At 33.1% G+C, this 144179-nt stretch overlaps 1 protein-coding gene across 2 annotated transcripts; it reads right to left on the bottom strand.

Annotated features, from left to right (window-relative positions):
* Positions 1-45118: 45118 nt before the first annotated feature.
* DICER1 (dicer 1, ribonuclease III) lies at positions 45119-140465 on the bottom strand. 2 transcript variants are annotated; one of them, XM_023504598.2, is made up of 29 exons: positions 140361-140439; positions 117676-117742; positions 116931-117032; positions 108573-108760; positions 107701-107863; positions 106171-106301; positions 104493-104627; positions 103547-103707; positions 96487-96655; positions 92951-93423; positions 90740-90872; positions 88847-89089; positions 87556-87710; positions 86765-86897; positions 85297-85372; positions 84304-84443; positions 77754-77933; positions 77286-77499; positions 76659-76812; positions 74796-74978; positions 74399-74504; positions 74108-74283; positions 72439-73228; positions 67097-67252; positions 60670-61552; positions 54521-54789; positions 50836-50998; positions 50665-50740; positions 48980-49619 (listed from the first exon to the last, which is right to left on the bottom strand). In XM_023504598.2, exons 4-29 carry the CDS (start codon positions 108714-108716, stop codon positions 49454-49456), a joined length of 5772 nt encoding a protein of 1923 aa, XP_023360366.1. In that variant the 5' UTR covers positions 108717-108760; positions 116931-117032; positions 117676-117742; positions 140361-140439; the 3' UTR covers positions 48980-49453. The 2 variants fall into 2 exon arrangements, with proteins under 2 accessions (XP_003756622.2, XP_023360366.1); XM_003756574.4 differs by lacking the exons at positions 116931-117032; positions 117676-117742 and having other exon boundaries at positions 45119-49619; positions 140361-140465.
* Positions 140466-144179: the final 3714 nt, after the last annotated feature.

Raw genomic sequence — 144179 nt, 5'->3', positions numbered from 1 at the left:
ATAAAATGAACTGAAGAAGGAAATGGCACACTACTCCAGTATCTTTGCAAAGAAAACCCCAAATGGAATCATGAAGAGTCAGATGCAACTGAAAAGCAACAGAACAACAATTAAGATGTCTGATAATTTTCTGCAGGAGCAGGAGCAGGAGGGATTGAATTTAATTTTAAAAGGAATTTGAGTTCCTGAATAGTGTTTCCTTAAACTCCTGGATTTGGCCTCCCTTCAGACAAAGATTTTGAGTGGCCTGATCCAGAAGCAGTCTGAAGTATCCAGGCAGGTGTGAAATCAGAGGACTTGGGTTTTGCATCTGACACTCACCACCTGGTAATTCACTTGATCTCCATGGGCCATAGGTTCCTCATTAGTAAAATAAAAGGTTCAACTATATGATCTTTGAGGTCCCATACAGCTTCAAATCTATTAGCCAATGGGTTCTTAATGCATTTTCTTTTTTTCTTTTTTTCCTATTGTTGTGATTAAAGAACTATACACATAGATCATATTCTTCTGAGTAAAATTCATTGAATACTATAAGGCTGGGAAGAAAGACAGAGTTCTTTTGGAATGGAAGAATCATTGAGGAAAGAATATAATGGATAAGTCCTGACATATTTAGCCATTATAATAATGAGAAGAACTTTCCTACAGCTCTGAGAATAAAAGAAACCTTGGGATATTAATCCCAGAGCATTTGATAGTGTTGGGTGGAATGCATAAATGCTAAGTATGAGCCTTTGTCTAATTACAGAATTGAATAAAAATACATTATCAATGGAATCTCCTGATTAAAATAGGTTAAAATAGAAATTTAAGAGTTAATATCAGGTATAAGAGACAAATCTGGAAGGATGGCTGCGCTGGGAGGTTGTAGACAATTGTTTATCATCTGGAAAAGGGAACCAGAATACCAGGAATGGGAGAGCAGTTCAAATGGAGGAAAATAACAATAATAATGATAATAATTCAATTTTATGGCTTAGAATTGTTGATAGATAAGGAGAAAGCCTGAGAAAAATCTGACTTGCACCATAGATTTTGGATGAAAATGTCGGAGTTGGGAGAGAATGGATCCTAAAATTCTATAAGAGAAGTCAATCAAAGAAAAAAAGGAGTCTTTTAGGCATGGGTCTGAAGATGAATATCAAAAATTCTATCAAGAAAAGCAGTAACTAATGTGGATGCAAAAAGATTCATTTAAGTGTGTGTGTGTGTGTAAGTACAGAAAATGAGAATAAGGTAAGGTGACAGAGAACAAATACAAAAAAAGAACTGTTTCTGTAGGAATACTATCCTGAGTGTGATTGGTAATATACAGTAAGAACAAGAAAAAGAAGTTTGTTTTTTTTTACAATTGTATTAGGTACCAAGTGAAGATCAAAGAATAGAGAGAAATAATTCTCATGCCAGATCTCAGGATAATTGTGAAAAGTGAGATAGTGTGCCATGCATAGCACATTAGGATGGAGATTAAAATTATAGGGAGACAACTGTATGCAGTTGAAAATAAGGAAAGTTTTTTTAACCAGCAGTGGTAGAGGTAATAACATTGGTGGAGGTAATAGCTATTGAGACACAGAAAACCTTTTGTAAATGAGGGAATAAGTACAAGAATGGGACCCCCAGAGAATTGTTAGACTAGAACTAGAGGGTGTCCTATCCCTTGGTGGCACTTCTGGCAGAGCCTCTCACACAAATGCCTTTTATGGGTCTGGTTCTAAAGCCTTTTTTTTTATTTTACTTTTTGTTATGGACTTAATCATTCATAAACACAAATATTTCAATATATCAAGAACAAAGAAGGATTGTAGAAGACATTGTGAACTTTTGTTGTGTACAGTTTGTTTTTAAAGGGTTAATTTAACAAGGCATTAAAGTGGCCCTTTATATTTGTGTTCCCTTCTTACCTTTTTTTGTTTTGTTTTGAGTGTGTTTAATGTTTCCTTGGTCCTTTCTCTCTCTATCTGACTCTCTCTATCTCTGCCTCTCTTTGTCTCTCTGTCTCTCTCTCTGTTTCTGTCTGTCTGTCTGTCTCTCTCTTGCTCTCTCTCTCTCTGTCTTTCTCTCTCTCCCACTTTTCCCCTCTTTCTCTCTCTCAATTTTTCTCTCTCTCTCCCTTTGTTTCTCTCTCTCTGTCTCTCTCTATGCATATCTTTTATTATCCACTAATTCATTCCCCTCCCCACTCCAACAAAAAGACTATTCGGAACAAATAGTCAAGCAAACATATCAACACATTAGTCATGTCAGGAAATGAATGTCTTATTCTGTACTTCCAGTTCATTACCATGGAAGGCATACTTTGTCATCAGTCTATTGAAGTCTTTCAAAATTGTTTTCCTGTACAATATTTTGGTCAGTGAGTATATTGTTCTCCTGGTTCTGCTCATCTCACTCTACATTAGTTTATACAAGTCCTTCCAAATTTCTCTGAATCCTTCTATATTATTTCTTGGAGGAATGAGGAAAAGATATGAGAAGGGGAAGGGAATAAGCTTTTTTATAGTGCATTCTATGTGCCAGACACTGCATTAAGTGCTTTTCAAAAACTGTCTCAATTGATCCTGGCAATAACGCTGTAAGATAGGTGCTTTATTATTTCCATTTTAAAGTTAAGAAAAATGAGGTAAATATAGGTTAAATGATTTGCTTAAGGTTATACAGCTAGTTAGTATCTGATGCTAGATTTGAATTCAAGTCTCTTTGACTCCAGTACCTGTCTTTTGTCAACTGTGCCTTCTGAGTCCCTCTATTATAGCACAATAATATTCCATTACATTCACATAATATATTGTCTTTAGTTAACCCCATTCATGAAGTTCTTTCCTTCTTTTCCAAGCAACATAAAAATGAGTAATGGTTACTTCATTTTTCATGGTCTTAACTTAATTAAATGATTCAAGTGATTTTAGCAAAGATAGTACTTTCTGGTATCCTTTCCAAACAATAAGAAGCTTTATAGGATTTCTAGATCTCCTCTTGCTGAAGTGATTGAAAATTTCAAACACATATACTCTATTCTTTTAATTCAGACTTCATTAGTTATAAAAAATTTGCAAAAGTTGTAAAATTTAGGGTGGTTGTGATTATACACTTGCTCAGAACCATCAGCAGTTCCCTCCACTCCACAATCTAATATAACTACACCTGATGGCAAATGCAGTATATGGAACCTGCAATCAAAACAACAGGCACCAGCAAACAAAAAAAGCACCAACCAGACATATAAAAGAGTAGGGAAAGGGGATGAGGAAAGGAGGGATTCTTAACCTTTTAGTGTATTTTTAGTTCTTTTAGTTCTTTGACAGGCTCATGAGGCCTGTGGAGCCCTTTTTAGGATAACTTTTTAGTATATTAAACAAAATATATGGATCACAATGGAAACCGATTACATTGAAAAACAACTATCAAATTCTATATTTTTAAAAACTCATAGACTCCAGGGTAAAAAATCCTGGTGTAAAGAAAGGGGAAAGAGAATAGAGAGAAAAAAATGAGTGGATAAGGGATAAAAAGAGGGAGAGAGAATGGGAGAAAAGGGAAAGGAAAGACAGACTGGGAAAAGAGAAAGAAAAAGAGTAAAGGAGAGAAAGGGAGGAAGAAGGAGGTAAGGAGGAGTGGATAGGGAGCTCTAGAGAGAAAAAGAGAAAGGAAGATACAGTGCAATGTGAAATCTGGTACTCAAAGACACAAAATCTATTTTCTAAACCTGGTTCTGCTAACTGTTTGCTGTGTAACTTTAGGAAAGTCACATTTCCACAGGCCTCAACTTTGTCTTCTGTAAAATGAGAATGTTTGGCAAGATGATCTTCAAGGTTTCTTCTGGATTAGATATCCAAGCAAAAAAATTCAGAAAAAATACAAAGGTTTAAAAACATTATCTTTCCTTGAGGAATAGAAGCCAAAACAATCACTAGAAGGAAAGAAAGAATAAATGAGTGAAGGAAGAATGAATGAAAAAGGATTTATTGAGCCTTTACTAGGTGTAAAGCACTTTGCTAAGTGCAAGGAATACAAATAGAAAAGCAGAAATAGTCCCTGCAGTTCAATAGTTCAGATCCTAATGGGCAAGACAACATATCTAAAAAAAAAAAAAAAAAAAAAAAAAAAAAAAAAAAAAAATACCAGAAACATTTTCTATAAATAAGGAAAGAACCTCGACTGCAACCTCCTGTGCTTGTGGTAAGAGAACAGAATCACATGCAAATGGGTAAGCTTTTAAATAGTAAAAAATAATCCAGGAAAAACATTGTAGGTGTCAGTGTTGAAGTGAGTTACAGTTATGGACCATGTTCTGTGTTGACAACACCTTATTTCCCAACTCAGTGAATCCTCACCTGCTAATGATATCAACAAGGTCCTGACCCAGCAACCTCCAGGCCTTCCCTGGAAAATATCTGGAGCAAATCATTAAGAGATCAGGTTCCCAGTCTCTGGAGGATAAGTAGGTGCTAAGTATCAGCCAAACTGGATTTGTCAAAAACAAATCAGACCAGGTTGCTGCACAGTCAGCTTTGTCTAATATTCTTAACTACAAAACCTGGGGAACATGCCCAATGCATTTAGAGCTAAAAGGGAATGTAAAGAGCATTTAGTCCAATCTCCTCGTTGTACAGAAGAAGCAATGTGAAACTATTGATCAAGGTTACATCCTGGATCAGGTCCATAATCTTTGGAGTTAGTGACCCTAGTATTATCTGTCAAGTTGAGAGGGAACATCAGTTTTCAGTTCTGGATAGAGGATATTTTTTATAAACACCTTGGACATAAGGAGGGACATAATTGTTGGCTTCATGAATCTGTGAGATTATCATACAGCACAACGATTAGATTTATTCTGTTTAGTTCTAAATTGTAATCTGTATTAGTAGAGAGAATTTCCTCATCTTGTTATTACCTATAAACAAATTTCTATCCAATGGCTCATTTTGAGAACTGTGCTCATTTCTGGTCGACCTAGTTTAAGAAGAACATTGATAAACTGGAGTATCTCCAGAGTCGCAAAATGTCAGAGTTGAAAGAAAACTCAAAGACCTATACCATACCATAAGAGAAATGCCAGTATGCAATATTCTAGATGAGTGGCACTCCAGTTTTTTCCAAAAGGCTTCCAGTGAAGGGAAATTTGATCATTCTAAGGAAGCCCATTTCATTTTTGTGCAGCTGTAATTGCCATACCTAAATCTGCAAATAGATGCAAAGGCTTCTTAACAATGAGAGCTGTCCAACTATGGAATTTGTCATCTTGAGAGGGAAGGAGTTCCTTGCCAAAGGCATTGCTTCAGATATACTTTCTGTTAGAGACACCACATAAGGGGTTAACTCATCATATAGTAGGTTGGATTTTTGATATCTCTCAATTCTATGGAAAAATCTTTAACATGCTTTCAGAAACTATCTGATGGCTCAAATACAATTTGATGTGTTAGCTGGAGATTGGTGTTGATCCTACCCATAGGCCTATTCAGGCCACCAGATTCAGGTTCCCCATTCTCATTCACACTCTATTTTCACCTCTTACTCCTACCTCTCTCAATATAATGTATTTATGTTGTACTATGATAGTGCTCTGAGATGCCAAGAAAAAAAAGTAAAAGAAAAAAAATGAATTCAACAGCTATTTATTAGTGCTTACTACTCATTGTATTAAGTGTTAGATATATAATGACAAAAAATAAAACAAGGATCTTGTAGAGAGCTATAATATATACCCAGAAAAGTAAATACAAAGTAATTTAAAGTAGATGAGAGAAATGACAGCTATGTAAATCAGATAAAGAGATACTCCCTAATCTGACCCTTGAGGGAATCTAGGCATTCTTAAAAGTGAATGTGAAAAAAAAAAGTACATTTCAGGCTCAGGAAATAACATCTCAAAGAGATGGGATATGGCTTGTGAAGTTCAGGAAAAAACTGGTAGGCCAGTTTGTCTGGGTGTAGAATGTGGGATGGAAAGTAATGTGAAATATCTAGAAAGATAAGAGGGGACCAGATTACAGAGGGCTTTACATTTCAGTCTGAGTTGGTATTTTATTCTATGGCTATAGGTAGCCATTGAATACTATTGGTCAGGGGTAATGTTAGATTCATTTATTTTTGCTATTTGTATTCTAATCCTCCTGATTAGGGAGGGATGAGGGATGAGGGAACTGCTGATGTAAAATCCAAGGATTTTACAATCCTTGGATTATTTATCCATCCATTTCATTCTCCCTGTCTTCCTACCTTAGCTTCTCATTCTCACTGATCCTTTACATGTACATTTTTTTCCCCAAAAAAGAATACTCATTCAACTTCTTCCTTTTCCTCTTAGATCTATAGAACTGGGAATGGGAAAAATAACATAATGCTTCAGAGAAGGTAGCAAGCAAAAGAAAGAACAGAAAGAGAAGAATAAGAAAACCAAGAAGGAAATGAGAGTCTGATCACAAGAATGAAGAAAAAACGTAATGAGGAAATAATATGAATGAGAAGAGAGAAGTCTTCAGGAAGAAGAAGAGGAAGAATAAGAATAACAGAGGAATAAGAGCAAGTAGGAAGAAGGCCTTTTGAAGGGCAGGAGCCATGTGAACTTTTTTTTATTTTTATCACAGAGCCTAACAGATGGAAGGAAATAAGCATTTATTAAGAACATATTATGTGGGGGGAAAAAAGAACATATTATGTGCTAATCTAATCACATAATAGCAAATAAGAACTTATCATGGGTTAGTTACATAATAGCAAATAAGCATTTATTAAGCACCTATTCGGTGCCAGGCACTATACTAAGCATTTTATAACTATTATCTCATTTGATCCTCATAACAACCCTAAGAAGTACCATGCTCCTGATTTTGCAGTTGAGAAAACTGAGGCAGACAGAGATTGTGACTAATTTAAAGTTACACAGCCAGTTAAGTGAAGGTGGCCAGATTTGAACCAGGATATTCAGACCCAGTGCTCTATTTCCTAGCCTCATAGCTGCCTCTAAGAAGTTCCTTTAAAGCAGTGCTTTATATAAAGCATTAATATATATTTGTTCAGTTCACTCAACAAACATTAAACACTATCAGCAATGGAGCATTGTGCTGGGGACTGAACATGCAAAGATTATTAAACAGTTCCTGTTCTCACAGAATTCAAAGAACAAGAAGTAAAGGTGAAAAGGATGAAAAATGAGAAGAAAGGGGGAGGAAGAGAAGGACAGAAAATAAGTATAGGAAGACAAGAATGGGGGGCAGTAGATGGCAGAGTAGATAGAGAACAGGGTGCAAAGTCAAGAGTATTTGAGTTCAAATATGACTTCAAACACTTAACACTTGCTGGCTGTGTGACCCTGGGCAAGTCACTTAAGCCCAATTGCCTGGAGTGGGGAGAAGAGGGGAGAGAAAGAGATGAATGAAAAGAGCAAGAAGAAAGAGGAGAATAGAATGAGAAGCTGGGGACTAGGAAGTCAGAGAGGAGGATAAGAACAATTAATTCATGAGAATCTGCCAGTCTATTTAGCATGAGCTCTGCTCATTCCTAAAAGAATAGGGAAAAGAAACACTCATCCAAGAAGGATCTCACGGCTGAATGAAACCCAGGTTACTTCTCCAAACTCAAGCACAGAATTAGAACTTCACACCCTGTCAGGTGTCTGGACAAGTTATTCCTTTTTCTTGGATGCCTTTTTCATTTGAGCCTCATTAGAGCAGAGCCCAGACTTGCTCACACATGGCAGGTGCCAGCTTTCTTAATGTGTGCCGTGACAGATACACGAACTGCAACATTTTAAAACCATGAAGTCTACTAGGAAAGTCCCCAAACACACTGGGCTTTGCTCAGCCTATAAATCCCTTTGGTTCCTCCTTTTTCCACCTCCCCTTCACTACCATTTTCTTTCACAGTCTAATATTCTGAAGTCCAAGTTTAATCAGAAAGCATCCATCCTTCAACACTTTTCTCTAAGGAGTTCTTGGATTATTATTTTTTAAAAAAGAACTCCAAAAACCATTTACAGGAGAGAAATGTCCTCCCAAGACTGGATGGGAAAAAAGACATTAATTCAAACTTCTCCAAAAGAACCCTGTGGTGCCGATGGCAAGTTGAAGAAACTAGCTTTGCCAAAGTTCCTTAAACTTCTTTCTCCAGCAGCCTCATTCTATTCCTGCAGCTCATATTCCTTAATGAATCTCTTCCCAGAGAAAGGCTCTGGGCAGAGACTGCTCTAGAAATAATGACATACTGGAAGGCTTAGTCCATGCAATAATGTAATTTAAAAAAATACACGTGTCTTGATTAAGCAACCCAGTTTTGGCAAGATTATGTTGACCCAGCATCCCAGGCCAGGAGAGGTGCAATGTTTAAAAAGAAAAAACCTGGAGATGATCTCCTTGAAGACAGACTGCTGCATCATGAACAATTGTCTTTTACTGACTTTCAGAGCTTATGGCTAAGGGTTACGTACCCAAGTCACTTGAACTATATTTTCTATATTACTTTGACCCCAGAACATTGTGGATCTAAAAAAAGACTGAGCATTTCATCAATGCTAATTTACATATTAGCTGAATGCTTACTTGTCAGGTACATTAGAATAGGATTCTTTTTTTCACAAATAGGTTGAACTAGATGGTGGCTAAACTTCCTTCCAGCTTGGAAATTTTGTGAGGATTCAATGATTCAGTGATTGCTTGCCCCAAAGATTGCAGAACACCCATGATACAAAAAGAAGAAAGGAAAATATTGAAGAAAAATGGAAAAATTAATCATACTTTCATACTTAAATAGAATACCAAAATATGTATGTACAGTGAATATTTAATATTGTCACTTCTATCAACTTTCATTAAAGGCAGGAAAACAGGAGTAACCTCATTTTTGTAACTCTCCATCTTCCACTGTTGTATATATGGATTTTTTTCCTCCACTATGCCTCTAGCATGTAATAACTGTGTGACCTTGGACAAATCACTTAACTTTATCCTTTAGTTTCCTCATTTGTAAAAAATGGGAATAAAATAACACCTACCTCAAAGAATTGTTGTGGGAAGCCAATGTGTTAACACATGCCAAATGTTACCCATACCTCAAAGCACTTTATAAATTTAGCTATGATAATTGATGGTAATAAATCCTAGAATATCCCTCTAGATAACCTCTTCTTCTGAATGCTTGGTTTTTCTAAAAACCTTAATTTCAAAGAAGTATCCTGGCCATTGCACTCTAGCCTCCGCTCCAGACTAATGGCCTTTTTTTTCTCTTCATTGTACGTGGCACTTTCTCCTTCCACCTTTCAAATCATGCTTGATTCCTCATTTTCAGTTTTCTTTTCCATGTTGGCTTCCTCTTTAGACTATAAGGGACTTATAGGCAGGGACTGTCTCTTCTTGCTTGTATATGGATTCTTAGCATTTAGTACAGTGCCTTATATGTAATGAACATTTAATGATTGTTGACTTGACCTATTCAGCTACATTGGGCTGGATCTAACCAAAATTTTTATCATCAATCATTGAAACACTTCTGTTAAGCCCATGTCCTGAGAGGAAAAAAATGGAGCCAGTGGGAGCACATGATAGACCAAAAGATTAGCACTTTGGACTCCTAAAGCATATTTGCAAACACAATAAAAAAGACTAGAGCTTTGTGGAGAGAGATTGAGCAAATTCCCTCACTGGCACTCTCCATATTTTGTTTCTTGACCTAGCACTACACTCCAGTCCTGAATCTCTCTCTCTTCCCTATCCTCTTATCCTATTCAAAATTTTGCTCTGTCAAGACTTAGCCTTGGATTACTCCTTTTCTATTTTGCCTTAGCTCCCATTCATGTACTACTGAACAAAACTGGAAAAAAATCATGAAATCACAGTGACCAGGTCCATTACACATTGAGATTACATAATCCCAAGTGGGCACTCTCTATGGAAAGGCAATTCTTTTATATCTCCCTAATTGATTCACAATCCCATTCACCACAGCATCTTTCCTAAAATCCCATTTCCCCTTTCCTTTTCCACCCTCTCATTTGAGAACCTTAATTCATATTTCACTGAAAAAAAAAATGAAGCCATTTGCCAAAAGTTCCCTTTTCTCCCCTCCCCCATATTATTATTATTATATATCCCCTCATATTATTCAGATTAGCCTTCACTGCTATCTCATTCTTTACCCCTATCTCACATGAAGATGTGACTCTTTTCCTTGCCAAGATAAATCCCTCTACATGCATGTGATCCCATTTTGGTTTCTTTTTCCGGCAGATTGTGCTTTCTATCAACCTTACTTTCTTACTTATCTTCAATCTTTCCCTGTCTACTGATTGCTCCACTAAAACCTTCAAACTACCCCTGTCTTTTCTAACCTTAAAATACCTCATTTGATCTATTGTGATTATTATCTTCTATCTGTCCTCCCTTTTGTTCCCAACCTCCTTGAGAAGGCATTTCACAATGGAAGCCTCTGCTTCTTTTCTTCTCACCCTCTTCTTACATGCTTGAGTCTGGCTTTTGACCTCATTATTCAACAAAAACTCTCCTTTCTAAAGTTACCCATGATACCGTAATTACCAAATTCAATGTCCCTTTCTCAGTCTTCATTTTCCTTAGCCTCTCTGCAACCCCTGACACTGTTGATCTTCTTCTCCATGATTTTCTTCTCATATTTTCAAGGCATTATTCTCTCCCAGTTCTCTTTCTATCAGTCTGACTGATCTTTCTCTCTTTCCTTTGCTGGACCTTCATTCATCTGTTCACTGTGGGTATCCCCCAAGGCTATGTTTTGGGCCCCGTTCTCTTCCTCCTGTATCTTATTTTGTGATTTTATCAGCACTCATGGATTCAATTATCATCTCCATGCTAATGATTCCCAGATCTACTTATTCATCCCCAAACTCTCTCCTAATCACCAGACTTGCATCTTCAACTACCTACTGGACATTTTGACTGGATGTGCCATAGGCAGCTCAAATTCAACAGGCCCCAAATGGAATTCATTATGTATCCACCAAAATGTTCTCTTCTACCTAACTTTTCTATTACTATAAAGGGTATCACCATTCTTCCAGTCACCCAGTCTTATAATCTAGATTTCATCCTTGATCTATAATTCTCTTATCCTTCCCCACATCCAATTTATTGCTAAATCTTGTCAAATCTTGTCTTTGTCACTTCTTTAGTATATGTCCGCTTCTATCCTCTGGTACTGCAGGCCAACCTCACCTTATACTTGAACTATTAAAATAGCTTGCTTGTTGATCCCCTGCCGCAAGTCTCTTCCTACTCCAGTCCATAATTGACTTCTAAGCACAAATCTAACCATATCACCCACCTATTCAGTAAATGCTAGTGTTTATCAAGTTCAGGTTTAAATATGAAATTCTCTGTTTTGTGTTCAAAGATCGTCACAGCCCTTCCTTCTTTTCCAGTTTTCTCATACCTTACTCAAATTCAAGTCCCAACTCCTTCATTTCCAGATAGAGCTTGTCTTTCTCCTACCCAAACATCTGCCTAATTCTGGGCACATATCAGTCCTATTTTGAAGAAAATACCAGAGTGCCCATCTGCATAAGCAAAACAGTGAAAGAGAAAGCCCAGTTTGCATCTATGGTTCTCACATCAAGCCTTCAGCCTTATCCATCCTTTCCCTCATATACACTTCTACTCATTCTCATAATATGCTCTTGTTATCACTACATTTTCCCATACAAGTTGAGTCTATTGTCAATAGAGATAGAACATCAAACTGATGCACACCAGCCCTATGAAAACATACTGGCTTTCCCAATAAAAGAGCAGAAACACTGCATCCACTGCCCTTTACTTTATTCTCCTCAATGACAAGACTGTCCCTATAAAATCTTTCCCATGCTGTGCAGCATTTAAACCCTCAGCATCCCAACATCCCCTGCCAAACAGAAGAGTGACAGAATTTTGCCATATGAATAATTTCACGTGTATAAAATTTCATCTTGAAGGGAAAAAAATATCACTAAGGTTGACATTTCTTACTAAGCAATGTGTTTAATATCAAGGTTTCACAGAGCACAGTGTAGAAAATGTTAATTTTGTCAATTGCTTTGAGCACTGACCCAGGGAACTAAGCATTTACCAGCGTTTTACTATCCTTATCTTACTTATCAATCCCTTGGAGGACTAAAACCATATTCTCCCTCCCAGCCACCCCCTCACCTCTTGCTTCCAGGAATATGAAGTACTCAAATGTAAGAATTACTAATTCCAAGACATGATCTGGTAAAGCAGAAAGAAAACTGACCAAGTCCAAAGATCTGGATTTGAGTTCTTGCTCCATTCATGATTAGCTGTTAGATTTGGTGCAAGATATCTTGCTTCTCAAGACCTTAGGCTCCTTGCAACTAAAATGGTGCCTCAGAAATAATTCTGATAAATCCTTACCTAACCCTGGCTCCTTGCCTAGGATAGCTCAGTGACCAAAGTATTATCGTCCAATATATCAAAGGCAGTATGGTGTTGCAGAAAAAGTAATGAATTTGGACACCTAAATTTAAATTGATACTTAAATTTAAATTTTGGCCAGACACTAAAGTAGGTAAATGACCTTAGTGAACCACTTAATCTTACTAAGCCTCAGTATTCTCATAGGTAAAATGGGAGAAATAATACTAGGACTACTTAATCTCATAGGCCACAGCATTCCATGTTAATGCCCTTTTAAAAGTGTGATCCTGGCTGTCTGATGGGAAAGAAGGATGTCTGAATGAGAATGGTAAGGGAATGAGAAGCTTCTCCAGAGAGGAAAGAGTGTCAAAAAAAAACCCAAAATAAACAACAAAAAACAGTGGAAGGATAACATCAAAGTTTTCATAAAGGTCAGTATAAACCATACATAGTATAGTTCTCAGTGGCAACTGTATTTATGTTCTCCAATAAAACTGTATATATCCCACTTTTTATGCTGGTTGTTAAAAGGGAAAGTGCAATTGGTAGAAGGGAAGAAGTGGAGTCATTTTGCCAGGTAGGGGTCTCCTCTAACTTCTCTGCCTATATTTAATCTCTTTTCAATCCAAATCTTTAGGAAAGAGATAACTATATGAGTATTTCTAATGATATTTTAAACTATTTCCTTCTTATTATGCCTACAAAGTAATCAATTACATAGTTAAATAATAAAAAAAATCAATTAGTAATCTCTTTGAAATGAGGAAGCTTCCTTCTCAACAATGCGATGATTCAAGGTAATTCCAATAAACTTGGGATGGAAAATGCCAATCACATCCAGAAAGAGAATTATGGAGACTGAATGTGGATCAAAGCATAGTATTTTCACCTCTTTGTTTCTTTGTTTTTTTTCTCATGAGTTTTTTCCTTTGAGTCTGATTTTTTTTCTTTTTTCTTTTTTCTTTTTTTTTTTATTTAATAGCCTTTTATTTACAGGCTATATGCATGGGTAACTACAGCATTAACAATTGCCAAACCTCTTGTTCCAATTTTCCACCTCTTACCCCCCATCCCCTCCCCCAGATGGCAGGATGACCAGTAGATGTTAAATATATTAAAATATAAATTAGATACACAATAAGTATACATGACCAAACCGTTATTTTGCTGTACAAAAATAATCAGGAGTCTGATTTTTCTTGCACAACATGACAAATATGGAAACATTAAAAAGATAAAACATAAAAGAATATATATATAATATAAAAGGAAATATAAAATATAAATATAAATATAAAATATAAAAGAATAGTACATATTTAACCTATATCAGATTGCTTGCTATTTTGGGAAGGGTGGAAAAGGAGAGAGGAAAATTTGGAACACAAAGTTTTACAAAGATGAATAATGAAAACTATTTTTACATGTATTTGGAAAAATTAAATACTATTGGGGGGGGGAAACAGAAAAGAAATGAGAAAGCTTAGCCACAATGATTTAATTTCTTCCTTGGTCTTTCTGTGTGTATCGGTGAGTTTTGTTGACATGTCTACCTCAAGAGAAATGCATCCAAAAAGAGCACATGAAGTCTCTGCTTCTACCCAAGGTGTCTATCCAGAGTTGAGATACACTGCCCCAGGGTCAGAGTGCAAGGACCACCATCTGGTAAGAGACTGTGTCCCTGAACTTTTGGACTCAGCAGACACTAAATACCTGTTAAGCCCCATGTGAGAAAATTCTCCTTGTTTAAATGGTGTCAAATTGCTTTCAGGTGCCATGTGCTATTGATTAGGGCAATGATCACAATATCACCCACAAACAAAAGAGCATCAGCAGGACTTTACCATTAATAGTACCACAATAGAACCACAGAGCTCTCTCCCTGTGTAACTTGTAATGACAGGGACATATGCAGCATAGAGAAGAAACGTGTTACAGTTGGATAGATGCTGACTTCGGAAGCCAAAAGAACTGGGTTCAAGGCCTACTTCTAACATGGTTAGATGACCCTGGTCAATATCTTGGTCACTTAATTTCTTAATACCTTCAAAAAAGGTGCCAATTTGCATTGTAGAGGAAATTCTTCCCTAAGAGCTTTCTATACCAAAATTGATTGTTCAATTTCTGAGGGTTTTGGAGTATATGTGTGTATAGAAATAATACTGAGCACTTGGAGTAACTTGTGTAACTGGGCTCCATCTATAAATGCCCACACATGTAAAAAAAAGTGCTTATGTATAGTAGCAACTAATGGTTACAGGATTTAAGAGTGTATATAGCAGTCATTTTTGTCTCTTTTACTTTGGGAGTTTCCCTAATTTTTTAAAAATATTATTACCATAACTAGCATTTCTTTTTAAAATTTATTTTTATTTTCAGTTCTTAATTCTTGCTTTACCTTTAGCCTCTCCCTCATTGAGAAGACAAAAACTATAATATCCCTTACACATATGAAGTCATGCAAAACATATTTTACATTATCCACCTTCTGAAAAATAAAAGCAAAAAAAAAAGAATGAAAATATGCTTCAGTCTAAGTTTCAAGTATATCACTTCTTTATCTGAAGGAGGCCAACATTTTATACTTAAGTCCTTTGGACTCATGGTGAGTCATTGTACTGATCACATTGTATTTTCCACAGTTGATTATCTTTACAATATTGTTCTTATTATGTGGATTTTTCTCCTGGTTTTGCCCCCCTTTACTTATATAGCTATCTAGATATTAAATAATAGCAACAACAATAGATATTTGTGTCTTACCCATAACTGCAATGGAAAGGCCTGTAAATTTTGCTTCTCCATTGTACCTAGAGCTAATTTTTTATTTTAAATAGATAATATTTTATCATATTAAAGAAAGATCCTATATAATTCTGTTTAGCATAAATAACCATTGTATTTCTATACCATTTATAATAATGTAATTTTTATTGTTCTTATAATAGCTCCTACTATAGTTATATATTTTCTAATATTATCTAAATCTAACCAATCCTAAATTTCTGCTATAAATCCAAACTAATCATAAAGTATAATTTTTTCAATATAGTGTTGTAGTCTCTGTTGATACTTTTTTATGACTTGTTCTCTTTAAAATTTTTTATTTAATTAAATATTTTCCAATTACATATAAAATTTTAATAATTAAATTTTTTTTAACCTTAAAAATATCCTTTTCTCTCCTGTGTATCCCATACCAATTGGGAAGCCAAGCAATATATCAATTACACATGTGAAGTCTTGCAAAACATATTTCTATATTACCCATATTGGGGGAAAAACAGTAAGAAAAAATAAAGTGAAAAAAACTTTCACTCTGTATTCAGAGTTCTTCAGTTCTCTTTGGAGGTGGAGCATCTTTTATCATAGGTCGTTTAGAATTGTCTTAGATCATTGTCTTATTAAGAGTAAGCATTTCACAGTAGATCATTGTATAATATTGCTATTACTGTGCAGAATGTTCTCCTGGCTCTGTTTACTTCATTATGTATCAGCTCATGTAAGTCTTTCCAGGTTTTTCTAAAGCCATCCTGTTTGTCAGTTTTTATACTTCAATAGCATTCCATCAAATCACATATCACAGTTATTCCCGATTGAGGGGCATCTCCTCACAATTACACAAATTATACTCTTCTTAGTTATGTCATTCAGCTTCAAATTCCTTCCTTATTTGTGAAATGGGATTAATAAATGCACCTATTTCACAAAGTTGTTATGAGAACCAAATGAGATATTAGTAAAGTGCTTTGCAACCCTAAAAGCTATGAAAAGCAAAATACAGTACTCATTCCTATTAAAAACATAGGAATCAATGGACCTTTGCTTAACATGATAGCAAATATCTATCTAAAACCAAAAGCAAGCCTTATCTGTATGGAGAATAAGTTTGAAGCCTTTCCAATAAGTAGGGATGCCCATTACCATCCTTATTATGCAATTTTATATTAGACAGTAAGTAATATAGCAGTAAGACAAAAAAGTTGGAGCAACAAACTAGGTGATAAAGAAATAAAACTATCATTTTTTTCTTAATGATATGATAGTAGATTTATAGGACCCTAGAGAATCAATTTAAAATGGTGTAAATAATTAACAATGTAAAAAAAATAAGATATAAAGTAAACCCACATAAATGATCATCATTTCCATATATTATCAATAAAAACCCACAGGAAAAGAGAAATTCTGTTTAAAATACTCACTGATTATATGAACACAATTATAAAAGTACTCTTCCCACAAATAAAGATATCTAAATCATTGAAGAAATATTAATTGCTCATAGGTAGATTGGGGCAACATAATAACAATTACACTTCTTCCAACAAAAAAAAATTCAAAACAATTTTGATTAAAACAAGATATGCCAATCATAACCCAAATAATCCATGAGCTATTTGCTTATAAATCTTTTGAATTTACTACCAATAATAATACTGATTCAAAATGTTTATCAAGATATTTTAAATGATCATTAAGAGTTAATAGACAATTGGGCAAATTCTAAGTTTAAACAAGATGAAATTTTTTATGTAAACAGTTTTTTCAGAAGGTAGCATGACTAAAATGTTAACTTTTTTGCTTTCTTGGACTATAATATTTCTCACTGCCTTTAAAAACTACTGAAAGTTTGGAAAATGTAACTAAAATTCTATTAATAATGTATATTCAAAGTTAGGAACCTGATAGACAATTTTTTATTGTAGATTTTTATTTACAAGATATATGCATGGGTAATTTTTCAGCATTGACAATTGCAAAACCTTTTGTTCCAATTTTTCCCCTCCTTCCCTCCACCTCCTCCCCCAGATGGCAGGTTGACCAATACATGTTAAATATGTTAAAGTATAAGTTAAATACAATATATGTATACACGTCCAAACAATTATTTTGCTGTACAAGAAAAGAATTGAAACAATGTACAATTAACCTGTGAAGGAAATCAAAAATGTAGGTGGACAAAAATAAAGGGATTGGGAATTCTATGTAGTGGTTCATAGTCATCTCCCAGAGTTCTTCCACTGGGTGTAGCTGGTTCAATTCATTACTGCTCTATTGGAACTGATTTGGTTCATCTCATTGTTGAAAAAGACGAGGTCCATCATAATGGACCATCATATAGTCTTGTTGTTGAAGTATATAATGATCTCCTGGTCCTGCTCATTTCACTCAGCATCAGTTCATGTAAGTCTCTCCAGGCCTTTCTGAAATCATCCTGTTGGTCATTTCTTACAGAACAATAATATTCCATAATATTCATATACCACAATTTATTCAGCCATTCTCCAATTGATGGGCATCCACTCATTTTTCAGTTTCTCGTCAATACAAAGAGGGCTGCCACAAATATTCTTGCATATACAGGTCCCTTTCCCTTCTAAGCCCAGTAAAAACACTGCTGGATCAAAGGGTATGCACAGTTTGATAGCTTTTTGAGCATAGTTCCAAATTGCTCTCCAGAATGGCTGGATGTATTCACAATTCCACCAACAATGTATCAGTGTCCTAGTTTTCCCACACCTGATAGACAATTTTAAAGAATACTTATAACAGATATAAAATGTTGCAAAACAACATCAATTTTTTTTCTTTTCTTACCAAAAATGTCTGAAGAGCATGAAATGACAGCCATTTGATAATAATAAAGGCAAATGCTACAAGGGATGAGTACATCAAATTATAAACAAGTAAAATATGCCAAATCTCTAATATATTTCTCTATTTTGGGAATTATTTTTCAAATTGTGATATATAAAGGATATTAAAAATGAATACATTTTCTTCTTGTAAAGAAATTGTTATTCCCATGTTTTAATGCTAATGTCTAGTTTAGAAAACATGCAGATATAGCTTAAAAACACACTATTTTTTTAAATGTTGCATACATAGACGTATGAAAACACACGTTTATATGTATATATGATATGTAAATATATACATATATACATACTGCTTTGTATTACCATTCAGTGATCACCAGAGATTTATCATATTTAATTTTTCTAAAGGTCTATTTATGTTCTTAACTTCTATGGAAATTTACTTCCACTACTACTAAAGATGCAAACTCATCCAAATTGTATCATATACAATTATTAACCATGTTTCCATATATCCAATCAAGGAAAATATATGATTGCGGATAAATAGAAATTAAGCTTCTATTGAAGATCTCCAATACTTGCCTCATCATATAGTTCAAATTATTTCTAGACAGTTTCAATTGTTAGGGTATTCAAGACATTATAGTAAAACACTACAAAGTAATTATATCTACTTTATGTCTTTTCATGGCCTCTTTAGTCAGGTGTAAATTTGTAATTCTTTTAAGATTGTGATGTTCCATTACTTTGAGCCAAAGTGCATCACCAAAAGAACAATTTAAATAATATTTAAATGGTGATCTCTTTAAAGGAGTGAATTGTTTGGACTCATTAAAAGTGCTATTCAATTTCTCAAAAGAAATCCTACTGAAAACTCTTCATATATAGTCCTCATTCCAAGTCACTGTACATCTTTAATACTATTCCTAAATATATATTATATATATATGCATATATACACATATGTATATTTATATATACAATATATACACATACATTCACACACAAACATATATTTGTGGGATAAGAACACTGAATATGGTGTCAGAGTATATGAAGTAAAATTCTGGTTCTTCCTAGTTGAATGATTTAGTAATAAGTAATTGGTCTATTCAAGCCTCAGTTTCTTCTTCTGCTCCCCCCCCCAAAAAAAAAAAGATTAAAAAAAGGAGGAGAATTGACTAAACAATTTCTGAAGTCTTTCTAGATCAAATCTTGAAATTATGTCATAATCTGGACAATATGTATTTTTCATCCACTTTATTTTTTCAGTATAGATTTGCATCCCAATTCCTTTTTAGTAATAATAAATCTTAGGGATTACAGAATTGTCAGGGATCACAAAATGTCAGAGTTTGGTGGTACCTTAGAATATATCTAGATCAATATCCTCATTTTATACATGAGGAAAATTGTAAAGGACACACACTTCAGGTGAGTGGTTGTATAAAATTACTCTTCTAACTTTGAGCTACTTTGATTCTATTTCTAAGACCCCCAAATTCAAGGAAAACTTCCATGAATTTCAACCTGAATACAGTGTAAAAATTGACTAGCTCTAAAAGAAAACACAAATAAAATCTATATCAAAAGTACATTCAAATTCATATAGCAATTCTCTTAATATATTTGTCAAGAAGAACAAAAGAAACTTTCATGAAACAAATGTATGTGGGTTTGTATATACATATGTATGTGTTGTGTTGTTCAGTTCAGTTGTTTCAGTCATATCTCATCCTTCATAACCACATTTGGGGAATTCTTAGCAAAAAATAATAGAGAGACTTGCTGAAATGGCAGTCTCTTCTTCATATCATTTAACAAATAGGAAAACTGAGGCAAATATGGTTAAATAACTTGCCTAGGATCACATAGCTAGTAAGTTTCAGAGGCTGGATTTGAACTCTGATCTCCTTGATTCTAGGTTCAATACTTTATGTACTGCACCACCTAGCTGTTCTGTATATGTATGTGTCCCTATAAATATATAGGGACAGACAGACAGACATGCACAGTTAAATATGTGCATACATATGTGTTTATATATATATATATGTATATATACATGCAAGGGAAAAGACATGTCTGCAGAGATAGGTACAATTTATGTCTACATATTATACCAATTACATATACAAATATGTATTCTAAAAATAGTAACTAAAATTTATGTAGTGTCTACTATGTATCAGACACTGTGAGGTATCAAATATTATCTCAATGATTCTCACCATTACCATGGAAAATAGGTGCTATTATTATCCCCATTTCGCACACATATGCACACATATGTGTTTATGTAGATATACATGGATGCATATCCAAATCTTATAAAAATTATATAAAACCACCATGGTGTAATAGATAGAAAACTGTCTTTGATGTCAGAAGGAATGGTTTCAAGTTCTTCCTCTAGCATATGTTGATTATATGACTCTGGGCAAGTCATTTAATCTTTCAGTATTCTAAGCCATTTGTTCCACAAATCCCTTTCAGCCATGATAAGCACAACAACAAAGATTAGGAACTCTGGAGCAATTTAACATACTACTGATAATATTCTTTTAGAATTATTCATTGAGTGTTGACAATAACTATGATGATGACTGTTGCCCCCAAATGCTCCAAATTAAATTTGCATTATATATTATAAATTTTTTTTAAAAAATTCTAGCTATTAAGTAACTTACAACTTTGAAGAAGTTACAACTTGGAAGATGTTACAACTTGGAAGACATAATATAATAATCATATAGAAGATTTAAATCTGATGTTGGAATTTTATTTTTATTTGGTAAGAGATTTGCAATATTTGGCTCAATGTCATAATCTAGCCTCACATAAATATTATTTTTTATTTTAATTTAAAATGTGAAGTTGAAATGGCTACTTATACTAAAATGTGATGGGAAATGGTAGGAGAATTTCACAAACTTCATTGCTGAGAGCTGGAATTTTTTTTTTAGATATCTAACCAAACAACAGATATGAAAAGTCAGTTAAAATACAAAATATTTATTTTCGAAATGTATAATGACAAGCACTGTATTAAATGACAAATGTACTTAAAGTTCAATTACATGTATCGCTTTGCTTTTGTTTTAACAACTTTTACATATTCATTAACCTTTATAAAGAAAATCATCTTTTCAGACATGACATTTTTCTCTTCTATCATTAGTATGCTAGAAATATTTGCACAGAAAACTTTACTAAATGACTGTTACCAAACAGTTTATTTAAAATTTTTATCAATAGAAAAACTTTAACATAAATAAAGCATAAGTTTAAATCAGAAAAAAAAGCCTTCAATATTGCAATGAAAGGCAATATAAAGTTTATTTCTGCAAAAAAAATTGTGATAGTGGTTTTTGATGGTTTTAAGATGGCTTGTAATACATGTGCCCAGTGATCACTTTTAAATACCTTGACATTTGCACTGCAAGAGCATGAATGTTCAAAGAATCTTGCTCATGTAATTATATAATTGATTACATGAGATTACAGGATAACAGAAAGAAATATGGTACAGCACACAGTACACAAATGAGGGGATGTGCATGTCTGACCATCCTTCATGAATTAGTGGTGTTTTGGAAACAATCTGATCACAGGTCGAAAAATGGCAACATAGTTTAACTGGACCTTAGTAGTTAGAATTTGATATCAATGCCACATGAATACCTGAACCATACACATGATAGTGACAGTTTTCAATCACTGTAATAACAAACCTATAATACTTTAAATATTCATATGCTCTTTATCACAGAAAGAAAATATATTTATAACAACTGAGCATTTATCTATTATTTAGGCAAAACATTGCTTAAATACCATTAGAGAATTTTTGAGTATAAATACCCATTCTAAATCACTGAGGAATGACCATCCCTGCAGGCTCTTCTTAAAGGTCTCAAGTGATAGGAAGTTATCTATCACTTGATATAGACTATTGGTTCTAGAGGAGACATTAACTTTTTTATATCAGGGATTCCTTTGACAACTGCTGAAGCCTGTTGACCCCTTCTCAAAATAATGGTTTGTTGCCTACATTCATATGGGAAGTAAATATTAAATTTCAGTTCAAAAGTAGTGAAAATAAAGATAAAATAAAGTTTTTCCTATCCAAGCACAAGGACACCTTAATCCATCAGCAAAACTGTTGGGCTTCCATTAACCCTGAATCAAAACTATTTGATAGAGAAGCTATTTAAATAATTAGGGATTTCATTCTTGCATCAAACTAAAATCTGTCCTCCCTATCGCTTCTACTCATTAAATGGTAATGATGGCAAGGAAGAGAAAGATGACCATCATTTAAGAGTACTTTAAAATTAGAAAAATAATTTGCATACACTATGCCACTTGGTCTTATTGCTAGCATTGGGACTAAGTTGAACAAATCTTATCTTTTTTCCACATAATAATATTGTAAATAGTTCAGAACAATTATATTACTACCTAAGTCTCTTATTTTCTAGGCTAAATTCCTTCAATCTATTATTAATTGACTTAATTGCACATAGTTTTCTTCCCTAGACATACTCAAGCTCATCATAATCCTTTCCCAAACATCATACTCCAAATACAACTATACATTTTATACTCCTGGACACAGTAACTAAATAGGATCTCACAAGGACTGTGTCTTGTGAGATCAAAATTTCACAAATCCTGGACAATATGCTTTTTCTTTTAAAAATGCAACCTAGCATCATTAGCATCATTAATACACCACATTGTCCACTCACAGAAATTTAAGAGTTGAAAAGGAGCAGCAATAATCTCCTCAAAGGCAATTTAATGTAATCTATTTAGGATCAAACTTGTTGTTGCATCAGTACAAGGAGTACCCGGTGAGAAATTTCCCTTATCACTGTAGATTTCTATACTCTCTGCAGTTTATAATCTCAGAGAATCTAATTCACCATGGACCAAAAATCCACTCCAAAGAATAATGAACAAGCCCTCCAATGAAATGAAACCATAATTTCCTAAAGTATCCCCTTCAATTTTGGATAATCTAATTACAATTAAGGTTTTCCTTATATGTGCTTCCCTGAAACTTCCAATCATTTCTCTTAAAATCTCTAAGTTTACACTGAATAAATCTCATCACTTTTCTATGTGATAGCCCTTCACATATTTGTAGACAATTACAATTGTTCTTCTAAGTCTTTTTTTCTCCAAATTATACACTCTAGTTTTTTTTTTTCAATTTATCATTTTATGGAGTGATTTCAAAACCCTTTACAAGTGTGATCACATTCTTCTATAAAGTCTCCAACTAAGTAAGTGTAAGAATTTACATTAATCCCTATTGAATGCTGTTTAATTAGATTGCACCCAACATTCTAGACTGCTGAACTTTTTGTGAATCCTGACTGTTTTCAAATACATTATTCTTCCTAGCTTTTTGTCATTTTGTAATTCATTTTTTGTCATTTTTAAAATTAAAAAAAATTTAATCACAATTATCTATTCCATTTTCTACAATACTGATAAAAATGGTGAAAAGTACAGATCCCTAGGATGACTCTACTAGAGTTGATATGCAAGTTGATATCAAACCATAAATGTCTACACACTTTGATTTTGGGGGGCCCCAAAGGAAAGTGTGAGAGAGAAGAGATATTAGACTGCCTACCAAACTTAAAGGTCTACAAAGTCATTATGCTGACCTCATTCTTGTATACCTGTGAAACTTGGCCAGTATACCAGCACCATGCCAGAAACTGAATCACTTCCATTTGAACTGTTTTAGTTAGATTTTGAAGATTACCTGGCAAAATAAGGTACCAGACAATAAGGTCCTTTCTTGAGCTGAACTGACACACATCCAAATTTTACTTCTGAGAGTGTAACTCTCTTAGACTAGTCACATTTTCTTCTTTTTAAAAAGAAATTTTTTAGGTTACATATGTATGTTCGGGTTTTTTTTTTTTTTTTAACATATTTCTATATGTGTTGTATTGGGAGAGAAAAATCAGAACAAAAGGGAAAAACCATAAGAAAGAAAAAAACTGAAGGAAAAAAGGTGAAAATAGTATAATTCAATCTACATTCAGTCTCTGTAATGGTCTCACTGGTTTTCTGGAGGTCTCTGGACCAGCCTTCATTTCAGCAAAGTAATCACCACAAGAATAGCCAGCGGTAAAGTTCAAATTCTTTATTGTCTCCTTGCCTGGGGCACGGCTAGCTTTCTGGAGGCCCTTCAGAGCGGTCTTGGTCTCAGTGGGGGGAGCAGGTGGACAGAGCGGCCACCACAGTGGTGTGAGATGGAGTGAATGAATCTGGTTGAGTTTATCCCAGCTTATATACTCTATTCTAATTACATTATCATAGGTGTGAATCTTATAGAATAAGTGTCAATCTTGTAGAATTATATTAATTAAGTATTAAGTACATGTACTGAACTAGAGAACTATTAATCACCATGCTAACTAGATAACCATTGTCTTATCAATTCCACTGAGTTAGCACCTTGTAAGAATCCTTGTTTCAAGTACAGAGTTCTGGCCCATTACAAGTCTCCATAGTTCTTTGTCTGGTTGCAGATGGTACTGCATTTTCTATTCAAAGTTTATTGGAATTTCCTTGAATCACTGAATCACTGAAAAAAATCTGTCATAGGTAATCATTACACAATCATGCTGTTACTGAGTACAAGGTTTTCTGGTTCTGTTCACTTTACCAAGTGTCAATTCATGTAAGTCTTTCTAGATTTTTCTGAAGTCAGCCTATTCATCATTTCTTATAGAAAAAATAATATTTCATTATTTTCATATCACCATAACTTATTCAGCCATTCCCCAGTTGATGGGCATCAACTCATTTTCCAATTCCTTCCTAGTACAAAAAGAGCTGCTATGAATATTTTTGCATATGTGGGTCTTTTCCCCTCTTTTATGGAATATAGACCCAGTAGTAGCACTGATGGATTCAAAGGATATTCAGAGTTTTATAGCCTTTTCACCATAATTCCAAATTGCTTTCCAGAATGGTTAAATCATTTTACAACTCCACCAACAATGCATTAGTGGCCCAGTTTTCCCACAAACCCTCCAATATTTATTATTATATTTTCCTATCATCTTAGCTAATCTGAATGATGTGAGGTGATACCTCAGAGTAGTTTTAATTTGCATTTTCCTAATCAGTAGTCATTTAAAAGTACTTTTTTCATATACTAGTCACATTTTCAAAAGCTAAAAACCATTTTACACTGATCTCATATAAGATTCATATGGAGCTCAGAAGTAACACAAATACCCCAAGGTCACTTTGAAGAACTTTGGAATTATTTGTAAGATATAGGAGACACTGCTACAGGTCTGCCCAGCATGGCATGCCTACATCATAAAAGGCACAATGTTCTATGACTAAAGAAGAATTGCACAAGCAAAATAAATGTGAGATGTACAAATTTAGAGACATTTCCACTCCAAATGTTCATGTGGACTATTTGTGCATGACTTGTGGTAGAGCCTCATATTGGTCTGATCAGTCACAGTCAGACACACTATATCTTGACCCCAATATAATGATGTCATTTTGGTCCTTTTCAAGCACAAAGAATAACCAGCCAACCACAGCTTCCTTTTGAAGTATCATGGAAAATAATCTATAAAGATCTTAAAGTAATTATAAAATCTGCTTATTTAGTAAAAATAGAAGGATGTTAACCCTTTTGTAAAGCCAAAAAGATCCATTTAAAACCATCAGCAAACATTATCTGTGATAAAGATAAGCTAGAAGCCTTCCCTATAAGATCAGGGATGAAGCAAGGATACCTATTATCACCACTATTATTTAATATTGTACTATAAATGCAAACTCTAGCAATAAGAAAAGAAAAAGAAATTGAAGAAATTAGAATAGGCAAAGAGGAAACAAAATTTTCCCATATATTTGCAGATAATATGATGTTATACTTAGAAAATCCTAGACAATCAACTAAAAAACTAGATGAAATAATAACTTTAGCAAAGTTGCAGGATATAAAATAAACCCACATAAATCATAAGCATTTCTATTTATTAACAACAAAGTCCAGCAGCAAGGAATAGAAAGAGAAATTCCAGTTAAAATAACTGTAAACAATATGAAACACTTGGGCATCTCCCTGGCAGGACAAACCCAGCAATTATATGAAAACAATTATAAAACACTTTTCACACAAATAAAGTCACATCTTAACTTTTGGAAAAATGGCAATTGCTCATGGATAGGCTAAGCCAATATAATTAAAACAACAATTCCACCTAAATTAACTTTCTTATTCTGTGCCACACTAATAAAAACTACCACAAATTATTTTTAGAGCTAGAAAAATAACAACAAAATTCATTTGAAAAAACTAAAGATCCAGATGAAAAAAGAAAAAGAAGATGAACTAGTTGTACCAGATCTCAAATTACTAAGCAGTAATTATCAAAACTATCTGGTACTGGCTAGGAAATAGAGTGGTGGATCAGTGAAATATATTAGGTACAATGGACACAGTAATAAATGAGCTTAATGATCTAGTGTTTGATAAACTCAAAGATTTCAACTTCTGAGACAAGAACTCACTGTTTGACAAAAACTATTGGAAAAACTGGAAAACATACGGCACATGTAAGATATAGACCAATATATCATATATCAAGATAAGGTTAAAATGGATACATGATTTAGACATAAATGTTGATATCATAAGCAAATTAGAAGAACAAAGAATAGTTTACCTATCAGATCTGTGGAGAAGGGAAGAATTTATTACCAAATAAGAGATAGAAAGCATTAAAAAATGTAAAATGGATAATTTTGGTTATATCAAAAAAGTTTTTGCGCAAGCAAAACCAATGCAAGTATGATTAAAAAGAAAGCAGAAAACTGGGGAAGAATATTTATGGCAAGTGTCTCTCTAAGGGCCTCATTTATCAAATATGAATCAAATTTGTAAGAATACATGTCATTCCCCAACTGATAAATAGTCAAAGGATATGAACAGTTTTAGATAAAAAATTCAAAGCTGTCTATAGTCATATGAGAAAATGCTGTAGAGAAATACTAATTAAAACAACCCTGAGGTAGCGTCTCATATCTATCAGACTAGCTAATATGAAATAAAAGGAAAATGATAAATGTTAGAGAGGACTAGGAAAATTGGGACACATTCATTGTTGATGGAGGTGTGAATTGATTCAACTTTTCTGAAAAACAATTTGGAACTATGCCCAATGAGCAATCAAACTGTGTTTACTCTTTGATACAGCAATATCATTACTAGGTCTATATCCCAAAGAGATTTTTAAAATGGAAAAATAATCTACTTGTACAAAAATACTTATAACAGCTCTTTCTGTGGCAATCTGAGGGGATGACCATCAAATGAGCAAAGTGCGTCATCATGAATGTAATAGAATACTATTTTGCTGTAAGAAATGATAGGATGATTTTAGAAAAAAAAAAAACTAAAAAAACTTAGATGAATTGATGCACAGCAAAGTGAGTTGAACCAAGAAAACATTGTACACTGTAATACCAATATTGTATGATGATCAAATTTGCTAATTCCAAGCTTAGCTTCCATGCTTAGCTAATTCCAAGCTTAGCTTCCATGCTTAGCTAATTCCAAGCAAGACAATGATCCAAAACAATTCCAAAGTTCTCAAGAGAAAAACTACTATTCATAACCAGTGAAAAAACTGAAGATATATGAATGCAAATCAAACATACTGTGAGTGTGTGTGTTTTTGAGGGTAGAGTTCACTTCTTTCACAACATGACTAACATAGAAATGTGTATGATATAGAAAATTTAGAGCTCAAAAAATTTAAATGTATGTTAATTTGTCTTTAAATGTAATTAGAAAAAATAAAATACTATATAAAATAAAGTGGGATACACTTATCTAAAAATCAGACAACCTCACTATCAGAATATCTCTTTCTACAATCCTGCTCTAGCCCATATATCTCCAACATTCCCATAAAAATAACAAGATAGATTTTGTCAAATTCTTTTCTACAATGTAGATAAACGATAACTAAAGACTTCCCCAAATGTAGAAGTCTAGTGTTGTCACAAAAAAAAAAAAAAAAAAAAAAGGAAAAGAAAAAGAAAAGGTTTGGCATGACCTTTTTTTGATGAAATTTTTGTAATCTTTTCCTATTCTAGATATTCCTGAAGTATCATTAATAATTCAATCCAGATGCTAATCCTATTGGTCTATAGATTACAGATTTTACTCACTTCCCCTTTTTGTAATGTTTAGGGAAATATCTTCTCTTTTCTAAATCTTTAGTATCTTTCCAGTTGATAATATTTCAAAGATCGCAAATAGTAACCAGAAGAGGCTTGAAAAGGCAACTGAATTTCAAAATTTTTGGATATTCGTCTATTGTTGTCTTTTTGATATCACAATCTCTTGGATTTTTAGCAAATTGTTCATATGGAGTTATGTGATGTTTTCTATCTGTTATAAAATTCAAACAGGAAAAGCATTCTCTTAAATGAGACTTGGGTGAGTAATTTTGAACCTGAAAATAGAAAGATTACTGAGATTGCAGATTAGAATGCTATTACATTAAAAAATTATGAATAGAAAAGAGTGAGAAATTAGGGGAAGATGTACAGAGTACAAGTTTGCAAAAAGCTTGGTATGATTCTCATTTAAACAAGACCGTTTAATATACTTGAAGATAAAATAAAAAAGATTAAAAATGAAACAGATATGTCAGCATTTCCATAATACTTTTTTTTAAATCAATGACAGTAAACTAGGTACATTTAGATTCTAACATCTCAATCCCCAAAGTATTAAATGAAGAAATAGAAACAGAATTATAAAGACATGAGAACAAGATCTTTATTCAAAATGACGAGGAATATAGTTAGGCGGGGAGTAGGGACAATAACTTTGACTTATTTCTTAAGCTCTTCCCCTTCCTTATACTCAACTACATGAGGGAATGGAAGTGACTTTTTTTTTTTTTTTTTTTACCAGTTTACCAGTTTGAAAACTGGTAAATTTTGAACTCCAGAGCTAAGATGATGAAACTGATTAACTCCTGAGTTTTAGGAGCCATTGGCTTATAGTTTAACCTTCAAATATGAAAATTTGGGAGATATATATATAGAATGCTAACAATAAGCTAATGTGATTTCTTTCAGAAAAATCAGAAAATCAATTGGCCCACATCCTGAGCCAAAAAGAAGAGTCCAAATTAAAACCCAATTCTAAAGTTATAATATAATTGACAAGACTCTGGTCTTTATTGTAAAGTTTTGTACCTAGAGCTGAGAATCTCTCCTTAGGAAAATAAGAAATAGCCAACATATCAAGATGGCAATGAGGTAGTATAGTACATAAAGTTCTGGGCCTGGAAAAAGAAAGACCTGAGTTTAAATACAGCATTAAACACTAACTGTGTCACTCTTAGCAAGTCACTTAACCTCTGCCTCAGTTTCCACAACTGTAAAACAGACATAATAGTAGACATAATAGTGCATCTTCAAGTGTACCAATGACCAAACTGCTGAATGAACTTTTAAATTTGTGGCACTTGAAAAGTACTAATAAGGGGCAACTAGGTGGTACAGTGAATAGAACACTAGCCCTGAAGTTAGGAGGACTTGAGTTCAAATCTGGCCTCAGACACTTAACACTTCCTGGCTATGTGACCCTGGGCAAGTCACTTAACCCCAATTGCCAAAAGAAAAGAAGAAAGAAAGAAAGAAAAAGAAATATTAATAATATCAATTCATGAAAAAGTAAGAAAGACAAATTGTGTATGACAAGGAAGGAAGGAAGGAAGAAAGAAAGTGAAAAAAGAAAAGAAAGAAAGAGAAAGAAAGAATAAATATTAATAATATCAATTCATGAAAAAGTAAGAAAGACAAATTGTGTATGACATCCAGTTAAGCAAAATTATTCCAAGAGCTGAAGTATGTAGAGAAGTAAAATGCTGCAATAAGTTCTGTGAATAAAGAAGTTTGGTCTGGCACATGTATAAAGAATGGATTAGGGGGGAATAGAAAGGAGACAGAAATACTTATCTTAAGAAACTGTAGCTAACTTGTTCCAGGCAGGTAGTAATGAGAGCAGGCATTAGAGACAGAGAGAACAGAAGGAATAGGAAGATACTCAAGACATCATAGAGATAGAATAAATAGAACTTGGTGACTGCCTGCATATGAAAGATAAAGAATGGGGGAGGGGGAAAACTATGAAAATTTCATGGCTTTGAACATCAGAGACTGGAAATACATTGGTAACCCTGAGAGAAATGAAATCTAAAGAAAAAGGAGATATAATGGGAAAGATGATAAGCCTGATTCTGAATATATTGAGTTTGAGGAGTGATAAGACATCCTGGTTAAGATATTCTGTAGGCAAATGAGGCTGGGGTCTGGAACTGACAAGACATACATGTCTGCATTTATTGATTTTCAGTCATTCAGTCCTTTGAGTCTTCATGACTCTGGACCATAGCACACCAGTACAATCCATAGGGTTTTATTGACAAAGCTATCGGAATGGTTTGCTCTTTCCTTCTCTAGTGGATTAAGGCAGAGATTAAGTGATTTGCCTAGTCACACAGTTAGTAAATGTCTGAAGCCACATTTGAATTCAGGTCTTGGTCCAGTAAGCTGCCCAGCTGCCCAGGATCAAATCTGAGAGAGTACAAAAGATGGCCACAGCCAGCAGTGTGGAAAGAGAAGAGTTGAGAGCCAGGGACAGAACAAGTTTATTTCTATGCTATTGCCCAACTGAACAGCCAGAAAAACATATGATGGGTGTTGCCACATATTTATTTTTTAAAAACCAAAATAAAAAAAAATAAGCCCAACTCAATTGAAGCCAATTTCCCCAAATTAATTTTTAGAATGAAAAACTCTCTCATTTCCCATGCTCTCCAACTTTAAAATGAATTCACTCTCTTTGGGAATTGGAGTGTCTGCCAACCTGCTGACAACTTATGGAGCATGCTAAGCCGTTGGAACAATTTGACCCTGGAGTTTGCAAAATACATCATCCCCACAAATCAGGGGTCACAATGACCACCTTTTAAGCCACTGGTGCCCCTCAAAACATTCCCCAAGGACACATTGAGCTAAATTAAAGTTTCCAGTAAGCTTTAGCATTTGCCAGGGGAAATGATGTAGTATGGCACATTTGAACTAACTTTGGCCTGGGAAGAAGGAGGCTTGACCTGGATTCTAATCGCAACTTCACCATTACTTAGTTGGGTGGCCATGGCTAAGTTGACCTCTCTGGGTCTCTCTTTACTTTAAAAATGTTTGATTAGAATAGATCTTTAAGATTCCTCTCAGCTCCTAGCATGCTTTATTCCTTACATATTACAACTTACGATCCCTTCTAGTTCTAACATTACAAATCCTAAGGAACATTTTAGCTATGTTCTAACATCCTGCTTGCTAATATTCTCTGCTCTAGTGTCCTGTGCACTTCTAACATTCTATGACGATATGATCATATAACTAGTTTATAACAGCAAGGTGCTTATCTTATGTCTAGTTCAATTTTGATTCTTCTTTCTTTGGACTTCAGCTCCACTTGGCGAACCTATCAGCCAACATTTTAAAATATGAGTTCATTCCCTCACTAATCATTGCCAACCTTTCTGAAGTTTCAGACAGTGTCCCTTTAATTTCATAAAACTAAGCAGCAACATCCATGTGTGGGGGGTTGTTGGTTTTAAGTTTTTTAATTTTTTTTTGGACTCATTCTGAGTGTGATATGTTCTGGAGAATGTTTTTCATAGCAAGGAAAAACTTAATTTTTTTTTCCACATTGGGATGTGTCAAACACAATTTATACCCATACATAATTCATCCCTTAAAATAAATACCGAAACCCAAGAGAGGAGAGGCTGCCGCAGAATTTCTAACAGGGGAAATTGTCTCCTTTCCCCATCCCACCATCAAGTAAATGAAAGCCAAGGAGTGAACTCCAGCTCCAAGCCCGGGCCCAGGCTGAGTAATGTAGCAGACTTTTTTTTTTTTTTTTACGGGCCTCTTTTGTGTCTGTTGAACTGTTGCTCTGTCTTGAGTAAAATCTCCTGCAATAGAAAGTAGAAAGCCTCAATTAAAACCACCTGCTGGCCTTTGTCAGCTGAGCTTAATGCTGTCAAATAACTTTGAGCTCTTTAAGCCAATACAAGTCATTAAGCAAGAGGTGAATTAGAGATTCCACCGATAGGAGCCATCCATAATCAATTGATATCTTCCTCTGCCAGAGGCAGGTATCTGAGTAGGACGCCTCCCCCACAGGCAGCCCCAACCTTGCTCCCCCCTCAAGTCCTGGAGTGGGGGGAGGAAGGAGGGAGACCTCTACCCCTGGATCTCATTAGGTCTGAGGAATACCAGGTCTGGGGTAGCACTGAAAGGCGGTCAGTAGGCCTATCCATTAATAACTCTCTGGTGCGCTGCGCATTGTAATTGTCAGACTGCAATTTACAGTAATCCTCCAATGCAAAAGCTTAAATAGCTGCAGCTGATTCGAAATTCATACACCCAGTTGAAAGAGAGAAGAACAAGATGCGTGGGTCAAAAGGCCAAACTGTGCAAGTGTGTGTGCTGAGTGACAGACATTTTAGTGCTAGCCTGGGACCATATTTTAAAAGGTCACTGAAAACTTTTGGCTTGGGCCCTCTGACAAACAATGAACTTTCCATATATTTATTTGCCATCTCTTTGTTTTTACAGCAAGCAGAATAAATGAGTTAAATGACGTTGTGCGGGCCTGCACATTGTCAGCACAGGTTATAAGTCATTATTAAATGCCATCAAATCAGACCAAGCCCGGTTGAGGCAATGAGACTAAAAGTTATTTGCATTCCTTCTGTCATAAAAAATCATATCCCCTTACCCAAGACTTTCGTTTCTTTATTAAATGCAGCCACAAGAGTATTTCAGGTCTGGCAATATAAGCTCAGGAAACCCTCTTCTGTATAACTCAGTGTAACAGCTTAGAACCGATTCCACTAAAAAGTCCCAGTTGAGTGTATCTGGGCACTCAATCAAGACATACATATTACTTTTAAATAAGATTAGCTTTTATATTTTGCTGCTTAAGTTAAAACTTTCATGTCGTTCTCTCATTTTATGTAAACTCCTGCATAATTCTGTTTTAGTGAACACTTCAAACAAATTAAAAACCTCAAGCTGGACACATCTTGAACAAAAACTTTCCTAATGGCCTTGCAATCTGTTTGCTGACATGAAAACACTTTCAAATAAGATGGATTTTCCCGTCATCACCCTGGCTTTGTAATTATAGCAAAGGGCCATTAGGCCTTTGGTTACAATGGCAAAAGCAGTATCTCTAGGGTTGCAAAGAATATTTGACAAACAGCTTACAAGTGACCTGGACCATCTGTTTAAAAAATTGTTTGTTCCTATCAACTGCCAATTGAATTTAGTATTAATTATAAAATGGAAATCAATCAATCCAAGGGACATTCAAGGACTTACAGAGAGAAAGGGAGTAGGTAAAGTAGAAGACAAAAACTTGGAATCATAAAATGATTAGTGCTAAAAGGGCTATCACATTATAATATGGAATATCAGAATCAGGAAGCCTTAGAATCAGAACCATATCATGTCAGAACCTTGCAATCACAGAACCTAGAATATCAGAGTTAGGATGAGGACTTCAAATCACTGAATCATTGTTAAAGCTGGAAAAGGCTTTAGAACAGAACACAGAATATCAGAGTTGTAAGTGGCCCTGTAAACATAGAAGCATCATCTAGGTCAAAGTCTCATTTTACAGAGGAGATAACTATGGTTTAGTTTTAGCAGAATTTAGTGACTTACCCAACATCCCAATAAAAGTTTCATCTGAATCTGGAACCCAGATCATCTAACCTCAAATCCACTGCTACTTCAGCTTCCTTTTAGGTTCCAGCTACCAACTTAAAAAAAAAATCATCAGTTCAGGAAAATCACCAGAGAATAAACTATTTATACCCTTATTCATATTAGTTTATTCTGGAAATATTAAAAATTGGCTGTCATGGTATCTTCTCACTCTGAAATGTTCAAGAGAAACTGAATGAGTAAAAGTAAAATATTAAATATTTCATCCTTTCATAATTTGAAAAATATGTCCTTGGCCAATAGTAAAGTTTGGGCCAGTAGGAGAATTTTTTTTAAATGAACAGCAAGCAATTTTACTCCCCATTCAGAACTCTAATCAAATGAAAGCCATATTCAAGTTTGCTCCATCTTGGCTTGATTTCTTCATCTTAACAAGCCTGGTGAAGAGACAGTTCGGATATCATAGAAGCAGAGTTCATTAGGGCTGGCAGGAGCCTTAAAGATCATCTAATCCAACTCCTTTATTTTACATAGACCCAGAGTGGCTAAGTAATATATTCAGAGTCACAGAGCAAGTCAATAAAAAAAGTCAGAAACAGAAATATGTTCTTACAATTTAGTATACACACTTTAGCATCCTGATCAAGATTATGAACTAAAGTTCATTTAACTACATGAATCATAGAGTGTCAGAGCTGGAAAGGACCTTAGAATCATGAAACACAGAATGTTAAAGTTGGAAGGTACCTTAGAGAAAATCTAGTTTAACTCCTTTCCCGAATTAATAGATGAGAAAACTAAGGGCTTGGGGGTGGCAGAGGTTGAAGATAGGTTAGAGGCAATGCTGAGAACCATGATCTTTTCTGTTTTGCCACTAAAATAAATGTACTTATTCCCAAGGCTGCACCTTAAATCATTTCTTACATTTACTCCAAATCTATTTTTCTGTGCATAAATAATAATAATGATAATAGCTAGCATTTATATGAGGCAGCAAGTGGTTTATTGAAGAGAGCACAAGTCAGGAAGACATCTTCCTGAATTCAAATCTATCCTCAGATACTTACTGTATGACCCTAGGCAAATCATTTAACTCTATCTCAGTTTCCACATAAAATGAGCTGGAAAAGGAAAAGGTAAACCACTACAGTATCTTTGCCAAGAAAACCCCAAATGGGCTCATGAAGAGTCCAACTTAACTGAAACAATATCGCACTTTTAGATCTGCAAACAACTTTGCAATTTTATACTTACTAGGAAATAAGTATTATTATTATCTCCATTTTACAGATAAGAAAACTAAGTCAGATAGAAGTCAAGTGACCTGCTCAGGGTCGCACATCTAAGTATCTAAGGCTGAATTTGAACTCAATTCTTCCTGACTCCAGATCCAGCCCTTTATTCAGTGTACCAATTAGATGTCATAGCCATTATCATGAATGTGCCTGAAGATGGAGATTCAAATCGTGTTCATGCTATTAACTAGCTTTGTGACTTTGAACAATATAGCACTCTCTATAGGCTTAAATTTTCTCATCTGTAAAACAACCACAATAGAATGGATTATCTCTGAGGCCTCTTTTAGCTTTAACATTCACTGAGTCTATGAATATCCGGTTTATTTTACCATGTCAGGGAAAAAAAATTTTTTTGGCTAAAATGAAGCATTTTTTTCACTGGAAAGGTCAAATGCCAGCAGCATACTTGACACGCATAGAAAATCTTCTTGTTAAGCCCAGCAAAATTAGTACCTTATGAGAAAAATTGGACTTTCCAAAGCACCTGACTAAATATTTCATAAATGCTACAAACAGCAAATGACTCCAGTAGATTCACTGGATTTACAACCATCAAATTATATTAAATTTACAAGATCAAGATTTATCACCTATTAAATGGAACCTTGTTTTAATAATATCTTGCACTTGATCCCAAAGGATCTCAAATGCTTTATACCCGTCACCATGGTGCTACCCCATCATTCGGAGCATAAGAGTGAAAAAATCTATTACACTGCAATCTTTTGGACTTATTTTCCCATCAGGAATGAATGGCAACAGCTGTTCAGGAACAGTGGAGGAACCTCCAAATCCAATTCAGAAAAAGAACACATAACTTTAGAGCAGAATAAAACATGGAATCGTAGTCATGCTAGAGAGGAAAAAGAATATTGGTCCATACCTGTATGATCTTCTCCAAGTTGCTTCATTTCTCTGGGCCATGGTTTGACAGGCTTGGTCTAGATGACTTTGAAGACCCCTTAGAGCTCTGAATCTATGACTAAATAAAATGTTTACAAGTTGATGTGAACCTTAGAATGGTACCAAATCCACACCAAAGAATACTTTGGAACTACACATACTTGTAGGTCACAAATCGAGTTAGAAAATCACATAATAACTATCTATAATCTATGAAATTTTTATCTTTATTTTTGGAAATATTTTCCCAGTTATATTTTGATCAAGTTTGGAGCAAATGTTTGACTACTCTGACTTAGAATATGTACTAGGACACAGGATTTCAGAACTGAAAGAGATCTTAATAAACAGATTCTTCAGTCCTGGACTGTTGAAACTAGAAGAAGCTCCATCTTTCTCCATGTTTTTATGGATAGGAGATAGAGCTATCAAATGATAGTTATTATCAACAACATGATTTTTAAAAAGGGAGAGACATTGGAACGGGGAGCTCAGAAAACCTGGGTTTTATTCCCATTTTTTGGTTACTAATTAGCTGCTTGACATCACTTAGGTGAATTAGTGACTCCTCATTTGCAAAATAAAGGGATTAGAATAGGTGGGCTCTGAAATCCTTAACAACCCTAAAATTTTATGTTTTAAGTCTCTCCCAACTGTGAAATTCAAAAGCATTAAGGTCCTTTTCAGCACTAACATTCTATGTTCCCTTCTAGCACTAACGTTCTATGACTAAAGTAAGACCCTGGAAGAAGCACGATGAAAGCACAAATATTACTCACGCTACAACAAACACATGCTTTGGCAGTACCTCCCCTCTGTCAAAGCAATCAATCGCCTCCACCAAGTCCAGTTCTGGAAATGTTAGCTTGTGATTTGATATGTATATAACTAAAAATTATAATCTTGGCTTCCTGGGAAAACTGATGCAGTCCATTATTCCAAAATAGGCAGAAGTAAAACCTAACCACCAAATGAGACACAATCCAGGCTCTGGGTTTTTAAAACTCAAAATCTGAGCAGACTTTTCCAGAATAGTAACTGTTTGCCCATCAACACATTTTAAAGAAAAATGGGCACAAAACCAGGAAGGCAAGGTGGCACAGCAAATGCATTAAGAGTCTAAAGAAGCTGGGTTCAAATATGGCACCAGACTTATTTTCTGTGTGACCTTGGGCAAGTGTCTCAATTTCCTCCTTTTTAAAATCCTTGGAATAAGGATAAATTTGAAATTAGTTGTAGAGCTCTTTGCAAATCTAATAAAATGCTAACTATTATTGTTCTTAATCTTACTCTTATTATTAGACTGATGCCATTCACTTCAAAAATCTGTTCTACTCCTATGGTCTCATTTAGCATTATAACTCCATATAGTATCTACCCATTTGACTTGCACACAGATCACAGCACATTAAAAAACAAAGTTCACAGACTCATAGCATTTAGAGCTGGAAGACACCTTGAGATTATCTAATATAATATTTGCATTTTACAAATAACGAAGGCCCAGAGCACCCAAAATACTTAACCCCAAATCAGACAAATAGTAAAAAGAATTTTTAGCTTTAATCTCAATCCTTTGACTTGACCCAGGACTTGTCCCTACAACTAGGTTCCAAGGAGTGAAAATAATGAAACATTTGAAGTGGTCACATATATTTAAATTTAGACTATTTGAAAGTCAGTTTTTACTCGTGTAAACTCTATATTGACCCCATTTGGTTTTGTTTGGAATTTTTTTTTTTTTTTTACAAAGATACTGGAGTGGTTTGTCATTTGCTTTTCCAGCTCATTTTACAAATGAAGAAACTGAGGCAGTTAAGTGACTCGCCCGAAGTCACACAGCTAATAAGTATCTGAGACTAATTTGAACCTGTCTTCCAAACTCTAGGCCTAATGCTCTATCCAGTGTGCTATCTGGCTGTCCCCCAAGTTTATTTTAAGTTACAATTCTATAAAACATGATTCTAGTCCAATGGAAAGATGCTGTCTAAATTCAAAAATATAATGTGAAGAGGGAGGATTCTGGGAAGATGGCAAAATAGGTGGGTAAATTTCAAACTCACCCAGCTTTTTCCCACAAACAGAACAAATTTGTCCTTCAGAGCAAACATTTAGATTAGTGAAAAATCAAGAAGACTTGAGACAGAACAAGGGTTCTCTGGACACAAGTCAAGATCCAAAGAAATACCTCAGGCTGGGGATTAACCCAAGTGAAGTGCAAACACCTCTGGGCTAGATCCACAGAAGCATCAAGCGAGGACCTTTAGGGTTAGCTGGGTGTGGCTGGAGCCTCAGCAGGAACCACAGAAACTTTCATCTCCTAGACAGTGAAGGGAGTGTGTGTGTGTGTGTGGGGGGGGGGGGGGGGGGGGGGGGAAGGGGGAGATCGGAGGCTGGGAAGACTGAGGAAGCCTCTGTGTTACTCTGGGTAAGAAGGAACCAGCAGACCCAGTGAGTGTAGAAGCAGTGAGGCAGGGATGTTGCCAATACTTGGTGAAGGGTAGAGCTTTTAGTTTAGGGTTCCAGGTCAGAGGAGAGAGCAGAAGTGATGCTAGAAACATAATACTCCCCACTCCACGATTAGAGGTGCTTACATGAATACTTTTCATTTAAAAAATAATGAATGCAAAGAAGAAAAAACCCAACCATAGAAACCTATGAGAGTACAAAAGACCAAGCTCATCTTCAGAGGAGGACGCTGAAGTGAAAAAAGCTGCTTCTGCTCCAAAGAGCAACATTAATTGGCTCCCTTATACCCATAGAGAATGTATAAAAGAACTCCAAAAATAATTTAAAAATCAAATGAGACATTGAGGAAAAAATAAAAAAAAAACTACTCAAGAAAAACAAGATTATAAAAAATAAAATTTATCCCACTAGAAAATAAGATACAAGGTCTTAAAGATGAAAATAACTCCTTGAAAATTAGAATTGAGCAAAGGGAAGCTGGTGAAGCTATAAGACACCAAGAATATAAAGAATGAAAAAATAGAGCAGAATGTGAAACATCTTAGAAAAACAACAGAGAAGAGATCAAGAAAAAAAAAATATAAAAATACCTGAAAGTCGTGACCAAAAAATGCACCTTGACACAATAATGCAAAAAAACCCAAACAAACAAACAAGAAAACTATCCTAGAAAGAATATGAGGGAAAAGTAGAAAAAGAAAATTCACTGATTGCCACCTCAAAGAAGTCTTTTGTGGAAAACACATAGGAATATTATTGCTAAATTTCAAAACCTCTGGATCAAAGAGAAAATTTTGCAAGAAACAAGTAAAAAAGCAATTCAAATATGCTGGAGTTACTATAGAATTGAATAGGACTTAGTAACAGTCACAATAAAAGACCCACAGGTCTGGAATCACATATATAGGCAATCAAAAAAACTAGGTCTGAGGCCAAAAATTTCAAAAATATCATATGAAAAAATGGACATTCAAAGAACTTGCAGATTTTCAGGACTTTTTCAACCAAAATCTGAATTTAATAGAAAATTTAACACATAAGAGCCAATATCTAATAAATTAGTATGGGCAAATTGTTTATGGTTTTTACATGAAAATATATATCATATGTTTAAGATTGACATCAGGTATTTGGGTAGTTCAAAAGAAAGATTTATACAAATGAAGTACAGTGAAAGAAACAAACACTGAGGCATTAGAGAAGGGGAAAGGGCTCATAGTTCCAAAAACCTACTCACATCAGGAATGGGTTAAATAGACAACACTATATAAATACCATGAAAGATATAATCTATACAGAAATAAGAAGGCAGGGATGGAGGAAAGTAAAGGATAGGGGAAGACAAGAAAGGGATCCATGGGGTGGAGAAAGTTAAGTAATAGCAAGGCTAGTTAAGGACCACAAGTAGAAGAATTGAAAGGGATAGGAAAGAAGATATATACAAACACTATAACAAGAAGCAGGAATGAATATAGATATATGTATGTGTATCAATCAGATGAGTATGATATATATGTGTGTGACTGTGTTCTTTGTCAGTATCTATAAATATATCTGAGCTTAACTATAAACTGCTTGGGAAAGGTGGGGAGATAAAAAGGGATAAAAAGAATAAAGTTTAAAAGTACATAGCAAAAAACAAATGAACAATCTACAAGGAAGAAAAGATGGATACTCATGAATATAATTTTTCTACTATTATATATCCTTTCTTGAACTGGAGATTTGTTATATATTTTGAATCCTCTGTGATGTTCTTCTGGGTACATGACAATGCTCTGTTTTTTTTTTTTTTTTTTTTAATAAAAATAAATAAAGCAGGCCCCCTATAACAAGGTAGCTGTACATTAACCAGAAGTGCAGCTTTTCAGGAAATAACTGAATTCATTCCATTCCTGGGAAATAGAAAATGGTATAATGTGAAGACTGGAGCCAATCTAAATCTTACCAAAAAGGACTTTTTTTTAGTAATGTTACAAAAGTTGCCAAAGCAGTAGATAGAAAAGGCCGTTATTCAGGATGGCTCCAACTCTGCCACTTAACTTTTCCAGGCAGGTTTCCTCAGTTGTGAAAGAGATGCTACTATTCATTGTCTAACTAGATTCAAATGATTATTTGTGTAATTAAATATATACGTATCATGATCAAATAATGTATATAAAGCAATTCTTCTCTCCTGAATTGAGAGGTAGGCCCATACTAACATTGTTTTATAATCAACCACTATCCTCAAATTAGAGGCATTTTTAACTCTTCTTCACTTCCCTCTGAGGTTGTAATGAACTAAGCTTTGTAAAATTCATTACAGATACATGTTTTAATGTTTGTTTTCATCACTGTAAATGTGTTCCAATTCAAATATCACCTCCTCCATGGTTTTCCTCATTTTCCTCTCCCTATCCCACAAGCCCTATCCCAATCCCTCCCTAGATTTCATACACTTCTTTAGTCTGCTTCTCTATTGCATTTAATGTTAACTATATTCCTGGTAGTGTGCTATGCATTGGGGATACAATAATTGTACTTTACACAGTAGGCACTTAAATCCAATTGAATTTAATTCCTACTACTTTTCATCTAGCTCTCGGCATACCTTTTGATGGTAGAAGTAGTGAGAAGCCTAGATTTGAATTCTGGCTTTGCCTCTATCTCTGTAACTGGGCCATTCATCTCCTCTCTCTGGGACTTGATTTCTTTCTTTGTAAAATAAGGGCTTGAACTAGAGAGCTTTTATATCCCAGTTCTAAAATCTCAGGAGCAAAAGTTAAGATGTTCAATCATTCAATCCACAAGTATTATTAAAGTTTTATATGCCAAATGCTGTATCCTTGAGGATACAGATAATAAAAATGAAATTTTTGTCTCCTTTTGTATCCCTAGTGCTTAGCATAGTGCCTAGCTTAAAAAATGTTGGATTGATGGAAACAAACCCTGCTCTCACACACTTATATCCTATTGGGGAACATATATGTATAGAAGCCTTTACAGAATAAATAAAACTATAAGGCAAATACAAGATAATTAGGAAGGGAAGAGACAATTGGAAACAACAACAAAAGGCCTTATAGAGAAGGTGGTACTTGAATAAGGTTTTGAAGAGAGGGATTTTATGACATAGGGGTGAAAAGGAAGTATATTCCAAGCATGGGCAATGACTATTTCCAAGCATAGAGACAGCGCAATAGTTGCCTTATGTAAGGAAAAGAGAGGTCAATTTGACTGGATTGAAAGTGTGAGAAAATGAGTAATGTAAAATGAAAGTGGAAAGACTGAGTCCAGTTAGGAAGAGCTTTAGAAGATAAACAAAGGAGTTATTTTATACTAGGGACCCAGGACCCAGGAAAGTCATTGGAGTTGAGTGAGTAGGACAGTGACACAGTCAGATGTCACAGTCACTTTAGGAAGATCACTTTAGTAGCTATATGGAAGATGGAATGGAGTTAAGTAGAAACTTGAGCCTGGGAGACTGTTTAGGAAGCCACTGTTATTGTTTTAGGTAATAGGGGCCCTTGGTAGCTCTATATAAGCAGAGAAAAACAGATACAAGAAATGCTGGAGGGGCAGATAGCAAGATTTAGCAACATATTAGCAATATGGTGTGAAAGAAAGTAAGGAGTAAAGGATAAGGCTGAGGTTATATGCCTGGAAGATTAAAAGGATAAAGTTGTCTTCAACAGAAATAGTGGAGTTTGGAAGAGGTGTGGGTTTGGGAAGGGAACAAAATGAGGTTGTGTTTTAGGCATTATAAGCTTGAGATATCTGTGAGATATATTGTTTCCCTTGGTTTAAAAAAAAAATGCCACTAAAAAAGGAAATGGCAAATCACTCCAGTATCTTAGCTAAGAAAACCCTAAGGATAACATGGTCCATGGGATCATGAAGAGCTGCACACTATTAATGACTGAAAAACAACAAAAAAGTATTTTTGAAAGGGAAATGTGTTGTGACTGGATATAGAGGACTTGTCATGGTCCTCACAAGAAAGTACACAACAAGGCAGGTAGATGGCACAGTGAATTAAAAAATCGGTCCTAGAGTCAGGAGGACCGGAGTTCAAATGTGACCTCAGACATTACGGGCTTTATGACCCTGGGTAATCCTGATTGCTTCCAAAAAGAACAAAAATCAAAACAAACAAACAAAAAAAAAAAGTACAAACAAAGGGTAGACTTATTATATTAGGGTCAACACTTTTTGTCATACCAACTAGACAAGTTGCTAAGTAACAGAGCAAAATCAAAATTGAACAGTAATCCACCTATCAACTTAAAATTCTATAACCCCTAAAGGGTTTTTTTCTTCACAAGCTGATGAAGAGCAATTCAGGATGGTAGAATGGAAAAGGCACTTAATTTGGAAAACCAGAGAATCTGGGTTGAATTCTGGCTTTGCCAATAACTATTTGAGTGATCTTGTGCAATTTACTTTCCCCAAGTCTCAGTTTCTTCAATTGCTTGAAAAAAAAATAAAGGTAAAGGGTAGGTAGGATAATGGTTTGGCCTAGATCTCTAAGGTCCATTTTACCTCTATATTTTATGGTCCCATGACAGATGAGGAAACAAGCTCAGGGATCTAATATGACTTGCCCATGATCATGTAATTAGTGTCAGACTCAAGATTTATACACAGTTTCACAGTATAAGTAGGAAGGATTTTTTTAAAATGCTAGTTCAATCCTCACAATTAAAGTGTTGGTTTTTTAAAATAGATCTTTCTGAATATCTCTTGTTTTCAAATTAACAATATTTCCCTGTGAATCCTTCCTCTTTTCCTGTCCAAGAGAGCTATCCCTTCATGAGAATATATATTTTTTAAAATTATTATTATATGTAGTGTTTCACATGCAAAAGGAGAGAGGATAGGGGAGAGAGGTCTCTTCATAGCTCTTTGTTAGATCAAGCTTGAGTTTTATAATTTTATTACATCTGTGTTTGTTTTACAGTAGTTGTGCTTTTTATTTATACTTAACTACCATTTGGAACATCACATTTTCCAAGCCCCCAGCTTCTGGAAATAAGGAATTCTATCCTAGGAATGTTGAGGGGGGTAGGTATTATTGAGTCACTAGCAAATTAATTTTACACATCTACATAAAGAAAAACTCTTAATTGCATAAGAAAAAATAATACCTAAGGATTGTTCACTTCTTGGTTCTTTTGACTCCAGGCACAATGGAATAAGGGATTCTGCTTCAGGCTTCTTTGCTGGCCATGCTTACTTATAGCACTAGTTTTTAGTGAGTTTAGTGTTCTATCTTAAGGGAAAGTCTCTGCCAATCAATCCAAGCCTTATTTAACAATGGATCAGAAAATGTGGACCTTAAATGGATCAAAGTCCAACATTTTCACTTTACAGAGAAAGAAACTGAAGTCCATAAGGCAAGTGACAGGTCTAAGATCATACAGTTAAGCAACAGAACAGCAATTTGGAAGATCTGATTCTAGGGAATCTTTACATCAGATGAAGGATCATAAACCTGTTGCTGAATCTTAACCTACAAAATAAAACATCAGCTTACCTTATGAAGTATTTAATGGGACATGATTTTTATAATTTGTATCACAGATTGATAAATTTTATTATAATAATCTGGGTGTCAAGTCTGGCATACTAGGAAAGCAAACTTAGAGTTAGGAGACCTAAGTTGCAAACCTGTTGTGATACTTAATCTCTCTAAACTTTAGTTTCATCTATAAAATGAAAAGAATACACTTGTCTGCTTGTAGCACAAGACAGAAGATTTTGAAATAAATGCAAACTCATATTACTAATTTCTTTGATAATTACTAAGTAATTGTCATCTGCACCAGATTGAATAAATCATTTTTCAAGAATTAAAGATACCAAGATCATGATTTCAGCTGGAAGAGACTTCAGAGACCATTTAATGCAACCTAAAGTTGTCCAAGAATAATCTTTACAATATCTTCAACAAGTGGTCACATAGCCTGTGCTTTAGTGAAGAGTAGCTTATTATCTTCTGAGACATCTTATCCTATTTCTGGACTTTGACACTCTCAAGAAATCTGAAATTATTTCATCTTCCAAGATTACATAGAGGAAAATTTAGTAATTAGTGCTTTAGAAAATTTAGTAATGAAGTGGCAAAGTAGATAGAACTGGGTATGGAGTCAGGAAGGCCTGAGATCAAAATCAGCCTGAGATACTAATTCTCTGTTTCATTTTCCTCAAATATAAAATGAAAATTCTAATAGCACTTATCTTATAGATCATGTGAGAGAATATTTGTAATAGTACGTAACACAATCCCTAGTATAGAATGGACTCAAAATATTTGATCCTGAAGGATATTCAGGAGCCAATGGAGTTTAATTGAAGAAGGCAGTAACATGGTCAGATCTATACTTTAGGAAGGTCACTCTGATATGTGAATAGAGGATGAACTGGAGTGGAGAAAGACTTTAGTTGCAGAGGCCATCTAGAAGGCTATCCTTATCCTTATCTAATTTAAGTGAGTTTTAGACATAAAATTACCCAGTTTATTGAATCTGCATTAAAAAAAAAAATTTAAAGTGTGAGCTCTTTAAATAAAAACAAAAATATACCTTACTTCAATTCTGAAAATGTTAGCACTTTCAATAAAATAAATAAAAAGGACTCGAAGTGAACAGACCATAACTTTATTGGAGATATACTCAGCTACAATTATTACATTAAAAAAACTATTAAAGGTAATTGTGATCCATAAGGTGCAGACTGCAAATTTCTGCAGCATGATTACAGTATGAATGAATTACATTTTATGTCCCTTAGAGACAGCTGCAGCATGTGATGGTAAATATTTTATTGTCCATCAAATTATATTTGTTATTAATTCTACTTGATTTTAACCATCTTTTACATCAAAACTATTTACAATTTTAAAAAGCCTGCAATTTTCCATTCTTGTTCACAAAACATTTGCGCTTTTTGCTACACAACCTGCTGCTGCAGTGAATATTGAGTGAATTGACAAAGCAATTTAAAATTGTCTGTGGTTGCTGCCCAAGGAAATGGGCTGGGGAAAAAATCGACACAATGAATGATTGAAATGTATTTACAAGTTACCTTTGAAAATTTAATTTTAACAGCTAGTGGAATATATATAATGGCCTACCGCAATGGAAATTTCCCAACATATTGCTACTGGTGTAACCACAATTTTGATAATCATTTTTAATAATAGTCTTGGTCTTAAAATGGCATATCTTACTTAAAAACACTTAATGTACAGTATAAAATAAAGGAATTCATTTGGAAATAAATTCCTGAAAATTAATCAATCAGTGGTTGAAAAATATACACATATGAACATACTTAAAATCACTTTATAAGGTAACAAATATGACAAGTGAATTTCCTTTCTGTAGATATGAAAGCCCCATGAAGATGGATTTTATGTATACTATAAATAGAGGTCTCAGGATCTCAGCTGGGTGGCACCATCTATATGTAAAAGAGCTGAAGACTTAACTCAGCATTCATAGTCTTAAGTCAACTGGGCCTTTCAATGAGTTCTGAGACTGTACTGTGGTTGGCTTAAAATTCTATTATATTCTGTACTCTGAAGTCACAGCATAATTTCCAGTAACAATGCTGAAAGAACAGGCTGTTATGTGAACTGAACAAATAGAACCAGAGTTTCTTGATATTTAAACATGGTGTATTATTTCAGGCGCTTGACTCTTTCAGAAACCAATCTAAGTACACCAGGTATGTGAAATATTGGTTTGTTCAGAGAAAATTACAGGAGTGTCAGAGGTCATTCTAATTTTAATCACTTCACATAACAATAAAAATATAACCAACAATTTAAAAACATAATTAAGAATTTTGTTAACACATCTTTGTTGTATTTTCACAAACAGTAAAAATGCCACAGACATTACAAATGACCTATTTAAGTTGTGCAAGTATATGACACATTGCAGGCATTATAATTATCTTTTTCAAATTCAGTAAATCAAAACAGCAGCAAGGCCAAACCACATTTTTTTCCTCTCTGTTAAGCATATTTTCCTTGAAATGAGGTAAAGCATGGTACCAAGTGCAATGCTTAATTGTGCTACATGAACAGAACAGCGCAAAAAAAAAAAAAAAAAAAAAAAAAAAAAAAAGCTATTAAAAACGCAGCATAGTTAGAACTGTTGAAAGTACAGTATAATAGAAATAAGAAAAAAATTTAAATGTTTGGAGGTTCATGCCAACTAAGCCCCACACAATCCTCTCAGAAGGAATCTGTGCAGATCCTATCCCTCAAGATTAGTTCCAACAGTCTCCTATGACTATTCCTCAAACTATCAGATCTTTAACAGTATTTTCTGTTCAACGCTGAAAACACATGAACAGAAGGGAATACAAGATTCTATTACATGGCAACACAGGGTGATGTCTTAATAGATGGATGCAAAACATTTCAATGAGGTTATACTGGGAAGAAATTTACAAGATCAAAAACATATCAGCAGCAGGAACTATAGTTTAGCAGTCACAAGATACCTATTTCAGATACCTAAGTCATAGTCTCGCCTAGTAACGAGGGGATGATTGAATGCTTCAGAAAGGCAAGATACAAATTAAATTAAGCTCTTTTCCCCCCAACTAAAATGAAATAGCTGTTCATAAAACATTTTGATGGCAGCAGGAAATCTGAACCCCTGAGAATCCTATGACCTAATTCTGTTTTAATATCAACTGAAATGACTTAATTTTTTTTTAATGTTACAAAAGATACTAAGGAATGTTTTCTCCAATGTCATGTCACTTTGAAAACATTTGATCTTAGTGCCAGGAGATAATGGAATTTCTATTAATTTGTTTTAAAAAATTAAGATTTCTATTCATTTCTTTAAAATTATCCTAAAACCTTAATTTTTGGCATCAGTTTTTTTTTAATAAATTACCAAGGGATTGTTGAAATGACTGCCACATATAACCAATGCGAATAGAATTAATATCAATCCTTATTTTAGCAGCTGTAAAAATTTATGGTAATACAGATCAAGTTTGACTTGGTTTTATAGCATGCTATATTTTAGGTTGAGATTTTTTTTTAAATCACCACATTAAAATCACCTTCCTTAAAATTAATTTGTTTTTAAAATTCCTTAAATAATTTAGAATCTCAATTTAAATTTTAAGACATCTGAATCCAATAAATAAGCTTAATTTCCAAGAAGCTTAATCTACCCTGTCACTCAGGCTTCTTTGAAAGCTGGAGCTGACAGTTGTCTTCGTGTGCATGCAAAAAGGGGTTGTTCTCTGGAGCAGTTAAAAGCAAGGAATACAGTATTCAACTGTGAGTTAACACATCAAAAACAGCATTACATGAAGCATCAAGTTCAGACTGATGTGCTGGAAAACATCAAATACCTCTGCTCAGCTTTCTCAAACTTCAAGCATAATTAATGGAGCAAAATTGCAGCAAACCTCTACTGGTATATTGGTGGGAGTACAAAATTGACCCACAGCTTTTTAAAAAGTAAATTAAGAGGTATTATAGTTACAGTGCAAAAAAATTAAAATTTCAAGCATAATACATAAACATAGCACCAAACAGAAAAAAAAAAATGCATGCAAAAGAAAAATAAAAGAACTGAGGTATTTAAGTGAAGAGTGCCTACCAAATCTAATCAAAGAAATTTAGGCCAAAAGCCTACAAATGCAACTTTTTTCCTTCCTCTCCCCTCCCCCCCAAATAGACTGAAACAACAATGAGCTAGTTTCTCTAAATCAATGACCTAAATCACAGGCATCCCAAGTACGGCAGTTTATCTCTAACATCAAACTTTCCTGGCATTTAACAGCAGAGCTTTGGTAGGTGACACACGCATGCAACATTGTGAAAAGCACAGTAAGAAATTCCTATGAGAAGTCTAAGTGTAAAGGTGCTCTGTTTTTTTTTTTAATAAGTAACCAATCAATTATAAAATCTGCAGCATATTTTAGGTGTGATATGTCTAAGGTTATTTTGTTAGAGCAACGGCTTGGCTTCCATGGCAAAATTTTTCCCCATAAACATTCCCTTAATTAGAACTATCTAGCTGGCATTTTCCAATGAAATTAAAGATTTAGCCAAAGACCACTTGTATTTATGGCATTAAAAAAATTCCATAGATTAACCATATTTTCTGTGTTTTCTCTTCAAATAATTTATGTATGTTCACTAATAAGGTAAAGTATTATAATTCAGCTACATTAATGAACTGTAAATATTGAGCTGTTTCATCATATGACACATGATAAAATATAGGGAATGTAAAATAAATTTGTTCTAAAAAGATTAGAAATAAAAAAGTACATCCATGAGGGTTTTACTTTTTAAGGCAAGAACCTTTTCTATGCAAGATCATGTGGCATCAGAAAACTGAAATTTTATTCTAACAGTATGCCAGCCCAGCCATTTCAATTATAAATCCATCCCTAACTAATAAGTGCAATGATTGGGAACGTCATCTGATACTAAGATAACATGGAAATAGAGGACAATACTGACTGGCACACTTATTTTCTCTCATCCCATATCATTCAGTACGGTTTATAAACTGTTTCATGACTGGCACTAGTGCACAGATGGAGGAATTTCAAGATCACACTATAGAAATCTAGCAACTGCTTTAGTTGTATGCTCCCTGGCCTTCTAACACTAAGCAAAGCTGCACTGACAAAAGACCTGATAACAATGGTTTTGGAGACTTGCTCAATGTCATCATTAAAGCACTCTTGTGATTAAGCAAAGCAGAATTGAGGAAAGAAGACAAGATTGTGTTTGCGCAAAAGACTAAAACTACAATTAGTTTCAACATTTTTTATACATGTTAAATGTTTGACTCTGCTACTACTCTGTTTTCAAACAAACTTTAAACTCTGTCTTCAATTTGTTCCTCTCAACATCAACTTTAAAATTCTTTTTAAAATGTGTTTTACTCTCAGTTTTGCTCTTTGTTTCCAAGTGGGCGTCTCAGCTGTTGGGAACCTGAGGCTGATTTGCTTTGAGGCTTCGTAGTGCTCTCCTCGCAGCTGCAGATTTGGCAATCCTGTAGCTCCGGCCAACACCTTTAAACTTTCCCTTCCCAACCACTTCCACAGTAACTCGGACCTTTCCATCATAGGTTCTTTCTGCAGGGCTGAAAAGAAAACCAACATTGCTAATGAGAGGTGCAATCACTTATATTTAGGTCATTGAGGAGACTGCACAAAAGAAAGATTTAATCTTGCCTTGGTTCCTTAGTTCAGCATTAAATGGTAAAAATAAAAAGTGTTGTGGGCAAATGGGCTATTAGACATAAATTACCAAGCGAGGGATTGTTTAAATGATAGAACTCTTCCAAATAAAATTCCTCTGTATTCTGATTTTTGGGTGACTATAAAATTTTACAGTAATACAGACTAATATTGATTTGGTATTAACCCACAATATCTGACTAATACTGAACTATATTAAAATAACTTCCTTTAAAGCCAATTTTTTTTAAATCATTAAAATTAAAATCTCAATTTAAGTTGCATACATTTGTAAACAATAAGTATGTTTAATTTCTCAAAAACTCTCTCTCCCCTTCACTTAGCAATCCATAACAGAGTAAATATTAATATCAAAAATATAAACGTATTTTTATATGGTAAATCTCTGCAAATAAACCAACAGGTATAATTTAATGATGCGTTTTCCTCAGAAAAATCCTACAAAATCAAAGCATCAGAGTTAAAAATCAAGTCTTCTATTATACATGTGGAATTTTAGGCAATTTACTTAATTATTTTGGGCTTCAGTTTCTTCATGAATAAAGTAAAGGGATTATACTAGATAATCATCTAAAGTCCCTTCCAGTGTTAAATCTTATAAATAGAGATATGGTACCATATGATCATACCAATTTTATAAATGAGAAAACCCAGGCTCAGACAGGAGGAGTGTCTTATCCACAAGAATTGTTCATAAAAGCAGAGTCAGAACCAGCACCTGGGGATTCTAACTCTCTTACTTGGTGATCTTTTCAATAATTCATGGAGCCTCTACATGAAAAAGTATCACTAACTCTCTAGGAATCATTAATTATTATTATTATTGGTGTCATTCGGTAAACTATCACATAGGGGAACCACATATCACATAGGGGAACTTAATGACTGCTGAATTGTCCTGAACCTTCATGGGAAGGCTCTTCTTACCTAAATTTGGCAGTTTCTGGTTCCATCTCAAGCAATTCTCTTACAGGAGAACGGGGGACATTAGCAGAAAATTTTTCTACAAGCAGATTGAAAACATAATATGAATAATGTTCCAAGAAATAAATTATATAACAATTCATCATTTCCTGAAAGTAAATAATAAATAAATACCTATTAATGGTCGCATCATTGGATAATAGACTTGCCAAACCATTTCCAATGACATTCCACTATCCATATAAATGGCACCAGCAAGTGATTCAAATATATCTCCCATAGCCTTCGGCACTTCTATATCTTCCTCTTTCTCTTCATCCTCCTCAGATCGTCTAAGCTATTAAAAGAAAGAACAATTATTTCATGGAGCATCAGGGCAAAAGATAATACATTTTTAAAATTAATCTTCTTATAATCATTTTCCTTGAGGTTTCATTTCAGTACAGGTAAGCAATTTTCTCAACATCCCAAACAAAATATAAATATGTTGTACCATATTAAAAAAAAAAAAAAAACAAAGTAGATAATGCAATTTAAAAAACCCATTAAACTAAAATAAGTAAAAAAAAAAAATCTCTTGCTATATAGGGAGACTATTTTTTTTAGAATACTCAGTTATAAAGGTACTTCCAGTTAAAATATGCCTGAAAAGTTATATAGCCCACCTAGATCCTCCATTTCTACTCAAGCAAAAACCTAAAAATCATACTGAATTGAGTAATGGTCAAGTTATCCAATGAAAAATTACATTAAATTATTTTTTTCAACCCCAGAAATGCAAAAAAAACATCAGCCAGAAAGTCACAGGCAATAGTCCCTAAAAGAGCCAACAGCAGGTTAAGTAAGGTTTACATTGTTGTAAACAGGGAAAGAAAAGGTAGTAAGAGAAACATACTAAAAGAAGAAGGAAAAAGGGGGTAGAATGGACTATTTCTTAGAATTAACTGGGAGTGGGTAGGTGAGGGATGAGACAGGTACCAGAAAAATCTCTCTCATATGAACCTTACAAAAGAATGTTGAATATGTATACACACATAGAGTTTGAAGCAGAAATAGATTAAATTCGACCAATAGATTAAATTGGTGAAAGGGGCAAAGGTAGGTTAAAAGGAGAAAAAGCAGTCATAAATAAAACACTTCCAAGTCCTAAAGAGAATATTAAAAGAAAAAAAAAAGAAAGCAAAGAACTGGAAACTAAGTAGATGTCCATCAGCTGGGAAAAGATAAACAAAATCTGAATACATGCATGTAATGAAAAATTATTATATGGTAAGAAATGACAAGACAATTTCAGAGAATCCTGGGAAGAATGAACTGATTTAAAATGAAGTGAGCAAAACCAGGAAACAATAATAAAGTGACAACAACATAAAGAAAAAAGTTTCAACCAACCAAATCTTCAGAATTATGATACAGTATTAAACTCCTCACAGAGATGATGGAGTCAAGGTACAGAAGGAAATGTAGATTTTTGGACAAGGCCATTATATGAATTTGTTTCACTTGACTATGCTTATTTGTTGAAAGAACTCTTCTTCCCCCCAACTTTTCCTGTTTTTAATTAGAGAAAAGATGGAAAAGCTGGGAGGTAATAATAGAAGAGACTACCAGTGGTAACTCCAAAAAAAGCAAAAAAAGAAAGGCCAAGGAAATATTAAAAAAAAAAAAAAAAAACATAGACATATAAGAAGCAATTCAAAAAACAGCATAATCAGAACAATTCATTTTTTAAAATATAAGCTTGAATTTATTATATGCTATCTATCTATATCTATGTCTCTCTCTCTCTGTGTGTATATATATATATATATATATACACACATATATACACACACAAAGAAGCAAGTGGTGAAATCGAGATTCATAGTTTCTTAGACAATTCTTATTTTGGGATCTACTGTACATATGGAAATGCTCATTGTGAGGGGTTTTTAGTTTCAGATTTTTAAAAAAAATTTACATACAAGTTACATATGAAGGAGTTAGATTAAATTTGATCTAAATCATATAATGCCTAAATCAATCAAAATCAACTATCCAATCAAAATTATAGTAATTATCTTCTTTTGATCTCCAAGACAGCCTGCTTCTTTTTTCATTGAATTCAGTTATCTAACTCGGTCTTTTTTTCTCCTCCGCTCCTGCTCTCATATTAGAGGACTTCAACATATATGTTGACAGATATTCCTTCAAAATCATAACTTTACAGTTCCACAATTTACTCATTTCACCTAATCTAGTCTTATGCCCCACCTCAGCAATACACAAAGATAATCCCTCAACCCCTCAGTTCTTTACCAGATCACCATCCATGCACAAGCTATACTCACCTTCCCACCATCTGTAACAAGCTACTTCTGATCCCCCTTAATGGTAGTGTCTTTTCTTTGTTGATTATTTACTATTTATTCTGTATTTAATTTGTTTGTACATAGTTGCTTGCATGTTGTTTCCCCCATTAGACTGAACTTCTGACACAGCAAGGATTGTCTTGTAACTTTCTTTTTATGCCCAGTGCTTAGCATAGTGCCTGACACATCATAAGTACTTAAATGTTTACTGAGTGACTGGCTTACATTAAACAAGCTCATTTTAATTCAATTACTAGTAGGCACAAATCACCACCTTTCATCCTACCAAATTCTCTAACAATTAAAGTCTTGAATGAAACACTCTAAATAATACTGGCACAATACTTAATGTAGTTATGTTGATAATCATTTAAAGTTTTAATTATGAGAAAAGTAAGAATATGAGTTTTAATTAACTTTCATTCAGTATAATGCTATATAACAGAGTGCTGATCCTGATGTGAATGAACTGAAGGACATCACATTTGTGCTTAGTCCTTTTATTTTCCTTGACAAGAAATCGAGGAATGGAAAGGCTCCATTAATGGTAACATCTACTCTTCCCATTTATTAGCCTTTGTATCAAAAGGCCACAGTCTGGACTGATTCTACTGATATAAATGGGAATGCTAGAAACTAACGGTAGGGTAATTAGAAGGATATAAGTTATTTAAGGAGTAAATTTAGTTTTCTTGACTCTTCCAAAAAAAATAAAGGTTAAGCTAAGAGGAAGGACAGAAAATTACTTCATTTATAGCATTAGAAGGTGTATGAAGAACTTGTCAAAAGACTGGAATAGATACAAAAATCTGAGAGACTTTATATTTAGTATCTTTTCCTATTAAAAATTTAAAACAGTAGTCACACCTCAAAGACAAGGGAGGGAATTCACTCCCTTGTGAATCTTATAGTTATTTTAAAAGACTATCAAATGTCGATGCATAAAAACCAAACTAATGATTTTTTTTTTCAAAAAGAGTATCTTCCCTTTCCAACTAGAATCAGAATTGTTTTGCTGATATAAAACAACTAGTATGCAAAGAAAAACTATATAATGTTATGTTTTTTTCCCCCAAGTTAAGAAGTCTTAACATAGTGCCCCATACATAGGAGGCACTTAATAAATGTTCACTTATTCTTTTGGATGTCACTATTTTTACCATAGCAGACAGAAAAGAATTTAAAATAGTTAAGCCTAATAAGAACAGTAAGAAAAAGTCCTTTGAAATGAAGTATACACCAATCACCATGTTCTCAAGGATAAAAGTTCCAAAAGAGAACTTAAGCTGAGATTCTATTGTTGGGCCATTTGCACTATGACCACCACACCTGTAAGACTTGAGAGAAGTTTAGAAAATTTCCCCTGAAGACATTCACTGCCTTTATCACTAACTTCCATGGTATTCACCTGGTCATTATGCTGCTATAAAAACATCCAACTATAAGATAACAAATATACTGCATTATAGTGAAGTTAAATTCAAACCACCAACTCAAAAATCACTAACCTCAGAATCCATTCCTTGCATTTCATTCTTCTCAAGTTGAAACTGCACAAAATCATCAATAACATGGAATAATTCAGGAGAAACAGCTTTGAAGTACTTGTGGTAGTCATACTTAACAGCTAATGATGCAAAGATAGTATTATTGACAAGAGCAGATCTTAGGTCAGTTAGAACTCCTGGGGAGTGCTGCCGTGGGTCTTCATAAAGGTGCTTGGTTATGAGGTAGTCCAAAATTGCATCTCCCAAGAATTCCAAACGCTGATAACAATCTGTGAGGAAGAGGAAAAAATTTAAATCAGTTGCCACAGCAAATTCTTAAATATTACCTACCTGGCACTTTTTTGTGGCAGCAAAAATCTGGAAATAAAGAAGGTGTTTCTTATTTGGAGAACAGCTAAGTATATTAAAACGTATGAATAATGGAATATTGCTGTGATACAAGAAGCAAAGATATAAAGAACTAAGAGAACAGGAAAATTTATGAACAAATGCATAGTAAGGTAAGTAAAACAATATTCACAACTACGATAATGCAAATGAAAACACTAAAAAGAGTTGAGTGATTAAAAAACAATTTTGGCCAGGGAGAACAAATGCATCCCACTCCCCACCTTCCAACAGAGAGAATTGGGGGCGGTAGGAATTAATATCTAACTATAATTAGAGGTCAGAACAAAAGGCATAATGTTATCTTTAAAATATCTGTATGCATAAGAAGGAATCTGTCTCTCTGTAAAACAAACTTTCAGTAATCCATGAACTAGTGTTACTTAAAGCTGCATTTCTTAATAATAAGATAATTTGTTTATATACTCATAGGAAGAATGATCTAGTCAGGAACTCAGGATATTTAATCCACCACCTTATTTTGCTTATGAGAAGAATTACCCAACATCACACCACAACTTAATTGAACTTGTCATCATGGATTTTTGGGTTTAAAAATATGCTTTAGTGCTGTTTCATTAAGATATATTAATTTGAAGGATTATATTCAAAAAGACACTGGAAATTAAAGTTCATACTACAAAATGAGTGATTTATTTCACCAATTACAAAAACCTCAATTATACCTCACAAAGGAATATTATTTACCAGTTACTGACATCACATATTCAGGCACGGACTTGACCAAGTTGTCAATGGGTGAACAATTCTAATTTTTCAGGCATATATTATAATCTGTGTTACATTTTGTGGAAAAGGAAGATCAATTTCTAGATATTAATTAACCTATTTATAGATTTGGAAAGTAAAAAGTTGTGGGTGACACACATAATTTGTCACTGGATTTTCAAAACTATCATAATAAATCATTTTTACTATCTTAGAAATGATTAAAAGACTCATTCAAATATCTTGAGTTTTCAGGCTCAATAATGAATAAAAATAAATTTGTATATAAGATTAATATTTTCCATCAGTTTTATTTCCAGTAATCTTACTGGAAATAAATCAATAATCAATTTACAAGCATTTCTTAAACAGCATATGTTAGATACTACATTAGTCATGGGAGATATAAATGCATAAAATGAAATTTTTCCCACTTTCAAGGAGCTTAAATTCTAATGGGAGAGAAAACAATAATTATGTAACTACTGAATAAACATAAAGAAAATAAATAGAACATGATTAAATATGAGATAGTTTAAGAGGAAGAGCACTAGTTGTTGGGGGAGGAGGAAAATCAGCAATGTAGATAGGGTACCTGATCTGAAATTGAATCTGTAACTGAAATCTGAAATTGAAAAGAATTAGAGAGATTTTGTAAGGTAGAGGTGAGGATAGCAATGGCTACAAGTAAGAACAAAGATATGGAGAGGGAGATGGGAGTGTCATGGATCAGGAATAGTCAGAAGTCTAATTTAGTTGGATCAAACAATGTAGTATGGAGAGTGATGTCCAATGAGGCTGAAGAGATAGCTCAGGATCAGATTGTGAAGGGCTTTTAAAAGATTGCGTTCACAAAGTGCTGTGTTAATTGAAGATACAATAAATTCTATAGCGCTAGCAAGAGCAACATTTGGCAACTGATTGAATATACAGGGTGAAGAGGAGTGAAGGATAATGCCATGGTTATAAAGCTGGGAAACAAGAATTGAAGGTAGCGGGGGAAGATAATGATAATCAGGTTTTGAACATGATAAAGGTGAAATGTAATTTCAAATACTCAACTGGCAATTGCTATTGCAAGACTGAAGCTCAGGAAAGAGACTAGTAGCAGTTACACATGAGATGCCCAAGAGAGAATATAAAGAGAAGAAAAGATTCTGAAAAAAAGCATCAGATTCTATAACTGAGAGATAAGTGATAACTTTGGAAGGAGCAGTTTCATTTGAGTGTCAAGACTGAAAAACAGGATTAAGGTTTGGGAAAATAGGTTAAGTTCTGAGAAAAAAGAAGTGGTAGCAGTGAGCATCAACAATATTTTCTAGAACTCGCTAAAATCATTTAAATAATTATTAGTCATATTCAATGAATATTTCAACTTCATTTTTGGATTCTATGAACATAAACACCCAACACCATCAATATGAAGCCAAATTCCAAGTTCCATTTCAACCCTTATGGTGATTTTTTAAATTTCCCTGATGGGTGAGCAAGACCTTGCTAATCGAAATATTCTAAGGACAGTCTCTTTCTGTTTATGTTGATTCAGGAATCATTGACAATATCAATCAAAAAGCATTTTTATTAAGCAACAAATCTGTGCCAGTCACCAGGGAGACAAAAACAAAATGAAACAGCCCTGGTAGGTATCAAAACGGATATAACCTGGATCTGATGTCAGGATGACCTAAGTTCAAATCCAGTCTCAGACACTTACACTAGCTGTGTGACACTGGGAAAATTATTTAACTTCTGTTTGCCTCAATTTTATCTTCCAGGGTTGTTGTAAAGATCAAATAAAATAACATTTGTAAAGCACTTAGAACAGAGTCTGGCACATAATGAGCACTATATATTCACTTTTTTTTTCTAATAAAAGTAAACACTAAGTAAGAAAAAAGTGAGAGGCTAGGGAATGGGACTAGCAGATCACGAGATCAGAAAGGCCTTGTGTGAAATGTAGCACTTTAGATGGTCTTTGAAGCAAATTCAGCTCTATACCTTGCCCTCAAGATCAGACAGAACAAAAGGATATAAAGCCTATCCAAAGTACAGAACCAAGTTATGGATAAAGTCATCTTGAATAGGCATTAATGGGAAGCACAGGATTTCTGGGTCACATGACCAATAAGATGAAATACAAGACATTCTCTCTGCTTTTTCTCTACTCATCAGTACTTCTTAAGCTTCTCCAAAATAGAAGATACAATAGATAAAGCAATTTCAACTGTCTGCATGGTCTAAGACTGTGAAATGGCCATCATGGGAAGAGGCTAAGATAGCTTTGAGATCCAGCTCCATGATTATATCACTATTTACCCCTGGGGAAGTAGTTGGAAAGTGAATTAGAAGCAACTATTAAGGAGAAGAAAAAGACTAAAATTGCCAAAAAACATTCTCAGAAGGAAGAAAATTCAGTTAAAAAATTGAGCAGATACAGACAAAGCAATAGGAAAGAATTAGTAACAGAAGGAAATGGAGCCACCAGATTAACTAAAAGAGTTAAGATAGCAATGCATAAATATTGAAAGAAAAAGAAAAATGAATCAGTACCTGGTAAGACAAAGAACAGCACAGGGTGCTTTTGAATCGTTTATAAGAAAAATAAGAATTATAGAATTTGTGCCCTATAAAGCAGAAATAATTGGCAGAATAGAAAAACGTGAATTTATTATGGCAAGGTTCACCAAGGAAACAAATAAGAGACAAATACACAAAAGTGACGCACAAAATGGAAGAGAAGGAAGTAATATTAACATTAAATGAAAATACGATCTCCACACAAGCAAACTATATTGATCTCAAACATAGGATATATATAGACAAGTTAAGGATTATGTGGTTCTCAGAAAGCACAAAAAATTTTAACACTATAAGGCCAGATACAATACAAGAAATCTGCCCATAACTTCTGAACAAAGATCAGAAGAATCCACAATTGCCTCCAGAAAAATTAAAAAAAAAAAATTTTGCAAATTCCAAGATACAATGTAGTTAAATGTAGTTAAATTATTTACTTCTCAAAAACCCAGACAACAGAAATATAAAGTTAAATAAATATAACCACCAAGAATAACAACAACAGAGAAACCATTAAGAGATTTCTTTCTAAAGGTAAAGGGACAATACTGAAAGTAGAGGACAAATAGAGGTGATAGTGGAAAATAACATGGACTAAACTTCACAACATCCTACCTACAGGTGAATCAATGTGGAAAGTGCATAAACAGATGAAAGGGAAGAAGATTTATACCAAAATATGTGATGTAGCCGAAACAAGTCAAAGGTTAAAAATCACTATTATTGTCTCTCAAAAAAAAAAAAAAAAATAGAGAATCTATAGAAGAATGAACAAATGAGGAAAGGGGGAAAGAATCTTGTTTTAGTAGTTAAAGGAAGCACCGCTGATGAATGGTCTTATGAGAGAAGATATTCTATAAAGGGAGATGGATATCTTACAATGATTATGATCTACAGGGATTTGATACTTCAAGAGAACACTCATTCTCTCAAGAAAAGAGGAATCTGACCAAATATGAGCAACTAACTACCAAAAAATAGAAGAACACGGACCTCTCAGATTTTAAGGCAAATGAGAGGAAAAACAACCAAGAGGAAGGGAGCAAAGTTCAATAATGAACTGCACAATCAGGGACAAAGGAAAGTTCCTACCATGGGACAATATTTTCTCTATCTCCTGCAGGAATTGGTACTTTTCAGACGAGAACATGGCAAAATGAAAGGAATTGTGGAGGTGTGGGGGTGGACAAAATATCTGAGATAATAATAAAGAAGCTATTTAGAGGAAGGTAACCCCAAATAGGAAGTTTCAATGCAGTGAGGAATACAGACACTAAAGAAGGACAAAATAAGTAGAAGGGTCATGTATTGAAAGGAAGATAGATAACAAAGAGAAAGAAGGAAAGAAATTATTTTTTTTAGGAAAAGGAACAGAAAACAATTTTTAAAATTAAAAAATAGAGAAGAGGAAGGGGGATTCTACTATTTAACTCAGAAGAAAACAAAGAAATAACTAGAAAAAAAAAGCAAGCAAGAAAAAAGGAATTAATAAGCTAAGGGAAAAACTCCAAAACTAGGGGAAAAGTTAACAAATAGGCTCTCTAAGATCAGCCAGAGACAGGCCATTGGAGAGCAAAAGAAAAAAAGATTACCACCTTAAAACAGATTTAGCTAAAATAACATAGTATTATGTTTACAGAAGAAAAGGAAATACAGGAAGGGTAGACAGAAATAGCTATGATTCTGTTCTTAAAAATATAGATTGATATGTAATTTATACAATCTATAAAAATTAAAATATCTATTATATGCAATGGCATACTTGAGATTGGGCTGCCAAATCTGATAATTTGATACCAACATTTTGGTATTCATCACTGGGGGGGAAAAAAAAAAAGCAGCATTTTCTGCTAAGTTAAAAAAAAAAAAGCAGATGGAATATTACTGTACTATAAGAAATTGAAAATATGAGGAACTGAGAGAAACATGGAAAGATTTGATCAACTAACACAGATCAAAACAGAACCAAAAAAATTATGCACAATAACTATAATAATGTAAACGAAATTAGTAATAAAAGGAAGCCAACCATGAGCAACTTTAAAAAGCAATCAAAGTGCATAAGACCAGATAAATAAAATGTATCTCCTCCCCTGTTTGCTCAGACATGTGATTACTAAGCTAGAACATATAAACTGCCAGGCCTATTTATTCATGAGTGTTTTTGCTTAACTCGTTTTCTTTGTTTATAAGGAAGGTTCAAATTTGGAGCAGGGAGGTGAAAAGGAGGTATGTCCAAACATAACTATAATGTTTGAAAAAAGCTGATAAATCTAAGAATTGAGAATGCCAGGAGTGTCAAAGAGAAACGCTTTCATATTTTCCAAAGAGCTTGGTTCTCACAGAAAGTAAACACTTCTCATGAGCATAATGATATCATTCTCTACAAAACCAAAAAGTAATTGATACTGAATTTTATTTTTAAAGTAATAAAATTATATTTTAGGAGACCTTACCAGTAATGGTATTGTAGTGGTAGGAGGCATGAGTAAATGCTTGAAGAAGGTAAGCTTTATTCTTGAAATTGTAGTTAATTTTCTTTTCAAAATTTTCAAAGCCTGATATAAGGTGATTCAGTGTTTTTTCAGCATCTGGATAATCAAACATGCACCTCGGCGGAATCTTCAAACAGCCATATTCTAAGTCTTTATATAAAGAAGACTGTAAATTGGCTACAGAGATAGAAGCAAAGTTCACTGAAAGATTCTTTTGTTGACTGTTGAAATTATCCTTACTGGGGTATAATGTGTTCTCCCAATCACTCCTTTTAATTACTGGGAGCACCTTCAGCCCCAAAGAACAGAGAAAAAGTTGAGCAGCTCTCTCACCACAGCTGGTTAAATAGCAGCCCAGTAGAGCTTCCACACAGTCTGCAATGCTTTTATCAGCAATACACTGCTCTGTATGCAAGTCATAAGAAATTGACTGTTTTCCTGTGTCAATACCACAGTTTTCTTCTGATGGATTCCAGAACCCTACTACAAAATCATCTTCTTCAACAGCTTTGCTAGGATCCAAATAGCACATTGCATCCCAAGAGCTATAATCAAAATCATCAATATCAGATGAAAATGGTATATTACCTAGGGATGATTTTTTGGGCATTTTCCATTCATAATTTGAATCATTGGTTGAAAATGGAGAAAGAGATATTTTCTTCACAAAAGCCCCTGATCCCATTAACATATTATCTATAAACTTAATATGTTCCTGATCATACTCTAAGAAATCGTCCTCATAATCTACTTCCTCTTTTGGAACCCTCCACATCAGATCTTCATCTTCCTCCTCATCATAATCTTCATCTAGCTTACCATTTGCCAACATGTTGTCTTTTGTCTGAAAGGAGAAAAAGAGAGTGAAATGAAGGGAAAATATAACTGTCACTTTAAAAAGCAATTTGATATTCAATAAAAGCAAGGGGTTATGGATAATTTCAAATGAATGACTATTTCAAATACTAAAAGTCAAGTTTAAAATCGGCCATTTGCTTTCAATTAACATAAAATAAGTTATTTAATCACAAAACAAAGACATGTTCATTTTACTGTTTATTTTTGAAGTTACACAGTGATCTTTATCCAATAAGAATTAAGGTTTTGTACAAGAGCATAAATTTGCAATGTTCATTAAGAAAATGAAAGCTGAGCATTTTTTTCTGTAGAATAAATTTTTAAAAAGAATATTTATAAGAATGCCTTACATAAGAACCTTACTATTTTTTAAATAAAGGATTCCCAATATTTTTTAAAGTATGGCAATGGAATTAAAACAAGGGAAATTAAAATTAACAAAGTTAAATTTTTGATGTAACAAAATGGTTTGATCTCCATACACATCAAAAAAAATTGTCCATTAAAAGAGAAAAGATGACTGAAATTTTCATGAAAAAGGTCAAACCAGTGTTTTATTGAAATTTTTGGCAATATTTATGCCTGTGGATAAATCCATGTTAAAACAAAATTCCTTTGCTTAAAATGGAAAATATGGTATTACACTTTTGCAGTAGACACTAAATAAAAGTTTATGTTTATGTAACTTTTAAAATGCTACAATTATTATTAGTGTTGTTTCTAATTATAACTAGTAAAATCATTGAGAAGTTTAGAATGACAAAGGGCATAATTTACTTTGTCAGGAAACCTATTCTAATTCCAATTTTATTAGCAAAAGCTTTTAGGGAAGTGATAAGATTCAATGGTAGTGTACCTTTTCTGAAAATTCTAGAAATATACCAAAAAAGCATTATGCTTTTTCAGAGTTATTTTAAAATTACGTTTTCAAGAATTTCAGAAATTTACAAATATTTTATCAAATTGTTGAGGAATTCTATTACATTTCTTTGAAAAGGTGGTTAACAAACTCAAATATTTGCAACCACACTTAAATTTTAATTAATACAGTAAGTTTGCAAAATATAGACCTGGAAATGGTTGACAAATAATGATTATAAGAATAACTTTCACAGAAATATAAAACCATTTCTGTTTGAATAAAAAGATATGAAGTATAGCCACCTCACCTATGCACCATAATTAAGACAATGGAAACTAGTACAAAATAAATTGCTTCATGCTGAAACCTGCTGTTTTCCAAATTACAATTTCTATATCAAATATAAGGTTAGAAATATACCTAATGAATAGGCCAGTCTTTGGCCCTCATATTAAAGAGTGTCAAATGATCAAAACTGTAGGAAACAAAACAATTGTTCTGATCATTTTCATTAAAAATCAGTTGTATACTAGTATGAGCATTTATACTTTGGAAACTGGCAGTCTACAAATTGTTATTGCTGATCATCACTAGACTTAATAAAGTGACAAAGAAACTGTTAATAAAGTAGATTAAACTTAAAAAATGTCATGGAGCAGCTAGGTAGCACAGTGGATAGAGCACCAGCCCTAAAGTCAGGAGAACCTGAGTTCAAATCTGGTCTCAGATACATAACCTTCCTAGTTCTGTTTGACCTTAGGCAAGTCACTTAACCCCAATTGCCTCAGCCCCCCCCCCCCAAAAAAAAAGTGTGTCATAGCTTTTAGGAGATCTGGTTGTTAAACATTTACCAGCACATCCCTGATTCCAGCTGAAATGAAGTTTTTACTTGATGTACATATTTCATGTTTAAATCAAATATTTGCCAATAGATCTTTGAGGGCAAGGATAGTTACTTCACCTAACGGGGAAAATTAGTGCTCTGAAAACAGTAGGTGGTTAATATAAGTTTGTCATTCAATTCAATACAACAAAACCTTTATTAAGTACCTGATGTGTTCAGAGCACTGTGCTCGGCTGTTAAAGTTTTCCATTGGTTTGAATAAGACATTTTTGTCTATAAATTATAATCTGGTAGAATATACATATATTATTTTTTAAGTTTTCATACCTTCAAAGCAATCCCAATAGATTTTGGACAGAAAATGCTATGTGCATTCAGAAAAAAAGAGCTAAGGAGACTGAATGTAAATCAATACATGCTACATTCACTTCTTTTTTCCATTTTTTTTTCTCTCTCCTTTGGTTTTTCCCTTTTTCTCTTATTTTTCTCTCCCAACATGACTCATAAATCAATGTGTGTTAAAAATAAAAAATAAATTTAAAAACCCCAAAAAACATGTTGTGGTATATAAGTAGGATAGAATACTACTGTGTTGTTAGAAATGATGAGTTCAATGATTTTAGAAAAAAAACATAAAAGACATGCATGAAATACTATACTAAAGAGAAAAATAACTGGAACCAAGGCAGCATTGTATACAGTAATAGAAATGTTGTTTTAAGAATAACTTTAGTGAATTATTTTATTCTATTATAGATACCCAAATTAATTATAAAGGATATATATCTGTATTCACTGAAAAAACAGATAAGTAGAAGTATATGAAGAATAGTTTATACATATATATATATGTATATATATATACATATATATATATATATATACACAAACTATTCATGTTTAATGATAGCTATTCCTACCATTTCTAATCTACCTCTATCTTTGCCATTTCTAATGGTGGGTTATTGGGAAGAAAGGGAAAAGGTTTATGTAGTAATTGTACTATATATTTGAAAATATAATTGCAAATTTGTGCGGTTTGATTCAAAGTTTCACATATAATCACTTTTTTATACTATGTTATGGAAATGCTTGTTTATTCCATAGTTAAAAATAATTTAAAAGAACAAAAAAAAAATTTAAAATAAAGTTTTCATACCTTTTCAAAGAAAGCTTAAATTCAATGTAAATATTCAACTGGATATCCTACCTAAATTATCCCAAGATTTTTTTGAAATGCTTATTTCTCATCATTAAAATATTTCTTATATTCTTTCCAGCATAACAAAAAATGGATATGGAAATATCAGTGATTAAAACCAAACATGCTGTGAAGTTTCATTCCATTAGCCAAAAAGCCAAATGAAGGAGGGTTATGAGGAGAAAAGAGGAAATGACACAAAGTGGGAGACAATATGGTTAAACCCAAGATGGCACATTATACTTCATTGTTCAAAATATAAAATGAAAAGTGATTTAATAACCATACTACAGTAACAGTAATTTTATTCAATATAGATCTTTACAAAGTAGAATAACTTGTCTCTGTTTTTATTAGGAAGCTAACATTTTGTTAAAGATTACCCAATTAATACCAGTTTTCCCTCTAACATTCTTCTAAATTTAAATTAAATTCTAAATGCAGTTTTTGAATTTTGTGTTACCTTGCAAATAAATTTAAATTTTCCCTCCATTATTTTCCTCTTGTGATTTCATTTTATCTGCTTGCTAGGTAACTCAATTTTTAAATGTTTCTTCTTGCATACTAGAATTGAACCTAGAATTTCAGCTTTAATAACAAATAGTCATATATCATAAACCTCTATTTTTCTAAGTAAAATGAAGATTTAGTAGTTTAATAATTTTCTACTTATTTTATTGATTTGAACCTGTGATTTCATTGGTATAAGAAACTCCCAACTACTGTGCAGATTTTTGAATTGCACAATAGTTGGGAGTTTCTTATAACCAGGCAGCTCTGGGCTACAGTAAGGTTAAGTGACTTTTCAAGGTCACATGTAGTATGCTGTATTCAAATACCTAGACCTGAATCAATTTTTGCTATATGTGAAGATAACTCTCTATCCACTCAATATACTTTTCAAAGAAGAAATTATGCCATTTGGAACCATTTAATATGCATTGCTAGACTATAAAAAATCATTCAGGAAATGCATATTTAGTTACAGGCATAGTTGTCTACAAAACTGTTAATAGGAATTGCTGGAGTAAAATGAAAACTCAACCATTAAAAATAATTAGTACAGGCATATGTAAACTACTATTTTGTTAGCAATACCATATAAATCTCTGAGAGATGGAATTGCCCAAAACATTAATTTTGTAAATTGAGCAAGCTCTTTTAATCAATTAGTGTTATAAACTCCAGTAACCCTACTAGGTGCCCTCTGGTGGCCTCGAAGTTAAGCCTAAACATTACAGATTAATTTCTCACTACTAAAACTAAAATTTTATTTTCTAAGAAACCTACAACCTCTTTATAGTGAATTTTTGCTTGCTTGTTTTTGTTAAAGTTCACAAGAAGAAGAAATGAACTATTAAAAAAGAGACTGAGGAAAATGGAATATCTTTATCAGAACTCCAGACAGAAGATTTTTTTGTATTAAATAGAAAAATATTAAGGAATAATAAAGAAAATAAGATATAATGGATATTATATTTTTAATTTGTATACAACAAAAACCAAAAGGAAAACAAGTAATTCAAAATGACAAATGGGAACAAGTATAAAAAGACCTTTATAAAATAATGCAAAATGGAAAAAAAAAATTAAATCAAAATCAGAAAATACAAACCATGATTACCTAAGAGGAAAAGTGGACAGAAATAAATAAAGACAAGTAGGAAGAATTAAAAAATTATGTGTCAGTTTTTATGCAATGAAATTAATTCAAATGTAACTGGTTGCAAAGCAGATGTAAACCACTTTTTTTAAAAGTTCACAAAATTAAAAAAAAACATTCTTTTCTGGCTAAAATATAAACTGGAAAACTATGCTTTTTAGTGATTAGTAATTTCTGAATTCTACTGGCAAAAACTATCTTGCTGAAAATGTATTTATTTGCACACAGTACAGAAACCCATGGCTAGAGATCACAAGTCATTTTTCATTCTGTTTTTAACAGTTATGATTGTAAGTTAAAGAAAACCATTTTGAGGGGGAAAAAAAAGAAAGAATTTTTTCCTATTTCTTTTTTAAAAAAGGCATTTGTCATTGAAAAAGAGTACTCACTGAAAGAGACTCATAGACCAAAAAAAAAAAAAAAAAAAAAAAAAGTAAGTAAGTTAGTTGCTGGTTTCACTGAAAAATTAGTTTAAAATAGTAATAAACTGAAAATCACTGCGGTTCTACCAGAAAAGGCAAAATACATAGAAATAACTGAATAATAAAAGAGCATGCAGAAAAGCCCTAATGAAACTATTGGGCTCCTAAAAACTATTTCAGGTGTTGTCTCAATATATCAGTGGACTGGATTCAAATGGTTATTTTCATTTAAAATGCGGTTAATAATTTAGCTCTCAGCAAATTTTGAAAACATATATGGATATTTTGTCCTAACCAAGGGTCAATTAAGTCAATCAAGTTTTAATTATATTTTTTAAGAAAAAGTTTTATTCAGAAAGAGAGGCCCCAAATCTTATTTCATTTACATATATATATATATATATATATATATATATATATATGTATGTATATAGGAAGTATATAGTCTATACTTAGTATATAGAAAAAAACTAGTAAGAAAGAAATACATAGCTAGCTATATAAAAATCAAATCAAAAATCAGAGATTAATAACTTACCATTTCATCTTTCTCCCATTTATCTGTGTTACTTTTGTCTTGATTTACTATATAACCAGGAGGAAGCCAATTTACAGGGGGATCAAAAATTGACACTACCATGCGACTGGGCAGACCTTTCTTTTTCCCAAGGCGATAGAGATTACAGTTGCTGACCTTCAACAGAAATGTTCATAAAACACCAATACTCAGAAAAGTACAATGGAACTCAAATAAGACAAAGCTGCTTTTGTTGATTTCTTCAAATTTTACTTTTTTTCAAAATTCAGGTCAAGATTTGTCTATAATAAACATCTTATTTTCTTTTCTCCCTTATTAACTTCTTCAAATATTCAAATATTTCCCACCACCAATACCAATAACTTTTTATTTATGCATTATAAAAAATGGAATCATTCCCCAATATGTATCCTCTTCCATTCTTTCTTGTAAGAAAATTATAAACAAAATCCAACCAATACAGCAATCAGGTTTCACAGTATATACATAATTTCCCATTGGTTAGGCCTATATACATAATTTCCCATTGGTTAGGCCTATCTAAATAGAGGGAGGAATATTTCCTGTTCTTTCCTTAGGGACAGACATTAGTCAATGCAACTAATATGAGGCAACTTTTCTATATATTTTTAGCATTTTACTTATGGTAAATTTGAAATTTAATCTTCCCTTTGCATCAGTTTATAGCAATTTTCCCATATTTCTCAGAATTCCTTTTCCGCATTATTTCTTTGTACTATAATAATATTCCATTAAGTTCCTACATTTCAAATTAGTTTTCCATTCCCCAAACAATAACAATTATAGTATTTTCTTACTACAAAGAGCATTGTTATGCAAATTCTGTTGTATTAAGGACCTTTTACTTTTATAATTTACTTTCTAGAGGAAGAAACCTAGGGCAGGGAAGACAACTGCTAGAACAAAGAATATGAATGGATGGTTTAGTGACTTTTCTTTCATAATTTCAAACTGTTTTTTTTTTCAAATAATTGTTAATAGCTTTTTTGTCAGCATGTCTGTTTGCCCATATCCCACTAACATTTACTGTTACAATCTTTTATCACCTTTGATACCTTAGAAGCTGAAGTAAACATCGGAATGGTTTTAACCTTCCCTATTAGTAGCGGCAATTTATAAAATTCTTTCATATGACTGTTGTTAGGTTGTTAACTTTTTTTGAGAACTTTTTTTGTTTATATTCTTTGACCATCTATCTTTTGGAGAATAGCTCTAGATCTCTTGTCACAAATGTTAGGTTTTATTCAGATATATTTGAAACAAAGACCTTTTCCCCTCAATTAAGTTTCACTATTTATCTCAGAAGCACTGATTTTATTTATGCAAATGCTTTTAAATCTTACTTAATTAAAACTGTCTATTTTGTCTTTTATAATGACCCCCTATTTCTTTACTGGTTAAGCAATCTCTTCTTATAGCAATTTGGAATAATATAATTAACAATGACTAAAACATCTATTTGACCAGCGATTCCATTATTAGGAATTTACTCCAAGGAGAGAGATGACAAAAATAAAGCCTGATATATATCAAAATGTTTAAAGTAGTATTTGTTTTGTGTATGGTAGCAAAGAACTAGAAACAAATGGATGCCCATTCAACAGGGAACAGATAAGCAAACTATGACTCATAATTACAAACCATTATTCTGCCATAAGAAATAATCAATACTGAGAAATATGGAAAGACATATAAACAGATGCAAAATGAAATCATTAAAACAACATATACGATGACTATAATGTAAATGTAAATAATAACAAAATAATCTCAACTGAATTCCATGAACTCAGAATAAACTAAAGTCTGGCCTCAAAGAAAACTCATAACCACCATCTCCTCCTGTGTATTTGCAGAGATGGGAGATCAAGGAAACATAGAGAATATTTTATATATTAATAGACTGATAAGTTTTGTTAAATTTTTTCTTTCTTCCAGTTTTAAGTTCTTTATTAAAAGGGATGGTCTTTGAGTAAAAATTGAGGGGGAAGGTACATTGACAAAAATAGGTAATAAAGAAAAACCACTAAATTTTTTTTAAAAAAATTTTTCTAGTCACAGATTTTCAAGATATTGGATTACCTCCTTTCACTTTTGTCTCTTAAAAAGTATGGAATCGTGTTTTTATATTGAAATTTTATGCCCATTTGGAACTTATGATGTTTTATGGAGTAGACTGGTCTACATCTATTTTCTGCCAAAAATGCTTTAAGTTCTTTCATGCAATCTTGTCAAGTAGGCATGCCCCAGAAGCTTATCTTCATAGGTTTATGAAACACTGGATTATGTTTACTTACTTCAGAATTTTACTGTTCAAAGTCCACTGGTATCAGAAAGACTTGATTCTTTATTTCTCTTGAGTTTCTATATCTTTTCTTCCTCCAAATGAATTTTTAAAATGTTAAGTTCTATAGCTAACTCCTTGATGATTTAATTCAGAAAGCACTATATTTGTGAATTAACTTAATTAGCACTGTAATATTATATAGGCTCCATTTAACAATGAAAAGTGACTATATCTCTGCTTCTTTAATTCTTCTTTTTTATACAGAATATAGGTATATTTAGCTAAGTCCTAAGTGGGCCCTGGTAGATTAATTTCCCAATATTTGATGCTTTCCGTGGTCACTCTGAATGCAATTTTTCTTTGTTTCCTTCTATTTTTTCATTAATACTAAGCATATTTAATGCCTTTAAATATAACTTCTTTAACTACAATTGTGCTTTCACTGATGTCTCACTGTGGCACAAAAGTGTTTTTAAAAGCTATTTCAGGGAAGTACAACTCTGACAGCTCTTACCAGGCTAAAATGACTTTGAAATACAGGCCCAGTCAGAAACTACATGTCTGTTGTACAAGGTTCAAGTTAGTGAAGAGAAACTCTTCATCAGAATAGCTATAAAGTGACAAGTTTTCCTAGCCACAACACTCTGTAAAACTATCTACATTATAGATTATAGAGGTAATGTAATCGGAAGTACTCCACATTTATGAAACTATAGATCCTTGAAGAACTAAAGTAAGATATCTTTACCTATACTTTATTCCTATATTATTCCTTAAAGTAGTAGCAAAACATCAACAAACCTTCTAGTGATTTTAAACATTCATTAAAGAATACAATTTGAGTACAAAAAGGAAAAATATTACAACATACAACTAATGTATATAATATATACATATATAATGTAAACTTTAACATGTTAGTATATACATACTAAACTGAAAAGTAACTTTTTCAACTAAGAATACAGAACACGGAAAAATAAACAAATATGCATTTGTATTTCAAAACTCAAAACTTAATAACGTTAAGTAGCAAATAGCAAATAATTGCTTTTGATGATCAGACTAGCAATCTAAAAGACAAGAATCGATATTCAAAATCAGTAATGTCATAATATACTAATTATATGTACAAAGGAATATCACAAATTCTTTATGTAGAATGAAACTTGGTCTTAAACAGTTAAGAACTTAATTTTTTTTTGAAATTCAATCATGAATATAATACTGATTGAGATGTAACTCATATCACACAAGATGGACAGAGTTAAATGGGTCTCAACATTTAGATCAGTGGTATGGATCTATTTAAATACCTGTATTTCTGAGCACAGTTCAAGTATTATTTTTTAATCTTACATCACATATCAAAAAACTTTTAACTCCATAAAGAGAAAAAGGTAATGTGTAAGAAAATCATCTTATTTACCTCCATATAATAATTTTAATCCCATCATTGTTCTTTTTTTTACTATCTCTAATTTCTCCCATGGCTTGTCCATCTTACATTTATCCAAAATTGGCAAACTTATTATTACCTGGCAGGAAATTGATGATTTCCTTGAAATATTATTTAAAGAATGCTTTGAGCTCTAGCTCACAGCATTCTACATGCCTGAAATATTCTTTTTCCTTTCTTGCCAAATCCTACTTATTCTTTAAGAGTTAGATCAAAGCTCATCTACTCTGTAAAGTCTTCCATGAGCACTGAGAAGTTCCTTTTCCCTCCTCTGAATTATAATAGTAAGTTAGTATGTACAATTCAAATTAAGCATCTACAGTCTTATAACTTTTATATATCATTTCTTTAATTAGACTGCAAGCTCCCTAGGACAAGGAATTTTATTTATATATTTATATTTGTTCTCTACCTCTCTTGCCTCCAGTGCCTAAGTAGAACTTTGCACATATTTAGTCAAAAATCAAAAAGCATCTTTTGATTTTTCATTTGAATTAAAGCATTGTACCTAAGAAAATCAGATAACTCAGAGAAACTTCTAAATTTCACTGCTGATGGTGTTACTACTGGGATTATATCCCAAAGAGATTATAAAGAAGGGAAAGGGACCTGTATGTGCACGAATGTTTGTGGCAGCCCTTTTTGTAGTGGCTAGAAACTGGAAACTGAATGGATGTCCATCAGTTGAAGAATGGCTGAATAAATTGTGGTATATGAAAATTATGGAATATTACTGTTCTGTAAGAAATGACCAACAGGATGATTTCAGAAAGGCCTGGAGAGACTTACACGAACTGATGCTGAGTGAAATGAGCAGGACCAGGAGATCATTATATACTTCAACAACAATACTAGATGATGACCAGTTCTGATGGATCAGGCCATCCTCAGCAACGAGATCAACCAAATCATTTCTAATGGAGCAGTAATGAACTGAACTAGCTATACCCAGAAAAAGAACTCTGGGAGATGACTAAAAACCATTACATTGAATTCCCAATCCCTATATTTATGCACACCTGCATTTTTGATTTCCTTCACAAGCTAATTGTACAATAATTCAGAGTCTGATTCTTTTTGTACAGCAAAATAATGTTTTGGTCATGTATACTTATTATGTATCTAAGTTATATTTTAATATATTTAACATCTACTGGTCATCCTGCCATTTAGGGGAGGGGGTGGGGGGGTAAGAGGTGAAAAATTGGAACAAGAGGTTTGGCAATTGTTAATGCTGTAAAGTTACCCATGTATATATCCTGTAAATAAAAGGCTATTAAATAAAAAAAAATAAAATAAAATAAAAAATTTCACTGCTGATGAAAAGGTTCATGTCAAGAATTGTGTTATTACTATTTAGATCTTTGTTGGCTATTGCAGAGAAGAGGGAAATGAACAGTGGAATAAAGTAATCTGGAGTTGATGTTGCCAAGTACACAGAATAGTCAAATTGTATTTCCAAAATTGATATAACATCTGACAACATTAATTAAAACTTTTGATACTACACAAAAAATAGAGCCTGATAATTATTTTTGAGGAAGTTTTGCAAGTTTAGAGTATATTACTGCTTACCTTTTTACTTCTCATGTAAGAAAGGCGGCCCTCATGAGCATCAGGGTAAGTGCAAAACAGATACGTGGTGATTGCGTGCTTTAAAAAGGAGTCACCAAGCATTTCAAGTCGCTCCAAGTTAAATCCATCACTCGCATTGGAAAGCGTCAAAGCCTGAAGAATGAGTCCAGGATTTGGGCCAAGGGTTTTTGAGGAATACCCATTGGAAGGGCTTTGTTCAGAATCAATTCTCCCTTTTGAAGTAACAGAAGTTTCTGAAGTACTGGTGGTCACTGTCACTGCCTTTGTGGGGCATCCATCTGAGGTAGATTTGTTAGCATTTCCATCAAGGTATTTATTACTCAGCAGAGTACATTCATTGTTGGGTTTGGGCTGGTTCTCACTATTGAATAAATTCTGAATGGGATATGAGGTAGTTGGTTGTACAGGTATTTCCTGCCTGTAGTAATTTAGCTGATTTCCTTGGCAAAAGTCTCTATTGACTAAATCATAACTGCCATTGGCAAGATTTTTATTGTATGAAATACCATTAATTGCTGTGAGTTCTGTGGAAACTTCAATTTGAATCTTATTGGGTGACTCACTGAATAATGATCTGCAGGTCACAGACATCTGGTCATGATTTTCTAGAGAAGAGGTTCTATTAGTGCCTTGATGTGCAGCATTTTCAGGGACTACAATTGTGCTGTGCTTACAGTAATTTTCATTTTCAGCTAAAGAGGAGTTAGGAATTGAGATGAAAGATTTACTGTCAATAGATTTTTTCCATCCAAAGTCCAAATTAGGATATCTGTAAAGACAATATGATTACTGAAAGCTTTTATGCCACAATATTAAGTGCAAAACACAGTAGTTGAAATATACAAATATAAACTTGTTCATTTTCTTTTGACTCAAAAAAAAGAAACCTTATTCAAACAGACTTATTATAAAAAGACAACTTACTAAAATCTGCTATTCAATAACTTATAAAGGATTGAATCTAGTGTAAATGGAGATGACAAAGCATAGTGGAAAGAACACTCATTGATGCTGGGAGTCAGAAGGGCTAAACCTGCATCATGGCTCTGACATTAGTTATATGGCCTAGGGTAAAATGAGCCAGTCTCCCAGGGCTTTACATTGTTATGAAGAAAGTAACTTTGTAAATCTTAACACACTATAAAAACATGAACATTTATTATTTTGCTACTTGCATTAAAAAATTTCATGTATCTCTCATTATGTTGGTCTGTCTATATGCACTGAAAAATAAAATACATAGGGTTTTCCCTAGATTACCACTAAAGTAAAGAGGGCAGGATGGCAAAAAGTATGTAGGAAGAAAGAACTAAAGACTATGATATGGATTTTTTTTAATGAAAGAACCCTTTGGAATGTCTCAGAAATTAGTAGTCAGACTTTCTCAAACTCAGATTTTCCTATCAGATCTACAGAATTCTGTTATCACTGATCAAGAGTTAATCTTCTAGGGAATGTATATCTTTTACATAATGAAAAAAGGATTTAAGCAAAGAATGAATATATTTTACATACTAAAACATGCTTAATTTAAAAAAAAATTTCAGAATAAGTTTTTAAAAGTATAAAAATAAGAATTGAATTCTTTTCTAACTAGAATTTCAAATTAGGCAAGTAAAAATTTTCTTTTAAATAATGCCAAAAATACCTGAAATCAGCAGGGAGTGATTTGACCCCTACGCCAGCATCAATGGCTGTCTGGGCTCTTAGTTCCTCTGCTGTCAAAAGGCAGTGCAGGCGATAAAGGATGCTAGGGAGACAAACTGCTTTTCTCCATAATGATGCAGGAATTGGATGAATTGCACAGAGCTCAGGAACCAGTATCTTTGAATGGGGGAAAAGGATTAATCAGATTAATTTCTAATGATCTTAAATATTTGTCATTTTGATAATATAAAAAATTGTATCTTGTCATTTCATACTAATGTAAAAACAGTACCTGTTTATTTTGCAGACTTTCCCATTTGGCTTTCCTTTTTTCAGCACTACTTAAAGGAAGGGCTTTCCCCTTCTGATTTAAATGGCGAGGAGTCAATAGATTTAGTCTAAAATAAGAAATAAGATTCCCTTCATTATAGTAAATAATAAAAACCAACAAAATTTTAGATAACGAAAACAAAGATATATGTCATTACCTTTAAAAAATAAAATATTTAGTGTAAACTGACTTTCATTCGTAGATTTGGAACTACAAAGGACTTAAGAAGTCACGGTCCAATCTTCTCATTTTATAAGATCACAAAAGTAGTCATAAAGTAGTGTTAGGTGAAATTTAAGCCCAATTCCTGTACAGCAAGTACTCTCTGCTGCCTTCCCACATTTCAATGACTTCTTACCTTGAAGATGTATGGTCCACATCCAGCAAAGGCTGGTTTAGATTGGTCAGATCAAGATTGTACTTTGTTTTATAATATTCTGCAAAAGTTTCATATTCAGGGGATGGGAATTTACTGAGTGGTGTAAGATCAGTATATACATCAGCAACATAAAATCGATGAGGCTGATCAAAATTCCGATACCTAAACAAAAAATTCAGGGAAGAAAGGGGGAAGAGAATGGGATTCAGACTGATTAACTTACTTTTAGTTTAAATTATCACACAATTAAGAGAAAATTAACTTAAATGCTTATTAATATAAGGTAATAAGAAATTAGATGACATGTAATAAAATTATAAATTTCTGATAATATATCTTAGATAATTCATTTCAAATAGACTTAAAAACAAAATCTGTACCTAACTTTTAAAAAAATGAAGCACTGAGACAACTAGGTGGTACGTGGCTAAAAGACCTAATTTTAAATCTGGTTTATAAACTGTATGACTATGAGCAAATTACTTAATCCTGAATGTCTTTAAAACCTTGTTGTTGTTTTTTTAAACTTCAGCAATTCATGTCATTTCCCATACTCTTCAAGTTCATACTGCCTAAAATGTCAGGAAGGATAATAAAAAAAATCCCCAAACACCTTTATTTTGAGGTAGGGAAATGGAATAATTACAGAAATAAGTTACATGGCCTTAAATACATAAACAACTATATTCTAATTGATTTTTAACTCTCCATTTATTTAACACACTTTAATTAAGTACCTATATTATGGCTATGTAAAACCTGACCTTAGGTGAAACAATATGATAGATAAAAGATGGTTTTACAAAAAGAATGTTATAAATAAGAGATTGGCTAAATAACATTATAGTAGGATTTCATGGTATTATGAAAAGGTTTTGCTAAAATTATAACAATAACATTATTTCAAGTCTTGGTAGTGACACAAAATATATACTCTTCCAATGCAAGAAAAAGTTATTTCTTTAACTTTTGACTTTATTTCCCCTTATTATCACCATGATAAATATTTGTGTTCTGATAAAACATATCTGTACCTTTTAAGAATATTATTTCTATTCAGTTTCACCAAGTTGGATAGGGCAGAAATTTTTTAAAACTGAAAAAATTACAGGATAAATATTTTAGTAAATACAAAAGTACAACCACCATTCTATTTATTCAAAAAGGATACCAAAGCAAAAGTGTAATTTAGCCCGATTCTGGCTAATCCATAGGATAACGATAATCACAAAGGATGATAAAACACTGCAGTATTTTTTGAGTCACAGAAAGATTAAGATATGCTCCACATTTTTAGTATTCTAATTCTTTGAAAATTGTGAACTTGTTTGGTCTACATAAATTTATATGATATTTACTATTTCCTGAATAAGCTGTATAACCGTATTATTCTATATGTGCCATTGTCTCCTCCAAAAAAAATTTTTTTTTAAAAGACAAAAAATAAAAACCACTCTGTCACTATAATTTATGATTTTTAATGGATTTTTCTTGGCAAAATTCTTGGGAACCATACTAAGAACTATTTCTATTCCACAAGAAGAATCTGAAATTGTAGGTAAATAGAAGGGAGGAAAAAGAAAATGCAACCAGGCAAAAACATTCTACAGAAAGTAAATACTTAAATTACTCTCTCCTTATATTAAGATCCTTTTACCATAAAATAATTGTTTGTAAACATAATTAAAGAAATTAGAGGAAACACAATTCTTGGAAATAAGAATAATAATGTTTCCATACTCATTTTTTTCAAAACCAATACATATATATATATTTGCACTGAAAAGCATATTCAAATATATAATGAAGCCATTTAAATCAGCAAAAATACAATACTCTTACCTTGGAATGATAACTGCATCCTGGTAATCTTCTAGTTTGAAAATAAAAGGTGTTTCTTTCGTATACTGAGTACTGGGAATGCCTGTACGAGCTTCAGATTTTTCAATATCATCCATGAACTTAAAGTCAATGTCCAAAGTGCTGGAGTCATTAACTAGGGGAAGGATAAAAAAAAAAAAAAAAAAAAAAAAAAAAAAAAAAAAAAAAAAAAAAAAAAAATCTTTACTTTGTTAAAAATAAAAAGGACAAATACAAGAGTTCCAATTCCGATCACACATTACCAGATTTGTCTCCAAGTTATGAATAGAAAAATAAATTTCTACATCCTAGATTTAAATTGCTTCAATACTTCAAAGGCCTGTGATTTCACTGAGACAGATCACTTCTGTCAATGTACACTACCATTCTTCTTGGAAGACAATTTCAAAAATTGCTATAGGTGAATAATTCATCACCGGTACCCAAATGGTGATGGCCAATTGGGCTTTAGCTCAGACCACAGAAATACAGTTCATCATTGGGTCCACATTTATTAAACCTTAAAATTAGCCACCAAAAAGAATTGGAGATTTTGTGAGCACAGTATAAAGTTGGAACTTCTATTCTATTTTAAGACTGAAACCTTACCAACATTAAGAGGTAGAACACAGTAGGCTGAATCAGCTTCTGTGGGTTTGAATTCTAGTGCAGGTTTTTCAAGCCGAAGAATATGTGAGAATATGTACTGGTGAAGTCTCGTGATCAGCTCAAGCATTTGTAATGACAAAGTGAAACCAGACTTCTTCAACTCAATAGATATAGTAACCTCTCCAGAGCGTGTATACACAGGAAAATGAGGAATCTAAGTATCAACACAAAAAAGCCCCCAGGCAAAAGTTAACAACTGAATGGTAATTAGAGTTATATCACCTATAAACAAATAGAAAAAAATGTATGAAATATTTAAATAAAGGAGAAATTAACACTTTTCAAACACTGAATTTAAATTTTAGATTAATAAAAGATGCCATATAAATCCCATTCTTTCTGTAAAGAATAAAGAAGAAGAGAAGTAAGTGGAAGATAATATAGAGAAGAAGGAATAAGAAATGCTACCTGAGGTATAGGTTTGGCTGTCAGTATTCCAAAGCATCTTGTGGTATCCTCTGGAGGATAGAGTTTTCTTCTCCTAAAGTTAAGCTCATCAGGTAAAGGGGTAGTTAATACCATCCCAATTACATATAAGTAACAGGGCTGATCAGGCTTAGGATAACTATTCCTCAAACATTCTGGAATCTATAGTTGGAGAGAGGAAAAATCAGAATCATTAAAACAAGCTCACTTAAACTCAATGAAATCAAGTAATTTTTCTCTAAAAGCTGCTAAGAAAAAAGCTTAAGAAATAAATACACAGCACAAGATCTATAATAATCATTCAATGAATAAATATTTGTTCAGCATCTACCATGTGGCAAGCACTGAGCTTAGCATTGAGATTACAAAAAGAGAGAAAAGACACCCACAAAAAGCTTATGATCAAATGGAGAGATGTAAAACAATGACCTTACGTTTGTTAATGCTAAAACTTTTCTTTTGCTATCTAAACTTTATGATATAGTCTTTTAAAGAACAAAATACAGTAAGTTCTTTGTTATTAAAAATTCAAGAAATTGAGTCTTCAGAAAATTCAATACCTGGTTTAGACTGGTTTACCTCGGTGGGCAGAGTATAAACTATATATGAAAAAAAATCCCTACTATTAACAAGTGGTCCTCTAGTCTTCTGCTGATCGATGACCTCTACAGAAGAACCTACTCAAGAAGATCATTCTACTTTTGAAATGCTCTAATTATTATAAATCTTTTTGTGACATGGAGCCTAAATTTGTTCCTTTACCACTTCTATCTATTGCTCCTGGCTCTGTCCTTGGGCCAAAAACAACAAATCTAAGCCTCTTCAACATGACACTACTTCAGATACTTGAAGAAAGCTACCATGGGTCTTCTCCAGATCTAAACAAACTTTATATATGTAATGGTTTCAAGACCTTCCACTATGCTGATTGCTCTTCTCTGATGCTTCTGAGTATAAAAATGTCCTTCTTAAACACGGGTCCTTGAGCTGAACACTATTCTAGATGAAGTCTGTGGAGGGCAGAACACAATGGCACTATCAGCACAGTACAAAAAATACCAAAATAACTGAGCCAAATGGATTACTGAGTTTTGGAGGTGAAAATATGTACATCAAAAGCAAAATAAAACAAAATCTTAGAGACAAAGATGCAAATAGTAAGTTGTTATTCTCTCTAAAAATAAAGATTTGGAAATTTTTAACAAAAATCCTAGGAAGTTCTGCAGACTAGTGTTGGTATATCTAGAAATCAGATCCCACCAAAAGATCACAAAGCAATCTCAAAAGTATTAACACACACTATGCTAAGTACAGCTCATACCTGCAACTCAGCCTCTGAAAGTAATTGTAGGATTACATATCTAGAGTTAGAAGATAGACCACTTAGTCTAACTACCTAATTTTACAGTTGAGAAAATGAAGGTTCAAGAAGTTTACGAAACTAATCCAAGTTCACATCAGGTAATATGCATAAAAAGCTGAATTTATAGCCAAGTCCTCTGATTCTAAAGCCAGTGCTCTTTCCACTCTGTCATGAGTATTTCTTGGTATGAGTATCAGTGATGGTTTAACTCTTCTTTGCCATTTCAGTTCTTCTCTGTTAAACCCTCTCTTTATATCCAAAAATTATATTTTCCCTGACCCAAACCACTAACATTGTATATCTTTTTACTACAGCTAAGTGGAAATGGGTGAAAGATGTTACTATCACTAAAACTTTCTCAAGAGAATGAAAAAAATCACACCAACGATCAGAGGAATAATGAAAAATGGTTCCAAGAACCCACCTAACATGTTTGACTAGATAAGAATTAAAGTTGTAAAGAAACTGGGATGTGGGCCCTTTAAGAAACAATAAAAATGCAGAATAATTCAAGTTCTCTCAAGTTCTAATAAAGACCCCCTGAGAATTACAAAGTGAAATCATGTATCAAAATTATACAAAGCAACAACAAGATTAGGTAATGACCAACAATGATGGACTTGGCTCTTCTGAATAATGAGATAATTCCAATAGATTTGGAGTGGAAATGCCAAATGTATCCAGGGAGAGAACTATGGGGACTGAATGTGCATCAAAGCATAGTATTTTCACCTCTTTGGGTTTTTTTTTTTCTTTTTCATGGCTTTTTTCCCTTTTGGTTTGACTTTTCTTTCACAACATGACAAATACAGAAATATAATTTAAAAGGACTATACATATTTGACCTATCTCAGATTGCTTACTATCTTGGAGAGGTAAGGGAGGAAAAAAGAAAAATTTAGAACACTTAAGTTTTACGAAAATGAATGTTGAAAACTATTTTACATTTATTTTGAAAAATAAAAAACTATTTTAAAAAAGACAGTTATATAGTATTAACTGAGGTTATTACTACGTACTATATTTCACACATTTAACACTTTTTAAAAAATCAAGATAGCAAACAATCTTTGCAATTCTTCTCTACCTATACTCCCCTTTCACCTAGAATGCTATTGCTGCAGTCCCTATTGTCATAATTCAATTATGTTAAATATAAGAGCAGTTAAAATATCTCATATGCTTATCAGTCCATAAACTAAATATTACCATTTTCAAGATCCAAGAGACAAGTAAAATCTATAACTGCTCCCGAATATATATTAGTTATAAAGCTTATCTTAATATATGGTTTTAAAAATACAATTGCTCATCTGTTTGAAACACATTTGACATTACTAATATCATCAAAGCTGTATTTACTTAATACCAAGAAAAACAAAAGACCTAAAAATGTTAGCCGTTAACTATTAGCATGAAGACTACTTTCCCCAGGCTTGTGTACACATATAAGTTAGATTCAAAACCAGAGAATGTTTTTCTACCCAATATATGAATTAGGTACTGATTTATTAAATATTTAATATATATCCAAGAGCAAAATACTAGAGGAGAAAGAGACTAACACTGGAATCAAGGGACTTGCCAATGGTCAAATCCTGCCTCTGACAATATGTATGCATGACCCTGTACAAATCACTTAGCCGTGGTGGACTTCAGGATCCTAATCTGTAAAAGGAAGGGTCTGAATTAAAGGATCATTACAGCTCTAGATCAATGAGTTTATGTACCTAGTCTCTGTGAAAGATATAGAAACACAAAACATAAACAATGCTTTATGGAATTAAGGAATTGTGTTCTAATTGAAGGGACACAACAAACACATGTTGAGCAGAAATATAATAATCTGTTGAAGTGTATGATACAGAATACACAGAACATTTATAAGTTCCGGAAAGGGAGTGCAATCAACAAGATAAGTAGACAACCATTTACTTATTAAGTACTAGCTGATTGGCCAGGCACTGTGCTAAATGTTGAGAATACAATAAAAGGGAAGAGAATTTTTTTTTTTAAGTACAAGTTCTCAAGGAGTTCATAGTCTAATAGGAGAGACAAAATACCAACAACTATGTATAAATAAGATACACACAAGATGAACTGGATAATCAATATAGGGAAGATACTAACATTAAGAGGGATCAGGAGGGGCTTGTTGCAGAAAGTAGAATTTTAACTGGGACATGAAAGAATCCAGGGAAGTCGAGAGACAGAGACGGAGAAGGAGAGGATTCTAGATATGAGAGACATGAAGTAAAAATCCCTGGAGTAGGGAGACAGGAGTGTCTTGTTCTAGAAACAGCAAGAAGGTCAGTGTTACTTGATTGCAAATATACATATGAAGAAGTAAAGCCTAAAATAATTGGAAAAACAGGATAGCTTGGAAGGCTAAGAAGACTTTATATCTGATTCTGGATGTAAAAAGAAGCTATTGGAACTTACTAAATGAGGAATGATAGGGAAAGTAAAGAATTGCTGTTTAGGAAGGTCAATTTGACAATTGAATGGAGGATGGCCTAATATGGGGAAAGAATTGAGGCAGAGAAGTCAACCAATATATGCTCCAGCTCCCTCTGATTGGATCCTCCCAAAACCTCCATTTTAAGGAAACAAGCCAATCCTATTTTGATTCCCCTCCAGGCTACAAAATATGACTTTCTCTACCATGTCCACTGAGCTGAGTACCTTTTTTCTGAATCTGAGTACCTTCCTTCAAGTCCTTATTAGAGTATAAGCTCCTTGAGAACAAAAGCTGATGGCTGTCTTTCTGCTTGTATTTGTGTTCTCAGAACTTGCCACAGTGTTGGAACATAGTAAGTACTTAGTAAATGCTTACTGACTTGATTTTATTGACTTGACTTCCTATATGAAATGTTAGACTTTTCTCCTTTGAGTAATCAAGGACTTCATTGAAGATGCTCACATTATTCCCCCATGCCTGAAATGCATTCTTTTCTTACAACCTCTTGTCATGCTCAGATTTCTTCATAACTCAGTTCAAATCCCACTTGGTGTAAAAAGAATGCTTTAGATCCTTATAATAGTTATCAATGCTTTTCTATTCTCAAACTACCTTGTATTTATTTACCTGTTTTTACAGATGAACATATATACAAACTTCCCCCCAAAATATAAACTCTCTGAGGATAAGCATAATTTTTTTTTCATTTTTGTATGCCTATTACCTATAAACAGGGTACGATACAATACAAATGCAGGGTGCAGCAAAGTAGTTAAGTGATTAATAAATATTTGTTGAATTGAACTGCTTTATGATTAGGCTTAGTGCACTGTCATATACAAAAAGCAACAAGTATAGGACCTGATCATCTACAGGGAATATCGCTTCCATTTAGAAATTGGACTTTCCAATGAAGTTAAGATTGCACAGTAGATAAGAGAGTAGTTCCTGGAGTCAAAAAGTCTCCTCTTCCTGAGTTCAAATCTGGCTTCAGCAATTCCAGTAGACTTCTGATGGAAAGAGCCATCACAAAAGAAGACTGTGAAGACTGAATGTGTTATTTTTACCTTTTTTGTTGTTGTTTGCTTTTTTTCTCTCATATTTTTTCACTTTTGGTTTGATTTTTCTTGCACTGAATGATAAATATGTAAATGTGTTTAGAAGAATTGTGCCTATTTAATATATATTGGACTGCTTGCTGTCTTAGGGAGGAGAGTGGAAAAGAAAGAGGTAGAAAAATTTAGAACACAAGGTTTTGCAAAGGTGAATGTTGAAAACTATCTTTGCATGTATTTAGAAAAATAAAATACTCTTAAAAAAAAAATCTGACCTCAAACCACAGTTAACTAGTTGTATTAACAACTAGTGCAAATCACTTACTACTGTGCAAATCACTTAGTACCCATTTGCCTTTGTCTCCTCAACTGCAAAATGAACTGGAGAAGGAAATGGCAAAGCATTCCAGTATCTTTGCCAAGAAAAACCCAAATGGAGTCACAAAAAGTTGGACACAACATATGGATCCTAGGAGGCTTAATTTTTAATCACCAAAAGTTACTTAATGATAATGTCTATGAGTCATGGAATACCATGATTTCAGAAAAATCACAACTGTAAATAACCAAAAAGGTGGGTTGGGTAAATCCTCTATATGATTGTAGGAAGAGCACAGACAATAACACAGAATGAGTAGTTGTAAATACTACAATCTTTTACACTCTTGTAGGAACTAATTACATTCATGTTCTCACACTGAAGTAATAGGAGTAGATTCACACTGTAAAGTACTCATTCTCTTATATTCTGTAATCCAGGGACACTGGCCTTTTTACTGTTCCTCAAATAAAATATTTCATCTCCCCATTTTAAGCATTTTATCTGGGTTTTTCCCCATGCCTGTCATTCTCCCCTTCTCATCTCTACCTCCTGGATTCCTTCAAATTCCAGCTTATAAAAAAGACCTTTTTTGATTCCCCCTTAATGCTACTGCTTTCCCTCTACTGATTATCTACAATTTAACCTCTATATAATTTATTTCTACACAGTTGTTTGCATGTTGTCTCCTTCAGGCTCTGAGCTCCTTAGGGACAAGAACTGTCTTGTATTTATTTGTATCTCTAGTTCTTAGCATAGTGCCTAATATAAGTGCTTATTGTGTGACTGACTATACATATGATATATATATATGTATATATATATATGTTTGATTCTCACAAAAACTGTATATAGGTAAGAATAAATAACTTATTTATTTCACATTATAGATGATTAGGCAAGACATCTAGATCAGAGGATATCATAACAAAAGAAGAGATAAGAAGGTCTCAGGGACAATGAGGAGACTAGCCTTGCTGAAGCAGAAGGCAGGTATTGGGTAAAAGTGGAATGTAGTCAGAGGGAAGGTGTGAATCTTAACTGTGCCACTTACACTGGTATATGGCCTTGTGCAAATTACTCCAACTCACAGAACCCCCATTTCTACCTTTAAAATGAGGATATATATGTATATATATTTATAGTATACATCACAAAGAAAGCAATTTACAAATCTTAACTGTATTGCATAAATGCAAGTTATTATGATATAAATCTAAACTATCAAAAGAGGCTCAAACTACTAAAAGTTAAATAAAGGATTTATATTTGATATTGTAGGAAATAAAGTTCCAAAAGATGTCATATCTTTATCCAATATAATCAATACTAACTGCTTTGGGGTAACACTGCCTTCTTTTTGTGGAGCCTGGTCGACCTGGAACGCTGGTTTCTTCTTCATCATGCAAATCAAGCTCTTCCTCATATTTAACAGTCTCTTTTCCAACTGGCATCAAATGATCATCTAATTCACCTGTTCATTAACAGAAAAAAGAAAATTGGCATACATAATATAAGACTTCTCTCACAGTAAAATTACTAAGTATGTTCACTAGAGAGATTCTAGAAGCACTTAAAATGAATTCATCATTGTTGATTACATTTTTGAACAAAGGATCACAGTTTCAGCTCTAGGAGAGACTTTAGAGGCCAATGAATGCAACATATTATTTTACAGAAAAAGAAACTGAAGCACAGAAAGATCAAATAGCTTGCCCAGAATTAAAGAGCTAACAAATGTCTGGGGTGGGGTTTGAACAAGAAATATCTTATTCCTGCAAATGCCAACATTAAAATTTGCTTTTCATTCATAACAATGAACTAAGTTGAAATCATCTAAGTGAATGGCTGTCAAATTTTCCACAGCTATCTAAAGGATAGCTGGCTGCCATGGCAAGGACAAGAGGGATATATGAAATATATTTTTAATTATGCTATTTCTAAAATGATGCAAATCAATGGTATTTTTCCCCACAAAAAAAGTAGGAATATTATTTTAAGACTTGTTTGCTGAGGCAACTATAGAGTATATGCATACTTCATATATGATGCAGTGGATAGAGTAATGACCCTGGAGTCAGAAGGCTCTGACTACTCAAACACGTAACACTCCCTAGCTGTGTGATCCTGGGCAAACCACTTAACCCCAACTGCTTTGCCAAAAAAAAAAGTTATTAAAGAATTTTCTTTACCTAAAGTACACCATCAGCAAAATGACATCCCTACAAAATACAAATTTAGATACCTACTAACATTCAATATTTCCATCCAAAGGTTTTATTCATGCTTTTCTGTATTCATGTTTGTTACCTTTCAAAAATCCTTACCAATTTTGTGCAGTTTTTCACAGCAAATGAGAGCTACAACTCTTTCAGCCAGTCTTGCACAACTCATTGGTGGACCCTGAAAATAATGAGGCCTTTAATTTGTATACAAGCATCACTAAGTTCTCAACTCCATTCATTGAAAAATAGACAATACATGTTTTTCCTGAAAATAATTTTGTAAAAGTTCCCTTTACTAGACATTATAAAATCCTCTATTTTTAGAAATAGTGGAATGTCTCCATATAAGAGAAGATGCACTTTTACAAATTCTTATGGAAGAACAAAAGGAAGTTATCATTATTGTAGTTTTAAATTGTGATTCGATTAATTTTTTTAAAAAATAGCTTTTACACATAAGAAACTCTTTATTCCAGCCATAAATCACAAATATAATAATCAATTATGTAGCTAGAGACCTATTTTACTACATATAACTATAATATGAGTTACTAGTGATGATACCTAATTTTTAATGTGGAATAAGGAATAGGCTTTATCTTTGCTGCTCTAGAAAACTGGTTTATAAAGGAGCAACAGATGAAAGCTAGGCAGATTTCAACACAATATAAATAACCCGTTTATTTTAAATTCATATTTGATTCCATAAATTAAACTATAAACAAATATGAACACTGCAGGATACAACGATCAGGAGGATCATATATGAAATTATGAACTTCTATTCATGCTGTTAGAGAATACATTAAACTTAATACAGTAGAGACAAAATAATCCTGCTTCCATCCTTTCTATATGACTTGCATGTACTATGCTATACTACTACTTTTTTTCCTGCATCTTTATCTCTACCTACTGCTGTAGTCAGTAGATGCCTACACTTAAAACAAATTAATCTAACTGAGCAAAAAAAGATTAAACTGGCCATTTTTAAAAATGTGTATCTTATTCAACACTTCTAGTTCACCAGCATTCTGCCAAAAAGTGAATAATATTCATCATTTGTGTTCTGAAGTGACATATTGCATTTAAAAAAAAATTAAGAGTCTTTCAATAACCTAGTATGATATTTCAGAAATATTCAAACAGAAGGTGAAATGTACTTGCCAGGAATACTGAAGAAGGGATCTCTGAAAAGGCTTGGAAATTAAGACTATATGAGACAATGTTAGACAATGAGTTATAAGGTCCTTTCCAAATGTAAAACTGTATGAATGATATAAAAATAGTTCTTAGGTATTTCTCCTCTTCCACATGGATGTATCCTTCTAATCAATAATGTTTAATATATGATAATTTTTTTGGTGGGTGATGTCCTACTTATTATTTACATTCATACAAATAACAGGGATAGATCTTAAAAGTGTAAGTTTAAATTACAAAACAAAATAATTAAGAAAAATTGAGAAAAAAATGAAATGTGATTTGTATGGCTTCTTCTAAAGTAGAAATTACAACACAAAGAAATAATACTCAATAGATTCTATACACATAACTTTTCCATACTCACAACAATGGCAGCTCGGAGAGGTGAGTTAATTGGCAGATAGAGAGTTGAATAAAATGTACCATCTGACAATTCACGGGTTTTACACTTAGGAGCTAGATGAGTAAATGGATCACTTGGTAATCTTGCACAATATCTATGAAGAAAAAAAAAATTCTAAAATTGGAAAATATATTATTTTCATTACCTTGAATATGAACTCAGTTTGCAACTAAGTACTATAAAAACTACTAAAAGGAGTGTGATCTATAACAGCATTATATCAGTGTTTTAATATACTGATCCTGCTATGCACTTGAACAGAATACATCATACTACAAAAGCCATATTAAGAAAACTAAGTGCTCAGACTCAAATAACTTTTTATAACATCTCAAAAAAAATAAATTGGCATGACAATCTGGTGTTACTGCTTTGAAAAAAATCTAATTTCACTTGATAGTTATGTACTTTAAAAAGGAACTATTATACATAATCAAACAAAAATGGAATCCATCAATCCAGAGTTGCCAATGGATGCTTAAACATTAGCTCACCTTTTTTTTTTAACCTTTTATGCAAAATTTGAGATTTTTTTAAAGTGTACTTTTTATACATATCATGGCTAGGCTTGGTACAAATAGCTAATGAGTTTTGTGAAAGTATACCACTTATTTGGAACTGGATATTTGGTATGATTTAGGTAGATCTAAAATGACACTGTTTCACTTTTAAATCTACAAAACTTGTAATAACCATTACAAGTGGTCTTTTTTTTTAGTCTTGAAATAAACACAAATGATGTAGTACCATACCTATTTATGTGTCCAATGGCTGTATTAATTGTGACTCGTGGACTTCCATCATCTGGCCTCAAAACATATGGTGGGAAAATGTCATCATCATCCACAATAGGTTCAGTTTCAGTCTCACCAGTATCAACTGACTTCGAACATTTATTTCTTAAAATCTGTATTTTTTAAACATAGAATTTCTGATAAGAACAAATTCTGTTCTGGTCAGTTCTCTCTGTCTTTTTACACACCAATCCTTAACAGGAATTCATTTCTTTATCCATGACCCTTTCTCACTTCAAAACCCTAAATTTACATTTCCAAAAAGGTTTCCCAATTACTTCCATGCCATATTCCTGTCATGATCCTCTTCAACAATGAAGAACAAACAACAACAATATAAGGATAAGAATAGCTATACTATTTTATTGGTTCACATGAGGAGCTGGAAGAGATGATCTTGGGAGTCCAAAGGCTCTTAATCTGAGATCCATAAACCTAATGACTACATTTCAAAATAATCTGTTTCCTTTAAATTCTTAGGTATTTTACTTTATATTTTTAAAAACATTATTTTGATGTTACCATAGTCTAACAAATTGTCAAATGACACATCCATGCCACAAAAAAGATTAAGATCTCCAATCCTTTCATTTAATAAATAAGAAAATTTATTAGAAATCTGGAAGAAGTAGGCTTTAAAGACAGGTTTGGTGTTCCTTACATCAAACTATGTTCCTTCCTTTGTTGTGAGGATCAAAATAAGATCATGTCCACAAAGAGATATGTAAACATTAAACTGCTATATGAGACAATTACTATTATTCAGTTTATCATATATCCCTTACACTAATTCAATCCATAGTGAACCCTTTAAGATAACATCTTTTCCAAAAAACCATTCTCAGTCAAACACAATTTTATTCTAATTGGTCTCAAAATTTCCAATTTATACTATTTATTTTCCTGACACAATTGGGGTTAAATGACTTGCCTTGGGTAACATTTGAATTCATGTCCTCCTGACTTCAGGGATGGTGCTCTATCCACTGTGCCACCTAGCTGCCCCCAATTTATACTATTATTGTGCCATACCTATTATGCTATTTCAAGGAACTTGAGATCTATACTGATGTGTTAAATTTAGCTCTTCATGAGACTAAAAGATATTTGATCTTCTATTCCTGTGTTCCTCTGTGTTCCATGACAGTGTTGACTACAATGTTTAACATATCATATTTAAAAGTTTATATATTGAGTTCTATTGAAATACTGTTTGAACTGCTTGATACATGTATATATGAAAACCTACCTTTTCAATAGCTTTGTAGGTTTTGAGATCTTCTTCAAAACTTTTTATTTTGTCTGAATCAGCTAGCATAATATAATTAGAGATGGGTGCCCTTGCTCTTCCCTTGGATTGTACATAAGATCGGTATTCCGTGGGCAAATCAAAACGAACCACCAAGTTGCATTTTGGTATGTCAACACCTTCCTCTACAATACTGGTTGCAATAAGAAGGTTGGTCTCATGTGCCCTAAATTTCCTAAGTACCTGTAAATAGAAAAAAGTCCCAAGATATAAAAAGTTCTTAAATTGCAGAGCCATCAGTATAACAGAAGTTAAAACAACATGTAAGAGTGAGTAGTTAACAGCAATTAAATCTAAAAACTGGTAAGCAAATTGATGCCATTCTTTTAATACATATAATGTACTGAGTATTCAGAGAACAAACTAAAATGATAACCGCACAGTAAAGGAAAGAAAAACAGTCTAAATATACAAAGTATATCTCAAAATAAGAGCCATAAATCCCAGCATTTAATTGGAATGCTTTCCAATTAAGTGTCCAAATGTACTGTAACTCTGCATAATCTTTTAAGTATAGTTTTTCAAATATGCTGATCTCAATCCTCTAAACCTGTCAAATTATTTGCAATTATATACTGCAGACACCTGTTTATTTTATTTTTTGTAGACTCATCACAGCAACTATGATAAGCAATCATGGTAAGGAGCTTTTTAAGCAAAAATTTTCATTCCATTTTTATACAAAATTTTCTAATATACCAGATTCAACAATTTCTTTTTTTTAATTAAAAAAGCTAAACAATGAGCTAAGTTTTAAAAAGCTGAAATAATAGGATTGGTTGTGAATAGTGTTATAAAAGTTTCATCTGTAAAAATGATTCAAGAACTATATCACTCTACTTGTTTAATTGAAAAAAAAACTTACAAATCTGAAAATGTTTTATTATTTTTCCAACAACACTATTTTACCTCAAACTTTATGCTTCTTTACAAGGATATAACTGATACCTGGGCATTAAAGATGGTAATAAAAATCACATCCACAAATTCTATATATGTAAGTTTATTTTTTATTATTTTTTTATTTTTTTTGTTTTAATAGCCTTTTATTTACAGGATATATACATGGGTAACTTTACAGGATTAACAATTGCCAAACCTCTTGTTCCAATTTTTCACCTCTTACCCCCCCTATATATGTAAGTTTAAAAAGCATTCAGAAAGCTCTAGATCAAACCATTAATTCAGCTTGGTATAACTTGCTACAAAGGTCTTTAATTGTAGTTTATTAATCTAAAGAAAAATTAAGAAGTTTTTTTTTCTTTGAAATTATAGTTGAATGACTAATATGAAATATATTTAATATGATTGTAAACATATAACCTATATAAGATTGCTTGCTGTCTGGTGGAAGAGAGGAATAAGGAGGAAAAGTTGGAACTCAAAATCTTATAAAAATGAATGTTGAAAACTATCTTTTCAAGTAACTGGAAAAAATAAAATATTATTAAGTAGAGAAAAAAAAAAGAAAAGAAACAGACTTAGCCTTAAGATAATAGGGACCAGTATAGTCACTATTATATTATTGTCCTTTTTCTTAGATTAACAGAATAATTAACAAATAGACATTGTCCATGAATAAGAAAATAAATTGTACTTGAAATCATCATCACCCTCTGAAGCAAAATGAAATTACTGATGACAGATGTGCTAACTTTTTGGACAACTTTTCAAGTAGAGTATGACTTGATTTAGAGCTTTTAAATGATAAAGATATCTTCTGTATAAATATTGTATTTCAAACAAATGCTAAGATTCTAAGTAAAAGATCTAAAGACAGAATTTGTCTGGGTAAATCCTAAGTTACTAAAAAATTGTTTTTGTTCAAATTACCTCTTCCTGTTTTCTGAATTCCACTTCCATCTGTTTGTTACGAGGCTGATTCTTTCCAATGCCATGTCCAGTTATAAAATTGCTGCTAATATAAGCCAGCTCTGGATCTTGTTTGCCAGCTTCTTTTATCAATCTAAGAACATTAAACATTAATTTGGAAGTTAAACATACCTAAGGATTTTTTTTTAAAAGAAAACTTTTTGTTAATAAAGTCTACATGAAAAGTTTAAGTATGAATGCCCATCTCCTCCCAATACATATTAGATGGTCTTGGTATTCTGTACTTTCTCTTCTTAAATGTTTTGTTTGTTAGGCAGAAGTTTATAAAGATATCAGTGGAGCTAATTTCTTCAGGAAATGCTGGAAAATAATTTGTGTAACTCTATGCAGAGCTTTGTGAAGTGTAAGAAATACCATTTACACAAAAGGAAATGGCCATATTGATGCAAAAGAGTATTTATTCACTCAACAAAAATTTATTATGTACTGTGCTGGATGCTGACAAAAACAAAAAATGCCTATCCTCAACAGACTTATATTCCACTGAGGAAACAACATATATACAAATACAAAATAATTTCAACAAGTGCTCACAAAATTGGAGTAAGATCAGGAAAAGCTTCATTTAAGTGGTGACTCTGAGGTGTTCTTTGAAAAAGCTACAAGGATTTCACATGACAACAGTGAATAGGAAGAACAATGCAGATATGAAAGAACAACAACTTAAAAGCAAAAGCAAAAAAGAATTGTCAGCTACATAAAGGATCCAAGTAGTCACCTGGCTTATAACAAAATGTGTAAAGTGAAAATAAAGGAGTAGGTGGGAACCAAACAGTGATCTTTAAATATGAAACTGAGAAATTTTAATTTTATCTTAGAGGTAATAAGGAACCACTGAAAATAACTGCATTGGACAGCATTTTAACAAGAAGAATTACAACTTCTATAGACTCAATTGCTTCAGTTGTACAGGGTTACAAGAAAAGCATTAAGACCTAAAGGACATACAACCTAGTAATCTGCTCTCTCTAAGGTTTTCTAAAGGCATTAGAATTCTTAAAAATAATGTGGATGTTTTATTTCCTTTAACTTGGACATTTTACTTAACCTACAACTTTATGTGTGGTATTGATATTTCAATACTTTCAGGACCTATGATTTAATCAGCTCTATCATATCTGAAAAATAAAAACTTGTATCATTCAAGTATATGGAACTGTTTCTCAGTTTCTATCAGTACTATACAGAAGAATAAGGTTCAATGTGTAATTTCTGAATCAGACCATAATAAAATGTTTTAAAATCATTTTATAAAGCAGAATGAATCTACATGAAAAAGCAAAATGAACATTTTTATTAAATGCTTCAATAATGTTGCCTAAATATCCAGAAAAAAGTATTTTTTAAAGAATTGTTAGCTAACACTAGTCATTTAATTTAAATAAGTCACTCAACTCTCTAAGCTGGGTTTTCCCTTGCTTATAAAATGGAGAGGATAAACTATGTGGTAGCAAATTACATTTCTAAAGCCAAGATCAAGAGTTCTTGTCCTTGTGGTGGGTCACAGAAAATGAAGCCAAGTGAGATAAATGGTTCAGAGTTCTGTGTGACTTCCCCAGGGCCACATGGCCAGCAAGTGTTTAAGGCCAGATTTGAACTCATTAAGATGATTCTTCCTGACTCTAGGATCTGGTACTCTATCCACTTAGTCATCTAGAATCCCTAAATATACTATCAACAGCTAAAAGAAAATTAAATATATTACCTTTTTATTGTATATTCATCACAAACAATATATATTTTCAACACATGTAAATTAAAGTTTAAATATTCTGCTACAGATATTCTAATCCATTTAGCTGAAAGTAATACTCTTTGATTAAATAGAAGCAATTCTTAAATAACAAGTTTGGGGCAGAGTTCCTGGTAGCCTCCACAGTGAGATTTCAATCCTACAGTAATTAGCCAAAGAAACATAATCTATTATAAGAGATATATGATTTTGAATTAATTTATACCATTCTTATATTCATTTCAGATTCCTCAAAATGTAAATTTTCCTCTTCTCAACTGTTTAACAATTATATAAAAATGTGATATTATAAACATATCTGTAATATTTGTTTGCTCTCAAGTTTTTCCATGTATTAGTATAAAAATGAAAAATATAGCTTTTTTCTACAATAGAAAAACTATTAATCATAGTGTTACCTGTTTAAAACAACTGCTGTATATCTTCTCTCCACAAAAATAATACCACATAAAATATTGGTAAATGGAGAGGGAAAATTTGTCTCTGGCTTCTCTTTTTCTTCAATTTCTTCATCCTCATCATCATCTTCAGAATCACTCCAAGACACATAATTATCTTGATTCCTATTATTATACCATTCAACACTCTCAAACTGCTGCCGCTCATATGGTTTATATTTACGTAAAATTTCAAGCAGTTTTATTACTTTCGGTGTAACAAATTTCAGGTCAAGTGAGGCAGGTGAGAAGTGCTCTTCACAGAGTGCATGTATTTTCCTTAAGAAAGTGTCTGTAAACAATAAAAATTTCCTGTGCAGCTCCTCTTGCTCATGTTTGATATATTTCTGAAGTTCTCTTACCATCATCCCAGCTACCTTATCTGTACACCAGGGTCCCAGAACCACCAATACTGCTCGGCAGTCTGAAAGAATCTAAAAAATATATAATTTTTTTTTTAAAAGTGAAAAAAAAAGGCAAACAATAATGATCTGAAAATTCACAATGGTAAGCTTTCATTTCTCAAACTCTCTGCTAATAAATTTATCTCACTGACACAAAATAAATTACTTAAAGATTAAATTTCCCTTTCCAGATCTAGCATTCCATTTTTCTATTACAACCTACAGATGAATCACAACTCATCTGAATATAGGCTATAAAATCATAAAACATTAAAAATAAAAAATGCAAAGTATAAGCTTAAAAGCTTATACTTCATGAAGTAAAAATTTCAAGCTTGTTAGCTCACTTTTATTATCATTTTTTATGTCTAACTCATGGACCATTTCAACCTTATCTTGTTATAGGGTGTTAGGTGTTAATCAATGCCTAATTTCTGCCATACTATTTTCCAATTTTTTTCTGCAATTTATGTCAAATAGTGAGTTCTTATCCCAGAAGTTGGGGTCTTTGGGTTTACCAAACAGTAGATTACTATAGTCATTAACTATTGTGTCTTGTGAATTTAACCTATTCCATTGATAAACTACTCTTATTTCATAGCCAATACTGAATGATTTTGATGATCACTACTTTATTATAGTTTTAGATCTGATATAAACTAGTCCACCTTGATTTGCATTTTTTCCATTAATTCCATTGAAATTTTTGACCTTTTGTTCTTCCAGATGAAGTTTGTTATTATTTTTTCTAACCCTGTTATTTTTGGCAGTTTGAGTGATATGGCGATGAATAAACAGATTAATTTAGATAGAACTGTCATTTTTATTATATCAACCTACCCATGAGCACTTGATATTCTTCCAAATGTTTAGATCTAACTTTATTTGTGTGAAAAGTGTTTTATGATTGTGTTCCTATAGTTCCTGACTTTGTCTTGTCAAGTAGACTCCCAAATATTTTTATTATCTACGGTTATTTTAAATGGGGAATTTATCTTTGTGTCTCTTGCTGCTGGACTTTGTTAGTAACATAGAAATGCTGATGATTTATGTGGATTTATTTGTGTATGATGCAACTTTGTTAAAGTTGTGAATTGTTTCTAGTAGTGTTTTAGTTGATTCTCTAAGTATATCATTATATCATCTGCAGAGTGATAATTTGGTTTCCTCATTACCTACTCAATTCTTTTCATTTCTTTTTTTTCCTCTATTACTAAAACTAACATTTCTAATACAATCTTTAATAGTAATGGTGATAGTGGGCAACCCTGTTTCAAACCTGATCTCACTGGGAATGATTCTACTTTACCCACATTACATATGATGCTTGCTGATGGTTTTAGATAGATTTGTTAGCTCACTTCTAAGTAAATAATACAAAAGGTAATAAGGAAGAGTCAATTTAATTTAAGAAAAACAACAATGAAGGGAATTTTAAGCTAAATTTATCCATAAAGAGGGTCCTTTACTACGAGGATTTCAATAAGAAAAGTCAAGAACATTTCTAGTCAGGGTCTATACAATAGACTATTTACATGTATTTTGACTTTTCCGAATTAGTACAGGGCCTCTTAACCTGGAAAATAAATATAAATATATAGATAGATAGATATACATATGTATCTATCTATCTATCTATCTATATATATATATAGGAATATTGTGTAGGAAAGCAATAAATATAAATATATATCTATATATATATAGATATATAGATATATAGATATATATAGGAATATTGTATAGGAAAGCAATTAAAATTCATTTTCACTAACCTTGAATGATATGACATTGTCTTCAATTATTTATTTTAAAAACAAAAAACATATACTATTTTGAGAAGAGGTCTCCAGTTTTTACTTAACTACCAACAAGGTCCACAACCCCTTCTCCCCCACTACCCATACACAAGGTTAAAATCCCCTGGAATAGAGGAATATTGAAATGAATAGGAAATATTTATAGGGACTAACATGAAAACTAACCTTAATTAAAAAGTATAATCTGACTTTTTAGAAGTAATTCCCAGAAACTGGTTCCTTATTTTCCTGTGGGTTTGCTTTAAAATACAATGAAAATATACAAAATATACTTCTGATATATACAGAATACAATGAAGAACAAGGCTATGGAATATAACATTTGTTCCACTGGATTTAGAACTTAGAAACTTGTATTTGAAATCTGTCTCTGACACCTGATCCTATATCTTCTAAGCAAATCACTTCTTCTCTTTGGGTCTCAAATTTCCTACATGTAAAACAAGTTAGTAGGCTTCTATTAACTCTAAGGTTTCTTTCAACTGTAGGTTTCTATGATCCTAAAAGCATGAACAACTGAAAGAACCATCTTAACCTACATAATTACATAGCTGACAGAGATCTTTTTTAATCCTGAACAATACATACACACATACATATATAAAGCAAATAAGAATTAATTCAATTTTAAAGTTCAAAGCAAGAACTCAGTTAAGTCATGACTAGTTGGAAAAATTTATTACAAAATTTTGTAGCTGATAAAAGACTTAAGCTGGTGTGAAACCATTTCTCTAAAATAAATGTGCTTTGTTCAAGTGTGCTGTTTCCTTTTTGACTTGCAAAAAACTATGTATTCAGGAATTAGGAATCTTACTCATATATAGTATTAACAAGAAAAAAAAATTTAAAAGAGAAAAAAGATGCATACATTTTAATTTGAAAAGAAAAAAATCTATTTTAGAATATTCTTTAATAAAAAAATTATACTAGCTTTCTATCTTCTACTACTAGAATACTGTTGTTGTTTTGTCTTTCATTCTTGAAGAGAACCATGTTATCAGGGAGGTGATGCCATGACATGCAAGTGGATTGGATTTAAGTGAGGGAGAGCTGTATAAGGTCACCATCCTCCCTTTCCCCTGAAGAGCCATTTGGATCCAATAGCAAGATACAGATCAAACACTGAAAATTTATTTGTCTAACTTCTTAACCATAAAATTCAAATATTTTTAAGTCACAAAATTATAATATTCAGTTTAATGAAAAATGGCAAAGAATGAGCACGAAACAACTAAAGCAGTCTTTTCCTATTAGCAAATATTTATGCTCTTACCTGTTTAGAAATTAATATAGAATCCTTTTCTTTTGAATGCACAGATATGTTGCAGTCATTGAGAAAATTAAGTGCTTCATCCAATTCCTTTAGCAGCCTTTCATAGAGCCCACTAGTATCAGTATATGGTCCACAATCTACCACAATCTCACATGGTTGAGAAGTATATCTTTAGGATTAAAACAAACACAAATATTCATCAGCAACAAAAGCAATAATGAAAATACAACTTTACAATTTTTCTTAACACTGTCATAGAAAATTTAGAACTATCATAAAAAATATTGTTCATCCATCACAGAATTTGTAATTATAAAGTATAATTTCAAAGTCTGACTCTTTCTATACAGCAAATACCTATTTGGACATGTATACATATATGGTACTTAACTTATACCTTAACATATTTAACATGTATTGGTCAACCTGCCATCTGGGGGAAGGGGTGGGGGGAAGGAGGGAAAAAATTGGAACAAAAGGATTTGCAGCTGTCAATGCTGAAAAATTACCTATGCATATATCTTGTAAATAAAAAGTTATAATAATTAAATTAAAAATATATTATAGAATATAATATGAGGCATCATGGCTGTTCTCCATTAGTGTCAACTTAAAAAGCCTAGACATTTACCCAAAAACATCTCAAACTTCTCTTAATAACTCAACAGGAGGTTTTCAAAGATAAACTTAACTGAAAACTTGTTGAAACCACTAATACTTTTAACATATTTCTTTGGATAATAACTTCTCTGGCTTTATTATTTTTTGTGTATGTGTAAAACAGGATATTCCTTTTCTTGATGAAAAGAAAAAGCTCTTCTCCAAGATTAGTCCCAGTAATTAAATGGAAGAGAATAGGCAGATTCTATTTGGAAAAATTTCCTATTTGGTAAGCTGTACATGGCTTTCAACAATAACCCAAGCACAAAAATTAATCTCTCACTCAAATGTGGTCCTGGATAATCTCTTAAATTAGGATTCTTATAATATTGCAACTTCCAAAGAATCTAAGTTGTAAGTGATATAATCAAATTAGATAGGAAGAACAGAAGCAGGCTATAAAGTATAACAAAATTGGAATGGTAGAGGGGAAAGGAGATTATAAAGGGCTTTGAAAACCAAATAGAGGAATTTGTATTTGATCTTGAAGCTGATGATGCCATGGGATTTCACTCTAGGGGTGTAGCAAAGGAGTGGAGTGAAATAAAGGGATAACTATGTCAAACTTGTGTTTTAGGAAGATCATTCCAACAGCTATCTAGAGGAAAGAGTGCAATAGAGAGACTTGTAACAGAGAAACCAACAAGCAGACTACTGAAATAATAAGTGATGAGAGCCTATATCAGAGGAGTAGAAGATATATTTGAGAAATGTTAACAAAGTAAAATTGATAAAAGATTACATTAGGGAAGTTAGGAAAGGGATAATGTTTTGGGGGAAAAGATTGATATTTCAGTTTTAGGCATGGTGAGCTTACAACGTCCAAAGGAAATCCATTCTAAAATGTCCAATATAGAATTGAAGATATGAGTCTGAAAGTCAGCAGAGAGGTTAAAATTGGATAAGTGGATTTAAGATTCACTGATAGAGAAACTATAATTGAATCCATGAGAACTGATGAGATCACCAAGGGATATAGAGCAGAGGGAGAAGGGAAAGTGGCATAGAACACAGCCTTGTGGGCCACTCAGCAAACAGAACTTGGATAAAAATCAAAGGCGACAGAAGGAACAATGATAGGTAGGAAAAGAAACAAAAGAAAATAATGTCTTAAAAATCTAGAGAGAACAGAGTAGAAAAAACCTTTAGAATTGATAATTAAGAGACTACTAGTAACTTTAGAGAGAATAATTTTTGTTAAATAATTAGATTAGAGGCCATACTATAGAAAGCTGATGTTAGTCACAAGAGGAAAAAAATATATAGAATGCAGCTGGCAGGGATTAACAGATCAGGTAAAGCTTTTCTGAAGATGGACAAAACATAGGCATTTTTGTAGACAATAGAGAAATAGTAAATAAGAATCTGAAGTGAGAAAGTACGAATGATGGAGGAAACATTATGCTAGACAAGAAGGAACAGAATGGACTTACTTGTGCAGGAATCATATAGGCAAGGAGAACATACAGTGGCAGAAGGAATCTGGATGATATGAGATGAAGAGAGGAGGGGAAAAAAGGGACTTCTCAGCTAATGTCCTCAATACAACTTAAGGAAAATACCAAAAAGCTCCTCTATTTAGTCCAGAACTGGGGGGAAAAAGACATCTAAAAACATGAAAATGTTATGAGAACATGGATTGCCAAGGAAGCCAAAAACCAGACTGAATACAATAAATGGGTTTCAAAGTCAATAGAATTTCAGTTCTAATCTCATGGAGCAACTGTAGTGACCAATAAGTCAATTGGAAGGAAAACTGAGATGGCTCCATCCTGGGCAATGAGTATATACTTCATGAGGCTGAAAGTTAGTCTATGGGACTGCCCGGAGACAGAAATGTACAATACCAGATAACATTCTGAGAGATCCTCCAAGACTCCTAAAGCTAATATAATCAACAATAGTTGGCAGGAATCTATCAATGCTCCATCAGGAAATAATGCCAACTCCCCCTTGGTGACCACAAGAAAATAGAAATGGAGACACTGCTAAGGACAATAATCAAGTTAAGTTCCCAGAAGAATATGAATGGAAAAGCTAGGAATTTGAGCAGAGACCAGGCTTTTGTCCCAAATCTGCCCATTCAAATAGGCTAGAGTGATAGGGAGGGCCAAGAACCAGCCAACATGATCCAAAACTATAGACAGGCAATGACAGTCAAAATATATTAAGTACAGAATTAAGCAAAGCCTGGTTCCAGCACAAAAACCAAATATATAAAGGGAGTTTTATAATGTAGTTTTAGGTTTCAATCCTATCCTTTTTCAGCCACTGTTTTACAAGACTTAATATTATTAATTTAACTATTTTCATGTATTTTTTAAAATTAATAATGTTAAGTTTTATAAAACAGTACCTGAAAAAGGATTTGAGTTGCCCTCTATTCTTTCTCTAATTTCAATCATACTTATTTCAAAGAACTCTTAAAATATCCTTGTCCCTTTTCATGAAGTCTTGAACATGCTTTCTGTGATTTATTTTTATAAGATGGGACAGAAAATAGACCTTAATCTACAGATTTCAAGTCAGCAATGGGGTAAACAACAAACAATAGTATTTAATTCAAATATTTGTTTAGTTTACAGGACACTGAACTAAAGGCTGGATATATAGAAGGGGGAGGGGAAATGGGAAGATCTTCAGAAAAGGTTTCACAAAAGAGGTAACTGGGGGACCCTTAAAGGATGATTAGAATCCTAAGGGTAGAGGTAAAGAGAAATACAGTTGAGAAATAAGTAAAGGATAATATAAACATATATATAAAGTCTGGAAAGGTAAACTGGAGTCACATTGTATTTCGATTCAAAAGAAAAAAATTATTTTATTCTAAAAGTAATAAGAAACCACTTGAAGATTTTAGTCAAGAGAATGAAAAGATCATGTCTATGCCTCAGAAATATTATTTTGACAATAATGTAGAACACAGATTAGAAAAGGGAAAAGCTGAAATCAAAGAGGCCAATTGAGAAGTAATTACAATAATACAGATAACAAGTAATTTTTAAGAGGCTGAACAATATCTGTGTGGAGGAGAAAGAAAAATGATGCAAGAAATGCTGTTGATGGAGAATCAACAGGAGTTAGTTATTAACTGGATATAGGATGAGGGGGAAGGAAAAAAGGAAGTGTCAAATATGACAAGAATGCTGGCAGTACCCTCAAAAGAAAAAAAAATGAATTTGGATGAAGAATGAGTTTAGGGAAGAGGGTAATTAATTCTATTATAGACATAATAGGTTTAAAATGCCAACAGGAAATCCAAGGAGACAGTACCTGGCTATCAATCTGTGATAATCTCAAAGGGATATATAAATAAATTAAGGTGATAAGATTACTATGGTTCCAGCAACAATCATTTCCAAGTAAAGATTAATTGTGGCTACACTCAAAGGATTTAATGATTTGATCTGAGAAACTGAAACAGAGGAAGGTAATATCCAAAAGAATTTTTCTACTTGAGGTCTAGGAATTTATATAATCCAGGAAGATTCTGGAGTTTCTGTTGGAATCTTTTACAAAGTGTTAAGACATTTCTTTACAAAATGTGAAGACATTGGAGTTGATTTGATCTGATTTTGGGCCAGAACTTGAAACAAGGTATTAGGTGGAACTGATTGAACAATGCTTGTGTTCACACCTTTAGAGAGCTCAAGTATCTAAGTACTCAATGGAGTTCACACGAGAGTTCAGGGCTAGTATGAGAGCTGAATTCACACCTCCCTTAGGACCAGAGAGCACTCTGGGAGATAACCCAGAATCCCTCTCCCTCCAGAAGGCGGAGTGAACCTTTGGGAGATCACATAAATGAAGGAAGCTCTTGGAGCTAGGAGGAATTTCTCCAGAACATCAACAGGGCTCTGAGACAGAACACTCTGGAAGAAAAGACTACTCGCCACAGAGATTGAGAAGCCACGAGTCGGAGCTGGCTGGAGGCTGAAGAAAGCAGAGGCAGAGGCCAAGGACAAAGCTGCAAGATCTCTTGGAGCCAGGCAGAGAGATAGGCCTCAACTAACCGGGCAAATTTGTAAGGAGAAATAAACGTTTGCATTTTACCAGCTGGCTGAGATTTCGAAGTAATTATTTATTTCAACTAAGACTAAGGCTGGCCCCCAAGAAAAACCACCAACAAGTTTCCATACACATACATGAAGACATCAACAATTACTTGACTTCTTATCCCATAGAACTTTTTTTATGCTTTTCAATTAATATTCCAAAAAGAATCGATTTCCACACATGACAAACATGATAGAATTTAGATTTCAGTACTACAGATTAAATAAGTAGGTTGTTTACCAAGGATGACATGAGCTAGTTAAAACTATTTGTCTAAAATCATGCAAAACACATCAAAAGGGCTTTAAGTTGAAAAGAAGGCTTGGAGAAAGGAAAAAAGTATTTAATATCTACCAAGTGAGATATAATAAGGATAAGATGCATAGGTATAAGACTATAGAATAGCAAAAATCCCTAAAAAAATTAAATAAAAATAAATCAAGAAAAGAGTCAGCAATAAAACCCATGGTCTCACATAATCTTCACATAAATGCTAATCTTATTTCCTATGCAAATAAAAAAAAAAATTGCCCTCATTGCAATCATTGAAATTGTAAACAAGCAGACTCAGGTTTGTAATACAGCTCTGGAAAGGAAAACCTTATTTTGTAAGAAATAGGAGAAATGAAACTGAAGTCAAACAGTTTGGGAATTTATACTATCAATACATAATTTATATAGAGAAATATATATGTATACATATATACATATGTATAATATGTATATATAATACACATATATAAAAATATGCACATATAACAAAAGATGTACTCATGAGGAAATCCAGAGAGGAAATCAAGGTAGAAAGCAGATCAGAAACCTGGTCTTGAGGCATGTAATATATAGTTCAATTACCTGGACATCCAGGAGAGCTCTATCTCTGCCCAAGGAGAACAATAAAAAAATTCTTGATTAGCCTTAAAAATTTCATCCATCCAAAAAAAAAAAAAAAAAAAGGACTCAAATATAAGATACATTATTCTGTACCTGATATTCTGATATTTACCAAGTACAAACAGATTGATGATTTACAGGAAACTTGGGACCTATGGGAACCACTCAATTTTAGAATACAAGAGAGAAGAGAAAACAACATACTCAGAAAAAATTATACCTTAAATTTTGGCAGAGCAGATTTTAAATACTCTAGAAAAATGACACGTGGGAATTCATGACCTAGAAATCCCACAGAGAAGTCAGCTCAAAAAGAATGAAATGAGCAGCTCTTAAGGGTGAAATGTTGAAGACCTTAAGAGAAACAATTCTTTCCAACATAATCAACAAAAGCAGTTGTCAAAGAGACTGAAGTGACTCACATCACACAGGTAAATTATCAACAAACTTACATTTTTAAAACCTAGAAAGAAGCAAGGGCTGGTACATGTGTGGAAACTGATTCTTTTGAATATTCATTGAAAAGTACAAAACAAATTTCCAAGGGATAAGAAGTTAAGGAATTGTTGAAGTCTTCATGTATGGAAGCTCCAGAACTACCTAGTCTGAGGACCTCCCTGGTTTACAAAAAGTCCCTAGCAAGGGCAGGTAAGAAAACTGTTAGGAAAGCTAAAATTTAGAAGGAATTGAGTGCCTTGTCAAATGCTAAGACAACAAAAAGGATTTTTAAAGCTATTTTGGGATAAGAGGAAATTCAAAGAATGATGATAGTCAGAATTATGCCAACTTGAGGATATAAAGAAGGCAGAACTACCAAATTTATATTTCACCAGTTTTTCTCTTCCAGAGAAAATTATCTTTTTCTGTACCTTCATAAAAAGTTTTCACTCCCCATATGGGATTAAATTAGTAAAGCATTTTTTAAAATGCCTACTATCTGCTAGTAGTATCCCTACCTTAGTAAAGGCTGTACAAAGTGAAAAAGAAATTGTCTTCCTTCAAAAAGCTTAGTTTTTATCAATAGACATTGCATGTACATATGAATATATACAAATAAATACCAGTAATGAAAGAGGAACTAGTCATTAGAGGAAATCAGAAAAGGCTTCATGTAAAAAGGGGCATTTTCGAGTTGAGTTCTAAAAGGAATTAGAGATCCAAAGAGACAGAGATGAAGAGTAAGAGCATTCCAGGGATGAAGAGACAATGCAAAATAAGCAACTATATCCAATCAAGCTAAAGGAAAGGGGAAAAAACTCACAAGAGGGAAAAACGCTAAATTCTCCCATATCCAGAGGACTTCTGTGTACATAATGCTAATACAGAGGTTTCCATTCATTTAGTAAACATTCACTGAATATTTACTGTGTTTGAAGCATAGGATTAAGTATTACAAAAACAAAAATAAGGAGCTTGTCCCAGTAACAAAAAATATGCTGTCAAAACATACCTGTCTAAGACTACCAAATCAGTTGCAGTTTCAGCATTACTCTTAAGGATTTTCTCCAGTTTCTGAATCTTCTCCTCTAATTCTGCAGGATCACACTTCCCATTTAAAATAGAAGCAGTTAATCCCAAAATTCGAGGACATGATGGATAATCTTCACAGATCTAATATAATAAAAAAAGTTATTAGGAATTTCATTTTGCCCTAATAACATTACCACTGATCTTAAATCTGAAAAGCAAGACAAAGTCTGCTCTGAAAAATGAATATAAGGATTTATGTAGCAGAAATTCTAATGATAATTCTAGTACAGGTTCACTATAGGGATACCAGATTACAATTTTCCCTAATTTATTGTAGCATATTTAAATAATTTAGGTTTACCAAACATTAACTTAGTTACGTATTCAATAAATAAACACTGCTTCTACAGTTTATCTGAAATATGTTTTATAACTTATTTCAAATTATTAGGCACCCATTCAATCAGAGCTGAAAAGGAACTAGATATCTAATCCAAACTCCTTAATTTAAAAAATAAGAAAACTATTGTCCTTAGAGGTGATTTACCTTAGGATCCCCCATCATTTTTACTTTTTTTTTTTTTGGTGAGGCATTTGGGGTCAAGTGACTTGCCTAGGGTCACACAGCTAGCAACTATTAAGTGTTTGAGACTACATTTGAACTCAGGTCCTCCCAACTGCTCTATCCACTGTACCATCTAGTTTCTCCCCACCCCCAATCATTTTTAGCAAGTAATGGCACTTACTGTAAAATCAAGAGGTTTAAATGATTGTTTTTGAACCTGAAGAGAAAGGGGATTTGCCTTTGTTCACAGTTGTAGTTATTCAGGAAATAATCTGTCTTTATATACAGTTTAATTTCATTTTTATATAATTTAACTAATTTATTTAACACACTGACAGCTAAGCATCTTTTATAGCCATACCTTCATAATTTCTCTATAGGGATGGTCCAGGATTGCAAGATGACACTCATCAAATACCAACAGATTAATGTTGGATAATGATAAGTAATCATTTTTCAAAACATTCAAGGCAACTTGACAGGTCATAACCAGAACCTAAGACAAAATAAATGTATATATATAAAGTACATCATCTGTTAAACAAATGAAATTACATACTATATCAAGTGATTTCTTTTTTAAAAGACTATTATTTGAAAATTTAGTACCCAAAGTTAAACAAAAAATTCTGAACAAACTAATCCATGCATTTATTTTACATTAAAAGTATAATTATGAATCATATGGAAGTAAAACTGTAAGACAAAGATTCAAGATCTCAGTGATAGGGGGCTCTGCCCATGTGATTACATCTGTTTCAGGGTCTGTGGGTCTTTTTAATTGAAATGAATTGTCAAATAGATAAAACACTAGTCAATTGAATCTTCTAGACTAATTTTTTCTTAAAAACTCAATAATCAAGCCCTTTGTTTTACAGTTAATACACCAAGTAATTTTTCCCACCAGAATCTATTATTCATTTGATACTTCAGTAAAAACTGAAGAATTATGTCAAATTCTAATAAATACTGCTGCAAAGACTTTATAACTTCCAACTTAGAAAAGTTAATAATAACGACAACAACATAAATAATAACAGAATGTTTGTAGTGCCTTAAGATTAGCAAAGTACTTTATAAATATTATCTCGTTTTAGCTTCATTACAGTCCTGGAAGGCAAGTGTTATTATCGCCATTTTACAGGTGAGGAAATTAAGTCACAGAGAGGTGAAATAATTTGCCAGCTAATAAGTATCTAAGGTTAAATTTGAACTCAGGTCTTCCTGATTTCAAGTCCAGAGCTCTTATCCACTACACAACCTGGATGTTTCTCTTTATTTCCTAGATTACAAGCATTCTAATATAAAAGTAACATTTTGAAAATAATTTCACTTTCTGTCTCACAAAGCTGTGGAGAAAAGACTTGATAATAACTCATTTCTCCAACTGGTCTTCTAGTGTATAATAATTAGTAGCTTAGAATCCAATAATTAAGAGGCAAGTGAAAGATAAATCACCCTGCAAGTTACAACTCTTAATTTTTCTTTCAGGAAATTTGGTATTCACATATTGATTCAAGGTTTGCAAAGAATTTCCCAAGTGTCCCATTTTAGCTTCAGTGACTCAGTGAGATGAGTATCATAGGAAATAACATCTTTATTTTACAAATAAGGTAACTGAGGCTTATTGAGTTAAGTGACTTGCCCATGGTCACAGAGCTATTAAGTGTCACAAGCAAGATTTGAACCCAAATTTTCCTGACTCAAAATCTAATATTTTATGTACTAAGATTCATATTGCCACTCTAAACAATTAATGATACTTGATTTCAAGACTGGCATTTTAATTCAGTAATCATTAAGTTCTTGGTGTATGCAAGAGAGAAAATATTTCAGTTAGGTATTATTCCTATACTCATTCAACTTACCATCTAATCAAAATATTGGTTTATTATACTGATAAAAATAGGAAAAGGCAACTTTTGATTATATATTCTTTTAATTCCTAACTCAGATAAATAATTAAGGTTAAGATCACTTTATAAATCAAGTTCAAACAAATTTAATGATACATATATAAATATTTCTCTACACCTCACCTGGTGTTTAATAAACTCTTGGTTCCATTTCTCCTTTGTCCAAGATGCACTAATTTCTAAGCTTGAATATTCTCCAACCTTGAGATCTGAATGCGTTCTGACAGCTGATGCTTGCTGAGCAACTTGGTTTGCTGAACACAAACATATAATTTCAAGTGAGATAAAATAAGCATTCCTAACTGAGTCTATGACCTAATAACATATTTCAGGGCTCATAATTAAGATTTTATTAGAATGAAGAACTTCTCAATGGGAAATCTCTATTCACCTATATGAACATCAAAGTGGCCTATCATCTAATAGGGTTGAAGGGTTAGCTATCTTGTCTGTGATCACAAAGCTAATTTGCTTCCCAAGCAGAACTTAGTTCAACCACGGTCTTCCTCACTACAATGCCAGTCTTCCTATTATGCCAAGTTATTCTTGATAGTAATATTTATTTTCTAGAATGAACTATGCAATTTCATTAGCACTGAGGGTGTCCAGTGAAGTCCTCCTAACTCTAAGGCCAATTCAATACCTGACATACAGATGGGCAACTTATCTATCATGTAAGAACTACCTGGAGCACTAAACAATTAAATGATTTGCCCAGGTTATAAAAATCAGGATGTATCAAATACTGAACTAGAAGACAGGTTTTCCTATCTGAGGCTAGCTCTCAAACCATTATACTAGCAGTACAAGTTTTACAAAACAAAAAGCAGAACCATAAACTTTATGTACTAAGTTTAAAGAAAGATATATAAAGAAACTATATAAAGGAAGATATATAAAATCAATCACATAAACACGACAATTGTCCCTGCCAAATTACTACTACTAAGTAGCATCACTTTTCTAAACATCCTCATTCATTTAGTCACAACCTTCAGTCAGAAAAAAATATTTCCTTCCCAACTTCTACAAATTTATTTTACTTCTCAGAATTCCCAGTCACCAAAGATTCACTCATTCTAGCTTAAAGAAAGGGAATGAACTTAGGCAAAAATGATAATGATTCTTCTCTAGCTACTAGAACTATTTTCAAGTTATATGATCATTTATCATTTTATCATTCAACAAGGATTTAAACTTTAAAAGAATTCTATAAATCACTTTAAACACAACATATTAAGTTAAGCTACACTCAAATTATTCATATATGAGTCAAAGTTTCAAAAGAACAGATAAACACTCTTACTCCAAATAAAAAAATTTGTAAAATGTTAAAAGTATGTTAATTGATTGTGTTAAAACAAATGCCATCCCCATAACCCAAAGCTTGGTGACTATTATACTTTTTTTTTTTGTAAATTTTCTATCAAGAAAAATAATGTAAATCGAAAAGTTACCAGGCACAATTATCTGAACTTTCAAACAGTGAATTTAAGAGGAAAATCAAAAAGTAATATTACTATTCTTAGGAATTTGAAAAACCCATTATTAGTCAAACTCCTATCAATAAACACAAGAAAAATTTCTTTATGACAACCCATCATTTTTTTATTCCATATAATTTTTTGGATAAAACAATATTTTAAAAATTACCAGAGTTGACCAAGAACACCGTCCTTTTTCCATTTCTGTTGAAATTTCCCCTGATCTGATAGGACAGCTCTTTAGTGAGTAGTACTGCAATAAACGTCTTCCCTGAGCCAGTGTTTAAACAGACTATCGTATTATGATCCAGAGCTGCTTCAAGCAGTTCAACCTAGAAATATATTGGGAAAAAAAATAAGATTTTTTTTTTTTTTACCTATTCAATGTAAAACACAACAAAAATAAAAAATGCAAGAAATGCATAATTGTTTTTTGCAGAAATTATAAAACAAAGTTTATAAACATTATTCATAGAACAAAAAAAGATTCTTGAATATGTGAGAATGACAGCTAGATCTGCTAAAATGCTTTTGAAAATTATCTGGTAGCTATTTTTAAATATTGCTATATATTGAATATTTCAATATTCAATTGAAAATAGTATATTTCAAAATATAGCTATAATTTCAAAGGTTTATTTAGGAAATTTTACTTACATACTAAAAACACTTACTTTTAGGCAAGAAAATCTATAGCTAATAGGAAACAGTTAAATACAAGTAATTCTAAATAAAATAATAGGCCATTAGGGCAAAAGTAAAGGAGTCTACCCAAATTATCTATGAAATTAGTATTCAAGTATAGTGAGATTTTCAAGATGACTAAAGAAAAATGAGGAACTTAGGAAATAATATAAAATCAATTAAACATAAATATTAAGATTAACTGGAACTCTGAAAAGAGGTGTTCTAAAATAAGAATGAATGGGAATAGAATTGTTTTATACCAGTAAAACTAGATGTTTGTAATTCACGTCAGATACAAACTAGTTCATTCTATGTTAGTAGAAAATGTTCAATTATTATCATAAGCATTAGTACCTGATATTTTCTTGGGGTGTAAATGTTATCATGAATTGCTTCTTGTTGCCATGGTAGTCCAAAAAAAGGACCCATTGGTGAGGAAGCAGGGGTCATGAGCTGTAGTCCTGCCATGCTGAGGGGTTGCAAAGCAGGGCTTTTCATTCATCCAGTGTTTCTTTCATTGCATTTTGTTCTAGCACAGCTTACTATAAAGAGAAAAAGAATACCATTATACAACCATGCATTATTATAAAACATTTTAAAAGCAGAGAAATAAAGAAAATATTAGAGTAACATATTAGAGTAGCATATCACTCTATCAAAGTACTATATCAAAACATTACAGAAAGTCTTCAAGTGTCAGATCAGTCTCAAACCAAAAGAGATTGCCATTTCACCTTTTCATAGATTAAGAGTTTTCAAGTTGATCAACCATTAACTATTTAAATAATTATATGTGTATACATGTATATATACATGGATATGTGCATAGGTACATATATCCATCCCATGGATATACATAAATATACCTATATGAATATTTTAAAATACTTTTTTAAATAATGGCAACTTTTGAAAGGTGATGCAGAATAAAACCAGAATAATATGTTTGACATATTATGACTATCAAATATCCATCAAAAAATGTTTGTTTGTTTGTTTTTAAATTGAACCCTAATTATAATAACAAAGCCTAACCTCAAAGAGATGATAGAAAGCACCTCCCTCCCTTTTTTTGCAAACTGGGTATGGAATGCTACAATGATTGCCAAATTTGGTTAATACGTTGGTTGATTTTAGTGAACTTTCCTCCCTCTTTCTTTTTTATTTTGATACAAGATTAACTATGTAGAAAAGCAGGGAGAGAGCATTTCCAAATGGAAATGATATAAAAGTAACAGAAAAAGATAACAAAAGTGTTTTAAACAATATGGAAAACAAAATAATAAACAACATTTCATCCAAGTGTCTACAGACCTACCTACCAGGAAATATACAAGTTAGTAATCATGTCTATATATTCTTTTTCATGGACTTGATTCCTTAAAACCACAAAATATAAGCAAAGTATTGATGCTAATTTTCCAATCCATGGACAAAACCTCTTGAATATCATTGGTTTTATAGTAATGGAAGGGATTTGCCTACTTATTGTGGGAGAATTCATCTTTTCTACCATCCTTCATAAAAGGAATGGAAAAAAGACGACTTTTCTCAACTGCAGTATTAGTTACCTTCATCTAAAACCAAGAAAGAGAAATGCCTTCGTTTCATGACAAGAGCAACTCTGCTCTCTAATGTTAAATGTATGTTAGCAGTATATTACTTGATTTTTTCCTATTTAAGTCAACCTACAATCTAAGTACATGATAATATATTTTTTTTAAATATGGGGTCACTATACAGTAATCTATACATATATAACCAATGAATTCAAAAGCAAATTCAACAATGGAGGAAAAAAATTTTGCCTCTAAAATCATTCTTTTGAAGGTAGATAATGTAATAGCATCATCACTGGGAGTTGAGGACACCCAATGCCATAAGAACTGTGAAACATTATTATGTCAGTACAATTATTCTCAGAGTATTTTTCAAACTGTAGTAAAATAGCAAGGCTTTTACAAAGGATATCTGTTCTGTGTTCTTAAAAATGACCAAGCACTTGTTCCATCTATATAAGCATAAACGTATGTCCTATATGAAACATAATCTGTCCATTATTCACCTGGAATACCACCCAAATGATCTTTATCTTCCCTCAAGCATAGATTTTGTTTATGTCATTTAAACACAAAGTATATCCCCTACCCATCATCTCAAGACTGCCTAACCAGTTGTTTAATAATTTATATAAGAGCAGTCCTACATAGTTCTTTTTAACAGTGAGGTGATTCAAACCAGTTCCGATGTTCTTGTGATGAAGAAAGCCATCTGCACTCAGAGAGAGGACTGTGGGGACTGAACGTAGATCACAATATAATATTTTCACTCTTTTTGTTGTTGTTTGCATTTTGTTTCCTTTCTCATTTTTTTCCCTTTTTGATCTGATCTTTCTTTTGCATCATAATTGTGGAGATATGTATAGAAGAACTGCACATGTTTAACATATATTGAATCACTTGCCATCTAGGAGGAGTAGGGAGAAGGAAGGGAAAATATTGAAAATCATCTATGCATATGTTTTAAAAATAAAAAGCTTTAATTTAAAAAAAAAAAGAAGAGCAGTCTTAAACAGCCCAGGAATTTCACCTCTCTCCCTGCTGGCACTCGCAAAGTCATCCTCCCTTTGTACCTCCCAGGCTTATACTTACATTCCAATGTGCCCCAATGACAAGAGTCCCTTCAGGATCCTCAAAGCAGAAAAAAAATGTGGTTGTGATAAGAAGAAAAGAAAACAAAAGGAAGGTAAAATCCTGGAGGAGTTGTTTCCCCATACTCAGTCCTCATGCATTTTCTCACTCCTCTTTTATACTTCATTAATTTTTTTTCTGGTTCTCATCTCAGAATCCTCATCCTTACTTGATAAAAATGTACACTTCTTCACTTTGTGAAGAGAAAGTCTTAAGTAAAAGTGTAGGTTTTCTCTTCTTTTCTCTCCTCTCTTTCTCAGCCTTGGAAATTTTGCCTATACTCTTCTTTCACATGGTCTCAATTCACACTTCAATCTTTTGCAACATAGCTTTCAATCTGATCACTTAACCAAAATTTTTCTCTTTAAAGTTACTAATTAATCTCGTTATTGACAAAGTTCATACGTTTTTCCTCAATCCTAATCCTTCTTGATCTCTCTGCTACATTTGACACTGGTAACCACCCTCTTCTTTTGCACCTCTCCAGTTCTGGTGTCACCACTCTTTTTGGTTTGGTTTTGGTGATGCTACTATATCATAGTTCTTCTCCTACTTGTCTGAATATTTTTCCCAGTTTCTTTTGCTGTCTTATACCTATCTTATACCTGCCCCTTTAACTATAAGAATACCCTGAGGTTCTGCCTGTGCTGTATCCTCTTCTCTTCTATCTCCAGTCTCTCTCTGTCTTAGAAAACTCACCATATACTACAGATTGAACTGTCATTTCTATGCAGATGATTCCTAGAGCTATATTTCTAATCAGAGTCTCTCTTCCAAGCTTCAGATCACCATTACACATTAGATTAAAACTGGATGTCCCACAGAAATCTTACACTCAAAGTAACAGTAATAAGGAAACGTCCACACAAAGAAGACCAAAGGAAGAACAAATGACTTAGAAACTTCTTTATTTTTATATTTCTATGGCTGGCATCACAATCCATCCAACCCAGTTATTCAGGCTTGCTTGTGAAGTAGAATACTATTGTGTCTCAGAAATCCCCTTAAAATTATTAAAGAATAGATGCCAATTTGCAATGATAGAAAGGTGTTTGCTTCCTTTGTCAAGAAGTTGTCAATACTCAATGAAATCATAGTTCTGCTGTTTTTATAAAGTACAACTTTTCAGCAACTTTGAAATTCCAATCAGGATTGCTCTTTGTTATTTCATTCTCATTCATTTTCCTTTCACATGATTATGATCAGTATATACTCCAGTAGCTAATAATAATAGCTAACATTTATTATCCTTATTAAGGTGAAAACTGGCAAAGATGACAAAAGATGGGAATAATTACTGTTGGAAGGGTTGTAGGAAATAGTAGCGACTAGCATTTCTATCCTGTATTAAAATCTTCTGAAGGACTTTACAAACGTTAGTAAGGACTCAATAAAATAAATGGCATTATTATTTCCATTTTAAAGTTTAAAAAAAGGAGGCTAAAAGAAATTAAGTGACTTGCCCAGTGTCCTACAGCAAAGAAGTGTCTGACAAGATTTGAATTCAGATCTTTCTGACTCCTACTTAAACATGTCTCCGCTAAGTCAAGTTCCCTCCTTTCCTCTACTTTTTTTGTTTGATTTCTATTTTGCATTATTTCACAAAAGTTTTGTCAGATTTCTTTATGTAATATCAGCTTCAAATTGCCTTTTCTATTGAAACTATAAAGTTATTATTGCCTATTGAAGAGTCTGCATTTTGACAATTTAACTACCTTTCCCTGAGGTCAACCAGTGGGGCTGTGTGAATAATTTTACTTTGACCTATGAAGAATCTATAAATAGACAGAGACTTATAACCACTATTTGTAAAGTGAAAGTATTAATTATTTATAAACAAATAGTTTTAAATCTCATCTATAAGGAAATTGTTGCCTGTCATGGCTGTCAGAAACTAAGATACGGAGAGAAAGATTGCTTCTTTATTAAAAGAACTGTTTAACTTTTTATTTTTGACAGGAACACTTTAAAAAGGAAAAATGTTAAAGACTGTGGTAGCTATCCTGAGATACTGTGGGATTATATTCCAGAAGTGAGAACAAAGGAGTAGCCATGATGGTTAATGCTAACTTTGTAAAGTTAAATTAATGCTAAATTAATTAGCTAAATTGTAAAGCTAAAATGTAAATTAATATTTTTATCAATTTTATTTGTTAATTGTTAGAATCTTCTAGAACAGGGATTCAGCAAATTATAACCAAGAGCCAAATTAGAGCTGCCTTTGGTGCCAGAAGAGTGCTTTTTACATTTTTTTTTAATATAATCAAATTACAATTAAAAATAAAAACTATTTGATCAAATCCCCAGGATATAATATGCTAACGGAGCTTACACTCCACCACAACAGCTTTCAAGAATCAAGGGACACTAACAAAATGCAACAGAATAGGAATTTTGTAATGGCATATATAGCCAAATCTATATGTAAATATATACATACATATACACGTATATGCTAAAACTTTTAAAGCACGTTTTTGTTGATCATTTATAATATTAAGAATTTACAAAATTAAAAAAAAAAATTAACCACCCTGCAACCACTAATCCATGGTCTTATTGTTGTTATTACCCCTTCCAACTATATAAACTGCAACCTTTACATTTGTAAGTATTCTTACTATAAACAAAAATTTTACCACCCTACAGTGATGCAATGAACCTTTCCACTTCTTGCTATACTGTTATTTAAATAACAAATGTATAGATACAATTTGTTGCCAGGTTACAGTCCAAAGCCATGCTGGCTTCATCAGTCTATCAGAAGTCTGTACTTTCACTTTATTAAGGAGCCAAAGGCAGTCATTCCCCAATAGAAAATGGTTGAAGATGTGAGTAAACAGTGATAAAAAAAAAATTATAAACAATGACCACATGAAAGCATGTTTCAAATATTAAGAGAACTGGTTGGACCAGACCTGTGACTTAGTTGGTATAGAGAACTTCCAGTGAAAAAATTCCCTCTAAAAATGTAGAGCAGCACCTACTCAACACTAAAATGTTAAGTAACTTGGACTTGCTCCAATTATCAAACAGGCCATGAGTCAGTCAGGAAGTGGATGTCAATCCACATCACCAAGCAGCCTCTAATAAGAGAAATTATTTAAAACAACTATGAAGTTTCACCTCACACCAAGTAAATTGGCAAAAATGCCCCCCAAACCTAGAAATTGTCAATATTGGATGGGCTTATGAGAAAGACAAATTAATAAACTCTTAGTGTTACTAGTTCAAGTGTTCTTGATTTCAGTTTGGAATTAGGTTAAGAAAGGCAATTAAACTTCATTTTTTGGCCCAAAAAACTCTATTTATGGGGTATACACCACTGAGTTTTGTTGTTTTTTAACGAGAAGTCTAACATAAAGCAAAACATTCATAGCAGCATTTTACTTTGTGATAGTAATGTGGAAAGCAAAATAAGTGCTCACTGACTGGGAAATGGTTGAAAAAATATAAATATACAAATGGAATGGAATATTATTGTATGTAAGAAATACAAATATAAAGAATGCAGAGAAATATTGGAAGTTTTTTGTAGGAACTTGTAAAAAAATCCAAAAGAATATTAAAAACAAAGTAAATAAAAGGTAGAAAAAAAAGAAGCCGAACTCTAAGCAACATCAACAAAAACAGCAATGGTCCTGGAAAACAAGGAGAGAGACAAAATAGCATGCATTGTTTTTGATTAACTTTGTCTTAGTTACAATTCACTTCTAAGGTAGGGTGGGGATGACTATGACTATAAATGACTATGAGGTAAAGAAAAAAAAAAGAATAAATAAAATATTAAAACAAAACAAAACAAAAAAAGCCATCGCCATCATCAAACAACACTGAGGATTAAAGAAATGATAATAACAAATAAAGGGACATTCTGTATTTAGAGGATAAGACTAAATTATAAAGTACAAAATATTAGTACTACATTAGACATATATGAATATAGTCATTCCATGGATCAATATTTCATACTTTCAATTTTAAAACTAAAAAATAACATCCTGATATTATATTGTTATTTCATAAAGGGGTATAAATCCTATCTACCCAATGCCAGAATTATAAAAAGTGATTCTTCTATAATTTTAGAAGGGCTCTTATTCAGATAATTTAACCTCTAATCTTATTTTAAAATGATTAGAAACTCATAATCATCTACTCTAAAGGAAAAGAGTATAAGGCATATATCTAAAAAAACATATTTAGTTTGGGATTTTTCTTGGAGAAGAATAAAGAGGTTAGAGGCAATAGCTTTACTCTTCTTAAATATGTTTTTTCTTAAGGCTAATAATATCTAAATTAATTACCTAACCACACAGGAGCATATTTGCTGTTTATCACAAAGATACAAGCTGAAATTTTAAAAATTTCATAACATAATCCCTATTGTGATAACTTCCAAAAAACCATATATGGACGGGGGGCTGCAGGGATGAGAATATATAACCCCGGAGTATATTGCCTAAGATTTTCCTAATCCAGTTCCTAAATTGAAGGATACACGTCTGTATGAAATAAGAAAGTTGGCACAAAAGCTGTAGAGCTTTCATTAGAATTTCATTTCTGCTTTAAAAAAAAGACTCCAGTGGTTCCAGATTTTCAAGGAACCAACTCTAAGGAAAAAAGAGAAATACTCTCTTTATAGATATGTAAGAAGCTGGTTATCCTTACATGTACCTGATTTGTAGTTTGCCTCCATAAAGACTTGGCAAGAATTTCCCTTTGGGTGGGTCTCTCTTTTGGTTGAGTAATTCTACACATTTTTCTCATATTTTCTTACACTGTTTAATCTGTAGAACTTCTCCAATTTCTAATTGCTATCTACTTGAATAAATGGATTTACTCTGTATTTGAGACGGTCTTTTGCATAACTAGCTTTTGGTGGGAAGGAGTTGAGCTTAGGTTCTTTTCTCCTTTAAAAAATACCTACTGGAAAGAATGGTGGCTTTGCTGATTTTGAATTAAAAAAAAAAAAAAATCACGTCCTCAGATCAGAAATATCTGGAGGTAGGGGTTGGAGAGAAGCTTCAAGTGCAGAGATAACTTCTCATCTAGTACTCCACCTAAAAAGAGAACTAAGAGGCCAACTTGATGGCCATGGCCCCTTCTCCTACACCATTCCAGGAAGGAATGTCTACCCATCAGCTGAATTAAGACAACCTGTGCTATTTACATGTGACATGCACATCTGACATTAACAGCGTACACTTTATGGATTTGCATATTGGGGAAAAGAAGATGTTCAATTTTTAGCATTCTTGTAGTCAATAGAATTTATTTCCAAACTATGGCTTTATCCTGCCAGGCCTGAATGGTAAAATTGAATTTGACTGCATAAATTTTCAAAAATACAAAAAAAAAATCATAATATGCTTAAAATTCTGAATTTCTGACTACATGAATCTTTAAAAATATAAAACAAAGTAAGAGTATACTTAAAACATAACACAATAGAGTTGAACTGAATATGAAGAGCATTGATTACTTTAGAAAAGACAGCAGATATAGTCATGATATATGCCATTTCCCCCCCAAAAAATTTAACTTGTCATTAAAAAAATTTCATATGAGAACACAGCTATGTTATTACATCTTATTACATACATACAAAAAGCTAAATTCTGATTCTTATGTGAAAATCATTTGGTTAAAAATATTAGTTCCACAAATTTCTAGACACTTCATTCTCTTTTTTCATTTTTACAAGCCATATGTGATTGTGGACAAGTCACAATATCTTAATTTTAGTTTTTATCTGGAACCACAGATCACAGAAGTAAAGTTGGTAAGGCCCTTTGAGCTTAGCTACTCTAATTCCTTCATTTCAGATACGGAAAATAGGGAGAGGTTATGATTTGTACAGGATCTTAAAAGCAAGAAACAGAAATGAGATTTCAACTCAAGTTTTCTGATTCTATAGTCAGGGTTTTTTTGATTATGTCATAATGTACCTGCAAAATGGGGGCAATACCTACAGTACCTACTTCATAAGGTTGTTTATTTTTGTGAATTTTACATTTACCGTTTTAATTTCTGAGAATTCTGGGTTGCTGTTGGATGAACTGCATTTTGACACTGATAGTAGTGTATAAAGGAAAAGTCACATCATGCCCAAGCTTCTGCTCTAAAAATAAACAAATAATGACATTTGAGACTTTCCTGAAAATGAAAAACAAACAAATCCAAGAGAGGAACATCAGTGGTTTAAAGAGATTAATAAAAAAGAGCAGTCTACATGTCAAAATCAAACAAAACAATCTGTTGCTTTTTAGTTAACTTACATTTCAGAGTTCTCTATGAACAAATAACAAGCTAATTATAATAAATAACTGCCAGTAATTTCAGAATATTAGAACATTCTCATTTCAAAAAAAATATTGGAAGAGAGGATTAACAAGGAAAAAGAAGAAAGTTTTAAAGACTGAGCTTTATATTTTTCTTTATATAATTTGAAAATTATTACATTATTATGTAACTGTTATAACATTTTAAGATGCCTCTAAAGTTATCTAAATTTAGTAAAAAAAAAAAAAAAAGTGTTTAAAAAAGTGTTAATTAATTGAAAAAAGAAAGCACAGATGATTGGTCAGTAAAAAGTAAAAAGACATATTAGGAAAAAAAGAAAACATGGAAATGCTAGCTGCCTATATTTACTTTTAAATTTTCCTTTATTAACAGCACACATTATATCTTTATAGTGTGGCTATTAATTTTATAATTTCAGATATCAAGATTATGCGTAAAATTACTTTGATGTCTATGTTTACCTCAAAATGCTGATTCTGAGCTCTTCCAGAGTTCCTGAGTTTGTAAATTTGTTTCACACTAGGTAACCTAAAGGGTAATATAAAAAGAACATTTTTTTTCTAACATGGCAGCATGTTTTGCTCAATTTTAAAATTTAGATCATTAGGAATCAATGAAGAAGTTTTAAAAAATTAGACCCTCAGTGTATCAAAACAAAATAACACTTTTGTAAAGCTGTTCTTTAAAAGGCTTCAAAGAAATTGATATTTCCTAGCATACCTTAAAAAAAACTTAACAAACTAATTATAGTTTTTTATTCCACCAAATTTAATGTTTTAGAGTACTTGATATATACAATCATATTTTATGATTTATAAAGAGTATTTTAAAAACAATAAGTTAGTTCTTAAAATTTACTAAGTATTTGATTTCATTTCTAATAAAAGACAATACTGCCTGATGTTTATATTTTGCTTTCCTTTTTAAAATTAATCTCTATTCTACAAAAAAACTATGAAAAAAGAAAGGTCACAATGCTATTACATCAAACTATTAAATAAAAACAGCTGATCTTAATAGTTGTCTAGATGATTCTACTGGTGACAAAAGTAGTAAAAAGCCAAGTAAAATCTATTGATAGCACCTTTTGTTTTGATGCTACAAAGCTTAATAAAGATCCAAGATTCTAATTTTAATTAATGAACATAGCTAAAATTACAAACCTGCCAATTCTACCAACTATGACCTTTTAAAAAGCTAAAGATAACTCTGAATTCTGACAAGTCAAAAATCAGACATAGTCAAGTTCTAATACAAACCAGCATGCTTAACCTATATTAGCATTTAAATACTGTAGCACTGGGAAAACTGCCAGACAAAGGCTTGTGGCAGCTAAACCTTCCAAACAGAAAGCTAAAAGCATCTGGAGCTTCCCAAAGAGATTTTTTCAACAATAGTTAATAGTGAATGCCGCCAACAAATTTCTAATTCATCTATTTTACTAATGTCACATTCAAATACCATTAACTTCACAAATAAAAGTGTCAAGATTTCATTCCCACTATCCTTCAAGCAAAAAAAAAAAAAAAAAAAAAAATGCTTGCCTCCCACACAATCCCAAAGGCACAGAAGGTGGGAAACATAAGAATCATGACTATTAAAAGACCAATAAGAAATATTTCTGCCTAACAACTTAAATAAATAATTTTCAAGATCTTTAGTCTCTTAAGGGGGAAAATGCTACAGAGATTTATTTTAAATATAAAACAACTATCTTAAGGAAATTTATGGCTAAAATTTAGAAATTAAGGATTGAATGTAAAAACATTTATTAAGCACTTACCAAATACCAGTCACAATGCTATACATAGTAATATATATTAATACCTAAATATATAATATATATCACTATACACACACACACACACACACACACACACACACCATGAATGCCTCTGCCTTCAAGAAGCTCAAATTCAAATGAAGGGAGACAATACATAAATAGTGTTTTGATCTGGGAACAGATAACAATAAATTCAAGAAAAGGCAATGTTGATTGTCAGTGTCCTTTCTAGAAACAATGACAATGGTTATCACAGCAAGAAAGGGAGCATTGACTCATTATCTTTAAAGGTGACCAGGAAGACATATTCAAGTTAAACATCTGACATCTACTGGCAAGTCACCACAGAACTCTTAAGCAAATCTCTATTAAGTTACATAGGATAGGCATTTATATAGAAAGTATGCTCACCAAGTGTTCCCCACACCTATGAAATCACAAGTCTAGTCCCTATCCCTAACAAGTTAAAGAGGGGAAGAAGAGATTGGATAAAAAAGAGAAAAGTGCCTGAAAATTGTCAAGGTGAAAAAGCATGGTCCAAGGAACTTTAGACTTGACATTCTGGCAATCTAATTCTCAAATAGGATTATAGCATTTCTTGCTATTTAAATATCAGAGAGATTTTTAAAAACTACCAAATCACAGTGATTAAAGAAGTGGAAATTATAGCATAAAGAATACTAGTCTTGGATGAAGGAGGCTTGGGTTTAGATCTTAAATCTGCTACTCTTCAGCTGTGTGTCTTGGGCAAGTAATCTCACTTCTCTGAGACAGTTTCCTTGGCTATATAACAGGGACAAAACAGTATAGCTACCAAAACTGTTATAAGCAAAATGCTATATAAACCACAAAGCAACATAGAAATTATTCCTAGAAAAGCCAATCCCCAATATATAGTCAAATATCATGAACTGGCAGTTTTTGAAAGAAGTAATTTGCAAGCTATTTACAGCCACATGAAAAAATAAACTGAATCACTAAATGAGAGAAGTATAATTCTTTTTTTTTTTTTTTTTTAATTAAGGTTCCACATACACCACGGTCAAAACCTGCAAAAAAAAAAAAAAAAAAAAAAGTAACAACTGTTGGAGGGGTTTTGAGAAGACAGGCACCAATATATTGCTGGTAGAGTTGTGAACTAGTCAACCATTCTGGAAAACAATTTCGAACTATATTCCAAAAGCAGTCACTAAACTATGCATGACTTTTGATATATTATATATATCAAATAAGTCAAAGGTAAAAAACTGTAAGAACAAAAGAATTTATAGCAGCACTTTTTGTGTAGTAAAAAAAAAAAAAAAGGAAAGAAAGAAAACAAAGTTGTTGCCCATTAATTGAAAAATGGCTAAATAAATTATGAATGATATTGTGTCATAAGAAGTGTCTGTAAAAAACATCAGCTCCCCCAAAACCTGGGGAGACATGTATGATCTGGAAAAGTAAAGCAAACAGAACCAAGAACAATTTATGTAATTAATTTAAAAATGTAAAGAAAAGAAATTTTTAAAAATTAATTCAGATCAATGCAATTGCCATCTAAAAATTCTAGATGAATGATGATGAAGCATGATTCCCATCTTTTGGTTAAGATATAAAGAATGAGACACCCATTTTCAAATGTGGCCAATGTGTGAATTTGTTTTGCTTGACTGGGAGAGGTTTTTGATCAGAAACAGGGGGGTACAATGGATGGATAATAAAAACAAAGTTATGAAAAAAACCATAAATTTTTAAAACATATATATATAAAGAGCAGAAGTTCAGAAGCTGATATACAAGTAAGGCAAATTAGGTATTTTTGTGGTGATTTTAAAAGCCAAACTGTACAGAACACAAGTTTTATTTCACATTTAATCCTTTTTGTTTACTGAAATGGTCACAAATACTGATGTTTACATTTAGAATAAAAATAAAGGAAACTATTCTTAAATAGTATTGAAGTTAATTATTTTTTGCCTTTATTGAGAATATTTATTATAGATTTATTGTATTCACTAACAAATTATATCTAGAACATTTACAAATCTGCAGTTATTCAAAACCTTCATAATTGCACACATTAGGCCTCTCTCACACTGCAAAATGCAGTAAATCAGAGAGATATTACAATTAATAACATTTACAAATCTGCAGTTATTCAAAATCTTCGTAATTCTGAACATATTAGGCCTCTTTCTCTCACTGAAAAGTACACTCATCAGAGAGATGTTACAATTAATGACATTTGTTAGGTTTAAATAATAAGTCTGATGGACAATCTTTGTTATCTTTTTTTATGTTGTTTAGTCATTTTTCAATTGTGTTTGACTCAATAATTCTACTTGGAGTTTTCTTGGCAAAGATTTTAGAATGGTTTATTATTTTCCTTCTCCAGTCATTTTATAGATATAGAAACAGAGGCTAATAGGGTTAAGTGACTGCTCTAGAATCACACAGCTAGTGTCTGAGGCCAGATTTGAACTCAAGAAAATCAGTCTTCCTGACTTCAGGCATGGCACTCTATCCACTGGGCCACCTAGCTGTCCATTGCCTCAGTTTCCTCAAATGTAATATCTAGAAGGGATATTATATGGATCAAACAAAATAATATTTGCAATACACTTAGCATAGTACCTAGCACACAATAGGTACATAATTAATATTTATTTCCTCCCCCCTTCCAACCTCTTTAATCTTTGCTTCCCTATCTATCAGCAACTCTTCAGCAATCTCTACTCTTAAAGATCTGCCCCGGGGGGGGGGGGGAACTTAGAGATTAAGTGACCTGCCCAGGGTCATTCAGTGAGTCAGCACCCTCATTATGGCCTCTACTTCAAACTGATTATCCAGAAAATATATGACTGGAAAAGGAAGTAAACTAATCTTGCACAGAGTATACATAACTTAGAAACACTATTTAGAGAAATAAAAATTAAATTATCTCACACTGATCAAACTGGCAATCACAAAAGAGGAAAATTACAACTACTGGAGGGGCTGCTGGAAAACGAAAATATAAATGTACTGTTGGGAAGCCATAAATTGGTCTGGCCATTCTGGAAAGCAATTTGGAAACTAGGTCCCAAAAGTCCCTAAGTCATGATCCTCTGACTCTGATCTCATAAGCAAAGTGATCAAAGAAAAAGAGAAATATTCATATGTACAAAAATAGTTACAACATCTCTTTTTGCAGTAGTAAAATAATTAGAAACTAGGGGAGTGGTCTACCCAGAAGGGAATAGTTAAACAAATTATGGTATATGAATGTAATGGACTACTAATATGCCAGGGGTAAAAAATGACCAAAAAAAAGGTTCAGAAGAAATTGAGAAGACCCTTATGAACTGATGCAAAGTGAAGTGAGTATAGCCAGAACAATTTATACAATGACAGCAATATTAAAAAGAGACAATTTTGAAAAACTAGAATTTTTATTAATGTAATGACAAACCACAATTCCAGAGAACTGATGAGGAAGAAGCATACTACATACTTCCAGCTAAAGGTGATGTACTTAAAATGCAGAATGAGAAATGCATTTTAGGATATGGTCAGTGACAGAATTTGCATTATTTGAGTATACTATACTTATGTTAGGAAGGTTTTCTTTTTTTATGGTTGTCTTGCTCAGTGTTGGAGGTTGAGAGAAGCTGGAAGGGTAAGAACACAATAGCTTCTTAATTGGAAAAATTCTATTAAAAAAATTTAAGCGAATATTGACATTAACTAAACCTCAAAATCTCCATGGATGGTTTACAAGAAGATATAAAAAAGGATTACATAACAAGATAGGCATGAGTGTTGAGATCTGTATCACTGCAGGAAGTACCCACATGGTTTGAAATCAAATCCATTGAAGTGTCCAAAAAAAAAAAAAAAAAAAAAAAAAGGATGTGCCTTTGAAAATTAAAGTAAGGATTTTGTTTACTAATAGTGTATTAAATAAAAGCAGATATTTCTAAAAAATAATCAAAGATTCTCCCTTTCTTCTTTACTTGGTTTTTTCCTAATAGACAAAATTTATACTATTTCCCATATAAAGTATATATTTTAGATATCAACCCTTAGGGTTGCTCCCATTTTACCTTATCTGCTCTTTACTAACCTCTCTAAATGAAATGCTACTGGAGAAACACTTCTAAAATGAATGTGTTAAGATTAGATAAACACTAATTTCTAATCTATAAATACACAACCAAGGTCAACTACAAATTCAACTTATTTCAAATGTCCTCACTGCTAAACAAAAATTATTTTATTTCTATAAGACCTTTGTCCCGAATTTCTATGATCTTTAAACTCTTTATCATAAATCTACATATTCACTCCTAGACTCCTACCTCCTGAGCTGAACTGCTTTTTAAATGCTTAAAAATCACTTTTTTAAAAAATTACATTTTATTTTTCAATTAATAGGCTTTAGTTTTCTCTCCCTGCTACCTCTCTCCTGACCTTAGTAAAAAAAAAAAAAAAAAAAAAAAAAAAAAAAAAAAAAAAGAAGAAAGAAAAGAAAAGAAAACTCTTGCAACAAACATAGTCAAGCAAAAATGCATAACCACCCTGGCCATGTCCAAAATTATCTATCTCGATCTTTGTCAGGAAGTGGGGAACATTTATATCATTGGCCCTCTGAAACATTTCTAATTGCATTCTTGCCATTATGTGAGAAGTTTCTCCCCCCCCCCTCCTCTTCTTTTCTTCCCTAGTGCATCCTTTTCCTCTCTCACTTTCCTTTTTCCTTTTAAGATCTAAGAATCACTTCTGATGCTTCTAATGAGTCCTGCTGAAAGAACATCTGGCAGTACACTTTAAGAAGTGACTTCAAAGACCCTCATTAGAATGAAAACACTTCATCCTTATGAGTCTCTTCCAACTACTCACTAATATTTATATTTTTTAGGTTTCTCCTTATTCCTTTGTCTGTATTTCAGTTTCCACTAAGCTCTGGTTTAAATATCAAGAGATTCATTTTCCCTGATTTGGAATAATACTCATTTTTGCTAGATAAGTTATTCTTGGTTTTAAATCTACATCTTTTATCTTGTGAAATACTATATAGTCCAGGGGCAGCTAGATGGTGCATGATTAGAGCACCAGCCCTGAAGTCAGGAGGACCTGAGTTCAAATCTGGTCTCAGACACTTAACACTTCCTAGCTGTGTGACCCTGGGCAAGTCACTTAACCCCAATTGCCTCAGCAAAAAAGAAAAGAAAAAGAATATTATAGTCCATCTATTCTTTCATGGCAGTAGAAACTAAATCTTGTATGATTTTTCATGATCATGAACATGGCTCTTTGATAATGACCTCTTTCTTTTTGGCTATTTTTGGTACTCTTTCTTTAACATGTAATCTCTCAAATTTGATTGTATTACTACATTCCTAGTAGTTTTCATTTTGTGCTTTATCTTAGGAGGTGACAAGCAAACTCTTTTGTTTTCACTCTGCTTCTAAAAAAGTGGGGCAGTTTTCAATCATGATTTCCTCAAATATGACATCTAGGTTCTTTAAGCTAGTACAAATCTTAAATTAGGTCTCCTTACTCTGTCAGAATTCTCAAACATGTTCTTGAAGCCTACATGTGGTCTACAACAGTCCTGAACCATATTAAAATATAATTAGAAAATATTAGGAAAATACAATAAAACATAGATAGTATTAACATACATTCATCTAAGCTGATATGTGTCCTGCAGAGATCCTTACAAATGGCTTAGTGTCCCATGTTTCTATTTGAGTTTGATAGCACTGTTTTAGAGCAGTTGTTTTTGTAATATTGAATTATCTTACATTTTCTTTGATTTTTTTTCTTTTGAATTTTAATATTTTTTAATTTTAATTTTTCTTTTTATTTTAATATTTCTTTTTGTCTCATGGAGTCTTTAAGTTTGTTTTGATCTGATCCAATTTTAGGGATCTATGTCTTGGATAAGGTTTTGTACCTCTTAATTACTAGTCTCTATCATAGCTCTCATTTCTTTTTCAGTTCTTTCTTCTATTACTCTCATTTCATTACTAATACCTTTTAAAAATCCCAAATCAAACAAATATTTATTAAATGACTACTACATCAGGCATCATGCTAAGTGCCGAGGATACAATTAATAACAAACAAGACAGTTTTTATCCTCAAGGAACTTATAATCTAATAGAGGGAGATAACACACAAAAGAAATCGGGAAAGCAGGGGACAGAGTAAAGAGAAGAGAGTACTTGATTCAGGGGCATTTTGTTTTTTGGAGTTGAAACAAGGAATGGTAGCAGAATGTAGTGAACACAGAAGTCCAGTTTCTATAAACTCTATAAAGGAAGGCATTGGGAAGAACTTAGTTCTCCACTATTAAACTCTTCAATCAAAGGAGAGAGAAGTTAGTCAAGATTTTAGTTAGCAACATAGTGATGGGATTAGAGGTGATAAGCTTAACTTGGGAAGAACATCTTATTCCTTAAGAGTTGAAACCAAGCACCATTTCTTCTAGAAATTCCAAATGATCTTTTGAGTATGTTACACTTTCTTTAAGGTTTTGCATACAGATGTTTTGAAGTTATTTTCTCCTTCTGACTTTGTGTATTGGGCATCTCTAGTCTCATACTAGCTTTTTCTTGTTTTTTGTTTTTGTTTTTGTTTAGTCATTATTCCAGCAATAGGCTCTGGGTGAACTGGAATTGTAGACCTAATTGGAGAGTTCTTTCAGGGATGAATCTATGATCCTGGCATTTCTGTAAGATCCCTTTGCAATGCTTTCCTAGGCAGGGGACTAAGTCCAGGATCCATTCAGAGTGATTTTGGGCTGAGAACCACTAGGCATTTAGTTTGTACTGAGTCCCAGATTGGCTGGGTCAGAGCTCTAGGCACTAGGGAACTGTTGGCTCAGGGGAAGCTGGATACTAATTCCACTGTACACTCTCCAGGGGTCCTCAAACTACAGCCCGCGGGCCAGATGGGGCAGCTGAGGACATATATCCCCCTCATCCAGGGCTATGAAGTTTCTTTATTTAAAGTCCCCCAAAACAAAGGTTTTGTTTTTACTATAGTCCGGCCCTCCAACAGTCTGAGGAACAGTGAACTGGCCCCCTATTTTAAAAGTTTGAGGACACCTGCCCTAGGCTGTCCTAATTCAGAGCCCTGGAAAACCTGGGAAAATTCTGTGTTGAGTCAGAATTAGTAATCTGGACCAGAATCAATAATCAACTCTGGATACCCTCACACTGCTGCCAGAGTTCAGAGCTCTGACGATTAAATTCATAATCCCAGGCTTTTTCCCAATTATTCTCCTGATCACCTCCTTATAAGCCAAATATGTAATCTTGGACTGGAGAAATGAGTCATTGAAAATTCTCCTTTAATTTTCCACTCACTACTCAATCTAGCATTATTCTCAGATCATTATTATGAAGTAGTTGTGTGAAAATATAGCTGCATTATATTGCTTGTTCCTATTTTACCACCTTGGCTCTGTTCATCAACTGATTTTTTGACAGTTCAAACAGTATATAACATAAGTTATATAAGTTAAACTCAGTAAGTCCAAAACAGATTCATTATCTTTTCCCACAAAACTCTCCTCTTTTCCAAAATTTTCTATAAGCTAGCACTATCTTCTCAGCCACCCAAAACTTCAATCTGACTGCCACTGACTCCTCATTCTTAATCATTTCATACATACAATCCTTTGCCAATTACTGTCATTTTTAACCTTCACATCTCTCATATATACTTCCTTATCACACAGCTCACCCAGTCAATATCTTAGTTCAGGCTCTCATCATATCTTGTCTGGAGTATTCTAACAGTTCTCTAACTGGTGTTCTATCTTGAATTTCTTCTTTTGGAACCGTGCCTCTAACTAGCTGTCAATATGGCTTTTTTTTTTTTTTTAAGTGTACATATGGCTCCCTATTATTTCCAAGATTATGTTCTGTTGACATATAAAGTCCATTATAACTTGGTCCTTTCTTATGACTTCAGTCCTCTTATACTTTATCTCCCTCCATGAACCGTACAATCCAGATACTCTGGCCTACTTTTTAGACCAGTGTAGTACAAACACTACATTCTTGTTTCATATCTATGCCTTTGCAGCGTGGCGCTATCCCATGCCTGAAATGCTCTACTCTTTCACAGCAGCCTCGTAGTTTCCATGGTTTCTTCAAGGCTTTGCTCAAATCTCACTACGTGCAAGTTTCGTTTCCCCATTCCCCTAGCTGCCAGTATCCTCCCTTTGAGATTATCTTTCATATACTCTGTATGTCCTTATTTTCATGTATTCCTCATTACAATGTAAGCTCCTGGAGCACAAGGACTATTTTTGGCTCTATTTTTATATCCCCAGAATTTTATGTGGGACATAGAAGGTGCTTAATAAATACTTAACTCATTCCCTAGACTCATTCACTACTCAGTAGATAAACCTACCACCTGTATCATTAGGGGAAAAGATGGCATCCTTTGGAAGTTCCCCAACTGCCTCTATTCTGCACTTCAAAAAACACCTCTACAACTTCACCCAGGGTCATCTCCGATCATCCTGATCTATATAACTTCCCAGTGGATCCAGATAGCTCTGGAGAAAAAAGTGAAGCTGAACTTTGCACAGCTCACCCTCACTTAAACTCAATTTGCTTGCATGTCATGATATCACCTCTCTGATATCATGGTATTCTTCAAGAATAAAGGACATCCAAAACAATCCCATTTTTTTTTTTTCTCTCCCCTGGTTTTTCCCTTTTGTTCTAATTTTTCTCCCCCAACATGATTCATGAAGCTATATTAAAAATAAATAATTTTTTTTTAAAAAAAAAGAATGAAAGACAAACAACCTCTGTGAGTAGAGCTGATGCACAGGGGATTCAAATGAAACTAATCATTTGGGCAACTTTGTTTCTTTCCTTTTGCCTTTACTTCCTTCCTTCCTCACTGCCTCTTCACTTTCCCTTTTGTCTGTATAGGGTATCATATCCATACCTGCAAGTGTTCTTGCAAAGGGAATATTAATTTTTTTTTTTGAACACTGAAACCCCCCAAGGTATCTTGGGGTTTAGAACCTGGATTTCTTTAAGAACCATGCCTTAAACTCAATTCATTCAGGATTTCATAGGTAGGCCAACAATAGGTCCCAAACCAAGCCCCAATTGGTCAAGGTTTGGGATTTGACTTTGGGACTTTAGGACTCTGATTTACAGTGAATGAAAATAGCAATTGTTTCTGTTTTGGGCAGAAATCCTGAAGCTCTTCTCCCAGAGTAATTATTTTTTTGACTGAATAAAAAAGAACATTCTTTGCCTCAATTCCTACCTAGACTGAATGAACATTCTTACCACAAGAATCAGGTGACTCTAGAAGAAAAAGTGAGGCTTGTGACAATGCACAGCTCTTGCTCACTTAAATTACATTCACTTGCATATCATGGCAGTACCTTCCTGAAGTTCTGGTCCTCTTCAAGAATAAAGGACAAACAAAAACATCATCTCTTTCTTCCTTTGCTACAGTCTCTGAGGGAAAGATAATTCTTTCCAAAGTTTCTATATATAACTTTCTCATCACCTAAACATGCTTTCTACTTCATTCTGAAAAATTTTCCATTTGACCCCCATATTTCCTCAAATAATGATCACCACAAAACTATTTTAAAAAGAATCAACCATCTACCAGAGTTCTTATTCCAGGACCCAGGAACTTAAAAAAAAATCTTAACAGCATTTCAAAATAATTGGGTTCCACTGTAATCTTATGTATTCTGTGCATTTAAAAACCTTATCTTAAAAGGGTTTCATGGGCTTCAGCACATGATCCGTGGCACCATAAAAATTAATCTCTGATCAATACTCACTGCCTCCATTTACTCATTTTTCAATCCCTACAACCTAGTTAGCAATTCTACACTAAGAAATGTAATTCTTACTCATTTTTCAATCCCTACAGCCTAATTAGTAATTCTACTCTAAGAAATGTAATTCTTTCCAGTGATCTCAACTGCTAAATCCAAAGTCCTTTTCAGTCTTTATGCTCACCAGGCTAGGCATGGGACTAAAATGCGCATACCATCCCTGCCTTCAAGGAGTTTATAATCTACCAAAAAATCATATTCTAGTCACAGATAAGTTAATTTAAAAAAAAAAAAATATATATATATATATATATATATATATATATAAAATGCACAGTAATTAAGGTGACAGCACAAAGACCAGGAACTTAAAGAATTAAGATTTTTTTAAAGAGTTATTTGAAGACTTCCCTCAGTATCCTTTGCCCATTTATCATCTATTACTAGGTTTGTAAATTCTGAATCATCCTTAATCTTTTCCTCTTCCTTATCTTCCACACCCAATTCCTTGAGCAATTTTGTCAACTTTACTTCCAGGATACCTCAGTTAAGCCAACATCACTACTCCCCAGGCTATAAACAGCCTTTTGCCTGCTTTCAGGCTCTTCCTCTCTCCATTTATCCTCCAAAACAATTTTTTTCTCTTCCTAAAGAAAAGCTCTGACCATGTCACTCCCCTACCTAAAATAGGTTTCAGTAGTTCCTTACTACCTATAAGATAAAATACAAAATCCTCAGTCTGATATAAAGATCTTTGACAATCTGGTACTAACCTATCTTTGCAGCTTTATTTCATTTTATACTCAAGTACTCCACATCTGACATTCCAAGTATCCTATTCATCAAACATACCCATAGTAGAAATGAATTTTCTTCTAGAAGTCACACCCACCTTAAAGCCTCAGCTCAGATGCTATCTCCTTAGTGAAGCCTTCTCTGATGCGAGTCAGTGCTCTGTCTCCTCAGATTACTTTGTACACAAGTAAATTAGCAGTTTGTTCATACTAAACACAACATTTACTAGACAAATTGAAATGTATAGGGGACAACCCTCAGATCACATAAAAGAAATCTGCTAATCTCTCTTGTATTAAAAAAAAAAAAGCTTTTGTTTATCCCAGTTTGTCTCTTCAAACTATTCTATTTCCTTTCCTTATAAACTATTCTATTTCTTTTCTTCCTGATTACTTCCTCACACTTATAATTTGCCTCCAATCTTTCTCCCTTTAATCCAACCTATAAACAACATGTGACAAATACGATATGTATATATGCATATGTAGAGAAATAGTTATGTGTTTATACATATTCTCAACACATATTCTCAAAAACAGGCCTAGTTCATTTTTACCAGCATACCTTGGTTCAAATTGACCTGCCTTCCAAATTAGAATACTCTTCATCCTTTCCTCTAAACCAAGCATATTCATTCTTCAAAGTCCACCAAAATCCCTTACTTCTTTCTCTATTATACCTTCCACAATTATGCTGATATATTCTTAAACAAAAGAATTGGCTCTAAGATTTTAATAGACATTATTAACATCATCTCCATTATTTTCTTCAGTCTATACAATCAACAAAACAAATCAAGCTTTGATTTGAGGTGTTTGCCCATTTCTGAGGTGTAAATGCTTACAATGAAAATGTAACAATCAGGAAGGTCTGGTATGATCAGGCTTCAGCATACCCAACCTCCCAATCCCCCCACCACATACACACACTTAAACACCCTTCCACATCTTAGCATCTCTTTATCTATCCCCTCATTTCAACAACTAAAGCACTTATTAATAAGCTTACCATTCCATTGATAGTCATATACTTTCTTGTATTTTTAATTAACTTTACATGTTTCTCTTCTCTCTTCAGCAAGACTCAAGGGTACCAGGGAAGGAGGAGGTGTGTTGATATTATGTATCTCTGCATTATCTGTATTTGTTAAATATGTAAAAGAACCCAAGATTTAAAAAAAAAATTTTTTTACAACCCATTACTGGAATATATCTATGATTATATCTATCCTGTGTACAGAAAAAAAGACAATGGATCAAAGTTAAAAAGAAGGAAACCAATTTTCATTTACAAGGAAGTGAGTTTTGTATTATAGGTCTTCTATTCAATGCTTGCTTTTCAAGTATACTATCAAGGGAATTCACTCTCCAGATATGGTATGATCTCTATGATTCCTTCTAGACTGAAGTCTAAATCTATATTTAGAAGGATTAACAGTAGGTATGAGAGCAAGAGGAATTTGTATGGCATCAGATTTTTGGGTCTACCATTTTTAAGGGATACATAGGGTCTGACTGTATTGCAAATCAAGTTACTATATAGCAATACTGTGCACAAATATGCAGAAGTTTATTTTCCTATTAAACCTACATTGTTAGTAGTAAGCAGAAGGAGGCATAACTAAAGTTCACTTAGAGCATTTTAAGATCTAAATATTAATTCCAATAAATAGATATTACCTTTACTACTTTACAGGTGAGAAAAGCTGACTTACAAGTTAAATGTGTTGCCTACAATCATAACTAAAAAACACTTCAGCTTTAAATTTCATTTGCAATATGATGGATGATCTAGGGAACTAATAAAAGAATGCTAGGGTAAAGAAAGTTAAAATTAAAGAGTTCATAAGAATAAAGATTACTACCTCAGGCCAAAGCTGACAGCTCTCTGATCTCTCTGTCTACTTTTGTCTCCACTTTGCAACCACCCTAAGGAAATCAAAAAAAAGAACTACTGCAATAAACAGAAGACCAACTGGCAGAGTATTTTATAAGCTAGGTTAATTTTAATTTCCTTCATGTACTAATATCAATACAGTTGACAGGAAACAGGCCCTGGTCAGCTTCTGAAATGGATGTTGGAAGCATTTAAAAATATTCTACTTCAGCAGCTGCCTTCCTGGCAAGGGGTCAAGTCTTTTTCTTTGTTTTCAATAGGACCCAATCAGAGCTGTGCAGATTTCATACATTCAATGAATACTAATGAAGCACCTACTACATGCAACATACCGCATTGAGAGTGCTAGAGAGATAGACAAGATTCTTGCCCTCAAAGAGGTCAATCTAGTGGGTTTTTCTACTGAAAACCAAATGTGCATGGCAGTGAGGAAACACATACAGAAAGTGAGACAGTCCTTATCCTCAGAGCTTACATTCTTCTGGGAAAAGATAATGCCTATTCACATACAAGTAAATATAAGATAAATGCATAGTGGTGGAGGGTAGGGGGAATATGAGAGAAGGAAAGAAAGGAAAGTGAGTGAGGATTGTGGAGGAGGGGAAGTCAAAAAAGTCCTCTTGAATGTGGTTCTCCAGCTGAGAGTTGAAGGCATGCAGGGGTTCCAAGAGGCAGAGATGAGGAAGGAGGGTATTATAAAAATGAGGACAGTCTATGCATAGGCAAAAAAGACAGGATGACATATAAAGGGAACAGAAAGTAATCCAGTTTGAATGGACTAGAGAGTGTTTAAAGGAGAATAATCTATATAAGGCTGGAGAAATAGGCTAGAATCAAATTGTAAAAGAATTTAAATGAAAAACAGAAGTTATCTTTTATTCTCAAGATAACTAAAGAAAACTGCTGAAGTTTCTTGAGCACTGGAGTAACATATTCTTTAAGACTCTCAATTTAACAACTATGTAAACCAAAGTTAAGAGGGAGGACAGATTGGATGCAGAAAAACCATTTTAACTGTCAAATCAAGAGATCATTAGAGCCAGAACTAAGGGTGATTGGGAATAGAAGGAATGGGACATATAAAAGAAACACTGAGGTAGTAAAATCTATAACATTTGGTACAACTGATTCAATAAGAGAAGTTAAGGGAGCAGTGAGAATGAAAAGTCCGGATGACTGCTAGGTTGTAAACTTGGATAATTGGAAGAATGTTGGTGTCCTTCAAATCAAAGAACACTTAATAAGCACTTAATGTGTGTCAGGCACTGTGCTAAGTGCTAAGGAGGAAAAAAAAAGGAAGCAAAAATATTGCTAAATCATGCCCTCAAGAAGCTTAAAACTTGGGGCAGCTAGGTGGCACAGTGATTAGAGTACCAGCTCTGAAGTCAGGAGAACCTGAGTTCAAATCTGGAGTCAAACACTTAATACTTCCTAGTTGTATGACCTGGATCCCAATTGCCTTAAAAAAAAAAAAAAAAAAAAAAAAAAAAAAAAAAAAAAAAAAAAAAAAAAAAAACTAGAAGCTTAAAATCTAACAAAGACAATAACTATGTACAAATAATAAATGTTAAGATAAATTGGAGATAATCACAGATGGAAAATAATAACATAAAGAGCCCTTGGAGAAGATGGGATTTTAGATGAAACTTAAAGGAAGTGAGGAAGTAGAGATGAGAATGAAAAATAACCAACAAAAAGGTCATGGGTCAGGTGAGTGTCTTCTCAGAGGAATAGTCATGAATCTTATTACTAAATTAATGAGTAACTGAAGAAGGATAAAGTGTAAGAAGACAGGAAAGGTAGGAAAGAAACAGTTGATGAATGGCTTTAAAAAGCAGAAAAAGGATTTTATATTTGATTCTAGAAAAAGAAGCTACTGAGTTATTTAACCTGGGAATGAGGGAATATTTTGACTGCTGTGTGAAGCATGGACTAGAGTAGAGAAAGCTTACAGAGAGTAAAACCAAAAGTTAGAAGATTACTACAATAACCCAAGAATGAGGTGATGAAGACTTGTACCAGGATGAGGGCATTGTCAGTATTAATAAGGGAGCATATAGGAAAGATGTTTTCAGAAAAAGGATAGTTAGAAGGGATACATTTAGGTAGAAAGATAAATTCAGTTTTGAATGTGTTAAATTTGAGATGCCTATGATTCCTATAGGGTAAGATGTTCAGATGATAGCTAGGGACACAGGCCTGGACCCTGGGAAAGCGATGAAGCCAAGATATGAAAATGTGGGAATTATGAGATTCCTGGATCCATGAGATTAGCAACAGAGTAATGCGGAGAAATGAGAGATCAGGAGAAAATCTTGGGGTACATACATGGAATGAGATACGGATGAGGCTCTAGCAAAGGAGACCAAAAAAAAAAAAAAAAAATCAGTCCAACAGGTAGGAAGGGAACCACAGCACCTCAGTAATATGAGAAACCAAGGATGAGAGTACTCAAATGGAGAAGAGATGTTCAACAGTATAAAATGCAGAAGAGAAGTGATGAAATTTGAGAACTGAGAAAAGGTCATTGGATTTAGCAATAAAAGGGTCATTAGTGACCTTGAAAAGGAAAAAAGTTTGTGTTGAATGGTCCAGAAGGAAGCAACATAAGAAGAAGTTGAGAAATAAGTATAATATGTAATACTCATTCTTCTTGGTTATAAAGAATGTCAATATATGGCTAAGATGACAGGAAAAGAAAATGATAAATGTTGGATGACAAGAAAAGAAAATGATAAATGTTGGAAGGGATGTGGGAAAACTGAGATAATAATACATTGTTGGTGGAATTGTGAATACAACCATTCTGGAGAACAATATGGAACTATGCCCAAAGGACTATCAAACTATACATACCCTTTGATCCAATAGTATTTCTATTGGGCCTATATCCCAAAGTGATCATAAATAAGGGGAAAAAACCTACATGAGATCATAAATAAGGGGTAAAAAACCTACATGTGCAAAAACGTTTGCCACAGCCCTTTTCATAGTGCTAAAGAACTGGAAACTGAGTGGATGCCCATCAGTTGGAGAATGACTATATAAGTTATAGTATATGAATGTTAAGGAATATTATTGTTCGATAAGAAATGATTTCAGAGAGGCCTGGAGAGACTTACATGAACTGATGTGAAGTGAAATGAGTAGAACAGAGAAAACAACAAGGTTATATGGAGAGCAATTCTGATGGACATAGTTCTTTTCAACAGCAAGGTGATTCAGGCCAATTCCAATGGTCTTGTGATGGAAAGAGTCATCTGCAGCCAGAGAGAGGACTGTGGGAACTGAGTGTGGATCACCACATAGTATTTTCAGTTTTTGTTGTTGTTATTTTCTTGCATTTTGTTTTCTTTCTCATTTGCTTTTCCTTTTTGATCTGATTTTTCCTATGTAGCATGATAATTGTGGAAATATGTATAGAAGAAGTTTAATTATATAAATATATAAATATATGTTTAATATATTTATATATATAAATATATTAAATATATATATATATTTAATATATAATCCAATATATGTTAAATATATGTTTAACATATATTGGATTACTTGCTGTCTAGGTGAGGGAGAGGGGGAAGGGAGGGAGAAAAAAAATTGGAACACAAGGTTTTGCAAAGGTGAATATTGAAAATTATCTATGCATATGTTTTGAAATTAAAAAGCTTTAAGAAAAATAAAAAGAATGTTAATGATCTTTAATTAAATATATGCCATTGAATGTGAGATATAACTCAACTTGTCCTATCAAGAAACAATGGTTAAGTATTAGCACTAAAGAAACCAAAGTCAAAAACAATGACTAAGTCTAGATAGGAGTTAAGGATCTAGTTAATTCTTAATATTAAAAAAAATAATAATAATAACCTATATTGACATAACACTAGTTTCAGTATTATCTGCCTACCCTTCAATTCTAATTATTGCCTAAAATGACTCTGAGCATAGTCTATTCTATCATGGAACCTATCTATAATCCAGACTATACCAGAAACATGTGTATGAATAAGATTTTCAAGATGATTCATATTAAAAGACACTAAACATAAGATTTCTCTAAAGAAACTTTTCATCCTTCAAAAGAAATATCAATGTTACATGTTGGGATTAATTTGTATCAAAGATGAGTTTATTCTAAACAAAGTACTAATATTTCAAATCCAAATCAAATTATATTAACATTTGAGTTTCTTTGGTTTCAGTAGATTAATTTTGACCACGTTAATCATTCTACTAAAGTTTACAAGTACAAAATTCCACTTATCACTTATTACATACATCATATGGCACTAAAAACACTTTATCTTTAATCACTTTAAAATGATCCTTTTTTAAATGGAAAAAAGTTTATCTAATTATTTTGATTGAGAAAATCACAGTCTACCTGTTAATTCCAAGTCTATCTATAAATATCTTAAGAAGGAAAATCTATCAAGTAATCTAACTTTTGTTATCATTTGATCATTTCAATTGTGTACAACTCTTGTAATTCCTTGGGGGAATTTTCTTGGGAAAAATACTGATTTTCCATTTCCTTTTCCAGCTGAGGAAACTAAGATAAATAGGGTGAAGTAACTTGGCCAGGATCACATAGCTAGTTGTGTCTGAGCCTGGATTTGAATTTAGGGTCCTAATTCCACTTCATCACCAAGCTGTTAGTTAACCTTATACTTTTATATATTACTCCTGGAATAGGCATCACTTTTCAATAAAGGTTAGAACATTAGTTCCATAGAGAAAAGTAAATTCCTTTTTAGATTCTAGAAATCTTTTCTAGGTATAAGACAAAGAATATATCTCAAAACATATCTCAATTAAACTATCCAAACAGAATCTTTACTTAACTGTGTTGTCCCCCCTATTCCTAGTTTTCTGGGGGGAAAAAAGAAATTACAAGGAAACAAGCATATGTAAGGAATTTTGCTTAACCATACACACAAAACCATCAAGCATATCCTAGAGACAGTATGCGTACTATTAGTAAAACTTCATTAAGACTCCAGTGAGGGCATTATTATACCCTCTTTACAATTCAGAAAGCAGGGCTCAGAGAGAAGTGTATATTTAGCATTGAGCTAGGAAAAGGTTGGGAATTAAACTTTGGTCCCTCTGGCTCATGGGTCTTTTCCCATATATGATTCTGCTTCTTGAAACATGCTAAGGAATAAAAAACACATTACAAGGGAAGAGAAAAGGAACTGTATGCTACAGACAAAAACAAAAACAAGAAACAATAGTTCTTAGTATAATATTAAAGAGATATTACTTAGTACAATGATCTTGAGCTGTTAAGAAAGAATCATTCAATATACTTTTTAAGAAGACAGGAAAGTACTGCCATAAAATAAAACAAAAACATTGATGCTTAAATTGATCAGCTTTCAGTCATCCAGGAAAAAAAAAATTGGATTTCCCAAGCATTTCAGATAGCTTAGGTATTCTTTTAATATGCTGACTGGTATTAGCAGTTGAAATCAAATTAATCTATTGCCAAACTTGAACCAGTAATAGACAATGCCACAATATTACTGACATGTGGAACACACTGACCAGTACATTATAATAGTATAAGCAAACCCAAGTCAGGAAATTCCACTTTTAACAACTTTTGGCCAATAGTCCAAGACACACATCAGATTACAAGATCAGATACATATACTCATTTAAGACATGAAGAAGCAGAAGCCCCGGAAAATGAAGTGACTTGTTCATGGTCACTTAACAGCATAGGCAAAATTTCTGAATCTTATTTCAACTAAATGATCCAAAGTATTCACTAAAAAGTACAAAGGCTCAAACAATAATTTAGGTCATAATTTGCCTGTATGGACTCTATGACAAGATTCACTCCTAAAATCCACTCTCTTTCTTACAAATAAATGGAAATGGCCACAGAAGGAAGCATACCTGAAAAAGTGTAAGGAATTAATATATGAATCTGTAACTACAGAAATATAGTTATTCATCTTAAAGTTTCTTGAAAGCAATCTGTTTCATTTTTATCTTTGTATATGCAATGGCTAGCACAGCGCTTATCACATGGGAGACATTTAAATGCTTACTGAATTAAACTGAACACTACAACACAATAATAATTGATACCTTAAACTAGTTAAAGAATACTATGAGAGATCTGAAAATAAAAATGTCTTGTAAACCAAAACTAATAAGATTAAACTCATTACCAAAAACAATGTAGCTAAAGAATATATGTACCATACTGATAATTATACTTATCAGCAAAGTACAATAGTCAGGAGAATTAAGTTCATTTTCAGTGATATATACTATAGTATCTATCTATACTATCTATAGTATACTCTATTCACAGAATTTCTGAATTAAAGCAACTTTAAAGAACATCTTACTTACTTTGGTGGATCCGTGATTTCATCAGTGTAGGTCTTTCCTCCACCAATGCAGATCAAAACCTTTCCATGCCTTCTCATCCTGTTTGATTCTTATCCATGTCTTTCCATAGATCCTCTAAAGAGAATCTACCCAACTTACTGGAGGCCTTTTTCTTATTCTTTTAATATCTCAAAGGGTACCAATGTACCACTACTTCTTGAAATTGCAGGAGTTGTAAGTATGAAAAGAAAAACCCTAATCTGTACAAGACATGTGCAGAAAAAGCAATGAAAAAAAATTCTTCTCTCTTCACTAATTCACTTTTTCCAAACTCTGATCAAAAGGTAATTTGGTTTTAAGAAAAAGGCCAATATAAACTCAGCTAGCAATCAACAAAATGACTTATTAATTTGCAAGGCTATCAATAATTATTATATTGCTTTCATCCTTGAAATTAAAATGGTTTATGATTATTACTAATCTTTAAAATATAATCATGCAACAAAAATCATTAATTGCATACAATAAAAAATTGTTAACTAGCATTAAAAATTCAGACTGCAAAATAAATTGAGGGTTTTTGTTTTGATATCAGTCTCCATAAATATTAAGAAACCCTTCATCACAAATAAGTTTATTCCTCAGATTACTTGAATTATTTTAAGAAATACTCAAGGCTTAATTCTTTTAAAAAAATTACTTAATAAGTAAGGTTTACTTCAGTACTGCCAATATCACTATTTCAATTCTTCAACAGAAAAAAAGGAAAAACTGCACATATTGTTTGTCTTTAGAACTTACTTTATTCCTGTCTATTTATGAACTTTTATTTACTATGCAATTTACTCCAAACTAACAGCTATGCTAGATTAATGAGGTAAAGGGATAATTTTAAATATTAATGAATCCCAAATAAATCTTAAAAGCCAAAGTGACCAGAATAAGAGAATAAGCACTTTATAAAAGTATGCCTAAAATTTAATATATTGGTTATACAATTAACAAATGTCTGATGATCAACTATAATTTCTTTCCATCTATCATCATATATCATTTCCATCTATCTATCATATATACATTATATATGGTTCAATGGAAAAAGGGTTTGAACCTAGCTCTACCTGCTAAATGATTCTGATTAAATCACTTAATCTCTCTCATAGTCTCACTTTCATCATCTATAAAATGGAAATACTTTTTCATAGAGTTTTTCCTATGAAGCAATTTTTAAACTAAAGAGCTACATAAACATGAGTTACTACTATGAAAATAAGGAATCACAAATTTAATGGGTCTACATATTTCTCTAAAGGGCTTTTTCATAAAGGATAAATTATCTATTAGCATACTGATTCCACTAATTAAATGAAGGTACTTAAATGCAACATACTAGAATTTATTCAATTAAGTATTTACTGAGAACCAATTATATACTTAAAGCACTGTTTTTAAAATAGTCAGAAAAATATTAAAGATGCATTTAATTGGTGGGCAACATGACCAAACCGAACACTTTAACAAATCAATCCAGCATTTCTGAAAAAAAAAAAAAACAAAACAAAACAAAACAGTATTAATGTTCCTTTTTTAGGCATCCATTTCCCACTAGGAGGGGAAAAAAAGGCCTTCTGGGATTCAAGACATCCCCAGCTCCCCTCAGAACAACTGATAAGAGGAGGAGGAGGGGCAAAAAGATGGCCTCTACCCACCTGCCAGTCAGGACTCTCCTTGGTCATCTGCCAACACAAACAAGCTTTTCACTCTAAATGATATCACTGCCTCAACCTTTCCTTCCAGCCCTGTCATTTCTCAAGATCATTCCTGCTCGTTTTAGGCAAAAAAGGAATAAAACTGAGGCCAATAATGGGGTTAGAATAATTAGAGGGAAAGGCGGAGGAGGATGGATTGGAACTCACAGCAGGAGACGACAGAGACTGGATTAGGGAATATCTCACTTCCACGACAAAAAGGTTTTTTCAATCAGTTGTAGCAGGATTGATGGTTTTAAGTGCTTTAACGGTATCTATCGAAGGAAGGATGAGGGAGAAGAGTTCTAAGGAGGATGCGGCATGGCTAAGGGGTTTTTGTTTTTGGTCTCCCACTCCCCTTCGTGCAAAGACATTTTGCAGAAAGGCCGCAGGCTCCATCCCTGGTTGGTTTTTGTTTCTCTTCTTTTCCAGGGGGATGAACGGTACAGGAGAGGGGGGAGGGGATGGATGGACCGCACAAGGAGCGAGGGGGGGAGGACGAGCCTAGGGAGAAGGCCGCCAAAGAAACGGATCCCTGCTCTGGCCAGGCCCGCGAGGCCACGGCCAGCCCGAGGGCGGTACGGAGAGGGCCCCGGCGCCGGGGGGCGGGGATGGAGGCCACGCGCGGCCTGGCGCGGCCCAGCCCGGCCTGGCCTGCTCCAGCCGGCGGGAAGACAGGCCGCTTCTAGGCTGGTTGGCAGGCAGGCCTGGCTGCGCGGTGCAGTCACCCCTTTACCGTGGTTCATCAGGGGCCGGCCTTACCTGCAGGATGGGGCGCAGAAGGGCTCCGGGAAGCATCGGACCCCGATCTCCAGACTTCCCCCTCCCCTGGGCCGCTACAGCCCGAGCTTCATTGTGCCGCTGCCCGCCGCCGGCGCCGCCGCCGCTACTGCCGCCGCCATTTGCTCTTGCTCGCTCGCTCGCTCGCTCGCTAGTCGCCGCCGCCGCCTCTTCCCTTGGCTGTCAGGTTACTCCATTCACCTGGGCCTGGATCAGCCTCCGGCCGCCGCCGCCGCCGCCGCCGCCGCCGCCGCCGCCGCCCCTCCCCGCTGCACTTGCGGAGACAGCGCAGCGGCCGTAACCTGTCCCCCGCAACTCCCAGCGCCCAGTCTGCGACAGCAGCGCAAAAAGGCTCTGAGAATATCACTGCCTCGCGGCCACCACCACCCCACCTCCCACCGCTTTACTTGCTCTCCTCCCTTATTCTACAGCCACTCACAGACCCCCTGACTTCCCTCCTCACTCACGCAGTCACCCCCTCCTTGTCCTTCTGAGAACGAGCTTGCGATTGGCCGAGGCCCGGGGAAAGTGGCGAGACAGAAGGGCGCGATGTTGGAGTACGGGAGGAGGTGTTTGCGGCCCTGCATGAGACCGGGGACTAATCTAGGATAGGAGCCTGGAAAGCTAGGCTAGTGCTGGGCACTGTCGGACTGTGCTAGGGGCGGTCTCCCTCTTGAGTTTTTGGTCATCTAGATTTCTTTTCTCACTCCTTGCCACTTCCCTAGAGTGCTTAAATGGGTAACAAAATTGTACGAGAGGTAGAAAGGCGCTCAGAGATCAATCAGCTGTCGGTCATGAGGTGCCTGTTATGGATGTGCCAGGCACTGGGAATACAGAAACACCCCTCCCCCCCCCCAAAAAAAAAGTCTTCTGTCAAGGAATTCCCGCTCTAATCTTGAAACCGGTGAACATGTTTTGATAGCTTGATAGCTGCATTTGAAAAACAAAAAAGTTTCCTTCGTAATCTGCTGCATTTTCTGCGTTAATTTAAAAACATTCTGAGGAGTCCATAAATTTTACCAGACTACAAAAGGCAACTAGGACACAGAAATGGTTAAGAATTTCAGGCTTCAGGAGTTACAAACTACTGGGGCAGCTAGATGGCGCAGTGGATAGAACACCAGCCCGGAAGTCACGAGGACCTGAGTTCAAATTTGATGTCTGACACTTTGACACGTCCTAGCTGTGTGACCCTGGGCAAGTCACTTAACCCCAATTGCCTCAGCAAAAAAAAAAAAAAAAAAAAAAAAAAAACTATTATAAAATAGCAGTTATCAAAATCAGTTATTACTAAAAAAAAAAAATAGAAATCAATGGTACAGAGTAAACAAGGGAAAATCAGTAACAAATAGAATTCAACAATTCAATGTTATAAAAAGAAAACCATAAATAGAAAAATTCTAATTTTATTTAAAAAATAAACTTCTTGGAAAACTGAAGAGCAGTCAGGTGGTAATTATAGTTAGACCAGCATCTCACACTACATTCTACAATATTAGTGGCAGGCCTAGTCTCAACATTTTAATAGTTCAGATCCTTTTTTTAGGATGAAAAGAGGCACTCCCTAAGTCACTGGACAGTTTACAAAAGGAAGCTTATTTAGCCACAATATAACGTAGTTGTCTTTAGAAAAACAGAATATAGTGATTGCTAAATATGGAGATCTCCAGACCTCCACCAAGTTAGGTCCTTTTGAATCCCCCTTACCCCTTGGTATGATCTTTTATGCCAGCAGGTGATCAGAAAGTCTTGTCCCAATAGAAGCTACCAGGAAGCTGACTTTAGGGAGACATGGCCTGAATCTTGCTCTATGCCTAGAAGAATCAAGTCTTGACTTGTCCATACATGAGGAGATGGTATTATAACAAGAAGTTCAAAATGGATAAATGACTTTAATATTAAAGATGGCACCATTAAAAAATAGAAGAGAAGCAGATTATATACTTTTCACAGCTGTAGAATACAGGCAATTACATATGATAAAATTAGTGATTTAGAGTACATGAAATTGAAAAACTGCTGAACAAACAGAATTAATGCATCTTGAATAAGAAAAGAAGTGGTCCAATGTAAAAAAAAAAAAAGTGATTTCTCAGATAAGAGTTGGTTTCTAAAATATATAAATCATTAACAGAAATAGATATTTAAATAACTAGAGATGCATATGTGACCAAAAAGTCCCACATATGATAAACCCAAAAATCCAAGGTCAAATAAGGTCAAAATGGGTACATGATTTAACATAAAGAATGGTATAATAAGCAAATTAAGAGAACATGAAATAGTTATCAGTCACATTTAAGGAAAGGGAAGAATTTAAAAGCAAAGAAGATACAGACAGCATTAGAAAATAGAAAATATAATTTTTATTACATGAAATTTAAAAGGTTTTACATAAACCAAATCATTGCAATCAAAATTGTAAGGAAAGCAAAAAACTGGGGAGAAATTTGCAGCAAGTATTTCTGATAAAAGGCAAATTTCTCATTTCTCAAATATATAGACAACTGAGTCAAGTTTATATATAAAAAAAAGTACAAGTCATTCCCCAATTGATAAACAGGAAGTTTTCTGACTAATCAAAGCTATCTATACTCATATATATATATATATATATATATATATATATATATATATATATAAAATCACCACTCTAAATCACTCTTGATCAAACAAATGCAAATTAATATAACTTTGAGATATCACTTTATATCTATCAATGTGACTGATATGACAAAAAAGGAAAATGTTCACTATTGGAAGGGATGTGGAAAAACTGGAATACTAATACACTGTTGGTAGAGTTGTGAACTAATCCTACTGTTCTGGAGAGTTATTCTGAAAGGGCTATAAAACTATGCATACCTTTTGATCTAGCAATACCAGTTCTAGGTCTGTATCCCAAAGACATTTCAAGAAAGGGAAAAGGACCTATTTGTACAAAAATTATACGACTGCAATGGGATGTTATTGTGTATAAGAAATTACAAGCAACATGATTTCAGAAAAAAACTGGAAAGACTTATATGAACTGATGCATAGTAACGTTAACAGAATCAGAAGAATGTTGTAAACAGTAACAGCAATATTAAAGGATCCAAGATAATCACAAAGGACTAATTATGAATCATACCATCCACCTTCAGAGAAAGAACTGATATTGATTGAATACATACTGAAGTTATTTTTTGCTTCTTTTCATTTCTTTTCTTTTATTCAAGTCTTTTTGTACAAAATGACCAATATGGAAATGTTTACACAATTGCACATGTACAACCCATATTTGATTGCTTGCTTCTCAGGGAGGGGAGGGGCAGAAAGGAAGGAACTATAGAATTTAGAATGGCATTATTAAAACTTTAAATTAAAATGTTATAAAAATAGAGCAATAAAATTTACTTTAAAATGAAGACCTAGATTTGTCCAATCCCTTCAAATACTTATGAGTAAACCTAGTTCTGGAGAATTAAAATGACTTGCCACATAACCCATAAATGGAAGAACCTTTGTTTCAAACTTAGATCCACCTTCTTTCAAAACCAGGACTCTCTACCATACCAACTTCTAATTCATCATGCAATTTGCTTCATCCTAAAAAAGAATCAGAGTTTTAAAATATTAGAGCTGAAAGAGAATATGGATTGTCAGAGCTAAAAAGGATCTTAAAATCATTAGAACTACAGAATGTTTAAGTGGGATCTTAGACTTATAGGATTTAGAATGTTAGTGGTAAAAAGGACTTTAGAGATTTTTCTCCCGACTCTTAGAAGAAACTGAGTTTCATCAAGGAGAAGAGACATC

This window comes from Sarcophilus harrisii, chromosome 2 (assembly GCF_902635505.1).
Source record: "Sarcophilus harrisii chromosome 2, mSarHar1.11, whole genome shotgun sequence".
Classification (NCBI taxonomy): domain Eukaryota; kingdom Metazoa; phylum Chordata; class Mammalia; order Dasyuromorphia; family Dasyuridae; genus Sarcophilus; species Sarcophilus harrisii.
Note: the sequence above shows the minus strand (reverse complement) of the source record. Positions and strands in the feature narration are given on the sequence as shown.

Bases quoted from the DNA above. Each gene is read 5' to 3' on its own strand.
- DICER1 (XM_003756574.4), bottom strand. From the start codon at position 108,716: ATGAAAAGCCCTGCTTTGCAACCCCTCAGCATGGCAGGACTACAGCTC. The intron at 104,628-106,170 runs GTGAGGTGTAGA...ATTTTGTCTTAG, and splicing joins AAGAGTTTATTAAACACCAG to GTTCTGGTTATGACCTGTCA. The intron at 61,553-67,096 runs GTAAGTTATTAA...TTCTCCTTTCAG, and splicing joins AATGGGAGAAAGATGAAATG to ACAAAAGACAACATGTTGGC.